The sequence below is a fragment of the Oncorhynchus nerka genome, linkage group LG6, assembly GCF_034236695.1.
Source record: "Oncorhynchus nerka isolate Pitt River linkage group LG6, Oner_Uvic_2.0, whole genome shotgun sequence".
NCBI lineage: Eukaryota > Metazoa > Chordata > Actinopteri > Salmoniformes > Salmonidae > Oncorhynchus > Oncorhynchus nerka.
The window spans coordinates 48,740,866-48,885,044 of NC_088401.1; the positions used below are offsets into that span (position 1 = coordinate 48,740,866).

Sequence of the window (144,179 nt, forward strand, 5' to 3'; positions counted from 1 at the left end):
CTGGTAGGCCATGATTCTGATGTGTTCTACGGGGAAAGGCTGGAAGTTGTTCTGCTTAAGGAAGTCATAGGTACTGAGCCCCAGCAGCTCAAAAGATATACACACGTGGCCATGGTGGTCGAACCAGTCCAGCATCCTCACACACGCACTGAGACAGAAAGAGGGAGGAGAAAGTGGGGAAGGACAGAGACAAAAGAGGGACCTGCATTTACATTTTTGTCATTTAGCAGTTTGCAGTTCCTATGCCTTCCACTAGATGTCAAGTCTTTAGAAATTGTTTCAGGCTTGTATTCTTATAAATGAGGGAGTAAGACCAGTCTGAATGAGTGGACCCTGACGTGTCACAGAGCTTTTTCATGCGAAACCCGAGAGAGTGCATTTCTTGTTTACCTTTTATATTGATGACGTTATTGTCCGGTTGAAATATTATTGATCATTTAGGCTAAAAACAACCTGAGGATTGCATATAAACATCGTTTGACATGTTTCTATGAACTTTACGGATACAATTTTTTGTCTGCCTGTTTTGACTGCGTTTGAGCCTGTGGATTACTGAAGAAAACACGAACAAACCAGAGGTTTTTGGATATGAAGAGACTATCGAACAAAAGGAACATTTATTGAGTAAATGAATGTCTTCTGAGTGCCACCATATGAAGATCATCAAAGGTAAGGGATGAATTTTATCTCTATTTCTGAGTTTTGTAACGCTTCTGCTTGGCTGGTTAATGTTTGTAATAATTTGTCAACTGGGCTATGTTCTCAAATAATCATAAGGTATGCTTTCGCCGTAAAGCATTTTTAAAAATCTGACACCGTGGTTGGATTCAGTATTATAATATATTTGATTTTTTTTACCTTTATTTTACTAGGCAAGTCAGTTGAGAACAAATTCTTATTTTCAATGACGGCATAGGAACAGTGGGTTAACTGCCTGTTCAGGGGCAGAACGACAGATTTTGTACCTTGTCAGCTCGGGGATTTGAACTTGCAACCTTTCGGTTACTAGTCCAACGCTCTAACCACTAGGCTACCATGCCGCCCCAGGGTGACAAACACCGATATTTAATAATTAAAGTGAGATATTTTAGCGATAGTCCATAAGTAAAGTGTAAGCCTGGCAGATAGCCTACTACTGCTGTGTCGCCAACTGCTGCATGTGTGACTGCTTCTCATCTTCGTAATGCAGGGCCAACCTGATTTCTGCTAATGTATGTGGCTTGTTCTAACTGTGTGTGAGACTTACTATCTCCGGTCACAGTCCAGAGAGTTCATCTGCTCCAGCACCTCCACCTCAGCCATGGCCGCCTCACGGTAGCGGTCAATGTTTTTAATGATCTTCAGTGCCATGCGAGCACCACTTCTGGAATCACAGACGACACAAACATCCAACAGTTAAGTCTAGAGAAGGGAGAGGCGTTCAAACGAGAAAGTGAATAACAGATTGAGTTTGTGAGAGCATATTGTACACATTCGAGCGGGTCATTCATCTCGGCTCGAGGGAGGTGCTCAAAAGTTAACGGAGAGAGCAGAAAGAGTAGCACAGTCACCGTGACATCCAGAAGTTTCCAGTGAACGACTTACTTAGAGTGATCGATGCATTCCACGACTTTTCCAAAGGCTCCTTCTCCTAGAGTGGACACAATCTCATCTACAGGGATGAAAGAGTACTAGTTAGAACCAGAGGAGTGACGACTGGCATCCACTACCATGACACCTGATCTGCCACAAAATGGCTGCCGCTAGCACTGATTTGACCTAAGCTGCTTTGTTTGATATGGATTTAGCATTATACTGTCTGCAACTAGAACAGAACAGGGCTCCAAGCCAACAGCACATAAGACACAGTACACACATCACACTAATAATGGTGTTATGTAGCAAGGTGTAATACTAATCAACATTTAACAATACAGTGATAAACACTACCCGCCCAAATACAATACATGCCTACAATAGAATGGGTATTTTGCAACAGTACGCCATATCAAAACCAAACTGTAACAACAAAAGAGATATAGATAGTTGACAGAGAAAAAAAGGGGAATATATTCTATACATCTCGCTCTCAGCATGTCTCCCCTGTGATAGACCAGGTGACCCTCGTCATCATCCACAACACTCCTGGATCTTTTCCTGCTCCTGCGATGATGGCTCCTCTGTTGTCCCATCACGACCATCACCACCATCATCAACCATCAACCACCATCATCATCGACCCAGAGAACATCAGGCCAGGCCACCACAACCGGAGGGAACGTGCCATTCATTCATTCAGCGGGGGGGAATCGGACGTGGGGGAAGAGATTCGGATGGATCGGCCCATTCAGAGTGGGTGGGTAGTAGCGAACCAGGCAGCGCCAGCGGACCACAGCGGGAGCAGCACATTCAAATTCAGCCCCACCAGAGAAAGGCATAGGGGGCGTCACCACATAGTGGGTGTTACAGAAGAGAAACACGGCAACAAGAATGTTCATGTGAGAGACTTTCTCAAAGTAAACGGTACAAAAAAAATGATAAGCTATCACAGTGTTGAATATGCTAATATGAATTTGTCTCCTTCAAGTTACAGTTCCTGGTTATCTTCTGACTGTGAATGATAAATATAAAGCTTCCCTTGACTATTCTTATTGAAGCCTCGTAAAGGTGTTTGCTCCTAGTCTGTTAAAGTTATGCCTAGATGATCGTCAGTGAATTTTGGTACTAACATAGGATCCATAAGTCTTTTTTACTGTGGGTGTGGTACATACGGCGAGAGATACACACACAGAATGCTAACACCATTAATAACCATATTGGGAAGGAAAATGAGAAAGTAGGATGTTCTCATACCGAGTAAGAGGAGCGTAAGTGAGAAGGGCTGCGTCTCCGCCCTCGGCGGCTACTGCGTCTGCTGCGGCCGCTCTTGCCGCTCCGACCAGATGATTTGCTGTAGTGGTGCCACTCCTTGTCCCTTTCGCGGTCTCCGTCTCTATCCCTGGAGGCGCCCCTGCTGTCCTCGTCGTAGCCCATCTCCAGGCTGGCTACTCTGGCCCCCTTGTCCTTAGACTCTAGCCTCTGCTGATTCAGGCTGTGGGTCTCCAGGTAATGCCTGAAAGGGAGAAACACAGCTTAGCGACTGACTCCTCCTCCTGCCTACTTAGCCACTGCTTGGTTCCAATGGCTTCACCGACACCCTATCCCAAGGGGCTTTATATGTATTAGTAACAAGCTGATTTACGACTACAGGGTGCTACATCATTATTACAGTGTTCTTGGTGTGAAAGCCTAGAGTCTGGCGTTCAAGAACATGGTAGATTCATAGTTCTAGGGGTAAACTGACGCAACAAACTAGACAGACAGAACAGATCATAACATGTAGGGCGGGAGGTAGCCTAGCGTTATTTACCGAAAGGTAGTTAGTTCGAATCCCCGAGCCGACATGGTGAAAAATGTGTGGTTCTGCCCTTGAGCAAGGCAGTTAACCATCCACAACAACAGCTCTCCGATTTAGGATTGAGTTAAAAGCGGAAGTCAAGTTTTGGTTGGACCTTGTGTGCAATTGACAAAATAAATGTTATCCTTTCCTATCAAACCTTTCACATTTATCTATCATAAATATGAGAAGCCGGCTGAATGTATATAATTATGCACAAGCACCCCCCCAACACACTCCAATGTGCACACTGGAAAGCATAGTTGTCCACTACGACAGTTATTGATGTGGCTTAGTGACGAACCCGTGAAGCCCTTTCAGGAGAGGCTTTGAGGAATGTGGTCTGAAGCAGACCTTCAGAGCCACGATGGCACCCTGGTGGGTGTCAGGTCTCTTCCAGGAAAAGGTCTGCGTTGCTGGGGGACTTAATATTAGAGCTGCCCTGCCCTTTCCTCCTGCCCTGGAAACTTCCACCATGAACTTCGCTCACATAGCATACAGCTCAGGGACGGACACAGAAACTGGAAAGGTTTAACCTTCCAGCAATAAAAAAAAGACATTGAAAATGTCCAATGACTTCCCATAAGAGTTAAAACTTTGAAAATATAAAGAGCAGGGTCCATACACATTTTGACAAATGGAATTCCATGACTAAGGAATATTTCAGGATATTGGCAATGAGGCCCATTATCTACTTCCCCAGATTCAGAAACCATTTTCGGAAGTCGGAAGTTTACATACACCTTAGCCAAATACATTTAAACTCAAGTTTTTCACAATTCATGACATTTAATCCCATTAAAAATTCCATGTTTTAGGGCAGTTAGGATCACCACTTTATTTTAAGAATGTGAAATGTCAGAATTATAGTAGAGAGAATGATTTATTTCAGCTTATATTTCGTTCATCACATTCCCAGTGGGTCAGAAGTTTACATACAATTAGTATTTGGTAGCATTGCCTTTAAATGGTTTCACTTGGGTCAAACGTTACAGGCAGCCTTCTACAAGCTTCCCACAATAAGTTGGGTGAATTTTGGCCCATTCCTCCTGACAGAGCTGGTGTAACTGAGTCAGGTTTGTAGGCCCCCTTCCTCGCACACACTTTTTCAGTTCCACACACAAATGTTCTATAGGATTGAGGTCAGGGCTTTGTGATGGCCACTCCAATATCTTGACTTTGTTGTCCTTAAGCCATTCTGCCTCAACTTTGGAAGTATGCTTGGGGTCATTGTCCATTTGGAAGACCCATTTGCGACCAAGCTTAAACTTCCTGACTGATGTCTTGAGATGTTGCTTCAATAGATCCACATAATTTTTGTGAAGTGCACCAGTCCCTCCTGCAGCAAAGTAACCCCACAACATGATGCTGCCACCCCGTGCTTCACGGTTGGGATGGTAATCTTCGGCTTGCAAGCTTCCCCCTTTTACCTACAAACATAACAATGGTGATCATGGCCAAACAGTTATATTATTGTTTCATCAGACCAGAGAACATTTCTCCAAAAATGTACGATCTTTGTCCCCATGTGCAGTTGCAAACCATAGTCTGGCTTTTTTTGGCGGTTGTGGAGCAGTGGCTTCTTCCTTGCTGAGTGGCCTTTCAGGTTATGTCGATATAGGACTCGTTTTTACTGTGGATATAGATACTTTTATACCGGTTTCCTCCAGCATCTTCACAAGGTCCTTTGCTGTTCTTCTGAGATTGATTTTCACTTTTCGCACCAAAGTACGTTTATCTCTAGGAGACAGAACGCGTCTCCTTCCTGAGCGGTATGATTGCTGCGTGGTCCCATGGTGTTCATACTTGCGTACTATTGTTTTTACAGATAAACGTGGTACCTTCAGGTGTTTGGAAATTGCTCCCAAGGACGAACCAGGACTTGTGGAGGCCCGCAATTTTTTTTCTGAGGTCTTGGCTGATTTCATTTTCCCATGATGTCAAGCAGAGGCACTGAGCTTGAAGGTAGGCCTTGAAATACATCCACAGGCACACTTCCAATTAACTCAAATTATGTCAATCAGAAGCTTCTAAAGCCACGACATAATTTTCTGGAATTTTCCAAGCTGTTTAAAGGCACAGTCAACTTTGTGTATGTAAACTTCTGACCCAATGGAATTGTAATACAGTGAATTATAAGTGAAATAAACAATTGTTTGAAAATGACTTGTGACATGCACAAAGTAGATGTCCTAACCGACTTGCCAAAACCATAGTTTCTTAACAAGAAATTAGTGGAGTGGTTGAAAAATTAGTTTTAAAGAGTTCAACCTAAGTGTAAATAAACTTCTGACTTCAACTGTACATATACACATACACAGCCGTTCAAAAGTTTGGAGTCACTTGGAAATGTCCTTGTTTTCCATGAAAACATACATGAAATGAGTTGCAAAATGAATAGGAAACATAGTCAAGACATTGACAAGGTTACAAATACTGATTTTTAATTCAAATAATAATTGTCCTTCAAACTTTGCTTTCATCAAAGAATCCTCCATTTACAGCAATTAAAGTCATGCAGACCTTCGGCATTCTAGTTGTCAATTTGTTGAGGTAATCTGAAGTGATTTCACCCCATGCTTCCTGAAGCACCTCCCACAAGTTGGATTGGCTTGATGGGCACTTCTTACGTACCTATGATCAAGCTGCTCCCACAACAGCTCAATAGAGTTGAGATTGGGTGACTGTGCTGAACACTCCATTATAGACAATACCAGCTGACTGCTTCTTCCCTAAATAGTTATCGCATAGTTTGGTGCTGTGCGTTTGGTCATTGTCTTATTGTAGGAGGAAATTGGCTCCAATTAAGCGCCGTCCACAGGGTATGGCATGGTGTTGCAAAATGGAGTGATGATCTTAAAGAAGGCTCTTTTACCCTGTACAAATCTCCCAAACTACCACCACCACCAAAGCACCCCCAGACCATCACCTTGCCTCCACCATGCTTGACAGATGGCGTCAAGCACTCCTCCAGCGGTTTTTCATTTTTGTGTCTCACGAATGTTCTTCTTTGTGATCCGAACACCTCAAAGATAGATTCAACGGTCTATAACACCTTTTTCCAATGTTCCTCTGTCCGGTGTCTGTGTTCTTTTGTCTTAATCTTTTATTTTTATTGGCCAGTCTAGATATCACTTTTTCTTTGCAGCTCTGCCTAGAAAGCCAGCATCCCAGAGTCACCTCTTCACTGTTGACATGGAGACTGGAGTTTTACGGGTACTATTTAACGAAGCTGCCAGTTGAGGACTTGTTTGAGAAACGGATGCCGCACTAGACACTAATGTATTTGTCCTCTTGCTCAGTTGTGCTCTGGGGCCTCCCACTCCTATTTCTATTCTGGTTAGAACCAGTTTGCGCTGTTCTGTGAAGGGAATAGTACACAGCGTTGTACGAGATCTTCAGTTTCTTGGCAATTTCTGGCATGGAACAGCCTTCATTTCTCGGAACAAGAATAGACTGACACGTTTCAGAAGAAAGGTCTTAAATTCTGGCCATTTAGAGAGCCTGTAATCGAACCCACAAATGCTGATGCTCCAGATACTAAACTAGTTTAAATAATCTAAAGAAGAACAGCTACTTTAAAGCAAGGCATGCCTCATAATATAAAATAAAACATTAAGGGTTCAAACAATTAAGTATGTTTTCAAAATGCATACTCCCTCCAGCTCACATTGTAAAGTGGTGGTGACGCGCTGATAGCCTGTTGCCTGCACTTGAATGAATGAGAGGTGCGTCAATCAATTTTTGAGAGAATAGATATTTTTAAAATCGTACACCAAAACAATTAATACACAATGGCATTTAAATTGTTGTGCAATGAATGGGCTTATAAAATCATCTATTACTCCAGCATTAAACAGCTGAGGAGCTGCAGGAGAATCCTGCTCAAAATCGGCACTGTATGCAGTGCGCATGTTATAGTTGAAAACGACTGATGATGAACAAGCAGTTGTCCATTTTTTTAGGTGTAACAGTTGGGATAATGGGTCAATTCCATTAACAACATTTCTCATTCCTGGATTGAGGTACATTTCCTGAGCCATATCGCTTGTCTCAATGTAACCTTGATTGCCTTCTGACCCCTGTGCAGGTCAGTTTAAACAAGCGTGATGGGATTTTTACAATTATTTAACCAGGCAAGTCGGTATGGTTGGTATTTCTAGTAAGTAAAAGGAGAAGTCTAGTTATGGGTTGCTTGAGGATAGGTGGAGCATCTGATAGTTCTGTTGGCGACTACAGTGAAGTGATGACAGATGGGGTCACAATATTTACCCTTCATTTGATTCGAGGTTAAGTCTTCGAGATTTGTTCTCCCTTTCACTGCTGTGCGAATCATCTTGCCTCTGTCGCTTTCGGCTCTCCACTCTCTCCTCCCAGCTGAACTCATTTAGCCAAACACCAGGGAGCGCATTCGCTTTGACTGCCGCATCTGCCACACAAGTGATTAATTTTCACATTAGATACATAGCTAGCTAACGTTAAAGCTAGCAACATGGCTAGCTGCCAACAAACGTCGAAAATAATTCAAATCTAAATATAGCTAACGTGAAATTAGCTAGCAAGCTAGATATTCGTATACATGTAATATAGTGAATTCAACCATACAATAGGAGACCTATGAAATTATTATTTTGCAAGCATTATCTAGGTAAGTTAGCAAGATAAACATGGTCAATCTATTCTCTTTGTTGCCACTGACTGGCGACGTCTTTGTTCTATATTGCTAATTAGCTAACGTCGTTAGCTTTCTAGCTAACGGTAACTAAAGTTAACTAATAACAAAAATAAGTTAAACGTAAAGTTAGCTGGCTAGACGTCTATAGATAACGTTAGCAACATCTGAGAGACACGCTGTAGCGTCAACACACACAAAAAAACGATTGTCAATATTTACTTTCGGGTAAAAAAAGTAGGGATAGCCAGTTATAGTAACACTTTAGCTAGCTAGCTTCCTGGTTCGTCGACGAAACGTGGAGCCTAGCAAACGGCTTAACATTGAACGGATTATATATGGTTTCCGTTCTTTTATGACACATGCAATAACCTGTCCTCACCTTATCTAACGATTGATGTATCCCAAAATACGAATTAATAGGTAAAAAATGTATTTTTCAGTAGCTACTTCTGTACACTGCACAAACTAACCTGCCTACAAAATGGCGAACTCTGCTGCTGGAACTTTCCATACGTAAGTAAGTAATTGACGTCAAATGCTGTACTACGCCCAATGCTGGGAATTTTGGAGATTGTAGTTTTTTAAGAAAACGTTTCCCGTGGGCATTGAGGAAGAGGATGTAGGTTTCCCCTTTTCTTTGTGCAGCAGGCCTGAAATCCAAACCATTCCTCACCCTCAGTTGGCCCATTCTGATGAAGGTGTCCCACGCAGAAACGTAAACCTGTTTGTTTGTCCCGTAAATAAACTCAGACACCGACATCCATGCAGACACCCAGTGTTCATATTTCTTTATTTCCTTCCTGGATAGTCACCTGTTGAACTGTCCTGGACTAAGTAATGAATGTTTTTGGATTATCAAGTCAAACAGCATTTCCTGATTCTCTCCCCCCCCCCCCCCTAGCACGGTGGGGTACGCTGACAAACTTTTACAGATGCGCAATCGAGCATTCTGATGGACTGTACAGAAACTGCACCGCCCTCAACAGAAACTGCACCGCCCTCAACCGCATGGCTCTCCAGAGGGTGGTGTGGTCTGCACAACGCAGCACCGGGGGCAAACTACCTGCCCTCCATGACACCTACAGCACCCAATGTCACAGGAAGGCCAAAAAGATCAAGTGCAACAACCACTGCCTGTTCACACCACTATCATCCAGAAGGTGAGGTCAGTACAGGTGCATTAAAGCTGGGACCGAGAGATTGAGAAACAGATTCTATCTCAATGCCATCAGACTGCTAAACAGCTATAACTAACCCAGAGGCTGCTGCCTACATTGAGACCCAATCACTGGACACTTTAATAAATGGATCACTAGTCACTTTAAACAATGCCACTTTAAATAATGCCACTTTAATAATGTTTACATATCTTACATTTCTCAGATCACATGTATATACTGTATTTCATACCATCTATTGCACCTTGCCTATGCCGCTCGGCCATCGTCGTCCATATACTTATATGTACATATTCTCATTCACCCCTTTAGATTTGTGTGTATTTGGTAGTTGTTGGGGAATTTGCTAGATTACTTGTTAGATATTACTGCACTGTCGGAACTAGAAGCACAAGCATTTCACTACACTCGCATCAACATCTGCTAACCATGTGTATGTGACCATTACAATTTGATTTGATTTAATTATTTCCTGTATGCATATCAAAAACATGTTTATCTAGTCTAGTAGCTAATAAATGGTCCCATCAAAACATGCCTCCCCTAGCCCTTGATCATGACTCTCAGATCCATTACATTACAAAATAATCATTGGATGAGGGCCTGCTGAGGGGAACAGAGGTCTAAGGCTCTGCATCGCAGGGCTTGAGGCGTCACTACAGACCCAGGTTTGATCCCAGGCTGGGTCACAGTATCATAGGGCGGCGCACAATTAGCCAGCGTCGTCCAGGTTAGGGGAGGGTTTGGCCGGGGAGCTTTACTTGGCTAATCATACCCTAGCGACTCCTTGTGGTGGGCCAGGCGCCTGCAGACTGATTTTGGTCATCAGTTGAACAGTGTTTCCTCCAACACATTGGTGCAGCTGGCTTCTGGGTTAAGCAGGCAGGTGTTAAGGAGTGTGGTCATGTTTCGGAGGATATATGACTTGACCTTCGCCTCTCCTGAACCCGTTGCGGAGTTGCAGCGGTGAGACAAGATCGGTAGCAAGATGGTGCCGACAGAGAGGGTCGCCTCACTTAGGAAACTATGCAGTATTTTGTTTTTTTAATGTATTATTTCTTACATTGTTAACACAGAAAATCTTAACTGTTATTACATACAGCCGGGAAGAACTATTGGATATCAGAGCGACGTCAACTTACCAACATTAATCCAGGAATACGACTTTCCGGAAGTGGATCCTTTGTCTGCACCACCCAGGGCATTTGATCAAAAAAAAAAAAAAAATCAAATCAAATTTTATTTGTCACATACACATGGTTAGCAGATGTTAATGCGAGTGTAGCGAAATGCTTGTGCTTCTAGTTCCGACAATGCAGTGATAACCAACAAGTAATCTAACTAACAATTCCAAAACTACTGTCTTATACACAGTGTAAGGGGATAAGGAATATGTACATAAGGATATATGAATGAGTGATGGTACAGAGCAGCATACAGTAGATGGTATCGAGTACAGTATATACATATGAGATGAGTATGTAGACAAAGTAAACAAAGTGGCATAGTTAAAGTGGCTAGTGACATAAGAATGCAGTCGATGATCTAGAGTACAGTATATACATATGCATATGAGATGAATAATGTAGGGTAAGTAACATTATATAAGGTAGCATTGTTTAAAGTGGCTAGTGATATATTTACATCATTTCCCATCAATTCCCATTATTAAAGTGGCTGGAGTTGGGTCAATGACAGTGTGTTGGCAGCAGCCACTCAATGTTAGTGGTGGCTGTTTAACAGTCTGATGGCCTTGAGATAGAAGCTGTTTTTCAGTCTCTCGGTCCCAGCTTTGATGCACCTGTACTGACCTCGCCTTCTGGATGATAGCGGGGTGAACAGGCAGTGGTTCGGGTGGTTGATGTCCTTGATGATCTTTATGGCCTTCCTGTAACATCGGGTGGTGTAGGTGTCCTGGAGGGCAGGTAGTTTGCCCCGGTGATGCGTTGTGCAGACCTCACTACCCTCTGGAGAGTCTTACGGTTGAGGGCGGAGCAGTTGCCGTACCAGGCGGTGATACAGCCCGCCAGGATGCTCTCGATTGTGCATCTGTAGAAGTTTGTGAGTGCTTTTGGTGACAAGCCGAATTTCTTCAGCCTCCTGAGGTTGAAGAGGCGCTGCTGCGCTTCTTCACGACGCTGTCAGTGTGAGTGGACCAATTCAGTTTGTCTGTGATGTGTATGCCGAGGAACTTAAAACTTGCTACCCTCTCCACTACTGATCCATCGATGTGGATAGGGGGTGTTCCCTCTGCTGTTTCCTGAAGTCCACAATCATCTCCTTAGTTTTGTTGACGTTGAGTGTGAGGTTATTTTCCTGACACCCACACTCCGAGGGCCCTCACCTCCTCCCTGTAGGCCGTCTCGTCGTTGTTGGTAATCAAGCCTACCACTGTTGTGTCGTCCGCAAACTTGATGATTGAGTTGGAGGCGTGCATGGCCACGCAGTCGTGGGTGAACAGGGAGTACAGGAGAGGGGAGCTCAGAACCTTTGCACCCTTGTGGGGCCCCGTGTTGAGGATCAGCGGGGAGGAGATGTTGTTGCCTACCCTCACCACCTGGGGCGGCCGTCAGGAAGTCAGAACCCAGTTGCACAGGGCGGGGTCGAGACCCAGGGTCTCGAGCTTGATGACGAGCTTGGAGGGTACTATGGTGTTGAATGCCGAGCTGTAGTCGATGAACAGCATTCTCACATAGGTATTCCTCTTGTCCAGGTGGGTTAGGGCAGTGTGCAGTGTGGTTGAGATTGCATCGTCTGTGGACCTATTTGGGCGGTAAGCAAATTGGAGTGGGTCTAGGGCAGGGGTGTCAAAGTCAAATGGACGGAGGGCCAAATAAAAAAATCAGCTACAAGACGAGGGCCGGACTGTTCGAATGTTCATTGAAAATTTTTAAATGACGCATATAGTCTAGTGAACCTAATTGAACCTACTGAAAACCTAACAAATATATTACAATATGATCAGATAAATAAAGCAATATTTTCTTATGGCTCTGTCAGTAATCTTTAATTTTCAACAGACACAAAAGACAAATTTCCTTTATATAAATATCCCCATAACATGAACATTAAATGAAAGAAACCGGTATTCAAGGCACCATCAGTAGACTATATTTTCTATTTTAGCAAAGTGGGCTAAATTTACTTCAAAGAAAAAACAATAATAGCAATTTTCTATCATCCACTCAACTGAAATATTTTTAAAATATAATTAGATTGAAATACAAAAAAATAAAGTGCAAAAATCTATTAATCAAAAACAACACTTTGTTTAAGGAGAAGTAACATGCAGTGAAAACAAATATTACATTTTAACTTTTAAACTTGAACTGAGTAAAAACTCTAAATATGTGATTGCACAGTAATGTTCACTTGTTTGAGGTTGAGGGTGATACTTGGTGGTGTCCCATCTTTTCCACAAGTTCATCAATGTTCGGGTAAGGCTCTGAGCTGAAGAAATCCTCAGAATTGAGTGGAGGTGTTCAGCAGTAAGTCGACTTCTGTGTGATGTTTTGTTCAGGTTCATCAAAGAAAACAGTTGTTCACACAGGTATGTGCTGCCAAACATAGACAACGTTTGAGCAGCCTGGATGCGCAGCTGGGGCATTGTGCCGGGGGGGGAACGGGCGAACTCCGCAGCACCCACTGCCGCATATTTTGCCCTCAGTGCATCATTGCATTGGAGGTCAATCAACTCCATTTGGAGGTTTGGTGGTGAGCTTTCCACGTCAACAGCAAATGGGTTACCGAGCAGTTCCAACCTGCTTTTTTGTGCTTCAAAGTCAGCAAATCGGCGTCGAAAGTCAGCGGCAAGCATACCTATTTTATCAGCCAACTGTGTGCTCGAAACGCACTGGTAGAGAGCTTCTCTTTCATGGTCTGGCAGCTGGGAAAGTGGCTCAAATTTTCTTTCCGCATCTGCGTCTCCCACAGAGTCAGTTTGGTTTTAAATGCCTTCACTGTACTGTACATATCAGAGATGACACGATCCCGACCCTGCAGCTGCAAGTTTATTGCATTCAGATGACTCGTAATGTCACACAGAAAAGCCATTTCACACAGAAACATTTCGTCTCGGAGTTGTGTTGTGTCTTTCCCTTTGCTGTCCAAGAACAGACAAATCTCCTCACGAAGCTCGAAACATCTTTGAAGCACCTTTCCCTGGCTTAGCCATCGCACCTCTGTGTGATAAGGCAAATCACCATGCTCCGTTTCTAACTCCGTCAGAAATGCCTTGAACTGGCGGTGATTCAAACCTTTGGCTCTGATAAAGTTAACTGTGCGCGTGATGATGCTCATTACATGCTCCATTTTCAAGGCTTTACCACAACGCTTCCTGGTGTATGATACAATGATAAGCTGTCAGCTCACCTGTCGCGTTTTCCTCTTGCATCTTTTCCCGTATCTTCGCCACCAGTCCGCTCCTGTGTCCACACATCGCAGGTGCTCCGTCGGTTGTCAAACCCACGAGTTTTTCCCAAGGCAGCTCCATCTCATTTACACATCTTGACACCTCTTCATACAAATCATGCCCCGTAGTTGTGCCATGCATAGGACGTAAAGCCAAAAACTCCTCTGTCACGCTTAGGTTGGAGTCCACTCCGCGGATGAAAATTGACAACTGGGCAATGTCAGAAATGTCGGTGCTCTCATCCACAGCCAAGGAATATGCAATAAAATCTTTTCCCTTTTTCACAAGCTGCTCTTTTAGATTGATGGACAACTGGTCTACTCTCTCGGCAATGGTGTTTCTGCTCAGACTCACATTTAAAAGAGTTGCCTTTTTCTGGGCAAACCGTCACAAACTTTAATCATGCAGTTTTGATGAAATCCCCCTCCGTAAATGGCCGGGCTGATTTAGCGATCTCTTCTGCCAAAATAAAAACTGGCCTTGACAGCAGCCTGGCCTTGTGATTTGGCTTTTGAACAGAGCCTGTCGAGATTTGAGGCCTCGTTTTAATTCCTCTGCCTTTTGTAGCCTTTGTTCCATGTCCATATTCTTGTTTTTGTCCGCGTGTTTCGTTTCATAATGTCGTCTCAGATTATACTCTTTCAGTACCGCCACACTTTCTCCACACAGAAGACACACAGGTTTTCCAGCTACCTTCGTGAACATATACTCCGACTCCCACCTTGTTTGAAACCCCCGGTTCTCAGTATCCACCTTCCGTTTTGCCATTTTTGATGGGTATCTGAAAGTTAATTTTACTGTGATGCTGACGACTGCTGTGCCAATAAATATTGAAATGAAGCAGCCTACTGCTCGGTGCGTCACCTTTGCATTGTGGGAAATGTAGTATTGGTGCGTGTAAAAGATCTGCGGGCTGCCGGCTTGCTGCGGGCAGTTCTAATAATAAATCAAGATCATCCCAGGGCCGTAAAAAACCTTCTTGCGGGCCGGATGTGGCCCGCGGGCCTTGACTCTGACATATGTGGTCTAGGGTGTCAGGTAGGGTGGAGGTGATATGGTCCTTGACTAGTCTCTCAAAGCACTTCATGATGACGGAAGTGAGTGCTACGGGCGGTAGTCGTTTAGCTCAGTTACCTTAGCTTTCTTGGGAACAGGAACAATGGTGGCCCTCTTGAAGCATGTGGGAACAGCAGACTGGTATAGGGATTGATTGAATATGTCCGTAAACACACCGGCCAGCTGGTCTGCGCATGCTCTGAGGCGCGGCTGGGGATGCCGTCTGGGCCTGCAGCCTTGCGAGGGTTAACACGTTTAAATGTCTTACTCACCTCGGCTGCAGTGAAGGAGAGACCGCATGTTTTCGTTGCAGGCCGTGTCAGTGGCAATGTATTGTCCTCAAAGCGGGCAAAAGTTATTTAGTCTGCCTGGGAGCAAGACATCCTGGTCCGTGACTGGGCTGGGTTTCTTCTTGTAGTCCGTGATTGACTGTAGACCCTGCCACATGCCTCTTGTGTCTGAGCCATTGAATTGAGATTCCACTTTGTCTCTGTACTGACGCTTAGCTTGTTTAATAGCCTTGCGGAGGGAATAGCTGCATTGTTTATATTCGGACATATTACCAGACACCTTGCCCTGATTAAAAGCAGTGGTTCGCGCTTTCAGTTTCACGCGAATGCTGCCATCAATCCACGGTTTCTGGTTTGGGAATGTTTTATCGTTGCTATGGGAGCGACATCTTCGACGCACGTTCTAATGAACTCGCACCGAATCAGCGTATTCGTCAATATTTCCATCTGACGATCTGAAACATGTCCCAGTCCACGTGATGGAAGCAGTCTTGGAGTGTGGAGTCAGCTTGGTCTGACCAGCGTTGGACAGACCTCAGCGTGGGAGCCTCTTGTTTTAGTTTCTGCCTGTAGGCAGGGATCAGCAAAATGGAGTCGTGGTCAGCTTTTCCGAAAGGGGGCGGGGCAGGGCCTTATATGCGTCGCGGAAGTTAGAGTAACAATGATCCAAGGTTTTACCACCCCTGGTTGCGCAATCGATATGCTGGTAAAATTTAGGGAGTCTTGTTTTCAGATTAGCTTTGTTAAAATCCCCAGCTACAATGAATGCAGCCTCCGGATAAATGGTTTCCAGTTTGCAAAGAGTTAAATAAAGTTCGTTCAGAGCCATCGATGTGTCTGCTTGGGGGGGATATATACGGCTGTGATTATAATCGAGGAGAATTCTCTTGGAAGATAATGCGGTCTACATTTGATTGTGAGGAATTCTAAATCAGGTGAACAGAAGGATTTGAGTTCCTGTATGTTTCCTTCATCACACCATGTCTCGTTAGTCATGAGGCATCGCCCCGCCACTCTTCTTACCAGAAAGATGTTTGTTTCTGTCGGCGCGATGCGTGGAGAAACCCGTTGGCTGCACCGCGTCGGATAGCGTCTTCCCAGTAAGCCATGTTTCTGTGAAGCAGAGAACGTTGCAGTCTCTGATGTCCCTCTGGAATGCTACTCTTGCTCGGATTTCGTCAACCTTGTTGTCAAGAGACTGGACATTGGCAAGAAGAATGCTGGGAGTGGTGCGCGATGTGCCCTTTTTGGAGTCTGACCAGAACACCGCCTCGTTTCCCTCTTTTTCGGAGTCGTTTCCTTGGGTCGCTGCATGCGATCCATTCCGTTGTCCTGTTTGTAAGGCAGAACACCGGATCCGCGTCGCGGAAAACATATTCTTGGTCGTACTGATGGTGAGTTGGCGCTGATCTTATATTCAGTAGTTCTTCTCGACTGTATGTAATGAAACCTAAGATGACCTGGGGTACTAATGTAAGAAATAACACGTAAAAAAACAAAAAACTGCATAGTTTCCTAGGAACGCGAAGCGAGGCGGCCATCTCAGTCGGCACCGGAAGTTGTAGGAGCTGGGGATCTGATCCCAGAGGCCGACCCAAAACAACGTAGCCGCAGAAGAGGTAGACGGAGCGGCCTGCTGGTCAGACTTCGAAGGCATGCGCACCACCCACCGCTTCCGAGTATATTACGAGGCAATGTCCAGTCTCGAGATAAGGTAGACAAAATTAGGGCACAGGTTGCTTTCCAGAGAGACATCAGGGATTGTAACATACTCTTTAATCGAGACATGGCTCTCTCAGGATATGTTGTCGGAGTCGGTACAGCCACCTGGATTCTTTATGAGTCGGGCCGACAGAAATAAACATCTCTCTGGGAAGAAGGGCTGAGGTGTATGCTTCATAATTAACGACTCATGGTGTAATCGTAACAACACACAGGAACTCAAGTCCTTTTGTTCACCTGACCTAGAATTCCTCACAATCAAATGCCGACCATATTATCTCCCAAGAGAATTCTCGTCGGTTATTGTCACAGCTGTGTATATCCCCCCTCAAGCCAATACCACAACGGCCTCAAGGAACTTCACTGGACTCTATGCAAACTGGAAACCATATATCCTGAGGCTGCACTGATTGTAGCTGGGGATTTTAACAAAGCAAATTTGAGAACAAGGCTACCTAAATTCTATCAGCATATTGATTGTTGCACTCGTGCGGGCAATACACTGTGACTATCGAACTAGAAGAACAAGCATTTTGCTACACTCGCAATTTACATTTACATTTACATTTAAGTCATTTAGCAGACGCTCTTATCCAGAGCGACTTACAAATTGGTGCGTTCACCTTAAGACATCCAGTGGAACAGCCACTTTACAATAGTGCATCTAAATCTTTTAAGGGGGGTGAGAAGGATTACTTTATCCTATCCTAGGTATTCCTGAAAGAGTAGCAATAACATCTGCTAACCATGTGTATGTGACCAATAACATTTTATTTTATTTAATTGAAATTGGGAGGAAAAGGGGGTAAAAAAATAAATAATCTGACTTTCATATTAGCAAGAAATTATTTTCTAAAAACCTAAAGGTTAAATTGATACATACCATGTTAGGGTTTGTGTTCCCACACAGCCATGTCCCCATTTTACAGCGCTTGTTTACGGAAAACAAATGAAAGATGAGATAACCTGTGCTAATTAGCTATCTAGCATGCTCCGAACACCTGTGTGTAAGTGTAACTCGGGAAGTGTAGAGCAAGTGTAGTTTCGTTGGATGGAGGAACCCATAGCTGTATGGATCTGGGCAAAAATGCAACAGTAAGTGTAGCTTTTTTATTTGAAGGATTAGTTCTCGCTGATGAAAGCCATATTGCAAAAGATGATTATTGACATTTCTCAACGTTAAAACACAGTGGCGGGATTGTAGTTCACATGGGCCAGTCGTGGGCGAAGCTAATGGCTGAAAATGGCTGCACGGAGAAGGCAGAATGCCGCCTAGAGTTTGGGCGCTCATGCCTTCCCTAGACCTGGGTGAATAACAAGTTCAATTTTATTAAATAGTTTGGGGCATGACCTCATCTCCTCGGAGCCAGATGCTAATGACAGGTAGCCCTATGCTGGGCAGCTGGCATCGAAAACCCTCCGCTGTGAGAAAGGAGTTCCAATGATGGGCTTAAAGGTTATTATGCTGGTGGTGGGGAGGTGGATTGTGGGAGAACATGGGTAAATTGGCATAAATACCTCAAGATGTACGCCCATTGGTTGAGAGAGAGGAAGGTGATAATTGCAAGAGTGAGCCCATAGGTTGAACAACAACCATGAGGAAGGTACTTTATTGTGCTTATAGGCTATGAGGTAAGTAGATGAATGACATTCCATACGTGGCTCATAGGAAAGGAGAGAAGAAGCAAGATGCTATGCTGATGACACGTCTGTATTCATTCCTACTCTGCCTGTATAACTGGAAACAAAGTGAATTATGTTCTGCTTACTTGAAGAAGGTAGCCCTTTCCTGTAGTCAAATGACCTTTGTGGCTTCATGAGTGGAACGTTATTAATATATTTTCATAATTACGATTATTTCAAAAAACCTGCCGAAAATCCGATGTTTCTATGTCAAACAGTTTTGTTATATTTCAGTCTTCTGTGATTTAAAAAAAGTTTATTTTACCTTTATTTAATTAGGCAAGTCGGTTAAGAACAAATTCTTATTTTCAAGGACGGCCTAGGAACAGTGGGTTAACTGCAATGTTTAAGGGGCAGAACGACACATTTTTACCTTGTCAGCTGAGGGATTTGGGGTGGCAGTGTAGCCTAGTGGTTAGAGCGTTGGACTAGTAACCGAAAGGTTGCAAGTTCAAATCCCTTGAACCTCCTACTTCTCTCCAGTGTAGTTAGAAATATTAATGAATGCGTGTGCAGAATATGAGTATATATTTAAGACAAAAAGTAATACATTAGCAACGGCAGAAGAACGTGAGCTGGCGTGGCAGAAAATTACTGACCGAGTCAATGCGTGAGTATTATCTGAAAAGAAAAATCTAGCGTGTTCAACATTTATATAATATATATATATGTGTGTGTTTAATATTTATGCAGGTGCAACCCAACAAGCACAAAATGTACTTGACAACAACTGAAGATGAAATATGGAAATATACTTCAAACAGGTAAGCTAGAATTTCATTACAAGCAATTGTGATGTTGTTTAGCCTACCCTACCTAATTAAACAGCATTCAGTGGCTACATTCAACATGTCACATGTTTAAGTAGTTAGTGAAATTTTCTAAGCAACGTTTATTTTTGATTTGTCAGCCAGCCAAACACTGCCAGTATTTTAATGTTGCCTATTTGAACGTAACACCTAAATGCCTTTATAAATACAAGTTTCCAAATTTGTGCTTGCTGAACATGTTCAAATTTGACCTCCATTATAGAAAATAGAAAAAAGGCTGAGGACCAGTGGGTGACCTATCTCTGGCGGAAGCTCATCTGACCCAACCACCCCCCAGGACACAAGGGCCTACATAAGAGTTTAGTTATTCAAATGAATGATATATGTACATTCATCCTTTTGCCAGTGTTTCCTCAGTGACGCCCACCCATCCATCTTAGACACAACTTGGCACACTGATTGTCTTGTAGCGGTACAATTCTTTGTAAATTGACTGCTGTTACTTTTTCAGATTCTTAGTTGTCCTTCAGACATCATCTATTTTGAAAGGTGACTCAGAGTTATGTATATATTTGAAACATTTTGTGTGGCCTGCACACTGTTGTAAAAACAAAATTCAAATTAGATGTGGGGGCACTTTTCTGGGTAAAGGTATAATTTAACTGTCTAATCTTCATCTTCTACCATTTACTGATGGTGTAATCTGTCTGGTGGAGCCTTCTGCTATAACAGACCTCCAAGCAGGTGTAAGTACTCCACAGATATTTCATAATGGGTTAGAGTAGAACACCAAAATTGTAAATCTTTTTTTACAGGAGGATGAAGACAGCTTGTCAGCTGCCACAGAGAGGGACGTTACAGAGAGGGACGTTACAGAGAGGGACGTTACAGAGAGGGACGATACAGAGAGGGACGATACAGAGAGGGACGTTACAGAGAGGGACGTTACAGAGAGGGACGTTACAGAGAGGGACGTTACAGAGAGGGTCGTTACAGAGAGGGACGTTACAGAGAGGGACGATACAGAGAGGGACGATACAGAGAGGGACGTTACAGAGAGGGACGATACAGAGAGGGACGTTACAGAGAGGGACGTTACAGAGAGGGACGATACAGAGAGGGACGATACAGAGAGGGACGATACAGAGAGGGACGTTACAGAGAGGGACGTTACAGAGAGGGACGTTACAGAGAGGGACGTTACAGAGAGGGACGTTACAGAGATGGAAGATACAGAGAGGGAAGATACAGAGAGGGACGATACAGAGATGGAAGATACAGAGAGGGACGTTACAGAGAGGGACGTTACAGAGAGGGACGTTACAGAGATGGAAGATACAGAGAGGGACGTTACAGAGAGGGACGTTACAGAGAGGGACGTTACAGAGAGGGACGATACAGAGAGGGACGATACAGAGAGGGACGATACAGAGATGGAAGATACAGAGAGGGACGTTACAGAGAGGGAAGTTACAGAGAGGGACGTTACAGAGAGGGAAGTTACAGAGAGGGACGATACAGAGAGGGACGATACAGAGAGGGACGATACAGAGAGGGACGATACAGAGATGGAAGATACAGAGATGGAAGTTACAGAGAGGGACGTTACAGAGAGGGACGTTACAGAGAGACCTATTGAGGTTCACACCTTAACATCTAGTAGTTGATGATAGTGTTGTACCGTAATAAAACTTTCACCTTTGCTCTAACACAGCAATTCTGGAAATTACAACGAGGAAGAGGGTCCATCCACCTCCACAGCACAACTTACCTCAGTAAGATGTTGTTCAGCATTGGCCCATGACTTACAATGAAACTAAATAGACCTGGCACTATGAAATTTAAAAAAAATGTTTTTGTTCCTATAGCTCCCTGTGAAACAGCTGTACAAGGTGTACTTAGAGAAACACATTGAAGAATGTAATTTAGACATTGACCACATAAGGCTGCAGATGCAAAAGATAAAATAGAAATACAACTGCTAGAACATCACTTAAAGGTGGGTTAGGTGCCCACAGGTAGAACATCACTTAAAGGTGGGTGAGGTGCCCACAGGTAGAACATCACTTAAAGGTGGGTGAGGTGCCCACAGGTAGAACATCACTTAAAGGTGGGTGAGGTGCCCACAGGTAGAACATCACTTAAAGGTGCGTGAGGTGCCCACAGGTAGAACATCACTTAAAGGTGCGTGAGGTGCCCACAGGTAGAACATCACTTAAAGGTGGGTGAGGTGCCCACAGGTAGAACATCACTTAAAGGTGCGTGAGGTGCCCACAGGTAGAACATCACTTAAAGGTGGGTGAGGTGCCCACAGGTAGAACATCACTTAAAGGCGGGTGAGGTGCCCACAGGTGGATGATTTTACTTGTTTGAACAACATAAACAATATGAACCACTGTACTGCATTTGTTCTTGCAGGAAATAAAGAAGACTTCATAAAAATAAAGGCAAATTGTCTCTATTTGACACTGGGGAGGTGATAGGTCAATCAGAAATGATGGTAGCATATTGTGTCTGACTGTTCTTCCATCTCGTGCATCAGCGGGGTGGTCAGGATTGTTATCAGGGTCGTTCACTGGTTGAGTAGGACATTGTTCTCCTCTAATTGTGGCATTATTGTAGAGAATCACACATGCCACAATAATGCCACATACCCTTTCTGGGGTGACCCTGAGCCTTCGAAGACACTGGAACCGGGCCTTGAGCATCTCAATGGTCATCTCTACCCTGGCTCGTGTCCTGCAGTGAGCCAAGTTATAACGTTGCTGCGGGCTGGGCACAGGATCAGGGTAAGGGGTCAGCAAATAGGGTTGCCAGGGGTACCCTCTGTCACCGAGCAGGTAACCATCGAACTCTATGCTAATATGAGGATTCAGTTTACATTTTCAGTTGCAATAGGAGGAAACAAAATATTGATTATAATAGGACATGCTTTCATTTCAATATACTGTAGAAGGAAACTGTCTCTGCTCTTGCTGGGTATAATGGGTGTGGGTGAGGGCTTTACTGTAGAATGAAACGCTCTGCTCTTGCTAGGTATAATGGGTGTGGGTGAGGGCTATACTGTAGAATGAAACGCTCTGCTCTTGCTAGGTATAATGAGTGTGGGTGAGGGCTATACTGTAGAATGAAACGCTCTGCTCTTGCTAGGTATAATGAGTGTGGGTGAGGGCTATACTGTAGAATGAAACACTCTGCTCTTGCTAGGTATAATGAGTGTGGGTGAGGGCTATACTGTAGAATGAAACACTCTGCTCTTGCTAGGTATAATGAGTGTGGGTGAGGGCTATACTGTAGAATGAAACGCTCTGCTCTTGCTAGGTATAATGAGTGTGGGTGAGGGCTATACTGTAGAATGAAACACTCTGCTCTTGCTAGGTATAATGAGTGTGGGTGAGGGCTATACTGTAGAATGATTGTTGCACTCGTGCGGTTGTGCAGAAAAACAGAAACGCTCAAACACATAATCATTTGGGAATGATAGAACATCCAAGCGGGGTCTGATCAACCTCTTCCCGACTGAGATTTCTGCTGAGTATTTGTGCTTCAATTTCAACTGGCTCTTCAAGAAAAGGACACACCGTGTCTGACACCCTCCATCAGTCTGCAGGCTTCAGCTAAAGAGGAGAAACTCCGGGTTAGTTGAAGAAAACCTGCCACTGGTCCGTGAATGAAAAACAGAGACAGAATGTTATAGTGTAACAGATGAGGGTTGAAGAAAGATGAAAAGATAATGAGTAGCAGAGTGGGGTTGGGCATGAATATACAGTATATTTGCATAAAGAATGAGAAAATATTGAGTTTAAGTGCAAGCTATTTTGATAGTACCCCTGGAACCCAATTTAGAATGCTTTAAGGGGAAGTTCACCCAAAAACACTTCTGGGCTCATTATAACACTTACCTGGTCTTCCATCAGTACACCAGACTGTTTCTTTTATGTCCATTGCCTGAGTATTCAGATGTATGTGGGTAATAAGCTGATTCTTTCCCTGCCTTCTCCATTGAAACCCCATGCAACGTCAAAGTCCATCATAAATACCACCCAAACAGATATCCCATGATCGCAATAGTCCTTGTAATGACTTTCTCTGCACAATTTTTCAGCTAACTTATCTCAGTAGGCACGTTTTAACAAATTGTTTCATATTGAAATTCAGAAAGAATTTTAATGCCCGCCGTGAGTCAGTATCTGGGACTTCCGAGGTGGGCATGGTTGAAGGATGTAATCAATTTTCTGTTCTCACTCCCTCCCAGTATTTGCTGCCCTCGTCAAAAGTAGTTAAAGAACGTCAGATCGAGATAGAAAAAGGAAATTGGAGACCTGCCTTATTTTCAGAATGGTACTGTTGTGCCATGTCGTTTTGAGCCGGAGTATACTGAAGCTGAGTTGTTCCATTTGCGGGCTGACTGAGAGAAAAGAAAAACACGAGCAAGCAGATGTCGAGGAAACGCATGCTCTTCCCAGAACGCACAGTGACTGATGTGGCAGTTGCGGAAGATGCCTACTGTACCTCTATCAATAGACCGTGAATGTCCTGGCTGTCGAGAATGGGACCAGGAGGTAGAACATCAGTATGACAATGCAGGTAGAACATCAGACTGACGATGCAGTAGAAGATGGCATGTGTGTAACTAAATACTCCAATTTCTTGTCTCTTATCAATCCTGGTGTGCTGGAGACTGCCCAGGGTCAAGTAGAAACGACGTGCCAAACCTGACCGCCCCATGGCGAAGCTCTCTGAAGAGTAAATGTTTTGGCTAATATTACTCACAGGATATTTATATTACTCTAAGATGAAAATAAATAGCCTACCTAATGACACCATTCCAACTGTATTTGAGTATCCTGACTACACTCCATAATGTAACTGGCTACTGTAATCCCCTTCACGTTTGTCTGACAATGATGTCATGCTGGCTACGTAAACAGTGTCTAGAACAAGTGGATGCGCTATAGAAATAGAATTGAATAGGATCTGCACTTCACAATCTGGATCTGAGAACGTGTCCTCAGTCAATTTACCTGGTAAAATAAAATATTAATTTAAAAAATCTACATAAACAATCATTTATATTAACAAACAGTGCAGGAAGTATGAACTCCATAGTGGTAGTAAAGAAACAATGTTGCTTGCTGCTGCAAGTCTAGCTTTTAGACCAATAACATCCTAATTAGCCTGTATACCCACACAAGAGGAAGAAAAAGCTACATTGGATTCCAGGAAGTTGAGGAGGCTCATTACATCTTATATGAATAACTTGTCTCTCTTACCCCTTTTTCTCCCCAATTTTGTGGTGTCCAATTGGCAGTTACAGTCTTGTCTCATTGCTGCAACTGCCGTACGGACTCAGGAGAGGCGAAGGTCAAGAGCCATGCGTCCTCCGAAACACAACCCAACCAAGCCGCACTGCTTCTTGACACAATGCCCAAGTAACCCGGAAGACAGCCGCACCAATGTGTCAGAGGAAACACTGTGCACCTGGCGACCATGCCAGCATGCACTGCGCCTGGCCCGCCACAGGGGTTGCTAGTGAGTAATGGGACAAGGACATCCCTGCCGGGCAAACCCTACCCTAACCCGGAAGATGCTGGGCCGATTGCACACTGCCCCATGGGCCTCCTGGGTGGCAGCCTGCTGTGACAGAGCCTGAACTCTAGTGGCACAGCTAGCACTACGACTACTGCGCCACTCGGGAGGCCCATTTACGTTCGGACACCCGGACATCACCTCCAACACTCCCAAAAAAACCTCACTAATGCTTCCCTTTGTTGAGTCGTCATTCTGTAACGATGTACGCTGAGAGTCGGGAAGCATGTTCAGGGTGGAATACATTTAATTAATAAATGAACAAAACAAGAACAATGAATAGCGCACCGAGATGAAACAGCAACAATGATGACTGGGGAAGAAACCAAAGGGAGTGACATATAAAGGGCAGGTAATCAAGGAGGTGATGGAGTCCAGGTGAGTGTCATTATGTGTGTAATGCTGGTGTGCGCCATAACGAGCAGCCTGGTGACCTAGAGGCCGGAGAGGGAGCACACGTGACAATGCCTAAAGTGACGAGTTAAAGGCAATAGGTTTACTGAGCTCAAAGCATGGATGAAATATAACATTTTTGAATCGCTGACATATCAATTGATAAAATGCCTGATGTTGCAAATCACCACTTGTGAAATAAGTTACGATTATGCATGTAAGAAAACTTAATGTAAAATATGAGTGGCTAGCTTATAGAGTTTAGGAAACATGTCTGATTATTATGATACCAATCCATGATTGCTGGCAATGGAGTGTCGGCGAGGCCGTTCGACAAACTGCTCATGTTCACCTTAGTTTGAGTCCACGCCTATGCAGCCATATAGCTGTGAACAGCACAACAGCAATCGGCCTGCGTAGACCAGTGGACGGGAGTTAAATACATTTAAGTGATAATGCCTGAAAAGCCGGTGTTTGGAGGATATTGACACGGGTGTTGTTAGCCCCGAAACAAAGTCAAGGGCTGGCAAACCTTGCCAATATCTCCTCCAAACACCGGCTTCGAGGGTAATATCACTTTTATACAATAGGTTATTTTTTGGAAGCTTCATTAAATAATACCCGCATAACACCAGTCTCAACATCAACAGTGAATTAGGCGACTCCGGGATGCTGGCCTTCTAGGCAGAGTTGCAAAGAAAAATACATATTTCAGACTGGCCAATAAAAAGAAAAGATTAAGGTGGGCAAAAGAACACAGACACTGGACAGAGGAACTCTCTCGGCCAGCATCCCAGAGTCACCTCTCCACTGTTGGCGTCGAGACTGGTGTTTTGCAGGTACTATTTAATGAAGCTGCCAGTTGAGGACTTGTGAGGCGTCCGTTTCTCAAACTAGACACTCTAATGTACTTGAACTCTTGCTCAGTTGTGCAGTGGGGCCTCCCGCTCCTCTTTCTATTCTGGTTAGAGCCAGTTTGCGCTGTTCTGTGAAGCGACAGCGCAGAACAGCGCTGTCCTGTTGTACGAGATCTTCAGTTTCTTGGCAATTTCTCGCATGGAACAGCCTTAATTTCTCAGAACAAGAATAGACTGACGAGTTTCAGAAGAAAGGCCATTTTGAGCCTGTAATCGAACCCACAAATGCTGATGCTCCAGATACTCAACTAGTCTAAAGAAGGCCAGTTTTATTGCTTCTTTAATCAGAACAACAGTTTTCAGCTGTGCTAACATAATTGCAAAATGGTTTTCGAATGATCAAGTAGCCTTTTAAAATGATAAACTTGAAACAGCTAACACAACGTGCCGTTGGAACACAGGAGTGATGGTTGCTGATAATGGGCCACTGTACGCCTATGTAGATATTCCATAAGAAAAATCTGCAGTTTCCAGCTACAATAGTAATTTATAACATTAACAATGTCTACACTATATTTCTGATCAATTTGATGTTATTTTAATGGACAAAACACTTTTGAACGGTAGTGTATATATAAATATTTTTTGGGGGAGGGGGGCTTGCCTGTTTTGCATGTTATTTTGGCACATATCAGCTGGCAAACAATGTAAAAAAATATATAATTTAGTAAAATAAGCCGCATACACACATGGTCTCTTTTTTGTTTTCTTGAGTAAGGCAGCTCCAAAATGCAGGTGTTTCAGCTTAGCTCAGTGCTTTCTGTGATGGTGGAGCGAGCCAGCAAAAAATAGGAGCATTGCGCCGTGATTGGCTCAGTGTTCTGTCACTCATGGGGACACTACGTCATCGCCAAGTTTACGTCCTTAGTAAGGGTAGACATCCATAATTTCAGCCCTTTGGGTCCTGCCATAGAGTTATATTACAAGTGGCATTCCAAGAAGGCTCAAGGTCATTGGTCACAGATAAAATGAAATCAATTCTTTGTGCAGTAGCTTTGATTGGACTGATCATGTCAACATCTTACTTTCAAAGTCTTAGCTAGCAGTCATCATCATGAATCAAGTCAACAATCTACTGGCAAATCCTTTTTAATCCTTGTCATATGAAGAGAAATAATGAAGATAAATTATAGATAAAACGTATCGGTGGTCATCGGCCATTAGACAAAGATTACACAAGTTGGAAATCGCAAATTCAACAATGAGTCATTTGGAAGGAATCAGTGGCTAACTGCAAGCATTGCAAAGCAACCAGTATCCTGCTATTCAATGGAGTGGCTGTGTTTTTTGTTGTTGTTGAGTTCCCACCATAAATCCAGAGAATACCAGACTTTGATGACAAAATCTGCCCACAAAGGACTGCCGTGTCACCTTCATGTTACAAGCCAAGGTGAATCCAAAAATGTCTTGTATGCTGCTGCATAAATTATGTATTATGCAAGAGAGATATGTATACTGTAGCTAAGAAAGTAATACTAAGTGTATGTTGTGTAGTAAGCTGTTAGTAGCCCATGTGCATCACCCTAATTGGTATATTTTCACCTCTTAATTTCACCTAACATTACTGTTCTGATTCGGTGGTGCTGCACATGTAGCCTATAACCTGTTTTGGAGAAATGTCATCATCTAATATTGTAAGAGGTTTCATTGTCTGCTTATATGCCCCCTTTATTCATCCTACGGTTCTGACTTGGTGTACAGGGAAAATACTGTAAGAGCAGCCCATGTTCTGCATTTTGTCTCTGTACATTTCAAAAGTGCGTAACACATAAACTCAGCAAAAGAAGAAACGTCGCTTTTTCAGGACCGTCTTTCAAAGATAATAATCGTACAAATCTAAATGACTTCACAGATCTTAATTGTAAAGGGTTTAAACACTCTTTCCCATGCTTGTTCAATGAACCATAAACAATTAATGAACATGCACCTCTGGAACGGTCGTTAAGACACTAAACAGCTTACAGACGGTAAGGTTACAGTTATGAAAACTTAGGACACTAAAGAGGCCTTTCTACTGACTCTGGAAAACACCAAAATAAATATTCCTAGGGTCCCTGCTCATCTGCGTGAACGTGCCTTAAGCATGCTGCAAGGAGGCATGAGGACTGCAGATGTGGCTAGGGCAATAAATTGCAATGTCCGTTCTGTGAGACGCCTAAGACAGAGCTACAGGGAGACAGGATGGACAGCTGATTGTCCTCGCAGTGGCAGACCACGTGTAACAACACCTGCACAGGATCGGTACATCCGAACATCACACCTGCGGGACAGGAGAGAAGAAGCAAGACACTGTGCTGATGCTACGTCTGTATTCATTCCCACTATGTCTATATTGTCACTCCTGCTCCTGCTTCCCCACCCTGGCGCTCAAAGGTGCCAAGCTCCCCAGCATTATGCACTCCTGCCACTATCATTACGCACACCTGCCTTCCCCCATCACGTGCATCAGCGATTATTGGACTCACCTGGACTCAATCACCTCTGTCATTACCTCCCTATATATCTGTCTGGTTCCCTGCTCTGCTCCCTGCTTCAGCATTATTTGTCGTTGTTTAACCATGTGCTGACGCTTGTCCTGTTTTGTTACCCGTCTGTTCCTGAATAAATGTTGACTCCCCGTACCTCCGTCTCATTTCCGGCGTCGGTCCTTACACATATAATAGAATACAAAGTGAATTATGTTCTGCTTACTTGATTAAGTTAATCGAGCATTCAGACCAGCCTTCCTGTTTGAACTTTAGTAAATTACATTTGAACTTTTTCACAAGACTTCAATGTCAGCTAAGAGCCTATGGGCCTACCATGAAATCAACACACTGAACAAGGATCCATTTTATTAAAAGCCATTTATTTAAGTCAGTTTCTTTTCAATTTGCAATTGAAACTGGCCAGTAAACAAATACGTACCATTGATCTGCCTGCTTTAGGGTGACACACATTTATACACACTGCACTGAAAACACTGCACTGAAAACATCTACCATGGATGTAGTATTTGGCTGTTTTGGCTTTCAGAGACAATTTGCCTTTAAACGGAACATGTAAGGTCCTTGGATAAGGAGTAACGTTAGGCTCCTTTCATCTATTAATGGGGCTAGGGTGCAGGTAATTGGGTAGGTAAAGAATTCACTATTTTATATATTTTTTTATATATTTTTAAAATAGCGAATTATTTAAGAAAAGTGAGGTGCATATACATTTGTCCTGATACTGTAGAACGCTAGCTAATGAGTCTGAGAAAAATTAAATTGTGGTGACAGAGAGCAACCTTTGGTTAAATCTAGTCCATATATAGTAAAGGTTGCTATCTGCCAATGAGGGGCCATGTACACACAAACACAAGCAGGAAGAGAGTTTAAGACAGTGATGTGTGAATATTAGGAAGTAGTCATTTTGTTTGGTTTCTTGTTCCTTGACACACACATATATTTGTGCATAGATACACAATCACATACCCAGACTCAAACCCTCACATGGCTCCTCATCTCTCCGTTTTCATCCTCCTCATCATCATTTTTTCCAGACTATCAGGTAACGGAAACATGTTTCTATGAAGTCTCATGGTTCCTTTCAGTTTGCTTACTTGAAGTTAGAGACATGTAGTTCAGACATTATTTGCATACGGCTTTAGCATGTATTTCACTGAGCAGCTCTATGTTTTAGAATGATGTATAGTCTGTAACATGTTCAGTTGTCGTTCATGGTTAATTGTCACTGTCGAAAAAAAGTTTATGTACTGAGAAAAACACATTTCTTTATTGAGATAAAATTGAAATAACTTTTGTTTCGTCTCTCAATGAAAAACATTCTTATTGAATAAATATATTATACATACATATTTATATATACATACATATATATTACATGTTATGGTGTCCTTTTTGTGAGGGACATATATTTAGGCTGTTGTCTACAGATGCTGGTCATTTGTGGTCTGTGTCTGTGCAGACAGGAGGCTTCATCACCATCCCATGTCTCTATCATCAACATTTCGAAAGTTTGGGACTGTATGTAAGGTTCTATCTACAAAAAGATGATTCTGAGATAATTGCCTTTAAAGTTCTGAACACTCCATGGTTTGAATGGTGGCAGCAATTTTTTGCTTCTATTTATTTTGAACTTAATATGATTTGGGTTATTTGGAGTACTGCACATTAAACAGAAAAAGGCTATGTCAATAACTCAATTTTGACAAAATTGCAGATAGAACCATATAGTCCCAAATTCTCCATGTCTTAAACTCTGAGAAATTCTGGTTTAAAGTACATTACTTTTATTATTTATTTTCTATAGTAACTGCCCATCCTAGATGTGAAAGAATATTGTTCCATCTTCCCACTCCTGAAAAACAGTTTGATATCTGAAGTTTCTCCAAATCTAACTGAAGTCGTTTTTCTAAGTGTCACCCTGAAAATAATAGACCTATATTTCACGCTTTACTTCCTCACATAGACACCAGTCTGTGAAAAACAATCATTTATTTCCTCTACAGTAATGTCAATGCCATCCACCGAAGACACCGAAGACTCATACTTAACATCAACGTACAGCGTGTATAGATCTGAAGACGTCATTAGGTGAGTGTGCATAAACAATCAGACATTGTGTCCATGTTTTAATATGGGATTAATAATAGGGTCGTTTCATTTCAACATGCCATGACACCCACCATCTCAGATTGTTCTGCAATTGTTTCTGTAGTCAGAAACAGATAACATTAGTATTCCTACAACATTATTTTGATTCAATATTATTTGATCTCTGAGAAATTAAGCTCATTTGATTGCACCCAAATCGACCATTTGAAATTTACAGGATGTATATAATATTCAATAAATATAGTACCTAACATCTGATTTGGACCAAAACAATGAGTAAAGGCATGAGGAATTGAAAGAAATGGTCAAAAACCACCCACATGCCGTGCAAATCCCAACCCAACACCGGGTATACAGTATCAGCTCTCTATGTTTGACACCACAGGTGGTTGGTGGCATCTTAATTGGGGAGGACAGGCTCGTGGTAATGGCTGAAGCGGAATAAGTAGAACGGTATCAAACACATGGTTTCTATGTGTTTGATGCCATTGCATTAGCGTCGTTCTGGACGTTATTATGAGCTGTCCTCCCCTCAGCAGCTTTAGCAGCCTCCTGTGTTTGGAGCAGTATGGAATTGCGGTTTCTTCATGTATGTAATGTATTTTCAATGAATTTGGTTATGCTTTGTTTAACCATGTTCAGAGAAATTAGTAGTTGAAGTTGTTAGGTTTATGTCCCATCCTACGTCCTGATATTACCCGGTTCTGACCACTAGATGGTGCTGTCCCTGCTGTTATTGTAATATATTTTTTAAGAATACCCCCTCTCGATGTTAAAGGAATAGTTCACCCAAATTACAAAATTACATTTGGTTTTCTTACCCTGTAAGGAGCCTATGGACAAGGTATGACAGCAACCCATGCTTTGTTTCTGTTTTTTTTTTTACCTGGCCACGGTTTGAAATGCTATCTATATGGTACCTATATTATTATTTGTACCTATATTAGCATTTCTGCGCTTCATATCTAAATCTTCTAAGTAACATCATTGAATGAATTACTCTATCCATTTTTTGGGATAATTTAACATGATTTGAAAGTGTGTCCCCTATCCGCTTCAAACATTTTGTTGAAGTGGTGTTTGCTGAAGTGTCCTCAAAAAGCAATGTTATTCTTCTACAGATTACTCTACAGTTTGGAGCGAACAGTCTTCTACCTGGTGAAAATTGTTAATGCAATGTTCTTCCTCCTGTGCATCATCATTGCTGTGTTGAATTTCAAGGTGAACAAAATTCGAGGTAAAATTCAGGATTGTTAGAAACCAGACAGGTCTCTTTGGTGAGAACAGATGTGTGACCATACAATTGTGTTTTAAGTTCCATTATTCACCAGTGAGATTTTTATTTTTTTGTTACAGCCAAACATGTATTTCAATCGGAATGTTTTATTCATTTGTTTTACTGGTGATTGAAGCTAAAACTACACTGTGTGCACAATTATTAGGCAAGTGAGTATTCTGATCTTTATCATTATTGCTATTCACATTTTCCAACTCCAAACCATATAAACGTGAATGCTTATTAGATTTAATCATTTTCAGGTGATATGTATTTGTGTGATGAGGGAGGGTGTGGTGAAAGTTAATAACATGTGTATAATTATTAGGCAGCTTCATTACCTCAGGTAAAATGGGCCACAAAATGTATTTAATTAACTGACACTGAAAAGACAAAAATTGTAAAATGCCTTTCAGACGGATGAACACTCTTGAAATAGCTAAACTATTGAGGCGTGACCACCGGACAATCAAACGTTTTGTTGCGAAGAGTCAACTGGAGCGCAAAAAAACCCACGGAGAAGTGCAAAGACTTGAAGACTTGAAGATAATTAAACGTCAAGCTACCAGGAACCCATTATCCTCCAGTGCCACCATGTTCCAGAACTGCAACCTACCTGGAAAGTCCAGAAGTACAAGGTGTCAAGTGCTCAGAGACATGGCCAAGGTCAAGAAGGCTGAAACATGACCATCACTGAATAAGATTCACAAGTTGAAGCGTCAAGATTGGGCAAAGAAATACCTGAAGACAGATTTTTCAAAGGTTTTATGGACAGATGAAATGAGTGACTCTTGATGGACCAGATGGATGGGCCCGTGGCTGGATCAGTAATGGACACAGGGCACCACTTTGAGTCAGGAGCCAGCAAGGTGGAGGAGGGGTACTGGTATGGGCTGCGATCATTAAGGATGAGGTAGTTGGACCTTTTTGGGTTGAAGATGGTCTGAAACTCAACTCCCAAACCTACTTCCAGTTTCTGGAAGATACTTTCTTCAAGTAGTGGTACAGGAAGAAGTCCTCAGCATTCAAGAAGGCCATGATCTTTATGCAGGACAATGCTCCATCACATGCATCCAAGTACTCCACTGCTTGGCTAGCCAGCAAGGGCCTCAAAGACGCCCCAATAATGACCTGGCCCTCTTCCTCACCTGACTTAAATCCTATTGAGAACTTGCGGGCCCTTCTCAAACGTGAGATTTACAGCGAGGGAAGACAATACACCTCTTTGAACAGCATTTGAGAGGCTGTGGTTGATAAGAAGGGTTGCTATATTGATAACTGAATATTTACTGAATAAAGTCCAAAATGTTTATTTAATTGTCATTTTGCGTTACTTATTTGTTACACTTACTTAAATTGAGAATAAAGTTGGGAGAAATTATTTTTGTAATTTAGTTGCCTAATAATTGTGCACACATATATTCCCCTGAGAAAGACAAAACTCACTTTTCCTTTGTTAAACATTCAGATTTGAGGTTCAGTAACATTTTGGATTGACGGAGGGCATTGTGTTTGTTCAACAATCCTAAGGAATACAATTTGCCTAATAATTGTGCACGCAGTGTATTTACCACAACCCCACAAACATCTCCTTCCTCTCCCCAATCTCCATAGGCTACCAAATATCTCTAGGTTCATACATGATTAGCCTTTAGAATATTTTATGAATTGTATTGATGCAGTATACAAAAATATAAAAAAATGTAAGTCTCTTTTTTCCCCTCCAAAGTATAAAGTTGCCACATGGTTTTATTTCTTGGTCTCCCATAATATTACTGGTCCGCAGAAATATATGAACAAACTGATTTTCTGTTTTGTTTTGCTCTTTTGTCACTGATTTAACTCAATAACCAGTGTTGAATTGTTTTGAATGACTAATTACCACTGTTAACCTACATAAATGGAACACATGCATATTTAGCTAATAAACCGTTTTAAAGACACTTTAGGCTACTTATTGTTGGCTATGAACATTTTGCAAATGTCTTGTTCTTGCTGATGGTTGAATACTGCTACTCTATCACCAGCATGATGTCATTGTGCAGTCCTATATATGACATGTGGAATTCACAAATAGATCATGTTACATATAGTACATTGTAATCAAATTGTGCTTTAGTACTGTATATTCCTCGTACATATCGTATGGTACATTGTGATTTTCAGACTTGCATTTACCTTTACAATAGTTGCTGTATTGTTGTGAACGAATACATATTTGCCTGTTTTCCCTATGGAATGTTTGCACAGTTGATGACACTGTGGCCCTGTTTACATTAGGCTGTACTCTTTGACCAGCCACTGGTTTTATGACATGGTCCACAATTGTGGCTCTGATTTCATCAGGGACTCTTGTTCTTTGCCTTCTACCTCTTCCTCTATTATGTCTTCACCTGACACCACCAACACACATTCTTACACATCTTCTTATTTCTCTTCCACGAGCATGTAGCTGCTCTTCAGGGTTGTGATGTTCCTCCATGTTCACAAATGGTAGTGATTGTGCTGTGGGCAAGCTCCATATATATATGCTTCCAAACTTGATTGGTAAGATTGTGATTCCTATTTCATTACGTCGTCACCTGGCAGGTAATTTGCCAGTTTAGCAGACATCACTAACATTCCATGTCATAGATGTTTATAGAATATACATGTACGCATGTCTGACAGATTTTTGATAATTGAATGGGTCATTTTGCATGCGATGGCTCACACGAATGTTTAGAAGTTGTGAAGAGTATGACAATTTCACTGAGAATCAACTCAGCAGTTTTGATCAGCAAGCCATGTGCGTGTAGTTATTGTGCAAATTGTAGACAATTGTATTTACTCTTTTGCACATGTGCCAAAACACGTGCAATTTGCTTAAATGAATAAGAAATTCAAATCTGGTATGAACAAGAAACTAAATTGCTCAGAGATTTGAACTTATTGTTTTGAAAAAAATATATTATCTTTCGAAAATTGAGCCGAAGCGATTGAGAAAAACTGTAATATGGCTGCTACAGCAACAACATCTGTGAGTATGCATGTGTGTCCATTTTAAAGTGAGAAATGAGAGGCTGAAACTGTGTGTGGTGTTACATTCGCCTGCAAGGCTGTCCAGTGCTGCCTTCTGTGGTTGTCACTCTCACTGTCGTTTACAGGCCCTGTCTAACTGGGGAGGACAGGAGAGAGATGAGAGGGGCAGAGTTCACAGGATGTTACAGTAAAAACTCTTGTGTGTGTATGTGTGTGTGTTCGTGTGTTTGCGCGGCTCCGTTTTAACTAGTTAGGAAAGGGAAGAAATGATGGGGACAGAGGACGCAGTATATAACAGCTGAAACTGTGTTGTGTTACCTTCGCCTGCATGGCTGTCCAGTGTTGCTGCCTCTGTCAGTCAGTCTCACTATTGTTCATCGGCTCGGTCTTATCTGGGGAGGAGAGGAAAGAGATGAGAGACCAGAGTTCACAGGATGTAACAGCAGAAACTGTGTGTGTGTGTGTGTGTGTGTGTGTGTGTGTGTGTATGAGGAACAGTGACAAAGAAAATAACAAGAAACAGTTAGGTCATACTTAACAGAATAGTACTTCCTATCATAAATACAACTCAATGAAAGGGGTCATACTTGGAACAGAAACCAACTTGATCGTTGTTAAACATCGTTATTAAGCCCATATATGCGGTATTACTAATAGGCTGTCAACTCAGTCACATGGGTAATGAATAGCCTACTATTAAAAATGTTACAAAAAAACACTGAAGACATAACTTCCTTTTATTAAATATCTTTACTCTCTATGCTGAAATTTAAAAAAAGTGCATCTCATTGGTCTGAACCATGCAAATGGCCTCATTGAAGTGACAAAAATGGAGGATAATAATGGTGCCAGAGGGGATGGCTGCCGTTTTACAGGCTCTTAACAAACTGTGCTATTTTGTGTGATTTTTCGCATTGTTTGTAACTTATTTTGTACATAATGTTGCTGCACCGTCTCTTATGACCAAAAAGAGCTTCTGGATATCAGAACAGCAATTACTCACCTCGAACCGGACAAAGATTTTTTCTTTAAGGATATAGGATATACTGCTTCTCTGAAACCAGGCCCAAATCGCTGTCATTCATGCAAAGAAAAGATGGAAAAACATGGGCGGAGATCGGGGAGCCTTGTGAGAATTTGTCAGCGAGTGGTTACCCCGCCTCTACCATCCGTTCTATTGGCCAACGTGCAATCACTGTAGAATAAACTGGGTGATCTCCGGTTGAGGCTATCCTACCAATGGGACATTAAAAACTGTGATATCATATGTTTCACCGAGTCGTGGCTGAACAACGACACAGATAATAGTAGATAATAGATAAACTGTAGTATTGCTCGCCTGAGGCAGAGTACCTCATGATAAGCTGTAGACCACACTATCTACCAAGAGAGTTTTCATCTATAGCCATCTATTTATCACCACAAACGTATGCCTGCACTAAGACCCCACTCAACAAGCTGTATTATGCCATAAACAAACAAGAAAAGGCTCATCCAGTAACGGTTTTCCTAGTGCCCAGGGACTTTAATGCAGGCAAACTCAAATCCGTTTGACCTCATTTCTACCAACATGTCACATGTGCAACCAGAGGAAAAGAATAGAGACCACTTTTACTCCACACACAGAGACGCATACAAAGCTCTCCCTCGCCCTCCATTTGGCAAATCTGGCCGTAATTCTATCGTCCTGATTCCTGCTTACAAGCAGTAACTAAAGCAGAAAGTACCAGTTACTCGCCCAATAGGGAAATAATCAGATGACGCAGATGCTACGCTACAGGACTGTTTTAATGGGATTCAACCAATGGCATTGAGGAGTATATATATATATATATATATATATATATATATATACCACTTCAGTCACCAGCTTCATCAATAAGTGCATCAACAGTGACCATACATACATATCCCAAACAGAAACCATGGATTACATCTGTACTGAACTAAAGGCTAGAGATGCTGCTTTCAAAGACGCTTATCCAGATGCTTATAAGAAATCCTGCTACGCCCTCAGACAAACCATAAAACAGGCAAAGCGTCAATACAGGACTAGGATTGAATCCTACTACACCGGCTCTGATGCTCGTCAGATGTGGCAGGGCTTGCAAACTATTACGGACTACAAAGGGAAACACAGCCGTGAGCTGCTCAGTGACTTGAGCCTACCAGATAAGCTAAATGCCTTTTATGCTTGCTTTGAGGCAGGCAACACTGAAGCCTGCATGAGAGCACCAGCTGTTCAGGAAGATTGTGTGATCACGCTCTCCATAGCCGATGTGAGCAAATCAAATCAAACTTTATTTGTCACATGCGCCGAATACAACAGGTGTAGACCTTAACATGAAATGCTTACTTACAAGCCCTTAACTCTTTCTTGAACTGCATTGTTGGTTAAGAAAATATTTACCAAATAAACTAAAGTAAAAAATTAAATGAGTCAATGTGTGAGTGTACAGGTTAGTCAAGGTAATTTGTGCATGTAGGTAGGTGTAAAGTGACTATGCATAGATAATAAACAGTGAGTAGCAACAGTGTTAAAACAAATGGGGGGAGGGGGTCAATGTAAATAGTCCAGGTGGCCATTTTATTATTTGTTCAGCAGTGGGTAGAAGCTCTTATAAGGAGCCTTTTGGTCTTAGACTTGGTGCTCCGGTACCACTTGCCGTGCGGTAGAAAAGAGAACAGTCTATGACTTGGGTTTCTGGAGTCTTTGACAATTTTCTGGGCTTGGACCATGATAGTTTGTTGATGATGTGGACACCAAGGAACTAACTCTCGACCCGCTCCACTACAGCCCTGTCGATGTTAATGAGGGCCTGTTCGGCCCACCTTTTCCTGTAGTCCACGATCAGCTCCTTTGTCTTGCTGATAATGAAGGAGAGGTTGTTATCCTGGCACCACACTGCCAGGTCTCTGACCTCCTCTCTATAGGCTGTCTCACTGTTGTCGGTAATCAGGCCTACCACTGTTGTGTCGTCAGAAAACTTAATGATGGTATTGGAGTCGTGTTTGGCCACGCAGTCATGGGTGAACAGGGAGTAAAGGAGCGGACAAAGCACACACTCCTGAGGGGCCCCAGTGTTGAGGATCAGCATGGCAGACGTGTTGTTGCCTACCCTTATCACCTAGGGGCGGCCCGTCAGGAAGTCCAGGATCCAGTTGCAGAGGGAGGTGTTTAGTCCCAGGGTCCTTAGATTAGTGATGACCTTTGTGAGCACTATGGTGTGGAACTTTGAGCTGTAGTCAATGAACAGCATTCTCACATAGGTGTTCCTTTTGCAAAAAGGAAAGGGCAGTGTGGAGTGCGATTGAGTCATCTGTGGATGTTTTGGGGCGGTCTGCAAATTGGAGTGGGTCTAGGGTTTCCGAGATGATGGTGTTGATATGAGCCATGACCAATCTTTCAAAGCCCCTCATGGCTACAGACGTGAGTGGTACGGGGCGGCAGTCATTTAGGAAGGTTACCTTCGCTTCCTTGGGCACAGGGACTATGGTGGTCTGCTTGAAACATGTAGGTATTACAAACTCGGTCAGGGAGAGGTTGAAAATGTCAGTGAAGACACTTGCCAGTTGGTCCACGCATGCTTTGAGTACACATTCTGGTAATCCGTCTGGCACTGCGACTTTGTGAATGTTGACCTGTTTAAAGTTATTGCTCACATCGGCTAACGAGAGCTTTATCAGTCGTCCGGAACAGCTGGTCCTCTCATGCATGCTCCAATGTTGCTTGCCTCGAAGCGAGCATAAAATGCATTAACCTGCCTTGGACACACGTTCCGCTAGCGGAACCCCCCCACAACATTCCACTGAAAAGGCAGTTCAATCGCATGCAGTATCACACCAGCTCTTTATCACTTGACTGTCATTCAGAAAATTCTTTCCTGAATCAGCGATAATTTCCCCATGTAACTAAACAGCTATACATCAAATGCATATCGAACAACTATTATGCATAATTATTGAAGAACTCGGTTAATGACAATATCAATTTTTGTTTGATTCATCTTGTTAAAGATACTATTTTCTGTTAGAAGCATTCATTTTGCAATCCATACATTATTTTGGATATGTGTGCCAATTAAAACTGTTTTGACAGCTTAACATAGGGGGATTAGTGTCTATTTTTAATAAACTATGTTTGATTAATATATATCAATTCTATTAAGACTTTTACCATTCTGTTGCTTATGAGTTTTAGTATTATTTTATTGTCATAATTGATTAAGTATATGGGTCTGTAATCTGCAGGGGACTCTTCAGATTTTCCTGGTTTAATATAACTGAACTAACTGTTTGATACATGGAACTCAGAAGCACTGAACTGAGTGATGCGTTTTGTCATTTGAGTAAATAGGGGCGCTACTTTATCCCATAATGTCAAATATAATTGTATGGGAAAGCTGTCCATAGCTGGTGCTTTTCTTCAAGTGAATGTTTTAACAATGTCTAATATTTATTTTGGTGTGCTTTCTATATTTAGTGATTATTTTTTGCCTGTTGATAGTTGCTTCAGGGTTATTAAGTCTAAGGATCAGTCCAATGTAGTTTCATTTGGATTTATATCGATTTTCATAAAAGCTTTTACAATTGTTATTAATAGAGCTGTTTCTAATTAAATATCTTAAATTATAGCTGGTGTTTCTGGTTTATTTGCCATTAAATAGTATACTTTATTTGAGTTTAACCTGTAGTTGTTGGATCTCTTCAAAAGTAAAATATCATATTCCTGTTTAAATTCATAAATGTTATATTTCTTCTTTACCCTTGTAAAGATTTTTATGGGCTTTTTCGAAAGAAGAAGAAAAATGTATCACTAAGTCAGATTTAACTTTAGCCAAATATGAGATTACCATTCCCCTAAAGTATACCATAAAAGCATCCCAAATTATGTCAGGGGTTGGATTCTCTCTATGCTTTCTGTCTACATTTGTAATGGTAAACGTCTTTATTTTTGTTCACTTATTTAATACATTTCGGGTGTTGAAGATGCACTCTCCATTTCTGTCGCTAAGTGTATTTTCTGTCAGTGTAATTAAGCATGATACATGAGAAAGTTCGGATTTCAATATGTCATGGACTTTTCAATCCAGTATATTGTTGAGTGCATTTTTTGATATTTTTTTTGTCAATTTTTTAATAGTGTTTCTTACTTTGAGAAAAAAAGTAGTATTTTGTAGTTGGGAATACTAACCTTGTAACTGAGAGTCGAGGACTAGGTGCAGGTGAAACGTTTCATAAAACAACAAACATGAAACGAGACAACATAGCAGTAGTGTCTTACACAGGAAACAATACTGACTGAGGAAAGAACCAAAGGGAGTGACAGATATAGGGGAGGTAATCAGGAAGGTGATGGCGTCCAGGTAAGTATCATGATGACATGCAGGTGCGTGTAATGATTGATGCCAGGTGTGCATAATGATGAATCACAGGACCGGTTGTTAGTATACCGGCGACGTCGAACGCCGGAGGGGAGGAGCGGGAGTAGACATGACAAACCTACAAGTGTCCTGTAATATTATTTTAATATTTTCATAGTTATTGTATACATTACATATATAGATCGTGTGAACGTGTAGGCTGAGCAAACATTTAACACACTGAAGGGTTCAAATTGATTTGGGGGTCTTCTAAAGACCCCATCATTGATTATGTCATTATTAATTTGCTTACGTGTCATTGTACTTATGCTGACTGTATAGCTGAATATCGAGGCCTCTCTGTGTCTAGCTCTCTGCCAAAACCCGCAGCCCTGCGTCTGTGAGAAAATGTGAGAAAAGGGACTGAGTGTGATAGCGAGACACTTGTATCTCCGGAACAAGGGCAGATTTGCATACCGTTGAGACAGGTCCTCAGAAACGTTGTGTTATGAATAACTTGTTATTTTAGCTGCACAAGCAGGTTTTGACGTAGGAGATGTGGGTGTGGGGGTGTGGGGTATATAAGATCCTGTCTTTCTTTTGTTCGGGGCAGAACTCAGGAGAGACATCAGTTGTATGTCTGATGTTTGATCTTTGACTTCTGTCTACAACTGTATTTTGATTAAAATTCTTATGATTTATAAGTGCACATTTTGAGTGTTCCTTATTTGTTAAGTAAATAACGGAGCCCAGAAAAGTGGAACCAACAACACAATAAACATAAAACAAGCATTCCTTTGTATTTTGAGGTGCTTTGCCTTTTTAGAGCTTTTAAGCTCCAAAGAAGTCTATGGGTTATGTCATTGTAAATACATTGGAGAAACAATGACTCGATATCCTCAACTAATTTGGGCAGCCCTCTTATTTATTTAACAGCAGGCTTGCAAGTCACAAAAAAATACATTGTAGTATAGATAAACCCTTCCTTCCCTCTCTCCCAAGCCAAGTGTGTCCATCTCCCGCTGCCAGTTTCCCTCCCCCTTCACCCCCCCCCCCCAAGCTAAGCTTGTCCCAACCACCTGTTCTTGCCCACCATTTTCCACCCAAGCCAAGCTTGTCCCAACCACCCGTTCTTGCCCACCGTTTTCCACCCAAGCCAAGCTTGTCTCAATCTCCCATATTTTCCTACCCTCCCTTCCTCTAATCTCATTCATTCACATATGCAATCTGGTTTCAGAGCTGGTCGTGGGTGCACCTCAGCCACACTCAAGGTCCTAAACGATATCATAACCGCCATCGATAAGAGACATTACTGTGCAGCCGTATTCATAGACCTGGCCAAGGCTTTCGACTCTGTCAATCACCACATTCTTATCGGCACACTCAACAGCCTTGGTTTCTCAAATGACTGCCTCGTCTGGTTCACCAACTACTTCTCTGATAGAGTTCAGTGTGTCAAATCGGAGGGCCTGTTGTCCGGACCTCTGGCAGTCTCTATGGGGGTGCCACAGGGTTAAATTCTTGGGCCGACTCTTCTCTGTATAAATGATGTCGCTCTTCTGATTCTCTGATCCACCTCTACGCAGACGATACCATTCTGTATACTTCTGTCACGGTTCATGAATCCACTGCCTCCTTTTCTCTCTCTCTCTCTCTCTCCCGTGTTTGTGTGGGCGTGGTTCCCAATCTCGGCCTGATTGTCTGCGCCAGCTGGAATCACTTATCTTCCCTTTATATGTTCTGTAACCAGTGTTTCTTGTTGTCAGATCGTTGTTACTTCCCTGAGGTTGTGTCGTGTGTCCGTACTCATCTCTCGCCGCCCTTGTGTGGATTATCTGCTGTGCTCCTTCCTACCCATCCGGACACTCTCCCCTGGGTTTCTCAGCACGCTCACATAGGAGGATGTGCCTAGTCCCTGGGTCGGATTCCGTCTGAGTACAGTCTGTCTGTCCTGTTGCTGCTGTAACCTATATTCATTAAACCATCGTTGCTTGCATCTTGCATCCGCCTCTGTATTGTTACAGAACGATCTGACCAGACCATGGATGCAGCGAGTTCAACGAGTCTGACCGAATTCATTTCCCGTAGTATCACGAGAATGGATCAACAAGAGGAGAACATCTCCAGCACAGGTCGGGAAGTACAAGCCATTGCGACGCAGGTATCCCAGCTGACCCAACAATTACAACATCTGAGGGGTCTCGCTGCGCCACCTACACCGGCAGTTCAACCCGCCCCGCCAGAGCCGGAGTCCCAGCTAGAGCCACGGCTACCGACACCAGAGGGTTATTCAGGTGATCCTGACTATTGCAGAGCTTTTCTTACGAGATGTTCCATGCATTTCTCGTTGCAGCCACGGACCTTCAACCGTGAACAGTCTAAGGTAGCATTCGTACTCACACTGCTATCAGGCAAAGCGGCTCTTTGGGGAACGGCGGTGTGGGCGAACCAGGACCCATGCTGCACCTCTTTCCAGACACTCTCCGAGGAGATGAGAAGGGTCTTCGATCGGGCCGTGGCGGGTAGGGAGGCGGCCAGACTACTCGCTGACCTTCGCCAAGGAGACCGTTCAGTATCGGAATACTCCATCCAATTCCCGCACTCTGGCCGCAGAGTGTCAGTGGAACGAGGAGCGCAATGGGACATGTTCCTGCATGGGCTGGAGGACCGGATCAGAAGGAGATTTATGTTCTGGACCTTCCCAGGAGTTTAAATGGACTAGTGGAACTAGCCTTGAGGGTCGGCGCTCGTCTGAGTCGTGTTGGCCGCCGAGCATGCCCTAACAGACCGTATAACGACACGGAGGGCTGGCATGCCAGCGGCGGGAACACGGCCAGTTCAACCTCCGCTCACGAACCCATGCAGCTGGGGAGAGCTCGCCTCTCCCGGGAAGAGAGGGAGAGGCGGAGATCCCAAGGACTCTGTCTCTACTGTGGTAGAGCGGGCCACTTTATCCACTCCTGCCCGGTAAAAGATTAGGCCCGGTAGTAAGAATGAGGCTACTATCGGGTGGTGTCACCACAGAGAAGACCTCATCATCTACTCTCCTCCCGGTAAGACTAAGATGGGCCAACCACACGCACGACACCCAAGCCTTACTGGACTCAGGAGCAGAGGGTAATTTCATGGACTTCAAGCTCGCTCACAAACTCCAGATTCCTATCACCTCACTCACGCACAAGATATCCGTCAACGCTCTCAATGGTCAAGAACTACCCAACATTTCTCACACCACTGAACCTATCACACTCATCACTTCTGGCAATCACACTGAGACACTATCATTTCTACTTATGGACTCACCCCTTGCACCATTAGTTCTCGGCCACCCTTGGCTCACCCAACACAACCCCAGAGTTGACTGGGGTCATAATTCTATATCCATGTGGAGTAACAAATGTCTTGAGTCCTGTTTAGTGTCTGCTTGTTCGTCTGTGTCTGATTCTGTGTTTCTAGAGGAGGCGGTGGATTTGTCTAACGTGCCCGTTGAATACCTCGACCTGAAGGAGGTGTTCAGTAAGTCCCGTGCTGCTTCTCTTCCTCCGCATCGTCCCTATGACTGTGCAATAGAATTATTGCCAGGTGAGTCTCCGCCTAAAGGCAAGTTATATTCACTCTCTGTTCCTGAGAGGAGGCTATGGAGAGATACATCTCTGGTTCTCTGGCATCTGGATTCATTCGTCCTTCCTCTTCTCCAGCGGGGCGGGTTCTTCTTTGTGGAGAAGAAGGACGGATCTCTGCGTCCTTGCATTGATTACCGTGGGTTGAATAACATCACAGTGAAAAATACCTATCCCTTACCGTTGATGTCCTCAGCCTTTGAAAGGTTACAGGGAGCATCCGTATTCACTAAGTTGGATTTACGTAATGCATATCATTTGGTTCGCATAAGGGGGACGAATGGAAGACCGCGTTTAACACCCCCAGAGGGCACTTGAATATTTGGTCATGCCTTTTGGGCTATCCAACTCCCCAGCGGTTTTCCAGGCACTCGTAAATGACGTGCTGAGAGATATGATTGATCAGTTCATATATGTTTACCTGGATGACATACTGATTTTTCTTCTTCTCTCCAGGAACACGTTCAGCACGTCAGACGAGTGCTTCAGAGGTTGTTGGAGAATGGACTTTTGTCAAGGCGGAGAAATGCATTTTCATGCACAATCCGTTCCATTCCTAGGTTACATCGTCTCGACTGAAGGTATTCGCATGGATCCTGACAAGGTTAAGGCTGTGGTGGATTGGCCAAGCCCAGATTCCCGTAAGGCCCTACAGAGGTTTCTGGGATTCGCCAATTTCTACCGGCGTTTCGTTGCAACTTTAGCCAGATAGTCGCTCTCTTACCGCCTTAACCTCCCCCAGAGTGACGTTCAGGTGGTCCGATACAGCCGAGGCTGCATTCGTCAAACTCAAGAGCCGCTTTGTTTCGGCTCCCATCCTCATAGCTCCCGATCCCTCGCGTCAGTTCGTGGTGGAGGTGGACGCTTCAGAGGTGGGGGTAGGTGCGGTACTTTCCCAACGTTCCTCTTCTGACGACAAGATGCACCCTTGCGCGTTCCTTTCCCATCGGTTATCACCTGCGGAACGCAACTACGACATTGGCAACAGAGAGTTGTTGGCAGTGAAGTTAGCACTGGAGGAGTGGCGCCATTGGTTAGAGGGTTCGGGGGTACCTTTTATAGTTTGGACCGATCACAAAATTTGGAATATATCAGAACCGCCAAGCGACTCAACTCCAGGCAGGCGCGGTGGGCACTCTTTTCGGACGTTTTGACTTCTCTCTCTCGTATCGCCCGGGATCCAAGAATGTCAAACCCGATTCCCTTTCTCGCATTTTTTACCATTCCGAACGCCCATCCACTCCCGAGTGCATCCTACCCGGGACCCTAGTGGTCTCCACACTCACATGGGAGGTTGAATCGAGGTCAAAACGACCTTAGAAGGGTAACGCCTCCGCCCGGTTGCCCGCCTAATCGGTTGTTTGTGCCGGAGGGGTGTCGGTCCGATGTTATTCGGTGGGGGCATTGCTCCAACGTAGCGTGTCATCCAGGAGTCAGTCGCACTAGCTTTTGGTTAAGCAACGCTTTTGGTGGCCACTGATGGCTCGTGACATTCACAGTTTTGTCTTGGCTTGCTCGGTTTGTGCCACTGGGAAGACTTCTAATCGACCCCAGATGGGTTACTCAACCGCTGTCGGTCCCTTCGAGACCCTGGTCCCACATCGCGCTAGATTTTGTTACCGCCCTCCCGCCCTCCCAGGGCAAGACGGTTGTTTTGACCGTGGTGGACCGGTTCTCGAAGGCGGCTCATTTTATTCCCTTGCCTAAATTACCATCTGCCAAGGAGACAGCGGTAACTGTCGTGGATCACGTCTTTCGCTTACATGGTCTGCCGATGGACGTAGTTTCTGACAGGGGCCCCAATTTGTGTCCAAGTTTTGGCAAGAGTTTTGTAGGTTACTGGGAGCGAGTGTCAGCCTGTCTTCAGGGTTTCATCCCCAGAGCAACGGTCAGCGGAGAGGGCCAACCAAGATTTGGAGAGAGTGTTGCGATGTTTGGTTTCTAAGAATCCCTCTTCCTGGAGTCAACAACTCTCTATGGTTGAGTACGCTCACAATACTCGTTGCCAGTGGCAGCCACGGGTCTCTCTCCGTTTGAGTGTAGTTTAGGTTACCAGCCACCTATCTTTCCCAGTACGGAGTCCGAGTGTCTGTTCCCTCCGCTCACGCTTTCATCCAGAGGTGCCGTCACGCATGGAGCAGAGCCGTGAGACTCTTCTCCGGGTGGGGCGCGCACCAAGACTAAGGCCGATCGCCACCGGTCGAAGCCTCCGGTATACGTCGTTGGCCAAAGAGTGTGGCTTTCTACTAAGAACATTCCACTCCGATCCGTTTCGAACAAGCTTGCCCCCAAATTTATCGGCCCGTTCAAAGTCACCAGGATCATTAGTCCGGTGGCGGTCCGGCTCCAGCTTCCTCCGGCGTATAGGAGAATTCATCCTACCTTTCATGTGTCTAAAATAAAACCTGTGTTTCAGGCACGCATTAACCCACCGGTCCCGGTTCCCCCGCCGCCACGACTTGTTGATGGGGAACCCACCTTTTCTGTCAATCGTATTTTGGACTCTAGAAGGAGGGACGCGGATTCCAGTACCTGGTGGACTGGGAGGTTACGGCCCGGAGGAGAGAAGTTGGGTACCTGCTAGGGACATTCTGGATCACTCCCTTATCGATGATTTCAATCGACAGGTAAATTCGCCTGGGAACGCCAAGAGGCGTTCCTAGGGGGGGGGGTATTGTCACGGTTCATGAATCCACTGCCTCCTTTTCTCTCTCTCTCTCTCTCTCCCGTGTTTGTGTGGGCGTGGTTCCCAATCTCGGCCTGATTGTCTGCGCCAGCTGGAATCACTTATCTTCCCTTTATATGTTCTGTAACCAGTGTTTCTTGTTGTCAGATCGTTGTTACTTCCCTGAGGTTGTGTCGTGTGTCCGTACTCATCTCTCGCCGCCCTTGTGTGGATTATCTGCTGTGCTCCTTCCTACCCATCCGGACACTCTCCCCTGGGTTTCTCAGCACGCTCACATAGGAGGATGTGCCCTAGTCCCTGGGTCGGATTCCGTCTGAGTACAGTCTGTCTGTCCTGTTGCTGCTGTAACCTATATTCATTAAACCATCGTTGCTTGCATCTTGCATCCGCCTCTGTATTGTTACAACTTCTGGTACTTCTTTGGACAATGTGTTAACTAACCTCCAGACGAGCTTCAATGCCATACAACTCTCCTTTCGTGGCCTCCAACTGCTCTTAAATGCAAGTAAAACTAAATGCATGCTCTTCAACCGATCGCTGCCCATACCTGCCCGCCCATCCAGCATCACTACTCTGGACGGTTCTGACTTAGAATATGTGGGCAACTACAAATACCTAGATGTCTGGTTAGACTATAAACCCTCCTTCCAGACTCACATTAAGCATCTCCAATCCAAAATTAAATCTAGAATCGTCTTCCTATTTCACAAAAAAGCATCCTTCACTTATGCTGCCAAACATACCCTCGTAAAACTGACCATCCTACCGATCCTAGACTTCAGCGATGTCATTTACAAAAGTCTCCAACACTCTACTCAAGAAATTGGATGCAGTCTATCACAGTGCCATCCGTTAAGTCACCAAAACCCCATATACTACCCCCATATACTACCCACATTTGTCAACTGTGCTGTGATGCTTCACAAAGGTTCTGAACCCTTCTACTCTCAGAGTTTCTACAGATTGTTAATTAAAAATTAAACGTTTTGCTAAAAGAATAATTTTCCAGTATTGCTATCTGCAGCATTAGCTCTAGGTAAATGTTGCAATTCTTCAGCCGTTCCTGGACCTGTGACCAAAAACGAGCTACATATGGACAGTATCAAAATAAATGATCTAATGATTCTGCCTCCTCGCAGCAAAATCTGCAGAGCTGGGAAGGTTGTATCCCCCATGTAACATTCTATTGGTTGCAAGAACTTTGTATAATCATTTAAATAGAAAAATTCTACATCTTGAATCTGGCATAATTTTGCGTGTTAATTCATTAACCATGTGCCACGGACTCGGTACATCGAAAATCTCTTCCCAACTATTTTGCTATTTATATGGCTTGGGGAGGTTGATTTGTCAAGTTTAGAGACTTGATTATAATGTTGTCTGGTTTCTACATATAACCACAATTTTATTGGTATAAAACGTAGCTACTACTACTACACCATGTGTCCTATAGGTACACACATCCGCCTCGAAATACAGTTAACTTCATTGCTGATAACACTTTGTGTAATGATATGCGCTGAGAGTCGGGAAGTAAGTTCAGGGAGTGAGTGTTTTAATAAAATAAAAAGAACATAATACAAAACAAGAAACACTAACAGCACAGACATGAAACAGAAACAATGACGCTTGGGGAAGGAACCAAAGGAGTGACATACTGTATATAGGGAAGGTAATCAGGGAAGTGATGGAGTTATGGTGAGTCTGAACACGCGCAGGTGTGCGTAACGATGGCGACAGGTGTGTGCCATAACGAGCAGCCTGATGACCTAGAGGCCAAAGATGGAGCACACATGACATTATGACTTATAACAAATTCCCTCTCTGTTGAATCATAGCCTTCCAGTACAATTCTGTCTATATTTACTCCTGCTACATTAATGGAACACATGCATGCTTTGCTAATGTATGTTGTAAATACATTTAGGATACTTTTGCCCCTTTACATTACAGTATATTTGAGTTAATTATGAAAAAGATAAGCGAGAAGAGCATAGATTACCACCATTCAATATGATTTGTTAGCCAAAAAGAACCAACTATATTTTCATTTTCAAACATGCAAGAATACACAAAAACACTGAACATTATATTCACTAACTGTTACAGTTTAAGACTTTTATCACTTCTCTCTAAGTACAACATGTGTGTGGCTCTCCTGTGACTATTGTCAGCACTTTTGTACTGTATTCTTCATACTCATCGTCTCTTGGTATAGTCAAGTTTCTTATTCTGCACATGAGTCTTTCTATAAACTAGCCTACCAGTGAGCATTTCATGTGGTGGACAACTGTTTGGAGCTGTTACAAAGTCACTTATAATAATGTCCCCTTTTTCACGTGAATACATTAATAACATATAAAGGGTGAGCATAGATACATTCAATATAGTTCATGAGCCGAATCAAAACCTACACTGCCGTTCAGAGGTTTGGGGTCACTTAGAAATGTCCTTGTTTTTGAAAGAAAAGCAAACATTTTTGTCCATTAAAATTAATGGACTGCTGAATGTATCTTTTTTTCTCTTGCTTTATTTGCTCTTTTCAGTATTATGTCCGTCTCTGATGAGTTACCCAGGAAGGGGCTGAAAATAGCCCATATTAATATATGTAGCCTTAGAAATAAGGTTCTTAAAATCAATAATTTGCTAACATCAGATAACATTCTTATATTAGCCATTTCTGAGACTCACTTAGACAATTCCTTTGACGATACGTCAGTTGCAAGACAAGGATATAACATCTATAGAAGAGACAGAAATGCTTATGGGGGAGTTGTTGCTGTATATATTCAGAGCCATATCCCTGTAATGCTTAGAGAAGATCTTATGTCAAGTGTTATTGAATTGTGGTGGCTGCTTGGTTCACTTGGCACATCTAACAAATTTTCTTTTGGGGTGTTGCTACAGGCCACCAAGTGCTCACAGTCAGTATCTAAATAATATGTGTGAAATGATAGTGTACAGTATGTGATGTAAACACATAGGTCTACTTCCTTGCGGACCTGAATATTGACTGGTTTTCATCAAGCTGTCCGCTCAAGAGGAAGCTTCTTACTGTAAACAGTGCCTGTAATCTGGTTCAGGTTATTAATCAACCTACCAGGGTGTTTAGAAAACACTACAGGAACAAGATCATCCGCATGTATCGATCACATTTTTACTATTACTGTAGAACTTTGTTCTAAAGCTGTGTCCGTACCCATTGGATGCAGTGATCACAATATAGTGGTTATATCCAGGAAAGCCAAAGTTCTAACAGCTGGGCCTAAAATAGTGTTTCAGAGACCATACAAAAGATTTTGCTGTGACTCTTATGTGGATGATGTTAAAAATAGTTGTTGGTCTGATGTGATTAATGAGTAGCATCCAGACACTGCACTTGATTAATTTATGAAATTGCTTCTTCCAATTATTGATAAAAATGCACCTGTTAAGAAACTGACTGTTATAACTGTTTAAGGCTCCATGGATTGATGAGGAATTGAAAAACTGTATGGTTGAAAGAGATGGGGCAATAATAAGTGGCTAATAAATCTGGCTTCACATCTGACTGACTTACTTATTGCAAATTGAGAAATGATGTGACTAAACTCAACTTTTGAGTACTTTAAATGAAATTATGGGTAGAAAGACAAATTCAACGCCATCTTTCATCGAATCAGGTGGCTTTTCATCACAAAACCATATGATGTTGGCAATTATTTAAATTTATTTTATTTTATTTTATTTCACCTTTATTTAGCCTGGTCGGCAAGTTGAGAACAAGTTCTCATTTACAATTGCGACCTGGCCAAGATAAAGCAAAGCAGTTCGACACATACAGCGACACAGAGTTACACATGGAGTAAAACAAACATACAGTCAATAATACAGTATAAACAAGTCTATATACGATGTGAGCAAATGAGATGAGATAAGGGAGGTAAAGGCAAAAAAAAGGCCATGGTGGCAAAGTAAATACAATATAGCAAATTATTATTATTATTATTATTATTAATGATTATTTCACTGGCAAAGTGGGCAAAACAGTGAGCAATTGGTATTCATGTACAAAAAAATAATAATGAAAGGAAACCATTGCAAGTTTGAATTTTGTAAAGTTACTGTGGGAGAGGTGGAAAATGTATTGTTATCGATCAATTATGACAAACCTCCTGGCATTGACAACTTAGATGGAAAGCTACTGAGGATGGTAGCTAACTCTATAGCCACTCCTATCTGCCATATTTTTAATCTGAGTTGAGAGGAAAGTCTTTGTCCTCAGGCCTGGAGGGACGCCAAAGTAATAATAGTAATAAGGCCTTTAATGGTCCTAACAGCAGACCTATAAGCTTTCTGCCAGCTCTTAGCAAATCCAAATGACTGATGAATTGTTGAAAGAAATCAATAATAAGAAGATTGTGGGAGCTGTACTGTTAGATTTTAGTGCAGCCTTTGATATTATTGGCCATAACCTGTGCTATGGCTTTTCAACCTCTGCCATAATGTGGATTCAGAACTATCTATCTAATATAACTCAAAGAGTTTTCTTTAATGGAAGCTTCTCTACTGTCAAACATGTAACGTGTGTTGTACCGCAGGGCAGCTCTCTAGGCCCTCTACTCTTTTCAATTTTTACCGATGACCTGCCATTGGCATTAAACAAAGCATGTGTGTCCATGTATGCTGATGATTCAACCATATACGCATCAGCAACCACAGCTGATGAAGTCACTGAAACCCTTAACAAAGAGTTGCAGTCTGTTTTGGAATGGGTGGCCAGTAATAAACTGGTCCTGAACATCTCTAAAACTAAGAGCATTGTATTTGGTACAAATCATTCCTTAAGTGCTAGACCTCAGCTGAATCTGGTAATGAATGGTGTGGCTGTTGAACAAGTTGAGGAGACTAAATTACTTGGCATTACCTTAGATTGTAAACTGTCATGGTCAAAACATATAGATTCAATGGTTGTAAAGATGGGGAGAGGTCTAGCCGTGATAAAGAGATGCTCTGTTTTTTTGACACCACACTCCAAAAAGCAAGTTCTGCAGGCTCTAGTTTTGTCTAATCTTGATTACTGTCCAGTCGTGTGGTCCAGTGCTGCAAGGAAAGACCTAGTTAAAGTGCAGCTGGCCCAGAACAGAGCGGCAGGTTTTGCTCTTAATTGTAATCAGAGGGCTGATATAAATACTATGTATGCCAGTCTCTCTTGGCTAAGAGAGGAGAGACTAACTGCAGCACTTCTTTTTATAAGAAACATTAATGTGTTGAAAATCCCAAATGGTTTGCATAGTCAACTTACACACAGCTCTGACACACACACTTATACCATCAAACATTTTCCCAGTCCCCAAATCCATAACAATTTCAAGAAAGCGTACAGTATTATAGAAAGCCCTTATTGCATGGAACTTCCATCTCATATTGCTCAACTAATCAGCAAACCTGGTTTAAAAAAAACAGATAAAGCAACACCTCACGGCACAACACCTCTCCCCTATTTGACCTAGATAGTTTGTGTGTATGCATTGATATGTAAACTGCGTGTGCCTTCAAAAAAAATGTATGCAGTTTTGTCCTAGAGCTGTTCTTGTCTATTGATGTTCTGTATTATGTTTCATGTTTTGTGTGGACCCCAGGAAGAGAAGCTGCTGCTTTTGCAAAAGCTACTGAGGATCCTAATAAAATACCAAATACCAAATGACATGTCCATGTTTCTAGTGATATTTTGAATTACATTGAGAGGGTTTTGTTATTGCTAGGTGGAGTTATGGTCTCATTGTGCCGACCTTTGTAACTACAGATGTGAAGCTGCAAGAACATTATATTTAAATGTATATTAAACCATTTTGAAATTTTCACCCTGGAGTTACACATTGGCCCCTTAATTTATAGAAAGAGCCACATGCAGTACAGTAGAAGGTGTAAAGAGCTGAAAACTGTTACCACTCCATAACAGTGCAAACAACCACTGGTGGTGGAAAGGAAGACGTGAGAAGAGCAAAGGTAAACACTACTAGATGCTATTTGTCATTCAGCCAAAAGGTGATAATATACATTCCTTTTTCACACAGTCAAGAGTACATGCACATAAATAGTCCCTAAAATGAACACAAGAGCTTTACTACTTCCTCCTTTCTATGGTTTACCGAATTCTTACCCTCATCGTCTCTGGCATGGTCAACTCAAGTTCCTTATTTTGAACATATGTGTGAAGCGATGAACATTATTGCACTACATGGGCAATAGTAGCTACTAAAATGGTGTCAGCACAACATGCCCTCCTGTAGATCTGGGTGCATAACATGTTGAACATTTAGATTTTTATAAGACTTCAATGTAGGCGAGGCCTATGGACCTACAGTACTATGAAATCAACACATTGAGCAGGGTTACATTTTATTAAAAGCCATTTATTTAAGTCAGAATCTTGTAATCTGACCAGTAAATCAAATGGTATCAGTGATCTGCCTGTTTCAGGGTGTCACACGCACACACACTTCACTGAAAACACTGCACTGAAAACAACTACCATGGATAACTCCTGATCCTACAGGACAGCACACAGTGTGGCATGACATGGGTGTAGGCAACTGGGTAGGGGAAGAGTTAAATGACTATTTCAAAACAATTTCAAAACTGTTTTGAGAGAGAGAGAGAGAGAGGAGTGAGCGAGAGATTGTTGTTTAAAGAAGGAAAGGGCTATAAATGCATCACTTGAACATCAATCATATGAAAATGAATCAGAACTGTCTCTTAACAACATGGAATCACACAGCTCATATTCCAAAGTGGTCAATAATCCCTCCAGTATTTCATTGGTGGAACCCTTACATATAATGCCCCTTTAAAACACTGTCTTTAGCATGCCATTTAGAAGACTTTGTTTTCAATAGAGGAATACAATAAAATAATAACAAAACAAAACCAAATACATCTGTCATTACAGAAATCTCCATAAATATCAGACAACTGAACATCAGTCAGAGAGAGACTACTTCCTGGAGAGCAGAAAGATGTCAAGGGGCTACATGGGAAAAGTAGTCATATATACACTATCTATACACAGGCCTGGCTCTGGACATGATTGATTGTTTTGCTGTCGTTTTCATGGCACAATTCATTTTCACATAGGAGTAAACAACACTGATATCCCAAGCCCCCAATCCTAAAATGTACAGGTACAGTAGATTAATACATGGCGATGAGAATATCCTGCCCACTGTGCAAAAACTGGTTGAATCAACGTTGTTTCCACAGCATTTCAATCAACAACAAAAAAATCTATGTGATGATGTTGAATCAACGTGGAAAACTCATTGGATTTAATCAACGTTTAGGGCATTTCGTATTTATTTCTCCTGACCTTTAACCTAAATCCAATGACATGGTGACATTTTTTTGTTGATTTCACAATAGTTGACAACTCATCCAAATGTAATGAGATGAGGGAATTATACACACGCACACGCGCACACACACACACACACGACTGAATCTAGCCTTTTGGGGGCCCTAAGAGAGAGGCAAAACATTTTAGTGGCTCCCCTCTTGATGGCAGAGAGAAAATGTCTGCTTTGAATTTCATTTCCTGCAATTATACACATTTTACCATGGGGCGGAGAGAAAATTGTGCAATTTTACAACACATTTAATTAATGCAATTATACTCATTTTGAGTATGGCGCAGTGAAAACATTTACAGTTTTACACCTAATTTCATGCAATTCTACCCATTTTCCAATGGGGTGGAGAGAAAGGTTAGCAGTTATAAAGCAAATTTCCTGCAATTCTACATATTTTGCCATGACTTATGACATGTTAATATGATATCTGAGTGATAATGACTAACAAAATCAGTGGAGGTCCCCTGGAGATCAGGGCCTCTGGGCACATGCCAGGTCATTATTCAGCCATGATTATTACAAGTTTAAATAGCTGGCTAGACTTACTACCAATCAAAACATTGGGATGGCTAATTGCCAGGTAATTGAGTGACTGACATAACAAGAGAAACACTGTTGATGCACAACCACATTTCTAAATTGCACCTGGTGTATTATACTAGTTTAACTCTCAATAGAAAGTTGAGACCCCGATGGAGTTCCCCAAAAAATTTCAAAATGTTTTGGCCAGGGGCCCCCTAGCGACCGCGTGCCCTAAGCGTCCGCTTATGCCTGGACCCAGCCCTGCAGACACACACCATATAGTCTATGTATTTATGTACTGTATGTGGAATGATATAATGCTGTAGGCTTCTCCAGTCAATGCAAGTACTCAATAGTAGTCATCATTAGTAGTCTTTCGAGGACCAAACACAAGTGGGCAAGCCAGTAAGTGGGCAAGCCAGTAAGTGGGCAAGCCAGTGCCCTTCACATCATAGTAACTCTTACTTTTACCAGATTCTTACAGTACAATAGAAAACTTTCACAACAAAAATAAGGTGTAGGTGTGAGAGAGAGAAGGGGAGTGAGGAAGTGGGGGAGTGAAAGAAAGGATAGAGAAATACGATAATATAACAACAATTTCAGTAGGAATTTCATTTTAAAAAAGCAGTAGATTTCCCTGTCACTGTAACTGAACACTCTGGTAGCAAACATGAGCCCAAAGAGTAAATATGCAACAAGATGGAGGGATAGATCTATCCCTCACTAACATACAGTACCCAATGTAGCCAATGTACAATAGTCAAACCATGGCCTTATACTCCAGTCAGTGTCCATGATAGCTTCACTTTTCACCACTTGTTGACGTTTGTTCTTCTTTTCTTGTTTTTACTGGTCATGTTGGTGATGAATCCTGTTCATCATGATTGTTTCCTCATTTCTATTCTTCATGTGTAGAAAAACACCTAAGTACCAGCTAGGCTCCTTCACAGTTTGTTGTAGTGCAGTACACCGACTCCCTCCCTCGCTGGGCTGGCCTGAGGGTTAGCTGCCATGGTGCTCTCTTAGCTCTTTTAACTCTTTTGTCTTCCCCAGAATATTAGATCTGGAGAAAGACAGGAGGAAAGACACAGGTGGTTTAAATAAGGTACGACAAAATAAGATTTGACAACTGCGGCTTTTCATTTCACATTTGATTGAGCTGACTATGTCACTCATTAGGCTATATAATAATAATAATAATAATAATACATGTATTTTATATACAGTGCCTGGCAAAAGTATTCATCCCCCTTGGCGTTTTTCCTATTTTGTTGCATTACAACCTGTAATTGAAATAGATTTGTATTTGTATTTCATGTAATGGACATACACAAAATAGTCCAAATTGGTGAAGTGAAATGAAAAAAATTACTTGCTTTAAAAACTAAATTATAATAAAAACATAAAAGTGGTGCGTGCATATGTATTCACCCCATATGCTATGAAGCCCCTAAATAAGATCTGGTGCATCCAATTACCTTCAGAAGTCACATAATTAGTTAAATAAAGTCCACCTGTGTGTAATCTATGTGCCACATGATCTTTCACATGATCTCAGTATATATACACCTGTTCTGAAAGGCCCCAGAATCTGCAACACCACTAAGCAAGGGGCACCACCAAGCAAGCGGCATCATGAAGACCAAGGAGAAGTACAGATCAGGGTTGGGTTATAAAACAAGATCAGGTACTTTGAACATCCCACGGAGCACCATTAAATCCATTATTAAAAAATTGAAAGAATATGGCACCACAACAAACCTGCCAAGAGAGGGCCGCCCACCAAAACTCATGGACCAGGCAAGGAGGGAATTAACCAGAGAGGCAACAAAGAGACCAAAGATAACCCCGAAGGAGCTGCAAAGCTCCACAGCGGAGATTGGAGTATCTGTCCATAGGACTGTTTTAAGCCGTACACTCCACAGAGCTGGGCTTTACTGAAGAGTGGTCAGAAAAAAAGCCATTGCTTAAAGAAAGAAATAAGCAAACAAGTTTGATGTTCGCCAAAAGGCATGTGGGAGACTCCCTAAACATATGGAAGAAGGTACTCTGGTCAGATGAGACTACAATTGAGCGTTTTGGCCATCAAGGAAAACGTTGCCTGGTGCAAACCCAACACCTCCCATCACCCCGAGAACACCATCCCCACAGTGAAGCATTGTGGTGGAAGCATCACGCTGCTGGGATGTTTTCTATCGGCAGGGACTGGGAAACTGGTCAGAATTGAAGGAATGATGGATGGCGCTAAATACAGGAAAATTCTTGAGGGAAACCTGTTCAGTCTTCCAGAGATTTGAGACTGGGATGGAGGTTCAACTTCAGTATTCTTAGGGACAATGACCCTAAGAATACTGCTAAAGCAACACGAGTGGTTTAGGAGAAACATTTAAATGTCTTGAAATGGCCTAGTCAAAGCTCAGACCTCAATCCAATTGAGAATCGGTGGTTTGACTTAAAGATTGTTGTACACCAGCGGAACCCATCCAACTTGAAGGAGCTGGAGCAGTTTTGCCAATAAGTATGGGCAAAAATCCCAGTGGCTAGATGTGCCAAGCTTAGAGAGACATACCCCAGCTATAATTGCTGCAAAAGGTGGCTCTACAAAGTATTGTCTTTTGGGGGGGAGGGGGAGGGTGAATAGTTATGCATGCTAAAGTTCTTCTTTTTTTTTGGTGTTATTTCTTGTTTGTTTCACAATAAAAAAAAGCATCTTAAAAGTGGTAGGCATGTTGTGTAAATCAAATGATACAAACCCACAAAAACATCTATTTTAATTCCAGGTTGTAAGGCAACAAAATAGGAAAAATGCCAAGGGGGTGAATACTTTCACAAGCCACTGTAGCACTTGTCATTACAATCAAGAATCTCAAAGTCTTTTTGAAAACAAAAAACAAATGTCGGATCTGGCTGTATACAGTACCAGTCAAATGTTTGGACACACCTAGTCATTCCAGGGTTTTTCTTACATTGTGGAATAATAGTGAAGACATCAAAACTATGAAATAAAACATATGGAATCATGTAGTAACCAAAGAAAAGTGTTAAACAAATCAAAATATAGATTCTTCAAAGTAGCCACCCTTTGCCTTGAAGACAGCTCTGCACACTCTTGGCATTTTCTCAACCAGCTTCATGAGGTAGTCACCTGGAATGCATTTAAATTAATAGGTGTGCCTTGTTAAAAGTTAATTTGTTGAATTTCTTTCCTTCTTAATGCGTTTGAGCCAATTCATTGTGTTGTGACAAGTTAGGGGTAGTATACAGAAGATAACCCTATTTGGTAAAAGACCAAGTCCATATTATGGCAAGAACTGCTCAAATAAGCAAAGAGAAAAGACAGTGACTACCAGTCCACCTGCTCTTTCCATGACATCGACTGACCAGCGCCTTTGTATGGGGTACGGTAGTAGATGCCAGGCGATCATCCCTGTGGAACGCATTTGACACCTTGTAGATTCCATGCCCTCAGAACAGCCTCAATTATTTGGGGCATGGACTACACGGTGTTGAAAGCATTCCACAGGAACGCTGGCCCGTGTAGTGCTGTGGCGGTCATGAAATTTCGTCAGCCGGTGATTGTCAAGCAAATAACTGTCGGTCTCATGGTAATTGACCGGTAATTAACATAAACATATATAGCATCTCCTGACTTCAGGAGATGGCTTGAAGTCTAATATACCCATGTAATATAGCCTACACATTCACAATAAATCCATGGTGTATTTTAGACAGGTCTAAAGAAGCATGACATGAAGAAAATGTAGTCTATTTCAGAAGAACAGAATAGCATACTCTGAGTTGTCCTTATGTTAGGTCCTGATCTGGCTATGCCAAATGGCTGTGGGCTACACTAGTTAATTTAGCAGACAAGTTTGCTTATCAATCCGTGACATTATTTTATATTATTTTATAGTATGAAGAATACAATTGAACAAAGCTGAATAAACTAGAAATATTGTCTCCAAACAATTTGAGGGCGTGCGCACATGCGGCTATTCTGTGTTGAGCGGTTAACAAATAAATAGGTTATCCTATATTCTTAATTTAGAGTTGCTAATGTAACTTTACAAACGTTGGGCTATATGTTTAGATTTTTTTATACTGCATGATGAGATTGTAATGATGATTTGAAAAAAGGTCTCTTGAAAGGCATGAGTTCTGCTTTGTGTTTTGCGCAGGCTGTACACACTCCAATAATCTCTCATTCCCAATTTGACAAGCACTTGATAATGCCTCGAATTTCACGGCGGCGGCATCCCCTTTGTGGCCGTAATGCACCCTTAAAAAAATCCCTTCCTTTTGTTTCCCGGAGTGCGCTGCGCAATCGGAAACCCTCTCACTCGCATGGCTCTCAGTCACGTGATCCGGTCTTTCTCACAGGCTTCAAATGAAGCCAGACACATCGGGGACACAACTGCGTGCGTCCTTATCCAATTCCGAGGTGCAAATTGGAAGAACAGTCCACATTTATATTTCGTCAGCCGACAAGATGAGTAGGCCTAACGAACAGCAAAAGCACTAGCCTATGTCAATCTACTATCCCCCATAATAAAAAAATCGACAAATTCTATACTGTGCGACAAATAAATATTCCAAACAATCTGCGACAGTTGTGGGATGCGATAGATCCCAAATTAATACAACCACTCGCATCAAAACACTTTTTTTTATGGGCTAGGCTACATGAGGTGTGTAACTGTGATTAGAAAAAGTTGTGAAAAAAAGGCATTGTTCCTTATGCATTATTCACAAGTGATAATATTGTCACACATCAGACTTTTCTTGATTAATATTGTCTTTACATTATACTAAATAATATATGTGTGACATTTGTTTTGATTTAGAATGGACGATTTTTAATGCACCTGTATCGAAATGCACTTAAATAGCGAATGGAGGACACTTTCCCCATGGTTAATTTTAATGCCAGCTAGGTTAAACTCCTGTTGAATATTATTATTTGTATTTCACCTTTATTTAGTCAGGTAGGCTAGTTGAGAACAAGTTCTCATTTGCAACTGCAACCTGGCCAAGATAAAGCAAAGCAGTTGGACACAAACAACAACACAGAGTTACACATGGAATAAACAAACATACAGTAAATAATAGAGTAGAAAAAGTCTATATACAGTATGTGCCAAATGAGGTAGGATACGGGAGATAAGGTAAATATAAGCAATGTGCTTAACCGTGACTAAACGGTCATGTGGGATTTGACTGCCGGTATGGCGGTAATACAGTCACCGCAACAGACCTAGGCCCATATTAACTCCAATGCTTCCTACAGTTGTGTCAAGTTGGCTGGATGTCCTTTGGGTGGTGGACCATTCTTGATACACACGGAAAATTGCAATTCTTGACACACTCAAACCGGTGCGCCTGGGACCTACATCCATACCCCGTTTTGTCTTGTTTGTTCACCCTCTGAATGGCACACATACACGGCCCATGTCTCAATTGTCTCAATGCTTAAAAATATGTCTTTAACCTGTCTCCTCCCCTTTATCTACAATGACTGAAGTGGATGTAACAGGTGACATCAATAAGGGTTCATACCTTTCACCTCGATTCACCTGGTCAGTCTATGCCATGGAAAGAGCAGGTATTCCTAATGTTTTATACACTCAGTGTATGTATGTATGTATGTATGTATGTATGTATGTATGTATGTATGTATGTATGTATGTATGCATGTATGCATGTATGCATGTATGCATGTATGTATGTATGTATGTATGTATGTCTGTATGTATGTATGTATGTATGTATGTATGTATGTATGCATACATGCATGTATGTATGTATGTATGTATAAATACTTATTTTCCACCATAATTTGCAAATAAATAAATAAAAATCCTACAATGTGATTTTCTGGATTTTTTTCTCTCTCATTTTGTCTGTCATAGTTGAAGTGTACCTATGATGAAAATTACAGGCCTCTATCATCTTTTTAAGTGGGAGAACTTGCACAATTGCTGGCTGACTAAATACTTTTGCCCCACTGTATGTATATATATATATATACACAGTGTGTGTGTGTGTGTGTGTGTGTATATATATATACACACATACATATACATACATATATATTTATATATACATACATACACACATATATATGTATGTGTATATATATACACATATATAATATACACATACAGTATATAAATATACATAATATACATATACATGCAGTATATAAATAGAGATATCTGTCTTACCTGAGTGCTTTCCATCTGTCCTTCTCCACCTGGTTCTCTGGACTCTCACTCTCATAGGATGCCAGATAGAGTCCTAGGGATGACAGAAAAAGAAAGCATCAATTACATATTCAAATCTGTTACTCTGTATCAGTTTCGTGTATTCACTGTGATGTGTGACTATAATTTTGAACTGTAAAAATGATGATACTAGAATTTCTGGGGGGGAAATATTGCAGAGCAGTTTTGTAGACATTGGAGCATTGATGAGCTATGTGTAACATAGACATGAAAAATATATTTCATATAAAGCGTACAGTGCCTTCGGAATGTATTCAGACCCCTTGACTTTTCCCACATTTTGTTACATTACAGCCTTGTTCTAATATGGATTAAATAAATAAAAATTCTCAGCAATCTGCACACTCTCCCCATAATGACAAAATGAAAACATTTTTGCAAATACCTTATTTATATAAGTATTCAGACCCTTTGCTATGAGACTCAAAAATTGACCTCAGGTGCCTCCTGTTTCCATTGATCATCCTTAAGATGTTTCTACAACTTCATTGGAGTCCACCTGTGGTAAATTCAATTGATTGGACATGATTTGAAAAGGCACACACCTGTCTATATAAGGTCCCACAGTTGACAGTTAATGTCAGAGCAAAAACCAAGCCATGAGGTCGAAGGAATTGTCTGTAGAGATCCGAGACAGGATTGTGTTGAGGCACAGATCTCGGGAAGGGTACCAAAGCCACTGTAGATCAATTCCAATCTTTATCTCTCCATTTATTTGCTTATCTCCTATAGTTTGTTATTGCCTGTTGACTGCCACAGCTGTACTAAAAATAATCAGCACAATCAACAATCATTAACAATCAAGCAACAAAGAGATGTTGTCTCTGCCCTGTTCATCCACTCAACCTGCTGCCAGTCAAGTAAATGGCAATGCAGACATAAAGATAAAGACTAGATTTAGCAGTCTTAACTTCATAATCATAAGCTAGAAAGATGTGAATGGTATTAAGCTAGTGTAACAGTTGTTAAAGTACTCTGTGAATTTCACCAGGTTCATATATTAATATGTCGTGTTGATTTGTTATTATGCACGCCTGCATCCTGGGAGAAGGGGAGTGTGTACTTACGTTTTGCCCTGCGTGCTCGTGCTCAAATCATTTTGATGCACTATGAGAGGTAGGCACGCTTTTTCTGTTTTCTTCAGAAAAGTTTGATTCTTTTAAGTACAAAGTCATACACACAGTGTTTTGTTCATGAATAATGTTGTATATTTAGAGGTTACTCATAAGTGGATGGTATTGTTAAGATGCACTTGTAATTGTACTGTTTAGGATGATATCAACCTTCTGAATTCAGCACGTGGTTAATAGCTAGCTAAGGTATTAGCAGGCTATTGTATGTGTGAACGATGGCTAGCTCCTCGAATGATCCCAGTCCCTCCTATTGTGCATCTGTTGTTGAAAGAGGCGATTCTCAGAACATATGTGCTCTACAAATGTTTTATTTCCTTTTGGATGCAGATGCCGGATGCAGAGAGTGAGTTCTGCTTAATTAAAACGAGCTGATCTCCAAAGTCCACGTCTATAGTCTCAATCAACCACACACAACGCAGAGTTACAGCGGTGCAGTACAGCACCGGTTAAACTAGCTAGCCAGCTAGTTAAACATACAAAAAAACAAAAATGTAAATGGGTATAGTTTGTCACATTGACTATACATGGGTGATTAGCATGCACCCCAGCGTGGATATTCTTGTCAGATAAACATGAAACTGAACACTGTATGTATGTATTAATGTATCATGATCAAATATTATAGTGAAGAAACATTTTAGACGTGCATGGCTAACATTTCATTTCATAACGGGAGATGATTTTCTCTCACTACATCTCAAAACAGCCACCATGTTTTCCCCCAAAAATTTGAACGGCAGACTGATCACATTACCAATATCTGTGCTCTGATTGGAGTATTACAAAACAATTCCCACTAGGTGGTGCTGCCAATCAAAATCCCCCAGATTAGAAAAAGTTGCTCATTTTCAATAGAGAAATGTTGAAGCAATGATTGCTCGTGCTGCAAAAACATTTTTGTTTTATATCATCGGCTCATGTTAGGTGCGACTGTGTGTCTTACCATCCTCACTGAAGATGGGAGCAGTGTGGAGGTAGTGTAGGATGCTCCTGTCTGTCTCAAACGGACACTCCATCTGTTTCCACGTCATAAACTCTCCCACCTGACGAGCCAACTCCACAAATTTCTGAAAACAAAATTAACAAAGGACACGCCCCATTAGAGAGAGCGAGAGAGAATAAAAGAAAATCCTACATTTTTAAGTATCAGTATAATATTTGTAGCCTTACCGCAAAATGAACATGGCCATTGGGCAGGCGGTTGGCACATCCCTCATTCAGGAAGTAGATATCTTTGATCAGTAGGCTGAAGAAGGGAATCACAATCTAAAAAAAAGAGAGATAGAAAGAGAGATATAGAAAAATATTCATTTAAAGTTTAGTGCACTGGGTTTTGATACAAGAAACTGGGTCAGGTGAGTCAGATGAGCCCAATAGTTTAGGTCAGAGTTAGATGAAATAGAGAATACTGGGTTGAACTGTAGGCTACCTTCTCCCTGTTGCTATTAGCAGTCTGGGACCTGTGGGCAGCTCCCCTCAGTGCTGTTCTGTAGTTGTAGAAGTTTCCAGTAGGGTCCATCTGATGCTGTATGGGAGAACAACATAGCATTACAAAGTTGTCCATGATAAGCATTGGCCCCACCTTATTGTGGCACTAAAACCATGTTTTTAAAGACTGACTGCCCTTAAAAAGAAACTTCTCATTTTGAAAACGGCCTATGTGGCATCTATATGAGTCAGAAACGTTTATTCTAGTGTCCAAATTGACTACACAGTGTAAATCGGATGATTTTGGTAGTAAAGACAGTCTCGTCCAAAACAGAGATTTGTAAGATTATTTAAAAAAAAATGGTATGTCACGGAATGAAGGGTACCGTAACAGTTTTCCTTGGCATGGGTTTATTTCAATCCTGCCCACATGCTTACGACTGGCAGCATCCAAGTAATCATCCATTTGTAACGCAGCGTGTGACCTGAACGTAATGCCCATGGTCAATTTGGTATGACATTCGATATCCCTATGGGGTTAGTTAGGGACTATCATTACATTTCACAATGCACATGGGACAAATATGTTAAAAGGTTAAAAACCTCAAACCAACTATAAATTGTAAAAATTCATGTACAAATATTGAAAGCATTTAATATGACAACTAAAACATGACAAACATGAAAATATTGTCCCATTTAAATTGTGTAATTTATATAGGCTTTCCGATGTCAAACCCACTTTGCCCTGGTCGCACACCAGCTGGCTGAAGCTAATTGGCGAAAGAGGTTGGCTGGTACTAACTAGCCTAGGCAACTTCAAGACAAGACCTGGTTAGACTATTTCAAGTTATTTAGAGGGGTGAGTGACCTTAACTGTTTTCTGTTTTGTTAGAGTGAATGTACAAATGCTTACCACGTGCGAACAAACACACAAGAGATAAGCATATTAAACCACGCACCCCCAAGACAACTCTCGTTTAGCTTCAGTCATAGCTGCTGCATTTCTTAATGACCAAGCCTAAAAACGAGGCCAAATCAGGAAGTTCAACCCGCATTAAATTCTAATTTAATAGACAGGTAAAGTGTTTTCTCCATATTCTACCAAGGACATACTGTTCTATATTAGTGAGTTGTACCTCCAGAATGAAGAACTTGGCAGTCTTGGCTTTCCCCCAGGTCTTCTTCAGCCGAGACACAGGACTCATATTCATACCAGCTAGAGTAGCAGACACATGTCAAATGTCAGTATATTGCCAAATATCAGTGTATGATCTTGTATCGTGTGGGATACAGCCGAGACACTCACAGATGATGGCCATGAGGGAGTTGAAGTTGCCGATGTTGAAGCACTCTCTGGCCACATCGATGAAGAATTCAATCACCTGGGCCCTCTGCTTCTTCTTAGCAGGCTGAGAGGATACATAAAAAAGCTGGTAGTGAGATATACTGGATGTAAATTAGATGTTAAACTAAATATATTTGGCCCAGTTCTGGGAAGAAAGTATACTGCCTCACGGTCAAAATGGGGATCTGAGGGTAGTAATGCTACTCACAATGGGGATCTGAGGGTAGTAATGCTACTCACAATGGGGATCTGAGGGTAGTAATGCTACTCACAATGGGGATCTGAGGGTAGTGATGCTACTCACAATGGGGATCTGAGGGTAGTAATGCTACTCACAATGGGGATCGGAGGGTAGTAATGTTACTCACAATGGGGATCTGAGAGTAGTAATGTTACTCACAATGGGGATCTGAGGGTAGTAATGCTACTCACAATGGGGATCTGAGGGTAGTAATGCTACTCACAATGGGGATCTGAGGGTAGTAATGCTACTCACAATGGGGATCTGAGGGTAGTAATGCTACTCACAATGGGGATCTGAGGGTAGTAATGCTACTCACAATGGGGATCGGAGGGTAGTAATGTTACTCACAATGGGGATCTGAGAGTAGTAATGTTACTCACAATGGGGATCTGAGGGTAGTAATGCTACTCACAATGGGGATCAGAGGGTAGTGATGCTACTCACAATGGGGATCTGAGGGTAGTAATGCTACTCACAATGGGGATCTGAGGGTAGTAATGTTACTCACAATCTCCTTCTCCAGTTTCAACTGTTCTTCCTGCGGCTATGGAACCCTGACCTGTTCACCGGACGTGCTACCTGTCCCAGACCTGCTGTTTTCAACTCTCTAGAGACAGCAGGAGTGGTAGAGATACTCTCAATGATCGGTTATGAAAAGCCAACTTGACATTTACTCCTGAGGTGCTGACTTGTTGCACCCTTGACAACTACTGTGATTATTATTATTTGACCCTGCTGGTCATTTATGAACATTTGAACATCTTGGCCATGTTCTATTATAATCTCCACCCGGCACAGCCAGAAGAGGACTGGCCACCCCTCATAGCCTGGTTCCTCTCTAGGTTTCTTCCTAGGTTTTGGCCTTTCTAGGGAGTTTTTCCTAGCCACCGTGCTTCTACACCTGCATTGCTTGCTGTTTGGGGTTTTAGGCTGGGTGTCTGTACAGCACTTTGAGATATCAGCTGATGTAAGAAGGGCTTTATAAATACATTTGATTTGAATGGGGATCTGAGGGTAGTAATGTTACTCACAATGGGGATCTGAGGGTAGTAATGCTACTCACAATGGGGATCTGAGGGTAGTGATGCTACTCACAATGGGGATCTGAGGGTAGTGATGCTACTCACAATGGGGATCTGAGGGTAGTGATGCTACTCACAATGGGGATCTGAGGGTAGTGATGCTACTCACAATGGGGATCTGAGGGTAGTAATGTTACTCACAATGGGGATCTGAGGGTAGTGATGCTACTCACAATGGGGATCTGAGGGTAGTAATGCTACTCACAATGGGGATCTGAGGGTAGTAATGCTACTCACAATGGGGATCTGAGGGTAGTAATGCTACTCACAATGGGGATCTGAGGGTAGTAATGCTACTCACAATGGGGATCTGAGGGTAGTAATGCTACTCACAATGGGGATCTGAGGGTAGTGATGCTACTCACAATGGGGATCTGAGGGTAGTGATGCTACTCACAATGGGGATCTGAGGGTAGTAATGCTACTCACAATGGGGATCTGAGAGTAGTAATGTTACTCACAATGGGGATTGGAGGGTAGTAATGTTACTCACAATGGGGATCTGAGGGTAGTAATGCTACTCACAATGGGGATCTGAGGGTAGTAATGCTACTCACAATGGGGATCTGAGGGTAGTGATGCTACTCACAATGGGGATCTGAGGGTAGTGATGCTACTCACAATGGGGATCTGAGGGTAGTAATGCTACTCACAATGGGGATCTGAGAGTAGTAATGTTACTCACAATGGGGATTGGAGGGTAGTAATGTTACTCACAATGGGGATCTGAGGGTAGTAATGCTACTCACAATGGGGATCTGAGGGTAGTAATGTTACTCACAATGGGGATCTGAGGGTAGTAATGTTACTCACAATGGGGATCTGAGGGTAGTAATGCTACTCACAATGGGGATCTGAGGGTAGTAATGCTACTCACAATGGGGATCTGAGGGTAGTAATGCTACTCACAATGGGGATCTGAGGGTAGTGATGCTACTCACAATGGGGATCTGAGGGTAGTGATGCTACTCACAATGGGGATCTGAGGGTAGTAATGTTACTCACAATGGGGATCTGAGGGTAGTGATGCTACTCACAATGGGGATCTGAGGGTAGTAATGCTACTCACAATGGGGATCTGAGGGTAGTAATGCTACTCACAATGGGGATCTGAGGGTAGTAATGCTACTCACAATGGGGATCTGATGGTAGTAATGCTACTCACAATGGGGATCTGAGGGTAGTGATGCTACTCACAATGGGGATTTGAGGGTAGTAATTTTACTCACAATGGAGATCTGAGGGTAGTAATGTTATTCACAATGGGGATCTGAGGGTAGTAATGCTACTCACAATGGGGATCTGAGGGTAGTAATGTTACTCACAATGGGGATCTGAGGGTAGTAATGCTACTCACAATGGGGATCTGAGGGTAGTAATGCTACTCACAATGGGGATCTGAGGGTAGTAATGCTACTCACAATGGGGATCTGAGGGTAGTAATGCTACTCACAATGGGGATCTGAGGGTAGTAATGCTACTCACAATGGGGATCTGAGGGTAGTAATGTTACTCACAATGGGGATCGGAGGGTAGTAATGTTACTCACAATGGGGATCTGAGGGTAGTAATGCTACTCACAATGGGGATCTGAGGGTAGTAATGTTACTCACAATGGGGATCTGAGGGTAGTAATGTTACTCACAATGGGGATCTGAGGGTAGTAATGCTACTCACAATGGGGATCTGAGGGTAGTAATGCTACTCACAATGGGGATCTGAGGGTAGTGATGCTACTCACAATGGGGATCTGAGGGTAGTGATGCTACTCACAATGGGGATCTGAGGGTAGTAATGTTACTCACAATGGGGATCTGAGGGTAGTGATGCTACTCACAATGGGGATCTGAGGGTAGTAATGCTACTCACAATGGGGATCTGAGGGTAGTAATGCTACTCACAATGGGGATCTGAGGGTAGTAATGCTACTCACAATGGGGATCTGAGGGTAGTAATGCTACTCACAATGGGGATCTGAGGGTAGTGATGCTACTCACAATGGGGATCTGAGGGTAGTAATGTTACTCACAATGGGGATCTGAGGGTAGTGATGCTACTCACAATGGGGATCTGAGGGTAGTAATGCTACTCACAATGGGGATCTGAGGGTAGTAATGCTACTCACAATGGGGATCTGAGGGTAGTAATGCTACTCACAATGGGGATCTGAGGGTAGTAATGCTACTCACAATGGGGATCTGAGGGTAGTAATGCTACTCACAATGGGGATCTGAGGGTAGTGATGCTACTCACAATGGGGATCTGAGGGTAGTGATGCTACTCACAATGGGGATCTGAGGGTAGTAATGCTACTCACAATGGGGATCTGAGAGTAGTAATGTTACTCACAATGGGGATTGGAGGGTAGTAATGTTACTCACAATGGGGATCTGAGGGTAGTAATGCTACTCACAATGGGGATCTGAGGGTAGTAATGCTACTCACAATGGGGATCTGAGGGTAGTGATGCTACTCACAATGGGGATCTGAGGGTAGTGATGCTACTCACAATGGGGATCTGAGGGTAGTAATGCTACTCACAATGGGGATCTGAGAGTAGTAATGTTACTCACAATGGGGATTGGAGGGTAGTAATGTTACTCACAATGGGGATCTGAGGGTAGTAATGCTACTCACAATGGGGATCTGAGGGTAGTAATGTTACTCACAATGGGGATCTGAGGGTAGTAATGTTACTCACAATGGGGATCTGAGGGTAGTAATGCTACTCACAATGGGGATCTGAGGGTAGTAATGCTACTCACAATGGGGATCTGAGGGTAGTAATGCTACTCACAATGGGGATCTGAGGGTAGTGATGCTACTCACAATGGGGATCTGAGGGTAGTGATGCTACTCACAATGGGGATCTGAGGGTAGTAATGTTACTCACAATGGGGATCTGAGGGTAGTGATGCTACTCACAATGGGGATCTGAGGGTAGTAATGCTACTCACAATGGGGATCTGAGGGTAGTAATGCTACTCACAATGGGGATCTGAGGGTAGTAATGCTACTCACAATGGGGATCTGATGGTAGTAATGCTACTCACAATGGGGATCTGAGGGTAGTGATGCTACTCACAATGGGGATCTGAGGGTAGTGATGCTACTCACAATGGGGATCTGAGGGTAGTAATGCTACTCACAATGGGGATTGGAGGGTAGTAATGTTACTCACAATGGGGATCTGAGAGTAGTAATGTTACTCACAATGGGGATCTGAGGGTAGCAATGCTACTCACAATGGGGATCTGAGGGTAGTGATGCTACTCACAATGGGGATCTGAGGGTAGTAATGCTACTCACAATGGGGATCTGAGGGTAGTAATGCTACTCACAATGGGGATCTGAGGGTAGTAATGCTACTCACAATGGGGATCTGAGGGTAGTAATGCTACTCACAATGGGGATCTGAGGGTAGTAATTTTACTCACAATGGGGATCTGAGGGTAGTAATGTTATTCACAATGGGGATCTGAGGGTAGTAATGCTACTCACAATGGGGATTGGAGGGTAGTAATGCTACTCACAATGGGGATCTGAGGGTAGTAATGCTACTCACAATGGGGATCTGAGGGTAGTAATGTTACTCACAATGGGGATTTGAGGGTAGTAATTTTACTCACAATGGAGATCTGAGGGTAGTAATGTTATTCACAATGGGGATCTGAGGGTAGTAATGCTACTCACAATGGGGATCTGAGGGTAGTAATGTTACTCACAATGGGGATCTGAGGGTAGTAATGCTACTCACAATGGGGATCTGAGGGTAGTAATGCTACTCACAATGGGGATCTGAGGGTAGTAATGCTACTCACAATGGGGATCTGAGGGTAGTAATGCTACTCACAATGGGGATCTGAGGGTAGTAATGCTACTCACAATGGGGATCTGAGGGTAGTAATGTTACTCACAATGGGGATCGGAGGGTAGTAATGTTACTCACAATGGGGATCTGAGGGTAGTAATGCTACTCACAATGGGGATCTGAGGGTAGTAATGTTACTCACAATGGGGATCTGAGGGTAGTAATGTTACTCACAATGGGGATCTGAGGGTAGTAATGCTACTCACAATGGGGATCTGAGGGTAGTAATGCTACTCACAATGGGGATCTGAGGGTAGTGATGCTACTCACAATGGGGATCTGAGGGTAGTGATGCTACTCACAATGGGGATCTGAGGGTAGTAATGTTACTCACAATGGGGATCTGAGGGTAGTGATGCTACTCACAATGGGGATCTGAGGGTAGTAATGCTACTCACAATGGGGATCTGAGGGTAGTAATGCTACTCACAATGGGGATCTGAGGGTAGTAATGCTACTCACAATGGGGATCTGAGGGTAGTAATGCTACTCACAATGGGGATCTGAGGGTAGTGATGCTACTCACAATGGGGATCTGAGGGTAGTGATGCTACTCACAATGGGGATCTGAGGGTAGTAATGCTACTCACAATGGGGATTGGAGGGTAGTAATGTTACTCACAATGGGGATCTGAGGGTAGTAATGCTACTCACAATGGGGATCTGAGGGTAGTAATGTTACTCACAATGGGGATCTGAGGGTAGTAATGTTACTCACAATGGGGATCTGAGGGTAGTAATGCTACTCACAATGGGGATCTGAGGGTAGTAATGCTACTCACAATGGGGATCTGAGGGTAGTGATGCTACTCACAATGGGGATCTGAGGGTAGTGATGCTACTCACAATGGGGATCTGAGGGTAGTAATGTTACTCACAATGGGGATCTGAGGGTAGTGATGCTACTCACAATGGGGATCTGAGGGTAGTAATGCTACTCACAATGGGGATCTGAGGGTAGTAATGCTACTCACAATGGGGATCTGAGGGTAGTAATGCTACTCACAATGGGGATCTGAGGGTAGTAATGCTACTCACAATGGGGATCTGAGGGTAGTGATGCTACTCACAATGGGGATCTGAGGGTAGTGATGCTACTCACAATGGGGATCTGAGGGTAGTAATGCTACTCACAATGGGGATCTGAGGGTAGTAATGCTACTCACAATGGGGATCTGAGGGTAGTGATGCTACTCACAATGGGGATCTGAGGGTAGTGATGCTACTCACAATGGGGATCTGAGGGTAGTAATGCTACTCACAATGGGGATCTGAGAGTAGTAATGTTACTCACAATGGGGATTGGAGGGTAGTAATGTTACTCACAATGGGGATCTGAGGGTAGTAATGCTACTCACAATGGGGATCTGAGGGTAGTAATGCTACTCACAATGGGGATCTGAGGGTAGTGATGCTACTCACAATGGGGATCTGAGGGTAGTGATGCTACTCACAATGGGGATCTGAGGGTAGTAATGCTACTCACAATGGGGATCTGAGGGTAGTGATGCTACTCACAATGGGGATCGGAGGGTAGTAATGTTACTCACAATGGGGATCTGAGGGTAGTAATGCTACTCACAATGGGGATCTGAGGGTAGTAATGTTACTCACAATGGGGATCTGAGGGTAGTAATGTTACTCACAATGGGGATCTGAGGGTAGTAATGCTACTCACAATGGGGATCTGAGGGTAGTAATGCTACTCACAATGGGGATCTGAGGGTAGTGATGCTACTCACAATGGGGATCTGAGGGTAGTGATGCTACTCACAATGGGGATCTGAGGGTAGTAATGTTACTCACAATGGGGATCTGAGGGTAGTGATGCTACTCACAATGGGGATCTGAGGGTAGTAATGCTACTCACAATGGGGATCTGAGGGTAGTAATGCTACTCACAATGGGGATCTGAGGGTAGTAATGCTACTCACAATGGGGATCTGAGGGTAGTAATGCTACTCACAATGGGGATCTGAGGGTAGTGATGCTACTCACAATGGGGATCTGAGGGTAGTGATGCTACTCACAATGGGGATCTGAGGGTAGTAATGCTACTCACAATGGGGATTGGAGGGTAGTAATGTTACTCACAATGGGGATCTGAGGGTAGTAATGCTACTCACAATGGGGATCTGAGGGTAGTAATGTTACTCACAATGGGGATCTGAGGGTAGTAATGTTACTCACAATGGGGATCTGAGGGTAGTAATGCTACTCACAATGGGGATCTGAGGGTAGTAATGCTACTCACAATGGGGATCTGAGGGTAGTGATGCTACTCACAATGGGGATCTGAGGGTAGTGATGCTACTCACAATGGGGATCTGAGGGTAGTAATGTTACTCACAATGGGGATCTGAGGGTAGTGATGCTACTCACAATGGGGATCTGAGGGTAGTAATGCTACTCACAATGGGGATCTGAGGGTAGTGATGCTACTCACAATGGGGATCTGAGGGTAGTAATGCTACTCACAATGGGGATCTGAGGGTAGTAATGTTACTCACAATGGGGATCTGAGGGTAGTAATGTTACTCACAATGGGGATCTGAGGGTAGTAATGCTACTCACAATGGGGATCTGAGGGTAGTAATGCTACTCACAATGGGGATCTGAGGGTAGTGATGCTACTCACAATGGGGATCTGAGGGTAGTGATGCTACTCACAATGGGGATCTGAGGGTAGTAATGTTACTCACAATGGGGATCTGAGGGTAGTGATGCTACTCACAATGGGGATCTGAGGGTAGTAATGCTACTCACAATGGGGATCTGAGGGTAGTAATGCTACTCACAATGGGGATCTGAGGGTAGTAATGCTACTCACAATGGGGATCTGAGGGTAGTAATGCTACTCACAATGGGGATCTGAGGGTAGTGATGCTACTCACAATGGGGATCTGAGGGTAGTGATGCTACTCACAATGGGGATCTGAGGGTAGTAATGCTACTCACAATGGGGATTGGAGGGTAGTAATGTTACTCACAATGGGGATATGAGAGTAGTAATGTTACTCACAATGGGGATCTGAGGGTAGGAATGCTACTCACAATGGGGATCTGAGGGTAGTGATGCTACTCACAATGGGGATCTGAGGGTAGTAATGCTACTCACAATGGGGATCTGAGGGTAGTAATGCTACTCACAATGGGGATCTGAGGGTAGTAATGCTACTCACAATGGGGATCTGAGGGTAGTAATGCTACTCACAATGGGGATCTGAGGGTAGTAATTTTACTCACAATGGGGATCTGAGGGTAGTAATGTTATTCACAATGGGGATCTGAGGGTAGTAATGCTACTCACAATGGGGATTGGAGGGTAGTAATGCTACTCACAATGGGGATCTGAGGGTAGTAATGCTACTCACAATGGGGATCTGAGGGTAGTAATGTTACTCACAATGGGGATTTGAGGGTAGTAATTTTACTCACAATGGAGATCTGAGGGTAGTAATGTTATTCACAATGGGGATCTGAGGGTAGTAATGCTACTCACAATGGGGATTGAGGGTAGTAATGCTACTCACAATGGGGATCTGAGGGTAGTAATGCTACTCACAATGGGGATCTGAGGGTAGTAATGCTACTCACAATGGGGATCTGAGGGTAGTAATGCTACTCACAATGGGGATCTGAGGGTAGTAATGCTACTCACAATGGGGATCTGAGGGTAGTAATGCTACTCACAATGGGGATCTGAGGGTAGTAATGCTACTCACAATGGGGATCTGAGGGGATCTGAGGGTAGTAATGCTACTCACAATGGGGATCTGAGGGTAGTAATGTTACTCACAATGGGGATCTGAGGGTAGTAATGTTACTCACAATGGGGATTGAGGGTAGTAATGTTACTCACAATGGGGATCTGAGGGTAGTAATGCTACTCACAATGGGGATCTGAGGGTAGTAATGTTACTCTGACAATGGGGATCTGAGGGTAGTAATGTTACTCACAATGGGGATCTGAGGGTAGTAATGCTACTCACAATGGGGATCTGAGGGTAGTAATGCTACTCACAATGGGGATCTGAGGGTAGTGATGCTACTCACAATGGGGATCTGAGGGTAGTGATGCTACTCACAATGGGGATCAGAGGGTAGTGATGTTACTCACAATGGGGATCTGAGGGTAGTGATGCTACTCACAATGGGGATCTGAGGGTAGTAATGCTACTCACAATGGGGATCTGAGGGTAGTAATGCTACTCACAATGGGGATCTGAGGGTAGTAATGCTACTCACAATGGGGATCTGAGGGTAGTAATGCTACTCACAATGGGGATCTGAGGGTAGTGATGCTACTCACAATGGGGATCTGAGGGTAGTGATGCTACTCACAATGGGGATCTGAGGGTAGTAATGCTACTCACAATGGGGATTGGAGGGTAGTAATGTTACTCACAATGGGGATCTGAGAGTAGTAATGTTACTCACAATGGGGATCTGAGGGTAGGAATGCTACTCACAATGGGGATCTGAGGGTAGTGATGCTACTCACAATGGGGATCTGAGGGTAGTAATGCTACTCACAATGGGGATCTGAGGGTAGTAATGCTACTCACAATGGGGATCTGAGGGTAGTAATGCTACTCACAATGGGGATCTGAGGGTAGTAATGCTACTCACAATGGGGATCTGAGGGTAGTAATTTTACTCACAATGGGGATCTGAGGGTAGTAATGTTATTCACAATGGGGATCTGAGGGTAGTAATGCTACTCACAATGGGGATTGGAGGGTAGTAATGCTACTCACAATGGGGATCTGAGGGTAGTAATGCTACTCACAATGGGGATCTGAGGGTAGTAATGTTACTCACAATGGGGATTTGAGGGTAGTAATTTTACTCACAATGGGGATCTGAGGGTAGTAATGTTATTCACAATGGGGATCTGAGGGTAGTAATGCTACTCACAATGGGGATTGGAGGGTAGTAATGCTACTCACAATGGGGATCTGAGGGTAGTAATGCTACTCACAATGGGGATCTGAGGGTAGTAATGTTACTCACAATGGGGATCTGAGGGTAGTAATGCTACTCACAATGGGGATCTGAGGGTAGTGATGCTACTCACAATGGGGATCTGAGGGTAGTGATGCTACTCACAATGGGGATCTGAGGGTAGTAATGCTACTCACAATGGGGATTGGAGGGTAGTAATGTTACTCACAATGGGGATATGAGAGTAGTAATGTTACTCACAATGGGGATCTGAGGGTAGGAATGCTACTCACAATGGGGATCTGAGGGTAGTGATGCTACTCACAATGGGGATCTGAGGGTAGTAATGCTACTCACAATGGGGATCTGAGGGTAGTAATGCTACTCACAATGGGGATCTGAGGGTAGTAATGCTACTCACAATGGGGATCTGAGGGTAGTAATGCTACTCACAATGGGGATCTGAGGGTAGTAATTTTACTCACAATGGGGATCTGAGGGTAGTAATGTTATTCACAATGGGGATCTGAGGGTAGTAATGCTACTCACAATGGGGATTGGAGGGTAGTAATGCTACTCACAATGGGGATCTGAGGGTAGTAATGCTACTCACAATGGGGATCTGAGGGTAGTAATGTTACTCACAATGGGGATTTGAGGGTAGTAATTTTACTCACAATGGAGATCTGAGGGTAGTAATGTTATTCACAATGGGGATCTGAGGGTAGTAATGCTACTCACAATGGGGATTGGAGGGTAGTAATGCTACTCACAATGGGGATCTGAGGGTAGTAATGCTACTCACAATGGGGATCTGAGGGTAGTAATGCTACTCACAATGGGGATCTGAGGGTAGTAATGCTACTCACAATGGGGATCTGAGGGTAGTAATGCTACTCACAATGGGGATCTGAGGGTAGTAATGCTACTCACAATGGGGATCTGAGGGTAGTAATGCTACTCACAATGGGGATCTGAGGGTAGTAATGCTACTCACAATGGGGATCTGAGGGTAGTAATGTTACTCACAATGGGGATCTGAGGGTAGTAATGTTACTCACAATGGGGATTGGAGGGTAGTAATGTTACTCACAATGGGGATCTGAGGGTAGTAATGCTACTCACAATGGGGATCTGAGGGTAGTAATGTTACTCACAATGGGGATCTGAGGGTAGTAATGTTACTCACAATGGGGATCTGAGGGTAGTAATGCTACTCACAATGGGGATCTGAGGGTAGTAATGCTACTCACAATGGGGATCTGAGGGTAGTGATGCTACTCACAATGGGGATCTGAGGGTAGTGATGCTACTCACAATGGGGATCAGAGGGTAGTGATGTTACTCACAATGGGGATCTGAGGGTAGTGATGCTACTCACAATGGGGATCTGAGGGTAGTAATGCTACTCACAATGGGGATCTGAGGGTAGTAATGCTACTCACAATGGGGATCTGAGGGTAGTAATGCTACTCACAATGGGGATCTGAGGGTAGTAATGCTACTCACAATGGGGATCTGAGGGTAGTGATGCTACTCACAATGGGGATCTGAGGGTAGTGATGCTACTCACAATGGGGATCTGAGGGTAGTAATGCTACTCACAAATGGGGATTGGAGGGTAGTAATGTTACTCACAATGGGGATCTGAGAGTAGTAATGTTACTCACAATGGGGATCTGAGGGTAGGAATGCTACTCACAATGGGGATCTGAGGGTAGTGATGCTACTCACAATGGGGATCTGAGGGTAGTAATGCTACTCACAATGGGGATCTGAGGGTAGTAATGCTACTCACAATGGGGATCTGAGGGTAGTAATGCTACTCACAATGGGGATCTGAGGGTAGTAATGCTACTCACAATGGGGATCTGAGGGTAGTAATTTTACTCACAATGGGGATCTGAGGGTAGTAATGTTATTCACAATGGGGATCTGAGGGTAGTAATGCTACTCACAATGGGGATTGGAGGGTAGTAATGCTACTCACAATGGGGATCTGAGGGTAGTAATGCTACTCACAATGGGGATCTGAGGGTAGTAATGTTACTCACAATGGGGATTTGAGGGTAGTAATTTTACTCACAATGGGGATCTGAGGGTAGTAATGTTATTCACAATGGGGATCTGAGGGTAGTAATGCTACTCACAATGGGGATTGGAGGGTAGTAATGCTACTCACAATGGGGATCTGAGGGTAGTAATGCTACTCACAATGGGGATCTGAGGGTAGTAATGTTACTCACAATGGGGATCTGAGGGTAGTAATGCTACTCACAATGGGGATCTGAGGGTAGTAATGTTACTCACAATGGGGATCTGAGGGTAGTAATGTTACTCACAATGGGGATCTGAGGGTAGTAATGCTACTCACAATGGGGATCTGAGGGTAGTAATGCTACTCACAATGGGGATCTGAGGGTAGTAATGCTACTCACAATGGGGATCTGAGGGTAGTGATGCTACTCACAATGGGGATCTGAGGGTAGTGATGCTACTCACAATGGGGATCTGAGGGTAGTAATGTTACTCACAATGGGGATCTGAGGGTAGTGATGCTACTCACAATGGGGATCTGAGGGTAGTAATGCTACTCACAATGGGGATCTGAGGGTAGTAATGCTACTCACAATGGGGATCTGAGGGTAGTAATGCTACTCACAATGGGGATCTGATGGTAGTAATGCTACTCACAATGGGGATCTGAGGGTAGTGATGCTACTCACAATGGGGATCTGAGGGTAGTGATGCTACTCACAATGGGGATCTGAGGGTAGTAATGCTACTCACAATGGGGATTGGAGGGTAGTAATGTTACTCACAATGGGGATCTGAGAGTAGTAATGTTACTCACAATGGGGATCTGAGGGTAGGAATGCTACTCACAATGGGGATCTGAGGGTAGTGATGCTACTCACAATGGGGATCTGAGGGTAGTAATGCTACTCACAATGGGGATCTGAGGGTAGTAATGCTACTCACAATGGGGATCTGAGGGTAGTAATGCTACTCACAATGGGGATCTGAGGGTAGTAATGCTACTCACAATGGGGATCTGAGGGTAGTAATTTTACTCACAATGGGGATCTGAGGGTAGTAATGTTATTCACAATGGGGATCTGAGGGTAGTAATGCTACTCACAATGGGGATTGGAGGGTAGTAATGCTACTCACAATGGGGATCTGAGGGTAGTAATGCTACTCACAATGGGGATCTGAGGGTAGTAATGTTACTCACAATGGGGATTTGAGGGTAGTAATTTTACTCACAATGGAGATCTGAGGGTAGTAATGTTATTCACAATGGGGATCTGAGGGTAGTAATGCTACTCACAATGGGGATCTGAGGGTAGTAATGTTACTCACAATGGGGATCTGAGGGTAGTAATGCTACTCACAATGGGGATCTGAGGGTAGTAATGCTACTCACAATGGGGATCTGAGGGTAGTAATGCTACTCACAATGGGGATCTGAGGGTAGTAATGTTACTCACAATGGGGATTTGAGGGTAGTAATTTTACTCACAATGGAGATCTGAGGGTAGTAATGTTATTCACAATGGGGATCTGAGGGTAGTAATGCTACTCACAATGGGGATCTGAGGGTAGTAATGTTACTCACAATGGGGATCTGAGGGTAGTAATGCTACTCACAATGGGGATCTGAGGGTAGTAATGCTACTCACAATGGGGATCTGAGGGTAGTAATGCTACTCACAATGGGGATCTGAGGGTAGTAATGCTACTCACAATGGGGATCTGAGGGTAGTAATGCTACTCACAATGGGGATCTGAGGGTAGTAATGTTACTCACAATGGGGATCGGAGGGTAGTAATGTTACTCACAATGGGGATCTGAGGGTAGTAATGCTACTCACAATGGGGATCTGAGGGTAGTAATGTTACTCACAATGGGGATCTGAGGGTAGTAATGTTACTCACAATGGGGATCTGAGGGTAGTAATGCTACTCACAATGGGGATCTGAGGGTAGTAATGCTACTCACAATGGGGATCTGAGGGTAGTGATGCTACTCACAATGGGGATCTGAGGGCTAGTGATGCTACTCACAATGGGGATCTGAGGGTAGTAATGTTACTCACAATGGGGATCTGAGGGTAGTGATGCTACTCACAATGGGGATCTGAGGGTAGTAATGCTACTCACAATGGGGATCTGAGGGTAGTAATGCTACTCACAATGGGGATCTGAGGGTAGTAATGCTACTCACAATGGGGATCTGAGGGTAGTAATGCTACTCACAATGGGGATCTGAGGGTAGTGATGCTACTCACAATGGGGATCTGAGGGTAGTGATGCTACTCACAATGGGGATCTGAGGGTAGTAATGCTACTCACAATGGGGATTGGAGGGTAGTAATGTTACTCACAATGGGGATCTGAGGGTAGTAATGCTACTCACAATGGGGATCTGAGGGTAGTAATGTTACTCACAATGGGGATCTGAGGGTAGTAATGTTACTCACAATGGGGATCTGAGGGTAGTAATGCTACTCACAATGGGGATCTGAGGGTAGTAATGCTACTCACAATGGGGATCTGAGGGTAGTGATGCTACTCACAATGGGGATCTGAGGGTAGTGATGCTACTCACAATGGGGATCTGAGGGTAGTAATGTTACTCACAATGGGGATCTGAGGGTAGTGATGCTACTCACAATGGGGATCTGAGGGTAGTAATGCTACTCACAATGGGGATCTGAGGGTAGTAATGCTACTCACAATGGGGATCTGAGGGTAGTAATGCTACTCACAATGGGGATCTGAGGGTAGTAATGCTACTGACAATGGGGATCTGAGGGTAGTGATGCTACTCACAATGGGGATCTGAGGGTAGTGATGCTACTCACAATGGGGATCTGAGGGTAGTAATGCTACTCACAATGGGGATTGGAGGGTAGTAATGTTACTCACAATGGGGATATGAGAGTAGTAATGTTACTCACAATGGGGATCTGAGGGTAGGAATGCTACTCACAATGGGGATCTGAGGGTAGTGATGCTACTCACAATGGGGATCTGAGGGTAGTAATGCTACTCACAATGGGGATCTGAGGGTAGTAATGCTACTCACAATGGGGATCTGAGGGTAGTAATGCTACTCACAATGGGGATCTGAGGGTAGTAATGCTACTCACAATGGGGATCTGAGGGTAGTAATTTTACTCACAATGGGGATCTGAGGGTAGTAATGTTATTCACAATGGGGATCTGAGGGTAGTAATGCTACTCACAATGGGGATTGGAGGGTAGTAATGCTACTCACAATGGGGATCTGAGGGTAGTAATGCTACTCACAATGGGGATCTGAGGGTAGTAATGTTACTCACAATGGGGATTTGAGGGTAGTAATTTTACTCACAATGGAGATCTGAGGGTAGTAATGTTATTCACAATGGGGATCTGAGGGTAGTAATGCTACTCACAATGGGGATTGGAGGGTAGTAATGCTACTCACAATGGGGATCTGAGGGTAGTAATGCTACTCACAATGGGGATCTGAGGGTAGTAATGCTACTCACAATGGGGATCTGAGGGTAGTAATGCTACTCACAATGGGGATCTGAGGGTAGTAATGCTACTCACAATGGGGATCTGAGGGTAGTAATGCTACTCACAATGGGGATCTGAGGGTAGTAATGCTACTCACATTGGGGATCTGAGGGTAGTAATGTTACTCACAATGGGGATCTGAGGGTAGTAATGTTACTCACAATGGGGATTGGAGGGTAGTAATGTTACTCACAATGGGGATCTGAGGGTAGTAATGCTACTCACAATGGGGATCTGAGGGTAGTAATGTTACTCACAATGGGGATCTGAGGGTAGTAATGTTACTCACAATGGGGATCTGAGGGTAGTAATGCTACTCACAATGGGGATCTGAGGGTAGTAATGCTACTCACAATGGGGATCTGAGGGTAGTGATGCTACTCACAATGGGGATCTGAGGGTAGTGATGCTACTCACAATGGGGATCAGAGGGTAGTGATGTTACTCACAATGGGGATCTGAGGGTAGTGATGCTACTCACAATGGGGATCTGAGGGTAGTAATGCTACTCACAATGGGGATCTGAGGGTAGTAATGCTACTCACAATGGGGATCTGAGGGTAGTAATGCTACTCACAATGGGGATCTGAGGGTAGTAATGCTACTCACAATGGGGATCTGAGGGTAGTGATGCTACTCACAATGGGGATCTGAGGGTAGTGATGCTACTCACAATGGGGATCTGAGGGTAGTAATGCTACTCACAATGGGGATTGGAGGGTAGTAATGTTACTCACAATGGGGATCTGAGAGTAGTAATGTTACTCACAATGGGGATCTGAGGGTAGGAATGCTACTCACAATGGGGATCTGAGGGTAGTGATGCTACTCACAATGGGGATCTGAGGGTAGTAATGCTACTCACAATGGGGATCTGAGGGTAGTAATGCTACTCACAATGGGGATCTGAGGGTAGTAATGCTACTCACAATGGGGATCTGAGGGTAGTAATGCTACTCACAATGGGGATCTGAGGGTAGTAATTTTACTCACAATGGGGATCTGAGGGTAGTAATGTTATTCACAATGGGGATCTGAGGGTAGTAATGCTACTCACAATGGGGATTGGAGGGTAGTAATGCTACTCACAATGGGGATCTGAGGGTAGTAATGCTACTCACAATGGGGATCTGAGGGTAGTAATGCTACTCACAATGGGGATCTGAGGGTAGTAATTTTACTCACAATGGGGATCTGAGGGTAGTAATGTTATTCACAATGGGGATCTGAGGGTAGTAATGCTACTCACAATGGGGATTGGAGGGTAGTAATGCTAATGGGGATCTGAGGGTAGTAATGCTACTCACAATGGGGATCTGAGGGTAGTAATGCTACTCACAATGGGGATCTGAGGGTAGTAATGCTACTCACAATGGGGATCTGAGGGTAGTAATGTAATGGGGATCTACTCACAATGGGGATCTGAGGGTAGTAATGTTACTCACAATGGGGATCTGAGGGTAGTAATGCTTACTCACAATGGGGATCTGAGGGTAGTAATGCTACTCACAATGGGGATCTGAGGGTAGTAATGCTACTCACAATGGGGATCTGAGGGTAGTAATGCTACTCACAATGGGGATCTGAGGGTAGTAATGCTACTCACAATGGGGATCTGAGGGTAGTAATGCTACTCACAATGGGGATCTGAGGGTAGTAATGTTACTCACAATGGGGATCTGAGGGTAGTAATGTACTCACAATGGGGATCTGAGGGTAGTAATGTTACTCACAATGGGGATCTGAGGGTAGTAATGTTACTCACAATGGGGATCTGAGGGTAGTAATGTTACTCACAATGGGGATCTGAGGGTAGTAATGTTACTCACAATGGGGATCTGAGGGTAGTAATGTTACTCACAATGGGGATCTGAGGGTAGTAATGTTACTCACAATGGGGATCTGAGGGTAGTAATGTTACTCACAATGGGGATCTGAGGGTAGTAATGTTACTCACAATGGGGATCTGAGGGTAGTAATGTTACTCACAATGGGGATCTGAGGGTAGTAATGTTACTCACAATGGGGATCTGAGGGTAGTAATGTTACTCACAATGGGGATCTGAGGGTAGTAATGCTACTCACAATGGGGATCTGAGGGTAGTAATGCTACTCACAATGGGGATCTGAGGGTAGTAATGCTACTCACAATGGGGATCTGAGGGTAGTGATGCTACAAATGGGGATCTGAGGGTAGTGATGCTACTCACAATGGGGATCTGAGGGTAGTAATGCTACTCACAATGGGGATCTGAGGGTAGTAATGCTACTCACAATGGGGATCTGAGGGTAGTAATGCTACTCACAATGGGGATCTGAGGGTAGTAATGCTACTCACAATGGGGATCTGAGGGTAGTAATGCTACTCACAATGGGGATCTGAGGGTAGTAATGCTACTCACAATGGGGATCTGAGGTAGTAATGCTACTCACAATGGGGATCTGAGGGTAGTAATGCTACTCACAATGGGGATCTGAGGGTAGTAATGCTACTCACAATGGGGATCTGAGGGTAATGCTACTCACAATGGGGATCTGAGGGTAGTAATGTTACTCACAATGGGGATCTGAGGGTAGTAATGCTACTCACAATGGGGATCTGAGGGTAGTAATGCTACTCACAATGGGGATCTGAGGGTAGTAATGCTACTCACAATGGGGATCTGAGGGTAGTAATGTTACTCACAATGGGGATCTGAGGGTAGTAATGTTACTCACAATGGGGATCTGAGGGTAGTAACTCACAATGGGGATCTAGGGTTCACAATGGGGATCTGAGGGTAGTAATGCTACTCACAATGGGGATTGGAGGGTAGTAATGCTACTCACAATGGGGATCTGAGGGTAGTAATGCTACTCACAATGGGGATCTGAGGGTAGTAATGTTACTCACAATGGGGATCTGAGGGTAGTAATGCTACTCACAATGGGGATCTGAGGGTAGTAATGCTACTCACAATGGGGATCTGAGGGTAGTAATGCTACTCACAATGGGGATCTGAGGGTAGTAATGCTACTCACAATGGGGATCTGAGGGTAGTAATGCTACTCACAATGGGGATCTGAGGGTAGTAATGCTACTCACAATGGGGATCTGAGGGTAGTAATGTTACTCACAATGGGGATCTGAGGGTAGTAAAGTTACTCACAATGGGGATCTGAGGGTAGTAATGTTACTCACAATGGGGATCTGAGGGTAGTAATGTTACTGACAATGGGGATCTGAGGGTAGTAATGTTACTCACAATGGGGATCTGAGGGTAGTAATGTTACTCACAATGGGGATCTGAGGGTAGTAATGTTACTCACAATGGGGATCTGAGGGTAGTAGTGTTACTCACAATGGGGATCTGAGGGTAGTAATGCTACATTGCACAACGAAGATGAGAATAACATGTGAAATCATTTACCATGCAGATCTCAGTGGCCACCAGGTAGCACAGCCTGTTGAACCACCTGACATAAGCCTCCAAGTTAGTGGTCTTCTTCTTCTGCTCACTGAAACACGGCTGCAAGAGACACAAGCATACAATCAGGACCACAGAGGGCCACCTTACTAGGCCACCTATCCAGACTTGAGATAAGTAGACTTAACATGGACTTAAGTCCGTGTTTTATTGACTTACACTAAGTCCATGTTAAGTCTACTTCATGACCTTTACCAGAGCTCCCTCTCAGCCAGAGAAGGTTAGCATTTTGATGTCTGGGGCACACCCATTGAAAAGGTGTCATCATACAAATACCTTGGTCTTTGGTTGGACGATAAGCTGTCTTACAAAGTTCATGTAGATAATCTTGTGAGGAAGCTTAAACTGGAATTGTTTTTTAAAATTTTCGTAACAAGGCTTGCCGACCGTTTTGAGGCTAGAAGGAAGCTTGTTCAAGCCAGTTTCTTTCTGTAATTCATTATAGTGACTAATTGTATATGCATGCAGCCTCTTCTGTGTTAAAGAGACTGAACTGAGCTTATCATGCATATTTGTGTTTTGTTTCAAATGCCAAGTTGCAAACCCACCATTGCATCTTGTATCAAATGGTGGGCTGGACCTCGCTTTACACGCGCAGCTACATTTGTATGTGTTTATCTACAAGGCCCTTCTGAGTAAACTCCCTCTCTACCTTGGTAGCCTGCTCTCCATCACCACTAGCAGTCACCAGACTTGGTCTACTAGGTGGTAGCTACTTAAAGTCCCCAGGGTCCTTTCCGAGTTAGGCAAGACTGCCTTTTCCCAATGTGCACCGGAGACATGGAACAGTCTGTAAGAAATCCTTCACCTAGATGTACTAGTGCCCCTTAGTGAGTTTAAAACTCTGTCGCAAAACTGTTGACGAGAGGTGTAAATGTTTTCTGTGGGCCGATCATCTCTTAATGATGTGTTTTTTGTTGTTGTTTGTTGCTGTTTTCATTGTATGTTTAAAGGTAGACTCGGCGAAATGGTGTTGCCACGAGCAGCGCCGCAGATATTGAGATGAGCGTCATGCTAGAATTCGCTCTCACACAGTCACACACAGTATCTGCCCAAGTGCGCGGTCTCGGTTTACGCTGTGTCTCAATGGGTTTCTTCCTTTTTCTCTTCCTCTATTGAGTCTGAATCAGACCCTCAATGATAATTAAAGGAGTACATTGTTGTCATTTTATGTGGATTGAAAGTGTAAACGATTTCACCATGATAATATAAGTTATAGCTGGACACAGATCTCAATTCAACATCTATTCCATGTTGGTCCAACGTCATTTCATTGAAATGGCGTGGAAATGTTGATTCAACCAGTGTGTTTGCCCAGTGGGCTGACTGGGTTGAAGCTATCGGTGCTATAGGGGTTTTGTCTGATGTTATGGAGGCATCTATCTAACTACAGACAGACAGACCCAACAACCCACCCCCTCCCTGTGTTAATGTCATCAGCAGCTGGCAGAGACAATGGAAATAGGGCAATTACTGCAGCGAGAGAGAGAAGGAGAGAAAAAGAGAGAAGCGCACAGAGAGCAAGAAAGCATCAAAAGACAGGCAAATAAAGAGAGAGAAGTTGAAAGAATGAAAGAGAGCAAAGGAGCGTGTGCAAGAGAGATGGAGAGATAAAAATAACTTAGTGTGTGTGTGTGTGTGCGTGCGTGCAACTGTGTGTATGTGACTGTGTGTTGTGTCCAGTCATCATCATTAAAGTGAGCCCCAGGCAGAGCGGGGCCTTAGTGACCTGCTGGCCCCTGAGTGGCCCTATAGAACTGCCTTCTAATTAGTGATGCTGAAACACACTCTCTCTCTCTCTCTCTCACACTCTTTTCAAAAGGCCAAAAAATGATTCACACAGCAGTATATTGTAATGTTATTTCCACTGACAAAGTGCCGTATACTATACCTGAGTGCTATCCAGTTTGTCTTTCTGAACAAAGGCTTGTACAAACTCTTCAGGGCCGATGTGACTCAGGTGTTCCTGAAACACACAGAGCAGAGCATAGCGACATGGCCATGGATATTAAATGAATATCAGTAATGGTAGCCAATCAATACAGGAAGTCATGAATCATCGACAAGATATCACATGTCCTTGAATTAACAGAAGACCCCTGGTATGCAGCTACATTAGCTCACCCGTTTACTTTGGCTGCATTTTCACAGGCAGCCCATTTCTGACATTTTCCCCAATTTTTGACAAAATATCTGATTTGATTGGTCAAAAGACCAGTTAGTGGCAAAAAGATCCGAATTGGGCTTCCTGTGTAAATGCAGTCATAGGGGCATAGACATAGGGCAACATTAATAAAGAATCCAAGCATGTCGTGGTAGTCCACAGCACAGATAGCTGTGCAAATGTGTGTGTAGAGTAGTTTTTATTATCCCCAAGGGGGTTGGAATGGATTGCGCCTTACATACGACTTATGACTGATACAGGTAAAAAAAGGTAGGTTAAGTTCATACCAACGATCCTACTACTTTGTTTCACAATGTTACCCAGCCTGTTCTTACTCTTTAAGTTTAGATTACCGAAACAGCAGATCATATTGAATGTAAAAATGGATGCAATGAACGATCTGTAAAAGAGTTCCCCTGGGAAGATAGCATACATATTGGGCTCAAAACTCAAGTTTGCTGTCAAGGAAAAGGCCAAGATATATTTGTATCGACCATCGGTCTCCACTAGCTCACCATCTATAAGAGTCTGCATTTGGTGGCAGCGAGAGCTTCTGGATCTCATTTAACCATACCCTTGGTTATTGTGACATGAAGTTATTATAAGCAGGAGCGGTCACGCCATCCAAAGAACTCCTCCACTACTGGGCCGTGGCTCACCTCCTCATCCTGTAAAAGACTCACCATAACCAAGTTGTCTGACAACCTAATGATGTGTCCAGAGTCGTGATTACTCTGATAATCATTAGTGTACAGTACAAACAACAGAGGGGAAAGGACGCACCCTTGTGGTGAACCAGTGGAGGATCGGGAACTGTTGACTCTCACCCTTTGAGTTTTATTGGTATAAATAGTCCATCAACCAGCTGACTATGTTAAACTGCACAAAAGCCTCTCTGCTAACACATGTGGTTACCAAAGGTTTGTTATTAGTAAATATTTTGCCTGATTTCCGGGGTATTTCCTCATTTTCACAGGTCAGTGCAGGAGCTAGGAAACATGTACTATCAAAGCAGTCCTGAAGACGCCCAGGTCAGTGCAGGAGCTAGGAAACATGTACTATCAAAGCAGTCCTGAAGACGCTCAGTAGCCGTCCACACCTGAACATTTCTTCGTTCAACTTTGCCTCTCTTCAGGACCGGTTTTTAAGGTGGGAACGAGTTAAACAGTGCTATGGTCGGCATCACGGTCCTGGAGCACAGGAACCCCAAAGTCGTCGATTTCTAAATCAGCGTCTCGATCCTGCTCTGTCAGCCAGGACTCAGTGAATGCCAGAATGCAGGCATTTCGGTACTGTGATAAGCACTTTACAGTTTGTCAGTTTTACAGTACGTCTGAGAGATTGCACATTAGCCAGGATGTGTGTGTGTGTGTGTGTGTGTGTGTGTGTGTGTGTGTGCTGTGGATTGTAACGCTGTCAGGTCGCATATATCCACTGCGGTTTTATTCCCTTTGTTAAATGCCTCGGGCAAACCACTGACTTCTGAGATGATGTCATACATGATGAGAGCACATGCTTACTCAGGCCTGCGGAAGACGGCCCTTACAATCACACACACCCCGCCCACACACACACACACCGACCCACATGGATGGACGGACAAACAGACACACAATCCCCGCCCCCCTTCCCCCCACACAGACACAGAATCACATAAACGCATAAAAACACCCCCACACACCAATACACATAAACACACACATGAACACACATCACTCAATCAGTGAGAGTGGGTCGTCCTCCTCCGATCATTTGTTGCTCAGCCCTGTCTGTTCATGTGTCTTTAGAGCACCTTTTCCTATGCCTGTTAGTCAGCTGTAGACTAGAGCTAACAGGGGAGCATTTAAAACTAATACTGGAATAGTTAGCTGGTAATCAAGCCAATGGGAGAACTAGCTGTCCTCTGGGCTGTTTGGAAGATTTCAGTGCTCTCTCTCTCTCTCTCTTTCTCCTCTCCCTCTTTCTCTCTTTTGATTCTACAGCTATCTTAATCTAGGCTTTATTGCTGTGTCTGTTCTTTTCTCCCCTCTGCTCTCTCTCTCTCTCTTAGTGTCATCTCTCTCTACTCTTCTCATCATCTCTCTCCCTTACATCACACCCTTCTCTCATTCTCTTTCATCTCTGCTTCTCTCTCTCCTTCTTTTCCCCTTCCACTTCCCTTCATCTCTTTCTTTCTCTCTCTCTCTCTCTCGCGCTCTCTCTCTCCCTCCATGACCTCTATTTAACCCCCGCCTCCCGTCCTATCCTTCCTCCCCCTCTCCTTACCAGTTCTATATAGGTGAGTTGCTGTGCAAGTGTGTAAGGGTCGTTGCAGATAGACAGCATTTCCTTCTGGATGGGTGGAGACTTGGTCTTGAAGGCCACCAGCTTGTCAGAGATTGAGGATACCGAGGAGGCATTCACTTTGACGATGCACTCCTCTCCCTGGGCGATGGCTGCAAGCTTCTGGTTCAGGGTCTGCAGGACCTGACTCAGTGTCTTCCAGTACGCCTGGGGAGGACATTATAATGACTAGACAACCAATAATGATCATAAACATATTAAGGATGTTCAACATTAGTATCATCATCAGGAGATAACAAAAATCATCATCATCATCTTCCCAGTCTCCATCATCTTCATCTTCCCAGACCTCTTTCACACCATTGTTTCCTCTGTGTGCATGAACATGTATGTGTTCCCCCCAGTGTGTGTATGTGTGTCCAGCCCCCACTGAGCTGTGTGGCTGTAAGCTGTTGGTTGGGGCCAACAGGTCGGGTCTCAGTAAATCACCCACAGCGTGCCATAAATGACCCAGAGTGAGAACACTGCCTGGGCCCAGCTCTGCTCTGCAGCCACAAATAACTGCACATTCATCACCATTAGCCTCCTCACGCTCTCTCTCTCTACATCCCTGTTCCTCCCTCGCATCCAACCTTCCTTCACTTCCCCCCCTTCCTGCTCTCCATCCTCCATCCCTTTCTCTACCTCCATCATCATCATCATCCATCTCTTCTCTCTCTTTCCCTGAGGCTGCAGAGCCAATGCCAAAAACCCTCCCCTTGTTCTCTCTTCTCCTCTCTCTTTCTCTCTGTCCCTCCTCTCTTTCACTTCACTCTCTCCCTATCCCACTCTCTCACCTGTAATGCAGTGGAACAGGATTGTATAACATTGCACTGTTTTGTACATTCAGAGCACCACACCTCTTCACCCTGCTCTCAGTCTCGTCTTTGAGACTATGGAGGGTCACCCCCCCCTTCCCTCCCTCCCTCTCTCCTCACCTCATCACAGGGTGCTATCCTGTGGATAATGTCTTTGAACATGCCCACCATCTTCTCCTCTCTGAAGTCTGTGGGGAACGTCTCTGTCCACTCTGTTAGCAGCTGCAGGATCTTGGGACCAAACTTCCTCACTTTAGCCTGGGGGGGGAGACACAGGAGAAGAAGACACAGTCAGAGACACTGGGAAGGACAGCTTTCAGTAGGCGTGTAGAAGTGATCAGCAGTGGCTGTGTGTGTTGAGGGACTGTGTATGTGTGTGTAAGCAGTACTGAATGTGTTGAGAGGACTCTGTGTATAAGTGGTCAGTAGGTGTGTGTGTTGTCAGTGTGTGTACTGACCATGTCCAGTGGACTCTGGTCCAGCTGCTGTTGTTTAATGCAGGTCTCACAGAGTCTGGCCAGTAGCTCAGGAGGAGAGATGAACAGACGAGCACTCAGCAGGAACGTAAACACATAGGCTTTCTGTGGAAGGAAACACAAAGTATTTATATTATCGTTAACATTACTATTGCTGTTACTATTCCTATTTCTACTACTGATGCTGTGGCCAGTACAACCAGGATAGATTACTGGCCCTCTAATAGTTGTTTACCTCTGGGTAGTAGTCTGTGGTGGGCACAAGGTGCTGGATGAGGGTGTCCAGGGAGGCGGAGGTGATGGGGGGTCCTTCGGCCAGGCAAGCCCCAGGCCCCCGGGCCTCCTGAGGGCCCCCTTCATCCTCGATCACCGGGTCAGCCTCAGAGCAGGTGGAGGCCAGGTGGGGGCTGAAGCCACTGGGGGTGAACATGGTGCCTGCTGCTGGGCACACAGTCTGGGGCATTCCTCTCCTGGCTTGAGAGTGAAAGTGTAATGGATGAGGGCTATTTAAAACACACATGCATGGCAGATATATACATACAGACAGATACCGCACAAACCCACTCAACTACACACAACCACAAACACAGGCATGCATACACACACCATGCACACACCGACTTTCTTTCTCTCTCCTTTTGCCATATCACATTGAGCAGGCAAGATGTTTACCCTCTCGGTCAGAGCATTATCTCTAGTTCAGCTTCCACTACACACTCCTTCCGTTACAACCCGCCCCGCCCCAAAACAGCTGCCCCGTCTCCGAGGACAACGAGAGAGAAGGGAAATGTGGGTCACACCGTCGCCGTGGAGACCGTTGCCGTGAGAAAGCGTTCCGTGTCCTCTTTCTACCCCTCATCTCTCTCTCTCTCTCTCAACCCTCATCTCTCTCTCTCTCTCTCTGTCTGCTCTTAGACCGTGCTCTGTTACACTTTTTAAAAAATTCAACACATCCCTCTCAATGGGCCAACAAGGTAGTTGTAGTGTGAATAAGCACTTACACTGGAGCAGATATATTAAAGTGAGGTGTTATAGAGATCAGGAAGGGTAGGCCCACATCAAGACTGCATTATGGCACCATGGGACTTCTTAGCCCACAATAGACACTAATGAATAATATTATATTGAGATAATAGATGGTGGTGTGACACTGATTTAGTCAGTGTTAGCTATAAACTAAGCAGCCTCCAAAGAAGGAAGAACAATAGCATGCCAATTCCAGGTATTTATTGTGAATCACTGGCATCAGGTAACAAAAAGGTGCGGCCGAGCAAGCCTATCTGCAGTCTCTCCCTGACACCATGACCATGGGCTTTCTTATGAAAAAGAATGTCTTTAGACTGTTTGAAAAACAAACCCACAGCCAGTGTCTTGTTCCCCAGCAGTGGTGAGAGAGAAAGTCAGTAAACACGCAGTGCCAACGGTGAAACCTTTGGCAGAGCAAAGAAGAGGACTTTCAGATGTAAACATTGCTTGGTCTTCCTGCTTTGCCCTACCCAATCTCAAAATGTATACAAGCAGCCTAAACAAACAGAGGCAGAGCTACAGTGCCAGTGCCACAACAGCAGCAATCTCCATGTGAGTGAGTGAGTGAGTGAGTGAGTGAGTGAGTGAGTGAGTGTGAGTGAGTGAGTGAGTGAGTGAGTGAGATAGTGAGAGAGAGAGAGAGAGAGAGAGAGAGAGAGAGTGTGTGAGTGAGGCTGCACTGGGTGTGACAAGGATTTTCACTGTGTTCAGGAGAATACAAAGCAGATCTCTTGTCCTATTGACTTTCATAGGAGAAGGGAGAGATCAATACTTACAGTATAAATGAAGCATAGCATAGCTAGCCTACACACTCAAAATGGCCCTTCAGGGCAGGGACTGTTCAAAAGCATTCAAATCCATTCACTTTCCCATGTAGATCATTGACTAGAAAAGTACACATCTGAGCATATTCTGAGCGTTGAATGGCAATATGAACGACTGTGCAAAATCATTTGGGAGCAATGGAGTGGTAGGATTCCTATCACAATATACTGAAATCTAAGGTCATGTTTAGCTGGCTGCCCTCTCTCCCACCGGATCTTCTTGACTGACTGGTGTCACTACTGCCTCGGAGGTGAGAGGTCAAGCAGACACCGCTGTGCGAGATCGTGACGGGTGTCTCAAGTTTCCACCCCAAGCCTTCAGCTTCCCTTTGTTCCTCTACCGACACACACACACACACACACACACACACACACACACACACACACACACACACACACACACACACACACACACACACACACACACACACACACAGTGGCGTAGCGCAGTTTCACATGGCCACCTCGCAAGGGGCCCCCCCAACTCCCTACGGGTAAAGCATGGTGAGGGCAGCTGTGGGGATCATTTTAATGGCAGGGACTGGGAGAAAGGGACAGATGAACAGAGCAAAGTACAGAGAGATCCTTGATAAAAACCTGCTCCAGAGCACTCAGGACCCGACTCACCTTCCAACAGGACAACGACCCTAAGCACACAGCCAAGAAAACGCAGGAGTGGCTTCGGGACAAGTCTCTGAATGTCCTTGAGTGGGCCAGCCAGAGCCCGGACTTGAACCCGAACAAACATCTCTGGAGGGACCTGAAAATAGCTGTGCAGCGATGCACCCCATCCAACCTGACAGAGCTTGAGAGGATCTGCAGAGAAGAATGAGAGAAACTCCCCAAATACAGGTGTGCCAAGAGTGTAGCGTCATACACAAGAAGACTGTAATTGCTGCCAAAGGTGCTTCAACAAAGTACCGAGTAAAGGGTCTGAGTACATACGTAAATGTGATTAAATTATATATATTTTTAAACAGGTTTTCTTTGTCATTATATGGTATTGTGTGTAGATTGAAGAGCGGAAAAAAAATGTATCCATAAGCATGTAACGTAACAAAATGTGGAAAAAGTCAAGGGATCTGAATACTTTCCAAATGTGCTGTATATATTGTACCAGTCAAAAGTTTGGACACACGTACTCATTCAAGGGTTTTTCTGTATTTTTACTATTTTCTACATTGTTGAATACGAGTGAATACATCACAATTATGAAATATCACATATGGAATAATGTAGTAAAAAGAACATTTTAAAATATGTTTAACATTTAAAACATATATTTTATATTTGAGATTCTTCAAAGTAGCCACCCTTTGCATTGATGCCAGCATGGCACACTCTTGGCATTCTCTCAACCAGTTTCACCTGGGATGCTTTTCCAACAGTCTTGAAGGAGTTCCCACATATGCTGAGCACTTGTTGGATGCTTTTTCTTCACTCAGCGTAGCCTAGTGGTTAGAGCGTTGGACTAGTATCCGAAAGGTTGCAAGAATGAATCCCCGAGCTGACAAGGTACAAATCTGTCATTCTGCCCCTGAGGCCGTCATTGAAAGTAAGAATTTGTTTTTAACTGATTTGCCTAGTTAAATAACGGTAAAATGAAACAATTTAAAAACTCTGCGGTCCAACTCATCCCAAACCATATCAATTGGGTTGAGGTCGGGTGATTGTGGAGGACTGGTCATCTGATGCAATACTCCATCACTCTCCTGCTTGGTAATGTTGCCCTTACACAGCCTGGAGGTGTGTTGGGTCATTGTCCTGTTGAAGAACAAATGATAATCCCACTAAGCCCAAATCAGATGTGATGGCGTATCACTGCAAAATGCTGTGGTAGCCAAGCTGGTTAAGTGTGCCATGAATTCTAAATAAATCACCAGCAAAGTACCCCCATACACACCATCACACCTCCTCCATGCTTCACAGTGGGAACCACACATACGGAGATCAAACGTTCACCATTCATAAAATTCATCATCCGTCTCTATGAGTAAAATAAAGACAAACCATGGAATGAGTAGGTGTGTCCAAACTTGTGTATTAAAGTAGACAAAAATTTAATATTTGGTACCATATTTATAGCACGCAATGATTACATCAAGCTTGGTGACTATACAGATTATTTTGTGCCCAATAGAAATTAATGGTAAACAATGTATTGTGTCATTTTGGAGTCAAAAGTATCTATATCCACAGTACAACAAGTCCTATATCGACATAACCTGAAAGGCCGCTCAGTAAGGAAGAAGCCACTGCTCCAAAACCGCCATAAAAAAGCCAGACAAAGGATTGCAAATGCACATAGGGGCAAAGATCGTACTTTTTGGAGAAATGTCCTCTGGTCTGATGGCCATAGTGACCATTGTTATGTTTGGAGGAAAAAGGGGCATGCTTGCAAGACGAAGAACACCATCCCAACCATGAAGCAGTGGGGGTGCTTTGCTGCAGGAGGAACTGGTGCACTTCACAAAATAGATGGCATCAAGAGGTAGGAAAATTATGTGGATATATTGAAGCAACATCTCAAGACATCAGTCAGGAAGTTAAAGCTTGGTCGCAAATGGCTCTTCCAAATGGACAATGACCCCAAGCATACTTCCAAAGTTGTGGCAATATGGCTTAAGGACAACAAAGTCAAGGTATTGGAGTGGCCATCACAAAGCCCTGATCTCAATCCCATAGAAAAATTGTGGGCAGAACTGAAAAAGCGTGTGCGAGCAAGGAGGCCTACAAACCTGACTCAGTTACACCAGTTCTGTCAGGAGGAATGGGCCAAAATTCACCCAACTTATTGTGTGAAGCTTGTGGAAGGCTACCCGAAACATTTGACCCAAGTTAAACAATTTAAAGGCAAAGCTACCAAATACCAATTGAGTGTATGTAAACTTCTGACCCACTGGGAATGTGATGAAAGACATAAAAGCTGAAATAAATCATTCTCTACTATTATTCTGCATTTCACATTCTAAAAATAAAGTGGTGATCCTAACTGACCTAAGACATGGGATTTTTACTAGGATTAAATGTCAGGAATTGTGAAAAACTGAGTTTAAATGTACTTGGCTAAGGTGTATGTAAACTTCCGACTTCAACTGTATCTGCCTCTAAAAATAAAAGTTCAATACAAACTAAATTCAAATATAGAAAATTGTTCATTTTAAAATCCACAATAAAATGATTACAATTTTATCAGATCTTTTACCCCTCTGACGGAGTTGACGTTAGACAAAAATCGCGTTTTTCTTCATTTAAGTGGTGTACAGAATAGCAATTGAGTTTTTCCTCAGATGCTTCATGACTCAAAAACCTAAATAAATGTAACATATTTGAAACACAATTCATATTCTATTTGAATCTATCAGGCAGATGGAGTTGACTTCCTGGTTGTGATGGTGATTACAACATAGATTTAAACAAACAATCAAAAGTAGATTTATAACTTTACAGACCATGAGTGGTCTTGTTACACTACATGTAATGAGGACATGAACAAGGAGTCCTTGTGCTACAGCTAACCCTGCTCATTCCAAACTTATTTAAGATTTTAGACAAATCTGATGGAGTAAACCAAATCTCTAGACATATCCTTTAGGAATCCATTTGTTTTATACTCCCTTTTCTCCACAATTTCGTGGTATCCAATTGGTAGTTTCAGTCTTGTCCCATTGCTGCAACTCCAGTACGGACCCGGGAGAGGCGAAGGTCGAGAGCAGTGTGTCCTCCATAACACAACCCTGCCAAGCCGCACTGCTTCTTGACACAATGCCCGCTTAAACTGGAAGCCAGCCGCACCAATGTGTCGGACGAAACACTGTACACCTGGTGACCGTGTCAGCGTGCATGCGCACAGCCCACCACAGGAGTCGCCAGAGCGCAATTGGACAAGGGCATCCCGGCCGAACCCTACCCTAACCTGGACGACGCTGGGCCAATTGTGGGAGAAGCGTCCATCCATGTATATGGGTAAAATAGTCTAGCTAGCTAAATTTTCAGATATTACACGTTTCTAATTTTATCAAATAGTCATTTTAATTTCAAGTTAAAGCGTACTGTTAGCTAGCTAGCTAATGTTATGTTGCTTGCTCGCTAGCTAACGTTATGTGTATGATCTGTGTAGTTATATCCTAATGTTAGCTAGCTAGCTAACAGTGAACCTGGTTGGTTATAGCTACCTGCAGATTCATGCAGGGCAATAACGTTATGAATTGGGAATATGGTTCTAGCTAGCTACATGTCTAAACAAAAGACTCCACTATGAAATTAACCATTTCAATGGAATGTTCATGATGCAACTGTGACAACTGTCGATAGACATAGCTGGTAAATTCGCTCTGGCTATCTACTCCAATTTCAGAGCACTCTCGTCATCAGTGTGCCAGAGCACAGAATAACTGACGAATTCACGAACGCTCAACACCCGTTGAATATGGCCAGTGTCAGTACACATTGTCAAAAAAACTCAATTAAATTGTAGCCAGCAGCACAGTTACAGTCACCAATGCTCTGGATAACATGAAAACAGCCTAACCAGCTCTGCTAGGGTGAGTAAAATGGTCAGAGTGAGCTGTTCTCTCATTTTTTTCTGGCAGTAGCTAGCAAGTTAGCCAGTTAGCTTGGGTGCTTGATTGCTGTTGTTAGGGTCAGAACACTCAGATTGACCCTACTTCTCGGCCAGAGCATCCAGTGTGCGCTCTGAATGCTCAGAGAGTGAAACGCTCTGAATTTACGAATTGACAATCTGACACTCCAGATTTAATTTACAAATACACCCTTGGTACAAACAAGCCTTTCGTCTTGAAATATTTGGTTGTTGAGCACATGGCCTCACATGTGAATCCTTAAAGAGAATGGAGGGGCTAAGGCTTAAGAGGGTGTGAACTAGAGGTCGACCAATTAATCGGAATGGCCGATTAATTAGGGCTGATTTCAAGTTTTCATAACAATCGGAAATCGGTGTTTTTGGGCGCCGATTTGCCGTTTTTAAAATATTTTTTTTATACCTTTATTTAACTAGGCAAGTCAGTTAAGAACATATTCTTATTTTCAATGACGCCTAGGAACGGTGGGTTAACTGCCTTGTTCAGGGGCAGAACGAAAGATTTTCACCTTGTCAGCTCGGGGGATCCAATCTTGCAACCTTACAGTTAACTAGTCCAACGCAATAAGACCTGCCTCTCTCTCGTTGAACTCCACAAGGAGACTGCCTGTTACGCGAATGCAGTAAGCCAAGGTAAGTTGTTAGCTAGCATTAAACCTATCTTATAAAAAACAATCAATCATAATCACTAGTTAACTACACATGGTTGATGATATTACTGGATATTATCTAGCGTGTCCTGCGTTGCATATAATCTGACTGAGCATACAAGCATACAAGTATCTAAGTATCTGACTGAGCGGTGGTAGGCAGAAGCAGGCACGTAAACATTCATTCAAACAGCACTTTCGTGCGTTTTGCCAGCAGCTCTTCTTTGTGCGTCAAGTATTGCACTGTTTATGACTTCAAGCCTATCAATTCCCGAGATGAGGCTCGTGTAACCGAAGTGAAATGGCTAGCTAGTTAGCGCGCACTAATTGTCGTTGTGTTGCTGGTTTGAGCCCAGGGAGGAGCGAGGAGACAGACTGAAGCTATACTGTTACACTGGCAATACTAAAGTGCCTATAAGAACATCCAATAGTCAAAGGTTAATGAAATACAAATGGTATAGAGGGAAATAGTCCTATAATTCCTATAATAACTACAACCTAAAACTTTATATTGAAGACTCATGTTAAAAGGAACCACCAGCTTTCATATGTTCTCATGTGAGCAAGGAACTGAAACATTAGCTTTCTTACATAGCACATATTGCACTTTTACTTTCTTCTCCAACACTTTGTTTTTGCATTATTTAAACCAAATTGAACATGTTTCATGATTTACTTGAGGCTAAATTGATTTTATTGATGTATTATATCAAGTTAAAATAAGTGTTCATTCAGTATAGTTGTAATTGTCATTATTACAAATAGATAAATAAAAATAGTCCGATTAATCGGTATCGGCTTTTTTGGGCCTCCAATAATCGGTATCGGCGTTGAAAAATCATAATCGGTCGACCTCTAGTGTGAACAATGCTGAGTGAGTGTAGATAAAGAAGATGTCTCCAGTAGGTTTAAAAAAACATCAACTTTCAAAGCAGAATTACTTTGCAATTGTTCCTCAACTCTAGTGTATGATATACCATTTTCCAGCTCTGTCTCTACTTTTATCCAATGTAAAAAAAACAAAAAAACATTTCAAATGTTGCTCCATAATACAGAATAGAGCCAGTCGCTCACATGCTATTTGGGGTGCCCTGTATGACTTCAAAACCGCTAGTGGCAACAGTGAGCACTATTACCATCAAGTAGTCAAGACACTACCATTAACTTAACCATTCGGTAACTTGTAAATGTGATGTTTGGAGAAACAGTACAATGCAGAGCAGGAGGAGCAACCCATGGTGTCAAAAACACTTGAAAATGTCACGCTTGGAGAAACGTGGATAACCATCAGAATCTGAAGTCAAATTCGTTAAACTGTGAGATCTTGTTGGGGAATAGTGGAGGCGGAAGAGGGTGGCTGTCACTCTACCCTGTGTCCCTCAGCAGCTGTCGAGCTACATCTGTGATAAAAAAAACTGCTGGAAAGCAGATGACATTTCCTCGTCTTTGGTTGTCATAGCAGGCCAGTGTGATCCAACTGTGACACAGTCACATAAATAACAGTATCCATTGAGAGGAGATATTAAGCATTTAGCACAGTAGTTAACACCCCGGTCCTTTCATTAAGCTGTCACAGTCCACTAATACTGTCTAAGACCTGACCAGACAGAAAACATTCTAGTCCTCTAATGCCATAACTCACCTCCTCTGACAGGGATGTGTCTATTTCACAGCATGTACACTCACACACACACACACATATGCGGGCACGCACGCAGAAACGAGCACACACATGAATGCACACACACACACACACACACACACACACACACACACACACACACACACACACACACACACTGTGACCGCCACTGTCACCACTTCAGTTTCAGACCTTTTTGATTGTTTGGCGACTAATTTGATGAAAAAGCAGCTGGACTGAGCAAACCAAGTGAATCAAATTGAAATAAACAAAACATGTATTGTGAGGTTTGATTCTATTATAATGAGAATGTACATAATAAGGAGCCATTTCTTTCACTCAGTTTCTTATGTATATAATGGTCTAGATGTGACAATGCTAGGGAAAGCCCAGTGTGTCCTTGTAATACCCCTGCTGTGGTGTAGATTACTCTGGCACTGCCACATCTATGATTCTGTCCTACAGATACAGTACACAGGGATTCCTAAAGGAAGCATTTCCTCTGTAAGGCAGGGCTGACTGGCTGACTGATTGGTTGACTGGCTGGCTGACTGGCTGGCTGACTGGTTGGCTGACTGGCTGACTTACTGGCTGACTGTCTGGCTGACTGATTAGTTGGTTGACTGGTTGGTTGACTGGATGACTGGCTGACTTACTGGCTGACTGTCTTGCTGACTTACTGGCTGATTGGCTGGCTACTGGCTGACTGGCTGTGTAGTTAAGGCTGTACAGCTCTAGGGCCATGGTGAGTCTGGGAGAACATCTGAGTTCAACCATGAGTCACCACTCTGTGTGTACACACACTCTAAGCCCCTGCACTACTCCAGAGACGGATGAGCGTGTGTGTACCCAGTGGGTACCTCGCTCATTCACACACACACACACACACGTGTGATTTGCTTCCGCTTTCACTCTAGTTGTATCCCCTCTTCACACACACACACACACACACACACACATACACACACACACACACACACACACACACACACACACACACACACACACACACACACACACACACACATCATCATCGTCGTCAGTTAATGCATCATGGTCAAGAAGAATAGAGCGGTCAGGATACAATAATATAGACATCCTGTCTCAGCCTGTGTATTACGGTAGTGCTTACGTCAACCAACAGTATCAGACACGTTTAGCTGAGGTTGCACAAAAATGATGGTGAATTATGCTGCAATGCAGGATTGTGGGCAGGATTTCGTGCGACATAGGTGTGAGATCTAGTTGCAATGCAGACACACCCATAAGCCGTAACCTTCTGTACGATCAGGTTTTCTTCACTCACATTCCCTTTCCTAGTATAGAGCCTTGATCATCACATCAACTAAAACATAGTAGGTGATGTTTATCAAACGACTTGCCCGAGACCAACAATAGCAGCTGAAACTCCTAGCTGTGTGTCTTGACAGATGTGTGACTCGTGTCATTGTGTAAGAGAGCACGCAGACAGCCACCTACAGTTTGACAGTGTGTGTGCTTAATTTACAAATGTGTGTGTGCTTAATTTACAAATCTTGATTTACAAATTAAGCACACACACACTGTCAAACTGTAGATGGCTGTCTGCATGCTCTCTTACACAATGACACTAGTTACACATCTGTCAACACACACAGCTAGGGGTTTCAGCTGCTATTGCTAGTGCTGGAACAAAAAATGAGCGTGAGAGGAGGGTAACCTGGGGAACTCCGAGGTACCCAAAAAATAATCACCTTTATAATAAAGCATTGCATGCATATCATCGCATTTGGTAGTTTCATAGAGCAGTAGAGTAGAGGCACTTACAGAAGTTGCACACATGGAGAACATTTTTAGTAGCCTAAGGGTCCGGGTAAAATGTGGCCTTTTATAAACGCATTTCATGCAATTCTATGTAATTTTACAAGACTGGAGACTTCGGCAGAATCGAAATGGGGCCTCCCGAGTGGCGCAGCGGTCTAAGGCACTGCATTGAAGTTCTAGCTGCGTTACTACAGATCCTGGTTCGATACCTGGCTGTGTCGCAGCTGGCCGCGACCCGGGAGAGGCGACGCACAATTGGCCCAGCGTCGTCCGGGATAGGAAGGGTTTGGCCAGCTGTGTCCCATCTCGCTCTAGCGACTCCTGTGGCGGGCAGGGCGCATGCACGCTGACAAGGTGTACGGTGTTCCTCCGACACGTTAGTGCAGCTGGCTTCTGGGTTAAGCGAGCATTGTGTCAAGAAGAAGTGCGGATTGGCAGGGTTGTGTTTCGGAGGCTCTCGACCTTCTAGATGGTAGTTGCAGCAATGGGACAAGACTGTAACTACCAATTGGATTGGACGGAATTGGGGATAAATGGGGGTAAAAATAAATAAATAAACAAATGATTGAAATGGCACTGAGAATCTGAGGTCAATAAAAACAACATCATTGTCTTGAATCCATCAATAGCCTAGGCCTAGGTGTGTTGTAGGCTACAATTTGAGGACATTATAGTCTTAAAAAGCTTTCCAGTTCCACTTACTCACCCAATGACTTCCTCGCCGGCGATGTTCGATGCATTAGTGCCGAAAGCCTATCAATCAAATGGATTTATAAAAGCCTTTACTTACATCACCAGATGTCACAAAGTGCTACTTCTTTACAAAACAATATTTGGAAGTGGATCAAATATTTTGGTAGCCTACAGAAGGCAGATTAGGCTTCTCTTTTCAGCAGGAGCTATTTGCTTTCCAACCTGTGTCTTCAAATACAATCGTTGGAGGAAGAAAAACGGATTTGTCTGCATAGTGTTCACTGACAGATTTGCCACGCGCTCCCGACCGTAGGCTAGGCCTTGTTATTGGGCTACACACAATCAATCCACACCTAGGCTAGTTAAAAAAAAATATATATATAGATCCTCTGTGGCTAATTTATAGGCCTACTCATAGTGTAGTAGCCTATTCTGAATGAACAGAAAGCAGAACTTTAATGATAGCATATTCCCACCCAAAAAACCAGGGCGGCTATGATTCCATAAGGAAATAAATGATGAAGTGCAACGCTGGAGAGATGATTTACAGGTTCATGTCTATCAGAACAGAGTGGGAGAGAGATTATAAAAAGTGAATCTCATTCTAGTTCTGTGAAAGATACAGATGCGCTTCTCACACAACCACGGCCACGCACTGGTCTCAAACATAGGTTACAATGTTAAGCAAAACCATAAGCCTGGGCCAAGCCCAAACTTGTATCAACTCTTAGAATATCAGCAGGAGAACTCGAATGAACGTTGATGGCTTTTATTATTATGATAATGATTTTTCATTCCATGAGAGGTACTGGATCCAGCCAAATAGGTTCCAACAAAACAGTCCAAAATGGAGAGGTGCAGGATCCTGTTCAGGCAGGATCCAGCTGAAATTAAACACTGGTTGTGCACATTGCCTTTTGTTCCTGTGGGGCTGCTATGGTATCGTTACCATCAAGCGGATCTGCTTGCTTTGTTCTGCCAGGATTAACACAGTGTGGGTGTGTGTGTGCGTGTGTGTGTGTGTGTGTGTGTGCGTGTGTCTGTGTGTGTGTGTGTGTGTGTGTGTGTGTGTGTGAAGGGAGAGCTTGGAGAGCATTGTCACCGTGGCGATGAAACAAAGGCATTGTTAGCATGACTGGGGTGCTGAAGCTGTCAGACTACACCTCCATCTCGTTCTCTCCTTTACCTGTTCTCTATCCGTCTTCCTTGCTTTGTCTCGTTTACACAGGGAACAACCTGGATTACTCACACTTGCTTGGCTGTCAGTGAGGCAGAAAGGAAGGGATGGAGAGACACAGCTACTAGTCTGCTCTCTCAGAGACAGGGGTTAGAGGTCAGGGGCATTGGAGACAACACTAAAATCTGTAGTGTAGTGGGGAGAGGAGTGGGAGCAGCTGGCTGAATCAGTGAAGTAGCAAATCTCTGTCTGACTTCCCAGACATACAGGATTAATGAGTCTATTAGGGTTAAAGGGTTAAGGGGGCAGGATTCAGGGCCATTGAGGATCCACAATGAGGCTGAAGAGGAGAGGGGGAGAGTCAGACGGATCGGTGAGGTAGAAAATCTCTGTCTGACCTCTCAGACACAGGGGTCAGGGGTTAGAGTTCAGGGGGTTAGATCCAGTGCTTCCTGAGTACAGCCAGGGCTTTGTTTACACCAGGGTCAATCTAAGTATCAGAGCCCCTCTTCCACTTCTTTTATTCAGCCTGGGCCAGGATGTTTTAGTGGGTCTTATTCAGAGATCGTGGAGGCTTTAGAAAAGCCTAGAGTGGCTGAACATAACAATAGACTGAGGCAGTACAAAAACACCTGGACTGTTTTACAGTGATTAATTCACTAGCCTATGTTCTCCTTGTCAATTTATCCCTCCCAAAGTCAGTAACACAAGGACAAGACCAGTTGTGTGTCTGTACAGCAGGCAGAGATCCTAGCTGTTATCCTCTGGCTGGAACACAGTATCTACCAGGGAGGGGACAGAGAATTTTTTATATAGCCTGCCATATCAGCATCCTAAGAACAGCCGAGTTCTATTGAGGGAAGTTATAGAGACTGTATGTATTACTGACAGCCAATTGGATGGACAAGATCCTTATATGCAAGTGGGTTGTGAGAGTCTCCTCTCAGATGCCAACGGTGACACTAAAAATCCCGCTGACACTTAACGCCTGGTTTTTAAACATAGTTCATGGGTATGTCAGTAGGCTTTGTTTTTGGTGTTGTTTTCATTTCCTGGTTCAAAGGTCATTCAGGGTCACTCTCCCAGGACAAGGAGAGGTCAAATGTGACCCTTACCATCCCTTTGGTGGGTGAAAGGAAGGGTGAGAAAGGGTGAGGAGGAGATATTCCAACCAAGGGCAGAGAGCAGACAAACTCTTCTCTGTCTCGGACTGAACTAGAAACTCCTCCTCTCTCCTCCACTCCCCTCCTCTCCTCCAGCTCTGCTTTTGAACTATATTAGGAAGCTCTTTATTTTAGTGCCTTTTACCATTTTTAGGAACTGCTCTAAAAAAACGTTGATGTATTTTTAGTGCTGACACTGTTTTGGGTGTAATGAGACTGAGACTGAGATTTCACAGAGTTGTAGCACTGCTGGCCTATATTGGAGATATACTTTGAAAGCTGTTTGCTTCGTAATGATTCTGTGGGCTTTATCTCAATTTGAGCCCAGGATAAAAGTGTCTTTGAAATCAGATGTCACCTGAGCACAGTAGTTATTGATCCTCACAATAAAACAAAAATGTATCCATTACCTCTCCTCTTTCCCCTCCACTAGTCCATCCATTCCTCTCCACAGCCCACGCCCTACTTCCCAACCCACTATGTCAGGATGCCTATACAGATGGCCCTGCAACAGCCTGTCATCCCAGTGGGGACTGCTGGCATAGGAGCCCTTTTGGCTTTCCATCCTCCCCAGTCACAACAGGACCCCAAAAGTCTACTGGCGTCCAGCACTATGCCCGAGGAAAAAGAGCAAGGCTAGGGTTGCTTCTGCCAAGCTGAGTGGAGTCAATTCCAACAGAAAATATGTGAAAAATAGCAATCATATGTCTCAGCATGCTTTCTAACAAACCGTAAACCGCCTTTCTTTGTTTGTGGTGTGTGTGTGTGTGTGTGGGGGGGGGTTCAGTTGCAAACAAATGAGTGCATTGTGTTACACACATTCACACGTGCAGGCACACACACACACAAGCTCATGCACGCGCGCACACACATATACACACACCGACTATCGAGTTACCATTGCAGTTTTCCATTTCTCCATCCCTCCTCCACCCTCTTTCTGTGGTATGGCATGACAGTGAGAGAGGAGAGGCAGAGACTTTCAAGCTAAACATGAACATGTACCCTAAATCCCTCTGTCGAACAGCCACCACCGTGGCATATGGACAGTGTTTGAATCGTATCCCGGCACCTGTTCCCATGCCGGATCAGCTTCATCAATCCCCAACGTAAACCTCTTTGGGAATTATCTGCCGATAAACACACCCTATCCTGGGAGTGTGTGTGTGTGAGCGGCAGCCAGCCGGCCTCATTCCTGAGCGAGTTTGGACATTGTGTGTGTGAGCGTACATGTGTGTGTGTGTGTGTGTGTGAGTGAGTGAGTGAGGGGACTGAGGCTGTTGACTGCCTCGACACAGCGGAGCCCAATGAAGTCATCCCAGAGAGGAGAAAACAAAATAGTTCTCTCATCAGCAAGAGGTGTGGTTGTATTCCCATAGGCCCTGTCTATCAGCCAGAGAGAGAGAGAGACGGAGGAGAGAGAGAGTGAGAGACAGAGAGGGGCGAAGGGGAGAGAGGAACGAAGGACAGAGAGACGGATGAAGGAGAGAGGGATGAAGGAGAGAGAGGGACAAAGGGGAGGGAGAGGGATGGAGAGAGAGGGGGACGAAGGAGAGGGAAAAGACTGAGAGAGAGGAACGAGGGAGAGAGGGAGACAAAGGAGAGAGAGGGACGAAGGAGAGAGAGGTGGAGGGAGAGGGACGAAGGAGAGGGAAAGGCTCTTGGAGGACAAAAGCAGCACACTCTCACAATCTGTAAAGAAATGCTCCACGGCCCACACTACCACTTTATTATAATTTACATTTAGATTAATTCAAGATGAATGTTTCAAGAAATGATCAACTTGCAAAGCATAAGGTCACACAGTGGAACCTTAGTGTCTATCAAACACACTCTGTGTAGAGTATTAATTTTCCAGTTTATTCTCTCGTTCACTCCCATTATGTAACGGCTGTTGGAAGGAGAGGACCAAGGTGCAGCGTGGTATGTGTCCATATTTATTTAATGAACACTGAAATCACAAAAATAACAACGCGAACGACCAAAACAGTTCTGGCTGGGGCAGACACACAAAACTGAAAACAACTACCCACCCCCATAGTGGGAAAACAGGCTGCCTAAGTATGGTTCTCAATCAGAGACAACGATTGCCAGCTGCCTCTGATTGGGAACCATACCAGGCCAAACACATAGAAATACAAAACCTAGACTACAAAACATAGAATGCCCACCCCAACTCACGCCCTGACCAAACTAAAACAGAGACATAAAAAAGGAACTAAGGTCAGGACGTGACACATTACACCTACAGCTTCTTATCAGATGTCAGTATAGCTTTAGTTAAAAAGGATTACTTAAAAAGGATTACGTTGAAAATCGTATACTCTCAACACCACCTCTGATCGTAGGGTGGTTAACATTGTCTCCTGCAACACACCACATTTCACACCAATTCTACAACGTTTACATTATAAATATATACCAAAATACATATCTAGGTTGAAAGAGGAGGAAGAAACATTAGCTTGCACTTGAGTTCCACCACGACACAAATCAAATCAAATGTTATTTGTCACATGCGCCGAAAACAACAGGTGTAGGTAGACCTTACAGTGAAATGCTTAATTACGAGCCCTTAACATACAATGTTTTAAGTAAAAAATCGATATGTAGAAAATAGAAAATAAAAGTAACAAATAATTAAACAGCAGCAGTAAAATATCAATAGCAAGGCTATACACAGGGGGTACCGGTACAGAGTCAATGTGCGGGGTCACCGGTTAGTCGATGTAATTGAGGTAACATGTACATGTAGGTTGAGTTAAAGTGACTATGCATAGATTATAAACAGAGAGTAGCAGCAGTGTAAAAGGGGGCTCTGGGTAGCCATTTGATTAGCTGATGAGGAGTCTTATGGCTTGGGAGTAGACGCTGTTAAGCCTTTTGGACCTAGACTTGGAGCTCCGGTACCGCTTGCTGTGCGGTAGCAGAGAGAACAGCCTATGACTAGGGTGGTTGGAGTCTCTGACAAGTTTTAGGGCCTTCCTCTGACACCGCCTGATATAGAGGTCATGGATGGCAGGAAGCTTGGCCCCAGTGATGTACTGGGTTGTACGCACTACCCTCTGTTGTGCCTTGCCGTTGGATGCCGAGCAGTTGCCATACCAGGCAGTGATGCAACCGGTCAGGATGCTCTCGATGGTGCAGCTGTAGAACCTTTTGAGGATCTGAGGACCCATGCAAAATCTTTTCAGTCTCCTGAGGGGGAATAGGCTTTGTCGTACCCTCTTCACGACTGTCTTAAATGTGTTTGGACCATGAGAGTTTGTTGGTGATGTGGACACCTTGAAGCTCTCAACCTGTCCCACAACAGCCCAGTCGATAAGAATGGGGGCGTGCTCGGTCCTCCTTTTCCTATAGTCCATAATCTTCTCCTTTGCCTTGATCACGTTGAGGGATAGGTTGTTGTCCTGGCACCACACGACCAGGTCTCTGACCTCCTCCCTATAGGCTGCCTCATCGTTGACGGTGATCAGGCCTACCACTGTTGTGTCAAAAGCAAACTTGCTGATGGTGTTGGAGTCGTGCCTGGCCATGCAGTCATGAAATAATAGGGAGAACAGGAGGTGACTGAGCACGCACCCCTGATGGGCCCCCGTGTTGAGTATCAGCGTGGCGGATGTGTTGTTCCCTAACTTTACCACCTGAGGTGGCCCGTCAGGAAATCCAGGATCCATTTGCAGAGGGAGGTGTTCAGTCCCAGGGTCCTTAGCTTACTGATGAGCTTTGGGGGCACAATGTCGTTGAACGCTGAGCTGTAGTCAATGAATAGCATTCTCACATACAGTTGAAGTCAGAAGTTTACATACACCTTAGCCAAATACATTTAAACTCAGTTTTTCACAAATCCTGACATTTAATCCTAGTAAAAATTCTCTGTTTTAGGTCAGTTAGGATCACCACTTTATTTTAAGAATGTGAAATGTCTGAATAATGGTAGAGAGAATGATTTATTTAATATTTTATTTCTTTCATCACATTCCCAGTGGGTCAGAAGTTGACATACTCTCAATTAGTATTTGGTAGCATTGCCTTTAAATTGTTTAACCTGGATCAAATGTTTCGGGTAGCCTTCCACAAGCTTCCCACAATAACTTGGGTGAATTTTGGCCCATTCCTCCCGGTATGATAGGGCTGGTTTGTAGGTCTCCTTGCTCGCACACATTTTTTCAGTTCTGCCCACAATTTTTTTCTATGGGATTGAGGCCAGGGCTTTGTGATGGCCACTCAAAAACCTTGACCTTGTTGTCCTTAAGCCATTTTGCCACAACTTTGGAAGTATGCTTGGGTCATTGTCCATTTGGAAGACCCATTTGCGACCAAGCTTTAACTTTCGGACTAATGTCTTGAGATGTTGCTTCAATACATCCACATAATGTTCCATCCTCATGATGCCATCTATTTTGTGAAGTGCACCAGTCCCTCCTGCAGAAAAGCACCCCCACAACATGATGCTGCCACCCTCGTGCTTCATGGTTGGGATGGTGTTCTTCGGCTTGCAAGCATCCCCCTTTTCCTCCAAACATAACGATGGTCATTATGGCCAAACAGTTCTATTTTTGTTTCATCAGACCAGAGGACATTTCTCCAAAAAGTATGATCATTGTCCTCATGTGCAGTTTCAAACCGTAGTCTGGCTTTTTTTATGGCCGTTTTGGAGCAGTGGCTTCTTCCTTGCTAATGTCGATATAGGACTCATTTTACTGTGGATATAGATACTTTTGTACCTGTTTCCTCCAGCATCTTCACAAGGTTCTTTGCTGTTGTTCTGGGATTTATTTGCACTTTTCGCACCAAAGTAAGTTCATCTCTAGGAGACAGAACGCGTCTCCTTCCTGAGTGGAATGATGGCTGCATGGTCCCATGGTGTTTGTACTTGCATACTATTGTTTGTACAGATGAACACGGTACCTTCAGGCATTTGGAAATTGCTCCCAAGATGAACCAGACTTGTGGAGGTCTTCAATTTTTTTTCAGCAGTCTTGGCTGATTTCTTTTGATTTTCCCTTGCTGTCAAGCTAAGATGAACTGAGTTTGAAGGTAGGCCTTGAAATACATCCACAGGTACACCTCCAATTGACTCAAATGATATCAATTAGCCTATCAGAAGCTTCTAAAGCCATGACATAATTATCAGGAATTTTCCAAGCTGTTTAAAGGCACAGTCAACTTAGTGTATGTAAACTCCTGACCCACTGGAAGTGGGATACAGTGAATTATAAGTGAAATAATATGTCTGTAAACAACTGTTGGAAAAATGACTTGTGTCATGCACAAAGTAGATGTCCTAACCGAATTGCCAAAACTATAGTTTGTTAACAAGAAATCTGTGGTGGTTGAGAAACTAGTTTGAATGACTCCAACCTAAGTGTATGTAAACTTCCGACTTCAACTGTAGTCGTTCCTTTTGTCCAGGTGGGAAAGGGCAGTGTTGAGTAAGACTCAGTCAGGGACAGGTTGAAAATGTCAGTGAAAACACCTGCCAGTTCAGCGCATGCTTGGAGTACACGTCCTGGTAATCCATCATTGAGATGAATAGGTAATCTCTGGTGTTACTTAGAGGTAATTGGAGGGGAGTATACAAATTGGCTCTCCGAATGAACGGCACCGGCACATGCCTGAGCTACACATGCCCTCAATCTGTCATTCAGAAGGGTCATGTTACTTTAAAAAGTGTTGAATTATTCATACATTCAGATTCATCACGGCCACATGATGCAGTGGTGCACTGAAGAGAAGGGAGGGGAGAGGTTTTCTCCGAACAGACATCATTCTAGGGAGGCACTTACAGGGGAATTATCATCTTTTAAAAAGGTGGTTGAAAGACGATACTCAGAAATGTATAAAATGGAGGGATGGAAGGGATAATAGAAAGGATGAATCAAATGTCACTTAAATGATTTGAATAAACCTACTGGGCACAGATGTCAGTTCAACGTCTAGTTTTGATTTACATTTGGTTGAGTTGTGAATTAAACGTGAAATGAACTAAACAAATCACCATGTCATTGATTTAGGTTAAAAGTTATGTGAAAAATAAACTAAATTCCCTTACGTTGACGATTTTTTTTCAAATTCAATCAGTTTTACATGTAGATTTTTTTTGTTGAAATGACATGGGAACAACGTTGATTCAACCAGATTCTGCCCAATGGCAATAGGTGACCTTTCTAGTTAATACGAGCTCTTTAGGCGCGATTCAAACAGGCTTGTCAAATGTCCTTTACGTTGCATTGATTTTGCACGACCATGCGACATAATTGACATTACAACCCAAACAGTTACGAGTGATTGGTAACCGATGCAAATCTAATATCACTGCATTACTAATTTCATAATAGCTGTTACGATTTTGAATATATATTAAAGCATCCCTTATTACCCCTACTGTATGGAGAGACAGATACATGATCTGTCATTGTTACTGAAGAAGGAAGGGTGAGATAATAACCTTTCTTAGGCCTTGGCTCTGTCTACCGTGATATCATGCCTCATGTTGTGACAGGATCAGAGACAGGCAGACAGATAGCAGCTCTGCATATACAGCTATGGCCTTTCGGAAGGCTTGCTTTTTGTTTTAATGGTAACCATAGGGGAAGTATGTATGTGATTAGGTATGAATTGAATTGGGCCAATTCATAGAACTTTATGAAAATGTAGGATGTAGAATACCTACATCAAACCAGGCGTAGCCTTGTGTAGTACTTCTTGAATGTAACCTACAGGCAACTATCACATTTTACAAGCTCTGCTTGAATGACACCACGACGCCCGTGTGGAATCCGAGAGAGCTCAATTGAAGAGTGTGGAGTGCCGAGCGTTGCCATGGTGTCCTGTCTAACTTGTTGTGAGGTCATTCGAAGTCTGTTGATTCCCGACAGTGACACACTCTCCCTCCGTCATTACCTTACTATCATTACTCCATCCCTCTTTTCTTTCTTTCTTTTTCTTTCTTCCTTTCCTCTCTTCACTCTTTCTCTGGACGCAGAACATTGACGGCCATTACGTTCGTATTCCACTGCAGGACCATGTCCGTATCGCCAAATCACAAATACTCCCCATGTAGAGGCACAAATGTAGAATAGGGTGTCCTTTAAGATTCACCCATGACATATATTTGGACAGTCGCTACCAAAACGACAATCATCAGAGTATAGGATTCTGGTGGACTTGTCCCGAGGCCCCCCGAGGTAAGAGGGCCCCTGAGGTAAGAGGGCCCCTGAGGTAAGAGGGCCCCTGAGGGGATGGGTAGATCTGTCATGTGTGAAGACCTTCAACACCATCACATTGTCTTTTTCAATTTCAATACACGATTGTTTATCTGAAAACATGTTTGTCAGATTAAAAAAAAAAAAAAAACTGTCTAAAAGTTGTTCTCTGAAGGCTGAAACATCCAAATCGCCATGACATCAACACGGGGAAACACAGACCCATAAACATTCAGAGGTGCTAAACCTGTCATAGCAGCCAGACTAACAACCCCTCTCTGTGTTACCCCTCAGACACACACTCAGACCCTGAGTGTACACTACTACCCACCGTGACCTCATGTTCTAGGCTGTGAGATGCCCCTTTCCATTTCACTCCATGTCAACATAAATGATGCCCTTGTTAAAACGCACACCTGTTTCTCCCTCTAGGCTGGGCCTGGATTGGGGCACATGTGCAGGAGTCCAGCTGGGGGAGGTTGAATGACTGCCCTTGCATTGGTGACTCACAGCAACTCTTATCTAAGAGGAACTTGAGCCCTCAGAGCCCTTATCCACACTACAAGCTCCCAGTCTTACTGGAGAATTAGACGTTATTCCAAACGTCAAGTGTTTTGACACTAGAATGACTCTTCCTGCTCAGTATTGTTCCGTTTCTTCAAACATAAAATGTAGAAGTTCCTCCAAACATCAACATTTGAAATTTAAGGGTTAAGGTTTGGGATAGGGTTAAAACAATTATTTTTTTAAACTAGTGTCCACCACACAACCTTCTGATCCAGAGTCATGGGATTAGCACCATCCACAATGCCCTAGTGAAACCCAAGCCTACTTGACGGTAATAACCCTCATTGTTGCTCCTAGTGGCCGGTTTGGAAGGCATCTTCCGATGTCCTCAGGACATTTTAATTTTTATTTAACTAGGCAAGTCTGATCCAGAGTCATGGGAGTCATGGGATTAGAACAAATTATTTTCAATGGCGGCCGAGGAACAGTGGGTTAACTGCCTTGTTCAGTGGCAGAACAACAGATTTTTACCTTGTCAGCTCGGGGATTCGATCTTGCAACCTTTCGGTTACTGGCCCAACGCTCTAACCACCTGCCGCCCCAAAATGGATAGACGTCCAATTTCGAAGTCACTCTTGAGCGTGCGTGCTGATCCACAAAGCTTCTCAGAGTAGGAAGGCAGATCTAGAATCTGTCCATATAATCTTATTCATTATATTCTTACTCTGAGACGCTTTGTGGATATGCCCAGGTTTCACTTGACAACTGTATCCATGTGCCCATGGGAACTAGGCTTGTTGCACCAGTAGATCTGTAGAGAGTGCATTCCCACTGGGCACACACTGGTTGAATCAATGTTGTTTCCACATCATTTCAATGAAATTAAGCTCAAGTTCTAGGGAATGAAAGGAGACGAGCCTCAGAAGACATACAGTATTTTCCCATTCCCCATGATGCCACCCTTAAACCGTGGAGTGGAAGAAAGTTTGTTTTTCACCCCGCTAGGTACACAGCAGCACGTTCTTCAGTAAACGTGAACCAGTGTGAAAGGGGACACAGATGTTGGGCTTCAGTCCTTTTCTCAAGGTGTCATTAGAGAGAAAGAGAGAGATTGAGTGAGTGAGCACAGAAAAAGCTTAGGGCTGCATGCAGGTGTCTGGTGGTTAGTGAAGGCTGCATCTCTGTGAAAGGAGTAGCTAGGATTAGGCCCACTGGGAAGGATCTCTGAGGCTGGAGCAGTGGGTAGGTGGGGTGGGAAATCTGAGCCCCTCCTCAGATCATGGGGAGTGAGGAGGATCAGTGAGTGAGGAGGGGACTGGGGCTGAGGGGAGAGTGGGAAAGTTGCCGCAGCCACAATGTCTTGAGTGTCTCTCTGCCCACCTAAGAGGTTTCCCAAGAGCCTACTATCATCAGACTACCTCATGGCGGAACCATCATGCACTGCAAACTCTTGTAACAAGGAATCCATCATTTATAGATTGTGACAGATAATGTGCTGGGGTACTGTTTGTTTACAGAGTCAAAGGTTGGGATACTGTTTGCATTCACACTGAAATCAAATTGTTAAGGAACACATTCGCTGCAAAATGGTGCCAAACCACCTCCACTATGTTTCTCGCTTTACGACCTCAGTTTTTGTGTGAATATTAAATAAGGTTGATTTATGACCATCAAGATAATGAGATACAAGAATAGAATAGCCTAGCTGGGATACACATGTCCCTAGGAAGCTCGCTACGGAATCTTCGGTCAGGTTAGGATGATCCACAGACTACTGATGCGCAGGTCAGCTGTTTGTTCACCCGCTTGCTAATAACCCGTCCGCAACCGTCCTCCGATATGTGATAAAGTGGAAATCTGAGAACCCGGACCTGATCCTAATCCGCAAATATAGAAAATGTGATGTGCGGTTTAAAAAAATGTTTCGAACATGTTAATTTTTTAGTCAACATTTATTCATTAAATATTTAAGCCAATTGAACTGATGTTTTGCTTAAACAGAAATTGTAAAACAATAGCCTAAATTGACCCCATGTGTCACGTTCTGACCTTAGTTCTTTTGTTATGTCTTTGTTTTAGTGTGGTCAGGGCGTGAGTTGGGTGGGTTGTCTATGTTAGTTTTTCTATGCTTTTCTATTTCTGTGTTTGGCCTGGTATGGTTCTCAATCAAAGGCAGCTGTCAATCTTTGTGTGTCTGCACCAGACAGAACTGTTTCGGTTGTTTCTTTCTTGTTTTGTTATTCAGTGTTCAGTTTACTTTATTAAAAAGATGAACACGTACCACGCTGCGCATTGGTCCTCACCTTCTTCCCACGACGACCGTTACACCATGCGCATGCTTTTGTGAAATTACACTCTACAATTCGGCTACTTTGCCCTTGAACAATTTATTGAACAACTATGTTTTTCTTGAGCATTTAGGCCTATTCATTTGAAAAGGCGTATTGAACAGTAGCCTATTACTTTGCTGAAATGAAACAAAATGACAAAAAATAAATGGACATCTTGTAGGACAACGGCCTGTGTGGGCTAATAGCCTATGCTTTCAGATGAATAACATAAAGAATCGAATGAAATAAAAAATAGACATAGAAAACAATAATAATAAATAGACAATAAGACAACAACATTTGGAAAATCAAAGTACCCACTGTCCAGTTATGAAGCTATAATTGCCTACTTTGTCTTCCTTTCTTTTGCAGCACTATGTTAAGAAACAGAATAGCATCTGATGTGCCAGGTTTCAGTCAGCGCGTGCAGGGCGCAGGATAATGCAGGGGATTACCGGGGCTGACGCCACTGGGCCCAGGCCCTGGGGGGTCCAAGAGGCAGCAAAAAATATATATCGAAAAAAATTATAATGATTACAAACAATATGAAGAAAATATACTGTATACTGTATATACAGTGCATTTGGAAAGTATTCAAAACCCTTGAATTTTCCAAATTTTGTTAGATTACAGCCTTATTCTAAAATTGATTCAATTGTTTTTTTTCTTCATCAATCTATATGCAATGCCCTATACTGACAAAGCAAAAACAAGTTTTTGGAAATTTACTCAGTACTTTGTTGAAGCACCTTTGGCAGCGATTACAGCCTCGAGTCTTCTTGGGTATGACGCTACAAGCTTGGCACAACTGTATTTGGGAAGTTTCTCCTATTCTTTTCTGCAGATCCTCTGTCAGGTTGGATGCCGAGTATCTCTGCACAGCTATTTTCAGGTCTCTCCAGAGACGTTAGATTGGGTTCAAGTCTGGGCTCTGGCTGGGCCACGCAAGGACATTCAGAGACTTTTCCCGAAACCTACGGCCGTAGGTTTGCTTATTGCGGATTTCAAAATACAATTGCGGGAAAGACGTACAGTTTGGAAAGCAAATACCTACTACTACTGAAAAGAGAAGAGTAATCGGTCTGTAGAACCAATAAAAACACATTTTCTCAACAACTCCCAATTTGTAGCTAACAGCATCACTGTTTTTCTAAGTAGCTCATCTTGAGATAGATGGCCACGACGAGTGGCCACGACGAGTGCAACGGCCATCACCGTGAGTAAAAAAACAAACATTTTTTCATCCGGCCCTGGGCGCATGTACAGTAAGGCCCTAAAGTTTAGGCTTATGCACAAATGCCAAATAAAGACAAGGCAACAGTAAACATGCCGTCCTGCACAAATTATGCAAATAATAACCCCCCCCCCCCGGGCCAATTGAGATATTGCATGTGACTAACACATTTCAATTATTGTGTGTGACCACATATTATACATTATATTGACCAGATACTGAAGTGAAAATAAATGTCTATGAAAATGGAAGGCAGTTAGGCTATGTCCCAGTCTGTTTAGCTAATTCACTCCCTGTACTTCATATCAAAGCTATTTGGCAATGACAAGGAATGTCAAGGAGTGGAATGTTAGCTAAAGAGACTGGTACTCAGACTAGAAGGAAGTCGGGAGGAGGCAAGATTAGGTGGAGTCTAGGGCTGTGGTGGTCATGAAATTTTGTCAGCAGGTGATTGTCTAGCAAATAACTGCCGGTCTCACGGTAATTGACTGTTAATTAAACATAAACACATTTAGCATCTCCTGGCTTCCACGCATAGCCTACAAGGCGCTGATGCAGACCTACGGAACATCTAGATTTGAACAAGCCTAATAAATCCATGTAATATAGCCTACACCATAACAATAAACCCATTATTTATTTTAGACAAGTCTAAAGAAATATGATATGAAGAAAATTTAGTTTTTTTCCAGAAGAACAGAATAGCATACTCTTGAGTTGTCCTTGTGTTAGGACCTGATCTGGCTATGCCATATGGCTGTGGGCTGCACTAGTTCATGTAGCAGAAAATATTTTCTTAGAATTACATGGCATTATTTTATATTATTTTATAGTATGAAGAATAGAATTGAACATAGCTGAATAAAATAGAAAGGGTATTTTCTCCAAACAATTTGAGAGAGTGCGCACATGCAGCTATTCTGTGTTGAGCGGTTAACAAAGAAATAGGTTCTCCTATATGCTTAATTTTAAGTTATTTATGTAACTTTAGTTGTGATACAAATGTAGGGCTCTATGTTTTCGGTTTGTAATACTTTCTAAGGTTACATGATATGACTCTGATGATGATTTGAAAAAAGTTGCATGAAAGGCATAAACTCTGCTTTGTTTTTTTGTGCAATGCTGTACACACTTCATCAGTCTCTCTCTCTGTGTGAAGGTAATGCCCCCTAAAATAATCCATGACTTTTGTGGCCGTTGTGCCCTTGGACTGAATATAATAATTAGGAATTCCCTTCTCCCGGCTGCATGCCGAACCACCTCTCAGTCACCTGATCTGGTCTTTATTTTCCCCAAACTTGAAACTCCCGCGCTGCGTATGTACTGTATACCAGTTAGGCTCTACACCCGTTGTAAAGAGGATTAATGTGCTTCATTTTAAGAAGTTATTTGTCCACTTTAGTTGTAATACAAACCTTATCAAAACATGTAGGCTTATGGGCTAGGCTACATGAGGTGTGAAAAAAAAGCATGCGCTGTTTGCCCTTAAGCCGGGCATCATTCGGTTTTAATATACAATTCACAAATGATAGGCTAATACTATCACACTATTCTTAATTTAATCTTGTCTTTACATATACTAAATAATACATGTGTGAAATTTGTTTTGATTTAGAATGGACCTGTTTCGAAACAGGGGCAGCGGAAAAAAATACATGTCATCTTTGCACTTGGACGCTTTTCCGTGGTTCATTTTCATGGCAACCAGGTAGGCTATACTCCTGTTTTAAAGAGAAGCAATGTGCTTAATATTAGGAAAGTTGAGAAGTAAATATAGTAGGCCTAGCCTATAGAAAGCTGATGGGATCCTCCTCTTTTTAATAGAAGCCATCACTCTGTTTTCTCACGCAATTGCATTGCCTATAGAAATGTTGCGCAACATCAGCTCATCGGCTCTCATTAAGTGTTTGATTAGATTTTCGATTATGTATTCATCGATGTCAGTTTGATTAGAGGGACACTATAGGGTGAGGTACCAGGCAGTTAGCAAGTTTGATAGTCTACTGATGACCATGAGCGGCCTCAGAGCTTGGAGAAACCTAGGTACCATGACTAAACGGTCACGCGGAATTTGACTGCCGTCATGACTCGTGACCACCAGTGTGGCAGTAATACAGACACTATGACAGCTCTAGGTGGGACCAGTCTAGCCAATGAGGGCAGATACGCATGTGAACAACAGGCCCAACTCCGATATACATTTTTTGTTTTGTTTTGTTGCCGGGATGTCACGTGTCCAACATATCAGTACACTTGTAACAACCTAAGTATTACAAAACTTCTATTCAAACAAATAAGCCACGCGTAGAAAATAAGCCATTTGTTGTTAACCAAATTCGACATTCTGATTGACCTCCATACAAAAACAACAACAAATAACAGCACCTGCTGGAGAAGATCCCTCTCGCTTCACCTTTTCCTCTCTAGTGTGACTCACAAATGTGTGTTAATTACTCAAGCTCCTGTCTTGGGCCAGTCAGGGTAATAAATGCCGGATCTCTATGGCAAGATGCACCATTCACCCAAATTTCCTCAAAATCGGCCAGTGCTTTCTGAGATATCACATGTGACTGTATGAACTAATGGACATCCACAGCCCCCCCCACACACACATTTTCATTGTGGGGGCCAATAATGAAAGAAAAACCTCAATGTAGCCTATAGATATGAATTGCACAAAAATTATACATTTATAGATTTTTTTTATGCACTGTTTTCTTTTTATTCAACCCACCATATCATCCATACAATATTTCATGACTCTCAACCCGCACATCACTAGAACAGACCTCAAACCCATTGCACTACACTGAAAGACTATAATTCTAACTAAATAATCATGTCAGTCCAGGAACTGGCACTTAGCATTTAGCCTACTACTAGTGCATATCCAGGCTGTGAAACAAGAGAGAGAAAAACAGCAACACCCTGTTTGGGGAAGTAGTCCTGTCCTGAGTCTACATTCCCCATGTGGGTTAATGATTACACAAAGGCTAGATAAGAAAGTTAAATTTAGCCTACAAGCCATGTAATTTAAATTGAATGAATTTCAATTATTTAGGATAGCTGTGTATTCCTGACTGCGACACAGAATCCTGGTTGGTTTCATGCCTGTGTCGCCTGCCTAACTCGCTCTCTCTCTGAATTAGTATGGTGCGCACGTTGGAGTTGCGTTAGATTAGCATATGACAGCTGACTAAATTTGGCGCAATAAAGCCCCTAAAATCCCCCTAGTAGGCTGGTTTTGTAAGCATATAAGCCTGTACCAAGGTTTTTCCTGAGTTCTGGCCTTATAGCCCCACTGGTTCTGGCTAAAACACACCGCTGACTCATGCTGTCAGGTTTTTTAAAGCCCATATCGTAGTAGAGGCAACGTGACCAGTGTCGCCTACCTCCAATGGGATGCTGCTTAGAACAATATCCCCTTTGGTAAACTTTTTTTACAGCACTCTACAGAAAATATAGTTCTGTAGGTTATAGAATAACTACTTTACATAATACTACAAATACAATTATATGACCATGGGTTTGTGTGTGGAGATGAACAATATAGATTAGCCTACAACCAACAATGACAAGTGGATTTAAGCTTCAGTCAATACATTTTTTTAAAAATCGGACAGCATGTTGACGTTTTTAATGCTCATTCGATGATTGGATAAACATAAAGATTGAAATATGTCAAAAGCTATTTTTACTCAGATGAAGTCATTATCAAACACACGCACGCGCGCACTGAGGCACAGACGCACGTGGGCGTGAGTGAAATTTCAATCGATTATTCTGCTTATGGTGTAGTAACCTCGTTTCACTTACCGATACTAGACACTCTTCCCCATCTTTCTTCTTGGTGAGTATTACGTGTATTAGCCTGTATCAATTCAACAGTTCTGCTAATCCAAAGATCCGTGGGAGAAAAAATATATATTATCCCACAATCTACTCACAAAAAGTAAGGTCCAAGAAAGCCACAATCGAATGATGTTAGGGTCTCCTCTGGGCTATGACTTGGTTTACAGTACCACTGATATTGGTATAGCCATTCACTTGTCTTGATCTTCTAAAACAGACTTATTCTGGAGCAAAATGCCGAACATAAAAATACGAACGAAAATACTCGTAAAAAACAGTCCCAACTGAACCATTCAGGAATTATTCGGTTCGCGGGTAGTCCCTTCGCTATTCAGACAGTGGCTTCAACGCACAATAAAGGTGTGGTAATGTACCGGCCCCGTTTCGAACAGATCACGGCTGTCCAGTCGGTGTCCACGGCCAGACAAAACGAGAGTGAGAGGCTACAACGGGGATTGACAGCACATCAGACGTCCTCTGAGAGCTGGAAGAGAGGAGAAAGAACTAACGACGATGAATAGAGAAATATAATATCCTCAGCAAACAAGTCGCCTGTAAGTCTCTCTCGCTCTCTTTCTCTTTCAATACACACACCCACATGCTCCAGTCCTCATCTCCGCCTCTCTTTACAGTAGCCTATGCAGCCTAAAGCAAATTCTTTCATCCTCTTGATATATTGCATTATGCTATTGGATAGGTCAAATTCAATATATTTTTGTAATTAAAATGTATCATAACACATTCATTAAAAAAACATTCACTTTAATATTAGTTTGCCATTGTATTTGTGAACAATCATTTTAATAAATTACTGACAATTAATTTTCACGTGAATAATTTACAGATTCGACAATTATTAACTGTTGTCAAATTGAGTTCATGAGTGTGTTGATATTGCCACTGAGTCAGTAGAAAAAAACACCCAATAATAAAGAGGAAAAGATTCAATAGAGGGCATTGTTTCTCTCCAATAAGTCACGTAAAATAAGCCTCCACATCTAGCCTATTGAAGAGAGAGAGCAAGTGCGAGAAAAGCAGTACTACTATTTCAATATCTTCTGTTTTAGGCTTATCTTTGAGTTCAGACTACAAGTCAACAAGGTTATCCCAGACTAATGTTCTAATATATAATAAGATGGCCTCTCCTAATCATCATCGACTCCCATGTGAATGGCAGAGCAGAGCAGGGCTCAGTGCAATTAATTAATACATAGCTCTCTACCCATGACCCCTCAGAGAAGCCCACTATGCTAGCTCCTTAATATGTTAATATGCCTTTGACATTTAGAAAGAAAAAGAAAAGTTAATTAATAACATTAACCCAATTATGGATGACAACGGTATGTATGATGGTTAAAACCCCTCTCCTGTGCCAGGGCTTGGGGTTGGTTGTAATGGTATTGTTGGCTGTTGTCATAGAGAGCAATAGTAATGGTATCTTTTTGTAGGCACTATAGTGCTATCAAAAAGTGTTCAGACCCCTTGAATTTTTCTACATGTTATGTTACAGCCTTATTCTAAAATTAAAATTAAATAATCCCCCCTCATTAATCGACACTCAATACCCCATAATGACAAAGCAAAAACAGGTTTTCTAAATTTTGTGCAAAATTATTAAAATAAAAATCATAAATATCACATTTACGTAAGTATTCAGACTGTTAACTCAGTACTTCGTTGAAGCACCTTTGGCAGCGGTTACAGCATTGAGTCTGCTTGGCACACCTGTATTGTCACACCTGTATTTGGGGAGTTTCTCCCATTCTTCTCTGCAGATTCTCTCAAGCTCTGTCAGGTTGGATGAGAAGCGTTGCTGCACAGCTACAGTTGAAGTCGGAAGTTTACATACACTTAGGTTGGAGAAATTAAAACTTGTTTTTCAACCACTCCACAAACTTCTTGTTAACAAACTATAGTTTTGGTAAGTCGGTTAGGACATCTACTTTGTGCATGACTGTCACGACTTATGCCGAAGTCGATGCCTCTCCTTGTTCGGGCAGTGCTCGGCGGTCGACGTCACCGGTCTTCTAGCCATCATTGATCCATTTTTCATGTTCCATTGTTTTTTTCTTGTCTTCCTACACACCTGGTTTCAATCTCATTCATTACCTGTTGTGTATTTAACCCTCTGTTTCCCCTCATGTCCTTGTAAGAGATTGTTTGTTCAGTATTCGTGTTGTTTGTATTGGTGCGCGACGGGTCCTCGTCCCACGTTGTTTTATTGTATTCATGGTTTTGGAGTTATGTTTGTTTTCAAGTAATTAAACATCTCCATTCCACTAAGTTTGATTCTCCTGCGCCTGACTTCCCTGCCACTTATACACACGACTCTGACAATGGCACAAGTAATTTTTCCAAAAATAGTTTGCAGGCAGATTATTTCAGTTATAATTCACTCTATCACAATTCCAGTGGGTCAGAAGTGTACATACACTAAGTTGACTGTGCCTTTAAACAGCTTGGGAAATTCCAGAAAATCGATGTCATGGCTTTAGAAGCTTCTGATAGGATAATTGACACCATTTGAGTCAATTGGAGAAGTACCTGTGGATGTATTTGAAGGCCTACCTTCAAACTCCGTGCCTCTTTGCTTCACATCATGGGAAAATCAAAAGAAATCCGGCAAGACCTCAGGGAAAAAATGTTGACCTCCACAAGTCTGATTCATCCTTGGGAGCAATTTCCAAACGCCTGAAGGTCCCACTTTACATTTAACATTTTACATTTAAGTCATTTAGCAGACGCTCTTATCCAGAGCGACTTACAAATTGGTGCATTCACCTTATGACATCCAGTGGAACAGCCACTTTACAATAGTGCATCTAAATCTTTTAAGGGGGTGAGAAGGATTACTTTATCCTATCCTAGGTATTCCTTAAAGAGGTGGGGTTTCAGGTGTCTCCGGAAGGTAGTGATTGACTCCGCTGTCCTGGCGTCGTGAGGGAGTTTGTTCCACCATTGGGGGGCCAGAGCAGCGAACAGTTTTGACTGGGCTGAGCGGGAACTGTACTTCCTCAGTGGTAGGGAGGCGAGCAGGCCAGAGGTGGATGAAGGCAGTGCCCTTGTTTGGGTGTAGGGCCTGATCAGAGCCTGGAGGTACTGAGGTGCCGTTCCCCTCACAGCTCCGTAAGCACCATGGTCTTGTAGCGGATGCGAGCTTCAACTGGAAGCCAGTGGAGAGAGCGGAGGAGCGGGGTGACGTGAGAGAACTTGGGAAGGTTGAACACCAGACGGGCTGCGGCGTTCTGGATGAGTTGTAGGGGTTTAATGGCACAGGCAGGGAGCCCAGCCAACAGCGAGTTGCAGTAATCCAGACGGGAGATGATAAGTGCCTGGATTAGGACCTGCGCCGCTTCCTGTGTGAGGCAGGGTCGTACTCTGCGGATGTTGTAGAGCATGAACCTACAGGAACGGGCCACCGCCTTGATGTTATTTGAGAACGACAGAGTGTTGTCCAGGATCACGCCAAGGTTCTTCGCGCTCTGGGAGGAGGACACAATGGAGTTGTCAACCGTGATGGCGAGATCATGGAACGGGCAGTCCTTCCCCGGGAGGAAGAGCAGCTCCGTCTTGCCGAGGTTCAGCTTGAGGTGGTGATCCGTCATCCACACTGATATGTCTGCCAGACATGCAGAGATGCGATTCACCACCTGGTCATCAGAAGGGGGAAAGGAGAAGATTAATTGTGTGTCGTCTGCATAGCAATGATAGGAGAGACCATGTGAGGTTATGACAGAGCCAAGTGACTTGGTGTATAGCGAGAATAGGAGAGGGCCTAGAACAGAGCCCTGGGGGACACCAGTGGTGAGAGCACGTGGTGAGGAGACAGATTCTGGCCACGCCACCTGGTAGGAGCGACCTGTCAGGTAGGACGCAATCCAAGCGTGGGCCGCGCCGGAGATGCCCAACTCGGAGAGGGTGGAGAGGAGGATCTGATGGTTCACAGTATCGAAGGCAGCCGATAGGTCTAGAAGGATGAGAGCAGAGGAGAGAGAGTTAGCTTTAGCAGTGCGGAGCGCCTCCGTGATACAGAGAAGAGCAGTCTCAGTTGAATGACTAGTCTTGAAACCTGACTGATTTGGATCAAGAAGGTCATTCTGAGAGAGATAGCGGGAGAGCTGGCCAAGGACGGCACGTTCAAGAGTTTTGGAGAGAAAAGAAAGAAGGGATACTGGTCTGTAGTTGTTGTCATCGGAGGGATCGAGTGTAGGTTTTTTCAGAAGGGGTGCAACTCTCGCTCTCTTGAAGACGGAAGGGACGTAGCCAGCGGTCAGGGATGAGTTGATGAGCGAGGTGAGGTAAGGGAGAAGGTCTCCGGAAATGGTCTGGAGAAGAGAGGAGGGGATAGGGTCAAGCGGGCAGGTTGTTGAGCGGCCGGCCGTCACAAGACGCAAGATTTCATCTGGAGAGAGAGGGGAGAAAGAGGTCAGAGCACAGGGTAGGGCAGTGTGAGCAGAACCAGCGGTGTCGTTTGACTTAGCAAACGAGGATCGGATGTCGTCGACCTTCTTTTCAAAATGGTTGACGAAGTCATCTGCAGAGAGGGAGGAGGGGGGAGGGGAGGAGGATTCAGGAGGGAGGAGAAGGTGGCAAAGAGCTTCCTAGGGTTAGAGGCAGATGCTTGGAATTTAGAGTGGTAGAAAGTGGCTTTAGCAGCAGAGACAGAAGAGGAAAATGTAGAGAGGAGGGAGTGAAAGGATGCCAGGTCCGCAGGGAGGCGAGTTTTCCTCCATTTCCGCTCGGCTGCCCGGAGCCCTGTTCTGTGAGCTCGCAATGAGTCGTCGAGCCACGGAGCGGGAGGGGAGGACCGAGCCGGCCTGGAGGATAGGGGACATAGAGAGTCAAAGGATGCAGAAAGGGAGGAGAGGAGGGTTGAGGGAGGCAGAATCAGGAGATAGGTTGGAGAAGGTTTGAGCAGAGGAAGAGATGATAGGATGGAAGAGGAGAGAGTAGCGGGGGAGAGAGAGCGAAGGTTGGGACGGCGCGATACCATCCGAGTAGGGGCAGTGTGGGAAGTGTTGGATGAGAGCGAGAGGGAAAAGGATACAAGGTAGTGGTCGGAGACTTGGAGGAGTTGCAATGAGGTTAGTGGAAGAACAGCATCTAGTAAAGATGAGGTCGAGCGTATTGCCTGCCTTGTGAGTAGGGGGGAAGGTGAGAGGTGAGGTCAAAAGAGGAGAGGAGTGGAAAGAAGGAGGCAGAGAGGAATGAGTCAAAGGTAGACGTGGGGAGGTTAAAGTCGCCCAGAACTGTGAGAGGTGAGCCGTCCTCAGGAAAGGAGTTTATCAAGGCATCAAGCTCATTGATGAACTCTCCGAGGGAACCTGGAGGGCGATAAATGATAAGGATGTTAAGCTTGAAAGGGCTGGTAACTGTGACAGCATGGAATTCAAAGGAGGCGATAGACAGATGGGTAAGGGAGAAAGAGAGAATGACCACTTGGGAGAGATGAGGATCCCGGTGCCACCACCCCGCTGACCAGAAGCTCTCGGGGTGTGCGAGAACACGTGGGCGGACGAAGAGAGAGCAGTAGGAGTAGCAGTGTTATCTGTGGTGATCCATGTTTCCGTCAGTGCCAAGAAGTCGAGGGACTGGAGGGAGGCATAGGCTGAGATGAACTCTGCCTTGTTGGCCGCAGATCGGCAGTTCCAGAGGCTACCGGAGACCTGGAACTCCACGTGGGTCGTGCGCGCTGGGACCACCAGATTAGGGTGGCCGTGGCCACGCGGTGTGGAGCGTTTGTATGGTCTGTGCAGAGAGGAGAGAACAGGGATAGACAGACACATAGTTGACAGGCTACAGAAGAGGCTACGCTAATGCAAAGGAGATTGGAATGACAAGTGGACTACACGTCTCGAATGTTCAGAAAGTTAAGCTTACGTAGCAAGAATCTTATTGACTAAAATGATTAAAATGATACAGTACTGCTGAAGTAGGCTAGCTGGCAGTGGCTGCGTTGTTGACTTTGTAGGCTAGCTGGCAGTGGCTGCGTTGTTGACACTACACTAATCAAGTCGTTCCGTTGAGTGTAATAGTTTCTACAGTGCTGCTATTCGGGGCTAGCTGGCTAGCTAGCAGTGTTGATTACGTTACGTTGCGTTAAAAGAACGACAATAGCTGGCTAGCTAACCTAGAAAATCGCTCTAGACTACACAATTATCTTTGATACAAAGACGGCTATGTAGCTAGCTATGTAGCTAGCTACGATCAAACAAATCAAACCGTTGTACTGTAATGAAATGAAAATGAAAATGTGATACTAACTGTGGAGCGAAGCGGAATGCGACCGGGTTGTTGAGTGCGGAAGTTCTATTCAGGTGGACGTTGGCTAGCTGTTGGCTAGCTAGCAGTGTCTCCTGCTACGGGCGATGGCTTGCGTAGTGCGACCCACCTATCCTTCCACTTTTTTCCATCTCTGAATTTGACATATCCCTCCACGACAACTGAATCCGTCATCTTCAGTCATGGTTCCAAACCAAACAGCTGCGGTGTCGCTGTCCGGTGTTCATCCCACGTTCATCTGTACAAACAATCATACGCAAGTATAAACACCATGGGACCACGCAGCCATCATACCACTCTGGAAGGAGACGCGAATTGAACTTTGGTGCGGAATGTGCAAATCAATCCCAGAACAACAGCAAAGGACCTTGTGAAGATGCTGGAGGAAACCGGTACAAAAATGTCTACATCCACAGTAAAACGAGTCCTATATCGACATAACCTGAAAAGCCAATCAGCAAGGTAGATGCCACTGCTCCAAAACCAGACTACGGTTTGCAACTGCGCATGAGGACAATGATCATACTTTTTGGAGAAATGTCCTCTGGTCTGATGAAACAAAAATAGAACTGTTTGGCCATAATGACCAATGTTATGTTTGGAGGAAAAAGGGAAGGCTTGCAAGCCGAAGAACACCATCCCATCCGTGAAGCATGGGGTTGGCAGCATCATGTTGTGGGGGTGTTTTGCTGCAGGAGGGACTGATGCACTTCACAAAATAGATGGCATCATGAGGTAGGAACATTTGGGGGATATATTGAAGCAACATCTCAAGACATCAGACAGGAAGTTAAAGCTTGGTCGCTAATGGGTCTTCCAAATGGACAAGGGCCTACAAACCAGACTCAGTCACACCAGCCCTGTCAGGAGGAGTGGGCCAAATTTCACCCAACTTATTGTGGGAAGCTTGTGGAAGGCTACGCGTAACGTTTGACCCAAGTTAAACAATTTAAAGGCAATGCTACCAAATACTAATCGAGTGTATGTAAACTTCTGACCCACTGGGAATGTGATGAAAGAATTAAAAGCTGAATTAAATCATTCTCTCTACTATTATTCTGACATTTCACATTCTTCAAATAAAGTGGTGTTCCTAAGTGACCTAAGACAGATAATATTTACGAGGGTTAAATGTGAGGAATTGTGAAAAACTGAGTTTAAATGTATTTGTCTAAGGTGCTTGTAAACTTCCGAATTCAACTGTATTTTCAGGTCTCTCCAGAGATGTTAGATCATGTTCTTGGTCACCTCCCTGACCAAGGCCCTTCTCCCCCGATTGCTCCGTTTTGCCAGGCGGTTTGGTGGTTCCAAACTTCTTTCATTTAAGAATGATGGGGGATTCTGTGTTCTTGGAGACCTTCAGTGCTGCAGACATGTTTTTGGTACCCTTCTCCAGATCTGTGCCTCGACACAATCCTGTCTCGGAGCTCTACGCACAATTCCTTCAACCTCATGGCTTGGTTTTTGCTCTGACATGCACTGTCAACTGTGGGACCTTGTATAGACAGGTGTGTACCTTTCCAAATCATGTCCAATCAATTGTATTTACCACAGGTGGACTCCAATCAATTTGTAGAAACATCTCAAGGATGAGCAATGGAAACAGGATGCACCTGAGCTCAAGTCTCATAGCAAAGGCTCTGAATAGTTATGTAAATAAGGTATTTCTGTTTTTGCTTTGTCATCATGGGGCATTGTGAGTAGATTGCTGAGGAAAACATTGAATTGAATCCATTTTAGAACAAGTTGGTAACGTAAAATAATGAGAAAAAAGGGAAGAGGTCTGAATACTTTCCGAATGCACTGTAACAGATCAAAACCAAGATAGCGTAGCAGTCAGACATCTTTGTTCTTCGTCTTTTATATATCTTGTTTTATATTTTTCTTTTTTCTTTGCATATCTTTTATATTTTTCGAAACCTCAACTTCAAAATACTCTCATGCAACCCACCTCATCCAATGTAGTGTGGATCTGTCTCTTCTAAAGTATTCTTATCCACCTCCGAACCGGTATTCCCCAACAGAAGCTAACCAGCTAACTAGCTACTAGCTAATTAGTCATCTAACCACTGCTAGCGGTCATCAGCTAACCTTTAGCTTGGAAAGCTCTCGCCAGTTTGTACAACGCTATTCAAAACAGAGCATACCGGACCTATCTTCTCTCCATATCCCTGGATTCCTACCGCAAGCTCGGAACCTTTTCACCTGGATTACCACAGCTAGCTAGCTGCAACCTGAGTGACTATTCCTGGTTTAACATCACGTCCCTGTCCCAAAGCTAGCATCAATTAGCCTGGAGCTAGGCCCATATCCCGGCTAGCAGAAGAAGCCGATCAGCCACTCCTAGGCTATGATACCCTTTTTGCCAACTGGCCTTGACCCCCTTCTACTGCCGGTACGGGGCACGGAACCCCTTTGATCCTTCACAACTGGACTACTGACGAAATCTGCTCGAGGGGGTACTCAAACTGGCTCCGCGGCACCGCTAGCTGCGGCCCGCTAACGTTAGCTGTCTAGAGCACACCGGACTGTTAGGTTAAGAGGCCCTTCGTACAAATACTTCGGCCACTATACCTATTTGCCAATTGGCCTGGTTTACCACCCGGAGCCCTGCTGATCCGTCTGCCAACATACCCAGCACGAGGGGGCCACAACGAACGTTCTTCCGTCGCGATGTCGTTCTAAGGCTCTGCTGCTAGCCCCGGCCCTTTAGCTGCCCGAAGCCACTCACTGGACTCCGATGATTACTCGGCTACGCATGCCTCTCCCTAACGTCAATATGCCTTGCCCATTGCTGTTTTGGTTAGTATTTATTGCCTTATTTCACTTTAGAGCCTCTAGTGAACACTTTAATTCCACCTCCAACACATTCGGTGACATCACCTGGTTTAAATTATATTCCTAGAGACAATATCTCTTTCATCGTCACTCTATGCACACTTTACCCCCAATGTATTCACATCCTACCATACCTTTGTCTGTACATTATGCCTTGAATCTTTTCTACTGTGCCCAGAAATCTGTTCCTTTTACTCTCTGTTCTGAACGTACTAGGCGTCCAGTTCTTTTAGCCTTTAGCCGTACCCTTATCCTACTCCTCTGTTCCTCTGGTGATGTGGAGGTTAACCCAAGACCTGCAGTGCCTAGCTCCACTCCCATTCCCCAGGCGCTATCATTTGTTGACTTCTGTAACGTAAAAGCCTTGGTTTCATGCATGTTAACATTAGAAGCCTCCTCCCTAAGTTTGTTTTATTCACTGCCCTAGCACACTCTGCCAGCCCGGATGTCCTAGCCGTGTCTGAATCCTGGCTCAGGAAGACTAGCAAAACTCCTGACATTTCTATTCCTAACTATAACGTTTTCCGACAAGATAGAACTGCCAAAGGGGGCGGAGTTGCAATCTACTGCAGATATAGCCTGCAGAGTTCTGTCTTACTATCCAGGTCTGTTCCCAAACAATTCAAGCGTCTACTTTTAAAAATCCACCTTTCCAGAAACAATTCTCACCGTTGCCACTTGCTATAGGCCACCCTCTGCCCCCAGCTGTGCCCTGGACACCATATGTGAACTGATTGCCCCTCATCTATCTTCAGAGCTCGTGCTGCTAGGTGACCTAAACTGGGACATGCTTAACACCCCGGCCATCCTACAATCTAAGCTTGATGCCCTCAATCTCACACAAATTATCAATTAACCTACCAGGTACAACCCCAAATCTATTCAAATGGGCACCATCATAGTTATCATCCTAAACAACTTGCCCCCCAAATACACCTCTGCTGTTTTCAACCAAGATGTCAGCGATCACTGCCTCATTGCCTGCATCCACCCCTCATGACTGTCAAACGCTCCCTAAAACACTTCAGCGAGCAGGCCTTTCTAATCGACCTGGCCCGGGTATCCTGGAAGGATATTGACCTCAGTAGAGGATGCCTGATTATTCTTTAAAAGTGCCTTCCTCACCATCTTAAATAAGCATGCCCCTTTCAAAACATTTAGAACCAGGAACAGATATAGCCCTTGGTTCTCTCCAGACCTGACTGCCCTTGACCAGCACAAAAACATCCTGTGGCATTCTGCATTAGCATTGAATAGCCCTCGTGATATGCAACTTTTCAGGGAAGTTAGGAACCAATATACACAGGCAGTTAGGAAAACTAAGGCTACCTTTTTCAAGCAGAAATCTGAATCCTTATAGCACAAACTCAAAAATGTGTTAGGGACACTGTAAAGTCCATGGAGAATAAGAGCACCTCCTCCCAGCTGCCCACTGCACTGAGGCTAGGAAACACTGTCACCACTGATAAATCCACTATAATTGAGAATTTCAATAAGCATTTTTCTACGGCTGGCCATGCGTTCCACCTGGCTACCCCTACCCCGGTCAACAGCCCTGCACTCCCCACAGCAACTCACCCTCACCCAAGCCTCCCTGATTTCTCCTTCACCCAAATCCAGATATGTTCTAAAAGAGCTGCAAAATCTGGACAACCCTACAAATCAGCCGGGCTAGACAATCTGGACCCTCTCTTTCTAAGACCCAAACTGCTACAGAACTATATCTATCCTACCCTGCCTTTCTAAGGTCTTCGAAAGCCAAGTTAACAGATTACCGACCATTTCGAATCCCACCGTACCTTCTCCGCTATGCAATCTGGTTTCAGAGCTGGTCATGGGTGCACCTCAGCCACGCTCAAGGTCCTAAATGATATCATAACCGCCATCGATAAGAGACATTACTGTGCAGCCGTATTCATCAACCTGGCCTAGGCTTTCGACTCTGTCAATCACCACGTTCTTATTGGCAGACTCAACAGCCTTGGTTTCTCAAATGATTGCCTCGCCTGGTCTACCAACTACTTCTCTGATAGAATTCAGTGTGTCAAATTGGAGGGCCTGTTGTCCGGACCTCTGGCAGTCTCTATGGGGGTGCCGAATGGTTCAATTCTCGGGCCGACTCTCTTCTCTGTATACATCAATGATGTCGCTCCTGCTGCTGGTGATTCTCTGATCCACCTCTGCGCAGACGATACCATTCTGTATACTTCTGGCCCTTTGTTGGACACTGTGTTAACTAACCTCCAGACAAGCTTCAAAGCCATACAACTCTCCTTCCATACAACTCTCCTTCCATGGCCTCCAACTGCTCTTAAATGCAAGTAAAACTAAATGCATGCTCTTCAACCGATCACTGCCCGCACCTGCCCGCCCGTCCAGCATCACTACTCAGGACGGCTCTGACTTAGAATATGTGGACAACTCAAATCAAATCAAATTTTATTTGTCACATACACATGGTTAGCAGATGTTAATGCGAGTGTAGCGAAATGCTTGTGCTTCTAGTTCCGACAATGCAGTAATAACCAACAAGTAATCTAACTAACAATTCCAAAACTACTGTCTTATACACAGTGTAAGGGGATAAAGAATATGTACATAAGGATATATAAATGAGTGATGGTACAGAGAAGCATAGGCAAGATACAGTAGATGGTATCGAGTACAGTATATACATATGAGATGAGTATGTAAACAAAGTGGCATAGTTAAAGTGGCTAGTGATACATGTATTACATAAGGATGCAGTCGATGATATAGATTACAGTATATACGTATGCATATGAGATGAATAATGTAGGGTAAGTAACATTATATAAGGTAGCATTGTTTAAAGTGGCTAGTGATATATTTACATAATTTCCCATCAATTCCCATTATTAAAGTGGCTGGAGTTGAGTCAGTGTCAGTGTCAGTGTGTTGGCAGCAGCCACTCAATGTTAGTGGTGGCTGTTTAACAGTCTGATGGCCTTGAGATAGAAGCTGTTTTTCAGTCTCTCGGTCCCAGCTTTGATGCACCTGTACTGACCTCGCCTTCTGGATGATAGCGGGGTGAACAGGCAGTGGCTCGGGTGGTTGATGTCCTTGATGATCTTTATGGCCTTCCTGTAACATCGGGTGGTGTAGGTGTCCTGGAGGGCAGGTAGTTTGCCCCGGTGATGCGTTGTGCAGACCTCACTACCCTCTGGAGAGCCTTACGGTTGAGGGCGGAGCAGTTGCCGTACCAGGCGGTGATACAGCCCGCCAGGATGCTCTCGATTGTGCATCTGTAGAAGTTTGTGAGTGCTTTTGGTGACAAGCCGAATTTCTTCAGCCTCCTGAGGTTGAAGAGGCGCTGCTGCGCCTTCTTCACGACGCTGTCTGTGTGAGTGGACCAATTCAGTTTGTCTGTGATGTGTATGCCGAGGAACTTAAAACTTGCAACCCTCTCCACTACTGTTCCATTGATGTGGATAGGGGGGTGTTCCCTCTGCTGTTTCCTGAAGTCCACAATCATCTCCTTAGTTTTGTTGACGTTGAGTGTGAGGTTATTTTCCTGACACCACACTCCGAGGGCCCTCACCTCCTCTCTGTAGGCCGTCTCATCGTTGTTGGTAATCAAGCCTACCACTGTTGTGTCGTCCGCAAACTTGATGATTGAGTTGGAGGCGTGTGTGGCCACGCAGTCGTGGGTGAACAGGGAGTACAGGAGAGGGCTCAGAACGCACCCTTGTGGGGCCCCGTGTTGAGGATCAGCGGGAGGAGATGTTGTTGCCTACCCTCACCACCTGGGGGCGGCCCGTCAGGAAGTCCAGTACCCAGTTGCACCGGGCGGGGTCGAGACCCAGGGTCTCGAGCTTGATGACGAGCTTGGAGGGTACTATGGTGTTGAATGCCGAGCTGTAGTCGATGAACAGCATTCTCACATAGGTATTCCTCTTGTCCAGATGGGTTAGGGCAGTGTGCAGTGTGGTTGAGATTGCATCGTCTGTGGACCTATTTGGGCGGTAAGCAAATTGGAGTGGGTCTAGGGTGTCAGGTAGGGTGGAGGTGATATGGTCCTTGACTCTCAAAGCACTTCATGATGACGGAAGTGAGTGCTACGGGGCGGTAGTCGTTTAGCTCAGTTACCTTAGCTTTCTTGGGAACAGGAACAATGGTGGCCCTCTTGAAGCATGTGGGAACAGCAGACTGGTATAGGGATTGATTGAATATGTCCGTAAACACACCGGCCAGCTGGTCTGTGCATGCTCTGAGGGCGCGGCTGGGGATGCCGTCTGGGCCTGCAGCCTTGCGAGGGTTAACACGTTTAAATGTCTTACTCACCTCGGCTGCAGTGAAGGAGAGGCCGCATGTTTTGGTTGCAGGCCGTGTCAGTGGCACTGTATTGTCCTCAAAGCGGGCAATACAGGTTAGACTGAAACCCTCCTTCCAGACTCACATTAAGCATCTCCAATCCAAAATTAAATCTAGAATTGGCTTCCTATTTCGCAACAAAGTATCCTTCACTCATGCTGCCAAACATACCCTCGTAAAACTGACCATCCTACCGATCTCCGACTTCGGCGATGTCATTTACAAAATAGCCTCCAATATTCTACTCAACAAATTGGATGCAGTCTATCACAGTGCCATCCATTTTGTCACCAAAGCCCCATATACTACCCACCACTGTGACCTGTACGCTCTCGTTGGCTGGCCCTCGCTTCACTCTCGTCGCCAACCCCATTGGCTCCAGGTCATCTACAAGTTCCTGCTAGGTAAAGCCCCGCCTTACCTCAGCTCACTGGTCACGATAGCAGCACCCACTCGTAGCACGCGCTCCAGCAGGTATATCTCACTGGTCACCTCCAAAGCCAATTCATACTTTGGCCGCCTTTCCTTCCAGTTCTCTGATGCCAATGACTGGAACGAACTGCAAAAATCACTGAAGCTGGAGACCCATATCTCCCTCACTAGCTTTAAGCACCAGCTGTCAGAGCAGATCAATGCACCTGTAATTGGCCAATCTGTAAACAGCCCATCCAACTACCTCATCCCCATACTGTATTTATTTATTTATCTGGCTCCTTTGCACCCCAGTTTCTCTACTTGCACATTCATCTTCTGCACAACTACCATTCCAGTGTTTATTTGCAATATTGTAATTGCTTCACCACCATGGCCTATTTATTGCCTTGACTCCTTTCTTACCTCATTTGCACTTACTGTATATATATATATTTTTCTTCTACTGTATTACTGACTGTATGTTTTATTTATTCCATTGTAACTCTGTGTTGTTGTATATGTCAAACTGCTATGCTTTATATTGGCCAGGTTGCAGTTGCAAATGAGAACTTGTTCTCAATTAGCCTACCCGGTTAAATAAAGGTGAAATAAAAAAAAACTATGGTTCATTATACGAAGCCTATGGGGAAATGAATGGAATCTTTGTCGGGTTTTTGAATAAACACCAAAAATAAGGCTGTGGTAAACTCAGACCTTTTTGTTGAATTTTTTACCCCCTTTTAACGTGATTACGATCTTGTCTCATCGCTGCAACTTCCCAACGGGCTTGGGAAAGGCTAAGGTTAAGTCAAGCTGCACCAATGTGTCGGAAGAAACACCTTTCGACTGACGACTGAGTCACTAGAGCTTGATGAGCCAAGTAAAGCCCCCCCGGTCAAACCCTCTCCTATCCCGGACGACGATGGGCCAATTGTGCGTCTATTTATGGGATCGCACCCCAGGCTGTAGTGATACCACAACACTGCAATGCAGTGCCTTCGACCGCTGCGCCACTCGGAAGGCCCTTCAGACCTTATTTTTGGCATTCCTCCCAAAACCCTATCCTTTTCCCATTAATTTTCGCCATAGAAATGGTTGAATGAACCAGAGGTAATTCCTCTCCGGTATTTAGGACTACAAGTTGGTGAGCTCTATTGATGCCATTGGAACTGATTTCAGCAAGTTTGAGACACACACGTTGGGGCATGTTTCCAGAATATTAAGGAGCAGAGGGAGAGAGGGTGGCACTTTTACTTCTGATTGTTTTCATTTAACCCTAGAGCGATCTAGAGAGAGAGAGGATGGGAGGAGGGAGTGAAGGAGAGAACAAGGGAAGGAGGCACAGATGGAAAATAAAGAAATCAAATCAAATTAGATTTGTCACATGCGAAGAATACAACAGGTGTAGACCTTACCGTGAAATGCTTACTTACAAGCCCTTAACCAACAATGAAGTTTTAAGAAAAATAAGTTCAAAGAAAAATATTTACTAAACAAAAAAATAAGAGCATCAATAAAATAACAATAACGAGGCTATATACAAGGGTACCGGTACCGAGTCAATGTGCGGGGCTACAGGTTAGTCAAGGTAATATGTACATGTAGGTAGGGGTAAAGGGACTATGCATAGATAATTGATAATAAACAGCAAGTAGCAGCAGCGTAAAAAAAGGGAGGGGGGTCAATGCAAATAGTCCAGGTAGTCATTTGATTAGCTGTTCAGCAGTCTTGTGGCTTGGGGGAGAAGAGGACAGAGACTGTAATTAAAACAATAGCTATCCATGAAAAGGTCCTTGTTGTTGTAACGGAGGACACAGGCAGGGTGAGAACACAGTCATTGGGTTGAGATGCTCTCTCATGAGTTTTAAAGCTCTGGACTTCTGGGGCTATTGGTTGGGCCAGAGGAGTGCATGTCTGACATTGAAAGATTTGAGCACAAAAACAGAGCCACACTCCCTTGATTGCTTGTGCACATGCAATGTGTCTGTCTATATGTCTAATGTATCTCTCTGTCAGCATTTAAGTAATGGTTGGTGGGGGTTGTTGAAATATATTGTTTTGACGGTTAGCATGTCTATCACAGTTACAACCCTGTTATTCCTCCCTGCATCAGCATTCTGAACCCAGCTCACTGCCACTTCCCTATCTAAGTGTGTGTGTGTGTGTGTGTCTGTCAGTCTCCCTGTAAAAAAAGAGAGGCAAAAATGCTGATTACACAACACGGCTCTCTCTCTCTCTCTCTAAGGGGCTTCATTGCCAAAGCAAGTGAAGTAGATAATATACAAAAGTGAAATAAACAATACAAATCAACAGTAAACATCACACTCACAGAAGTTACAAAATAATAAAGACATTACATATGCCATATTATGTATATAAAGTGTTTGTAACGATGTACAAATGGTTAAAGTACAACATTTCTCTCTCTCTTTCACGTTCTTTCTTTTTTTCTTTCTTTCTCTATCCTTCCCTCTCTCTCTTTCACTTTCTCTCACTCTCGTTCTTTCTTTCTTACTCTCCTCTCCCACTCTCCCCATCTCAACATGACAGGGCTCTCCTCGCTCTTTCCATATAGCGTGTTGAAAATAGCAGAAGAAGGCAGATTCACTGTTGTGTCATTGCTGCCGACAGCTCTATTTGGCCACATCATCACCTGACAGTGTCACTAGGTTTTATGAACAGTGTTGATATGAATGTCATAAAGAAATGAATCGAACTGGGTGGCGCTTATTGTACGCTATGATCATTATCTGATCCATCTTCATAGATTTCCGTTTTCAGTCATTTCAAGCTTGACATACAATATTTTGTACTACAATGTCACATTGGCATTTAGCACATTCATCTAGATCTATACTTGTAAATACTGTGCCATGTACAGTCTTACAGATTGCTCTATGTGTTGTGAATAAGCTTGACATTGTCATAGGAAGTAACAAATTCATTCAGAATGACTGCTACTTTCACAAACACAACCACCACCACAATCATTTCATTTTACAACCATACAAATACACATGGATTCCTATGCAGGGTGCCATTTTGGGACACAGTCCTAGAGGTGATTTTCCCCATCACTAAGTCTTCTCCAGGCAGCACAATTCCCGGCCTGGTGCTTTCTAAATGGACTTTGACTTTCTCACTTGAATTCCCCTCTTCCAAGGGCAGCCATTTTCTCCTCCTTATTGATGCCCTTGGCCTTGGTTGGACTGCAGTAGACTCACTCCTTCCTTTTGTGTATCTGTGACTGAGTCTATGACATCATTCTAAGCATGTTGATAATGGGTTGAATTTATAGTCTCAAAGCACTTCTAGCTATTTTACTCCATCCTTTACTAATGTGTAGCACCCACTCGTGAGATGCACAGCAACTACTACAGAAAGCTATTCAACACCACACAATGCCTACCCTGTCAGACAAGAGAATGGGCAGAGTCCAAGACAGCTTAAGATAACAGATTCTGGGGTGGGTCCTCATTTGTGAAGACTAGCTGTCACACAGCATTGGTCAACGTAATAATGGCCGGGAGGTGTTGATGGCAGGGGTACAGGGGTAGAGGCATGGGGCTCAGCTATGAGGGGTTTGTGCCCCTGCCAGGCTCTCGTCATCCTCCTGACCCGACCAGTGTTCCAATGTTTCCCCCAGGCGCCTCTCTGTCTTCTCCCCTCTGCGGAATCGATGAGTCTGCACCCCTCAGCCCTCATAGAGAAGAGGGGGAACAACCAGAGAGAGCAGAGGAAAACAAGAGTTCTCTTTGTGGAGAGGAGTGACTGCAGAGTACAGGCAGTACAGACAGACCTCTCTGGCAGAGCGCTGTAGGCGTCAGGCCTTGACCAATGTTCTGTTCACTGGACAGAGAGTAAAGAGTATTGGCTTGTCTGGGAGAGACTCCAAGCTGATCAGAGCACAGAGACAAAAGTCTTGATGGATTTGAGGATTGTCAGAGAGTAGTGTTTTCAGCACTGGGATTTGGGGGAAGATGAGAGAGAGATGAACCTGGAGAAGAGTCACTTAAGCTAGCTGGTCCTGGGGCTTTGTTCCCAAACACCAACAGACCCCACAGAGCTCCAGGACAGCAACACAATTAGACCCAACCAAATCATGAGAAAACAACAAGATAATTACTTGACACATGATTCTGGGGGGGGTCCACATTTGTGAGGACTAGCTGTCACACCGTATTGGTCAATGTAATGGCTGGGAGGTGGTGATGGCAGGGGTACAGGGGAAGAGGCATGGGGCTCAGCTATGAGGGGTTTGTGCCCCTGCCAGGCTCTCGTCACCCTCTTGGCCCGACCAGTGTTCCAATGTTTCCCCCAGGCGCCTCTCTGTCGTCTCCCCTCTTTCGGAATCGATGAGTCTGCACCCCTCAGCCCTCATAGAGAAGAGGGGGAACAACTAGAGAGAGCATAGGAAAACAAGAGTTCTCTTTGTGGAGAAGAGTGTCTGAAGAGTACAGACAGACCTCTGGCAGAGCGTTGTAGGCATCAGGCCTTGACCAATGTTCTGTTCACTGGACAGAGAGTAAAGAGTATTGGCTTGTCTGGGAGAGACTCCAAGCTGATCAGAGCACAGAGACAAAAGTCTTAATGGATTTGAGGATTGCCAGAGAGTAGTGTTTTCAGCACTGAGAGAGAGAGAGAGAGAGAGAGAGAGAGAGTCCCCTAAGCAAGCTGGTCCTGGGGTTTTGTTCATAGACCCCACAGAGCTCCACGACAGCAACACAATTAGACCCAACCAAATCATTAGAAAACAAAAAGATAGCATTAACAAAAAAACGGAGCAAATTAGAATGCTATTTGGCCCTAAACAGAGAGTACACAGTGGCAGAATACCTGACCACTGTGACTGACCCAAAATGAAGGAAAGCTTTGATTATGTACAGGCTCAGTGGGCATAGTCTTGCTATTGAGAAAGGTCACAGTGGTCAGCACTCAATTGTCCTTCTAATCACTCTGACATCAATGCAAATGTTATTGAAAATCTAATCAAACACTTCATGAGAGCCCATCTATAGGCTATGCAATTGCCTATATATAGTAGTCCTAGCCTATAGAAAACAGAGTGATGGCCTCTACTAAAAAGAGGAAGTTTCCATCCATTTTCTTTCGGCTAGGCCTACTATATTTATTTCTCAACTTTCATAATATTAAGCACATTGCTTATATTTACAACAGGAGTATAGCCATCCTGTCTGGCATGAAAATGAACCACACAAAAAGTGTCCTCCGTTCCCTATTTAAGTGCATACGTAGATTACATGTATTTTTTTCCCCGTTAGCCCTGTTTTGATAATGGTCCATTCCAAATCAAAACAAATTGAACACATATATTCTTTAGTACATGTAAAGACAAGATTAAATCAAGAACAGTCTGATGGGTGACAATATTAGCCTATCACTTGTGAATGATATATTAACACTTGTGAATGATGCCCAGCATAAGAAACAATGCCCTTTTTTTGCGACTTTTTCTGATCATAGTTGCACACCTCATGTAACCTAGCCCGTAGGCCTATATGTTTTGATAAGGTTTGTATCACAACTAATGTCGCGAAATAACTTAATGAAGCACATTAATCTGATTTACACGGGGTGTAGAGCCTAACTGGTATACAAAAGCATACAGAGTTTCAAGTTTGAGGAAGATAATTTTTACCATAAAAAATGCAACTCTATAATAAAAACATTACATGCATAATTGCGTTTGCGGTCACTTTTGATAATGGTGTTTCCTGCTAATGGAACATATGCGCTAATCGTCTACTATCATGTTCGCATTGCTGTGCTTATAATGTGAAGAAATAGCCTAATAGTTTATCAACGTTTTAAGTTAATTAAACGTTCTGATCTGTTGCATCAGCCACATTGCGTCAAAAAGTGTTTTGGATGCTAGTGGTTATATTCATTTGGGATGTATCGCATCCCACAACAGACCCAGACTATGTTTGGAATATTTATTTCTCGCATAGAATAAAATAGGTTGATTTTTGTACTATGGGCTGGGTAGGTTACTTTCTAAATGTAATCCATTACAGTTACTAGTTACCTGTCCAGAATTGTCATCAGTAACGTAACTTTCTCCTCCTCTTTCGCTGAAGCCTGCAGACTCATGGAGGGTATCAGACATGGCGTGTTGATATTGAAGCACAAATACTCAGCAGAAATCTCCGTCGGGAAGAGGTTGATCAGACCCCGCTTGGATGTTTTATCATTCCCAAGTGATTATGTGTTTGAGCGTTTCTGTTTTTCTGCACAATCGATCGTTCACCTGAACAATATTCTCAGCCCTCATATCGTTCATATGACTCATCGTGGACATGCTCTCAGTTCGGAACAAATTCTTTGTGTTGCACTTCGTTTTTTTCTGCCAAAGTGAGTTTTCCATATAACATCGGTGACGCTGTGCATATTTCCAAGGCAACCGTCTGTCAGGTTGTCAGAAATGTGACTCTTTTACTGAAACGTTTACTGTATACTTTTGTGGTGTTCCCAAGTCACAGACCCACAAGACTCATCAAGGAAGACTTCCAACAGAATTGCAGGTATCAGTCTAAGCAATAATTAATTGATTTTGAAACTTGAAACATGAATCAGTTAATTTGATACATTTGAGGGTTTCCAGGTGTGATTGGCTGCATAGGAATATGAGTGCCATCTATCACAGCAAATGACTTCAGTAAATGAAGGAGTTTATGTGAAAAGGAGGTCTTTCCACAGCATTAATGTGCAGATAGGCCTAAATAGTAGCCTTTAGCATTCCAAATGAAAGATACTTCACAATACAGCTACTGCAGCTAATTACTGTTCTGCACTGTAAAGATCATATGTGATGCAGCCCACATCATCTGCGACTGAGAAGCAAAGTGGCCTGGGTCTGTGCATGAACCAGGCCACAGTGTAGACATTGTTAATGCTGTAAATGACTATTGTAGCTGGAAACGGTACATTTTTAATGGATTATCTACATAGGCGTACAGAGGCCCATTGTCAGCAACCATCACACCTGTTTTCCAATGGCACGTTGTGTTAGCTAATCCAAGTTGATCATTTTAAAAGGCTAATTGATCATTTGTAAACCCTTTTGCAATCATGTTAGCACAGCTGAAAACTGTTGTTCTGATCAAAGAAGCAATAAAACTGTCCTTCAATAGACTAGTTGAGTATCTGGAGCAGCATTTGTGGGAAACAAAAATCTTTCTTCTGAAACTCATCAGTCTATTCTTGTTCTGAGAAATGAAGGCTCTTCTTTGCGAGATATTGTCAAGAAACTGAAGATCTCGTACAACGCTGTGTATTACTCCCTTCACAGAACAGAAAGAGGAATAGAAAGAGGAGTGGGAGGCCCCGGTGCACAACTGAGCAAGAGAACAAGTACATTAGAGTGTCTAGTTTGAGAAACAGACGCCTTACAAGTCCTCAACTGGCAGCTTCATTAAATATTACCCACAAAACACCAGTCTCAATGTCAACAGTGAAGAGGCGACTCTGGGATGCTGGCCTTCTGGGAATAGTTCCTAAGAAAAAGCCATATCTCAGACTGGCCAATAAAAAGAAAATATTAAGATGGGCAAAAGAACACAGACTGCACAGAGGAACTCTGCCTAAAGGCCAGCATTCCAGACTCGCCTCTTCACTGTTGTCATTGAACTGGTGTTTTGCGGGTACTATTTAATAAAGCTGCCAGTTGAGGATTTTTGAGGCGTCTGTTTCTCATACTACCTTTGATTATCAATGTCTACACTGTATTTCTGATCAATTTGCTGTTATTTTAATGGACAAAAAATGAGCTTTCCTTTAAAAAACAAGGACATTTCTAAGTGACCGCAAACTTTTGAACAGTAGTGTGTGAGTGTGTGTGTGTATATATATACACAATTTATGCCTGTAGCAACTACAGATTGTCCCTTTTAAGTCTATCAAAAGTATGCAAGTTCGAGCATGTGTCCATTAGACCTGTGAATTTTTTTTATCAGTGTGAATTAGATTGAGCAATTAAAGCCCCACTTTTGTTCCATTAGGCTTGGATCCACACTACGCAGCTGTTGCAAGAGTGCATTTTTAACTGGCTGTCCACTAGTTCCAAAAACAATTATTGATAGGCAGCTTAAACTTCTTGAATTCAACCATTATTGGGATCAAATACACATTTAGAATTCTGAACAGCCATCCACAGGAACCACAATCCGTAAGGCGAGAGCAGCAGCGTGTTTCACATCAATGCGCTCTATACAGTTGAAGTCAGAAGTTTACATGCACCTTAGCCAAATACATTTAAACTCAGTTTTTCACAATTCCTGACAATTAATCCAAGTAAAAATTCACTGTCTTAGGTCAGTTAGGATCACCACTTTATTTTAAAAATGTGAAATGGTAGAGAGAATGATTTTTCAGCTTTTATTTATTTCATCACATTCCCAGTGAATCAGAAGTTTACATACACTCAATTAGTATTTGGTAGCATTGCCTTTGTCCCATGGTGTTTATACTTGCATACTATTGTTTGCACAGATGAACGTGGTACCTTCAGGCATTTGGAAATTGCTCCCAAGGATGATCCAGACTTGTGAAGGTCTTCAATTTTTTTAATGAGGTCTTGGCTGATTTCTTTTGATTTTCCCATGATGTCAAGCAAAGAGGTACTGAGTTTGAAGGTAGGCCTTGAAATACATCCACAGGTACACCTCCAATTGACTCAAAAGATGTCAGAATCAGAATCAGAATCTTCTAAAGCCACAACATTGATTTTCTGGAATTTTCCAAGCTGTTTAAAGGCACAGTCAACATAGTGTATGTAAACTTCTGACCCACTGGAATTGTGATACAGTGAATTATAAGTGAAATAAATAATATTTGTTGTAAAAATGACTTGTGTCATGCACAAAGTGGATGTCCTAACTGACTTGCTAAAACTATAGTTTCTTAACAAGAAATTTGTGGAGTGGTTGAAAAACGAGTTTTAATGACTCCATCCTAAGTGTATGTAAACTTCCGACTTCAACTGTAGCAATCAATAATAAGAAATATCCGTATCGTCGTAGACTACACCACTGCTGTCATCCTTACCTCCAAGCGTTTATTCAAATTGGATAATCTTTAGATGACAGATTACAGTTACCGTTTTTTGTAATCCCTTACATGTATAAGATTACATTTAATCTGTTACTCCTCAACCCTGACTATGGGGGATAGTAGATTGACATAGGCTAGTGCATTTGCTGTTCTTTTCATCTTGTTGGCTGACGAAAAGTAAATGTGGACAGTTCTTCCAATATCTTCAATATGCGCCTCGGAATTGGATAAGGAAGCTCGCAGTTGCATCCCCGATATGTCTTCACTTGTAGCCTGTGAGAAAGACCCTATCAAGTGATGGAGAGCCATGTGAGTGAGAGGTAATTGGGAGCACTCTATGGCCACTGGCCTCAAAATGCATGGATTTTTCTGAGGTGCATTACGGCCACACAAAGGCAATGCCAACGTGAAATTCTAGACATTTATAAGTGCTTGTCAAATTGTGAATGAGTGACTGATGTAGTGTGTACAGGCTGAGCAAAAAACAAAGCCTTTCCAGCAACTTTTTTCAAATCATCATTAGAGTTGCATCATGCAGCCTTACAATTGATTAAAAATCAAAACATATAGCCCAACGTTTGTAGAACAACTAAAGTTACATTAATAACTCTAAATTAAGCTTATAGGAATACCTATTTCATTGTTAACCTCTCATCACCGAAAAGCCGTATGTGCGCACTCCCTCAAATTGTTTGGAGGAAATGTCCTTTCTATTTTATTCAGCTTTGTTCAATTGTATTCTTCATACTATAAAATAATGCCACGGAATGCTAAGCAAATCTTGTCTGCTAAATTAACTAGTGTAGCACACAGCCATTTGGCGTAGCCCGATCAGGACCTAACATAAGGACAACTCAGAGTATGCTATTCTGTTCTTCTGAAACAGATTACATTTTCTTCATGTCATGCTTCTTTAGACCTGTCTAAAATACATCATGGATTTATTGTGAATGTGTAGGCTATATTACATGGATTTCTTAGATTTTTCAAATTTAGATGTTCCAAAGGTCTTTATCAGTGGATTGTACGTGTGGAAGCCAGGAGATGCTTAATGTGTTTATGCTAACTTGCGGTCAATTACTGTGAGACCGACGGTTATTTGCTTGACAATCACCGGCTGACTAAATTTCATGACCGCCACAGACCTAATCATGCCCAGCAGATTCAATCTTGTCACACTGTATACTTCTGTATACTTCTGGCCCTTCTTTGGACACTGTGTTAACAACCCTCCAGGCAAGCTTCAATGCCATACAACTCTCCTTCCGTGGCCTCCAATTGCTCTTAAATACAAGTAAAACTAAATGCATGCTCTTCAACCGATCGCTACCTGCACCTACCCGCCTGTCCAACATCACTACTCTGGACGGCTCTGACTTAGAATACGTGGACAACTACAAATACTTAGGTGTCTGGTTAGACTGTAAACTCTCCTTCCAGACCCATATCAAACATCTCCAATCCAAAGTTAAATCTAGAATTGGCTTCCTATTTCGCAACAAAGCATCCTTCACTCATGCTGCCAAACATACCCTTGTAAAATTGACCATCCTACCAATCCTCGACTTTGGCGATGTCATTTACAAAATAGCCTCCAATACCCTACTCAACAAATTGGATACAGTCTATCACAGTGCAATCCGTTTTGTCACCAAAGCCCCATATACTACCCACCATTGCGACCTGTACGCTCTCGTTGGCTGGCCCTCGCTTCATACTCGTCGCCAAACCCACTGGCTCCATGTCATCTACAAGACCCTGCTAGGTAAAGTCCCCCTTATCTCAGCTCGCTGGTCACCATAGCATCTCCCACCTGTAGCACACGCTCCAGCAGGTATATCTCTCTAGTCACCCCCAAAACCAATTCTTTCTTTGGCCGCCTCTCCTTCCAGTTCTCTGCTGCCAATGACTGGAACGAACTACAAAAATCTCTTAAATTGGAAACACTTATCTCCCTCACTATCTTTAAGCACCAACTGTCAGAGCATCTTACAGATTACTGCACCTGTACATAGCCCACCTATAATTTAGCCCAAACAACTACCTCTTTCCCAACTGTATTTAATTTATTTATTTATTTTGCTCCTTTGCACCCCATTATTTTTATTTCTACTTTGCACATTCTTCCATTGCAAAACTACCATTCCAGTGTTTTACTTTGCTATATTGTATTTACTTTGCCACCATGGCCTTTTTTGCCTTTACCTCCCTTCTCACCTAATTTGCTCACATTGTATATAGACTTGTTTTTTTTTACTGTATTATTGACTGTATGTTTGTTTTACTCCATGTGTAACTCTGTGTCGTTGTATGTGTCGAACTGCTTTGCTTTATCTTGGCCAGGTCGCAATTGTAAATGAGAACTTGTTCTCAACTTGCTTACCTGGTTAAATAAAGGTGAAATAAAAAAAATAAAAAAAAATAAAACACGTAAAAAAGAGCCTACTGTTCCTCATCTTTAAACACTGTTGTGTACAATACCCTGCCTCTTTCTCTCTTTTCTCATATCAATTTGGATTTTACACCAAGATCAGAAGCCTGATAGAATTTCCACTCTCCCCACTGGCTCCACCCTCTTCTTGTCTACCATGGGACACCCAGGGAGGTGGGGTCTGTCTGCAATTAGTCTGCCCAGGATTAGGCTCTTGTGCTGGGCAACAGGCCTCCGCTGCTCCCCCTGTTGAGCTCCACACAGCAGGATAGGGGATTACACAGGCACACAGACTGTTGCTGTGCTCCCCACTCAAGGACGCAGTCAGGATTGGGTTTTAGGATTTGTTCCCAAGGCCTTCGAAGAG

The 144,179-nt window shown here is 43.4% G+C and overlaps 1 protein-coding gene, 1 long non-coding RNA gene and 1 pseudogene across 2 annotated transcripts; 1 reads left to right on the plus strand and 2 right to left on the minus strand.

Moving 5' to 3' along the window:
- LOC115130517 (dual specificity protein kinase CLK4-like) overlaps window positions 1-7,844 on the minus strand; it is a 10,804-nt pseudogene extending 2,960 nt beyond the window's left edge.
- A 21,661-nt stretch (window positions 7,845-29,505) lies between these two features.
- Window positions 29,506-33,916, plus strand: LOC115131137 (uncharacterized). The gene is made up of 3 exons (XR_003863900.2): window positions 29,506-29,630; window positions 30,592-30,676; window positions 31,819-33,916. It is a non-coding gene; the product is annotated as an uncharacterized LOC115131137 (long non-coding RNA).
- Window positions 33,917-53,037: 19,121 nt separating this feature from the next.
- On the minus strand, window positions 53,038-119,034 carry LOC115130518 (ras-GEF domain-containing family member 1C). The gene is made up of 14 exons (XM_029661746.2): window positions 118,405-119,034; window positions 89,967-90,205; window positions 89,714-89,836; window positions 89,376-89,513; window positions 88,381-88,605; window positions 85,843-85,917; window positions 83,895-83,993; window positions 64,728-64,830; window positions 64,558-64,637; window positions 63,420-63,515; window positions 63,161-63,256; window positions 62,934-63,057; window positions 60,798-60,870; window positions 53,038-55,636 (listed from the first exon to the last, which is right to left on the minus strand). Exons 2-14 carry the CDS (start codon window positions 90,192-90,194, stop codon window positions 55,576-55,578), a joined length of 1,521 nt encoding a protein of 506 aa, XP_029517606.1. The 5' UTR covers window positions 90,195-90,205; window positions 118,405-119,034; the 3' UTR covers window positions 53,038-55,575.
- Window positions 119,035-144,179: the final 25,145 nt, after the last annotated feature.

What these genes read in the sequence shown, in the direction of transcription:
- LOC115130518 (XM_029661746.2), bottom strand. Translation starts at nt 90,194, where the DNA reads ATGCCCCAGACTGTGTGCCCAGCAGCAGGCACCATGTTCACCCCCAGT. An exon ending in CCACAGACTACTACCCAGAG is followed by an intron (nt 89,837 to 89,966) that starts GTAAACAACTAT and finishes TTCCTTCCACAG; the next exon opens with AAAGCCTATGTGTTTACGTT. An exon ending in CTCCCTCATGGCCATCATCT is followed by an intron (nt 64,638 to 64,727) that starts GTGAGTGTCTCG and finishes CTGCTACTCTAG; the next exon opens with CTGGTATGAATATGAGTCCT.